Source organism: Lampris incognitus, chromosome 12 (assembly GCF_029633865.1).
Source record: "Lampris incognitus isolate fLamInc1 chromosome 12, fLamInc1.hap2, whole genome shotgun sequence".
In the NCBI taxonomy this organism is placed as follows: Eukaryota; Metazoa; Chordata; class Actinopteri; order Lampriformes; family Lampridae; genus Lampris; species Lampris incognitus.
This window is the reverse complement of record NC_079222.1, coordinates 34,615,962-34,717,840: the sequence shown is the minus strand read 5'-3', so window position 1 is coordinate 34,717,840 and position 101,879 is coordinate 34,615,962. Positions and strand designations below refer to the sequence as shown.

At 44.1% G+C, this 101,879-nt stretch overlaps 3 protein-coding genes across 3 annotated transcripts; 1 reads left to right on the top strand and 2 right to left on the bottom strand.

Moving 5' to 3' along the window:
* Positions 1-209: 209 nt before the first annotated feature.
* On the bottom strand, positions 210-23,025 carry nln (neurolysin (metallopeptidase M3 family)). Its single transcript, XM_056290470.1, has 13 exons — positions 22,942-23,025; positions 18,599-18,849; positions 18,327-18,475; positions 15,586-15,690; positions 15,364-15,466; positions 15,103-15,263; positions 3,549-3,684; positions 2,940-3,306; positions 1,932-2,133; positions 1,655-1,841; positions 1,438-1,566; positions 518-654; positions 210-353 (listed from the first exon to the last, which is right to left on the bottom strand). Exons 1-13 carry the CDS (start codon positions 23,007-23,009, stop codon positions 210-212), a joined length of 2,139 nt encoding a protein of 712 aa, XP_056146445.1. The 5' UTR covers positions 23,010-23,025.
* A 1,181-nt stretch (positions 23,026-24,206) lies between these two features.
* On the top strand, positions 24,207-41,054 carry sgtb (small glutamine rich tetratricopeptide repeat co-chaperone beta). The gene is made up of 11 exons (XM_056290979.1): positions 24,207-24,306; positions 25,288-25,391; positions 26,591-26,666; positions 36,214-36,313; positions 37,077-37,181; positions 37,319-37,457; positions 37,575-37,637; positions 38,072-38,109; positions 38,220-38,303; positions 38,426-38,546; positions 39,618-41,054. The coding sequence occupies exons 1-10, from the start codon at positions 24,207-24,209 to the stop codon at positions 38,535-38,537; spliced, it is 921 nt and encodes a 306-aa protein (XP_056146954.1). The 3' UTR covers positions 38,538-38,546; positions 39,618-41,054.
* A 55-nt stretch (positions 41,055-41,109) lies between these two features.
* On the bottom strand, positions 41,110-60,725 carry trappc13 (trafficking protein particle complex subunit 13). The gene is made up of 13 exons (XM_056290753.1): positions 60,618-60,725; positions 59,614-59,682; positions 57,258-57,357; positions 56,963-57,047; positions 56,736-56,863; positions 56,578-56,650; positions 56,155-56,199; positions 55,592-55,609; positions 46,195-46,328; positions 45,840-46,038; positions 45,651-45,751; positions 44,529-44,676; positions 41,110-44,396 (listed from the first exon to the last, which is right to left on the bottom strand). The coding sequence occupies exons 1-13, from the start codon at positions 60,661-60,663 to the stop codon at positions 44,277-44,279; spliced, it is 1,266 nt and encodes a 421-aa protein (XP_056146728.1). The 5' UTR covers positions 60,664-60,725; the 3' UTR covers positions 41,110-44,276.
* Between the last annotated feature and the right edge of the window lie 41,154 nt (positions 60,726-101,879).

Genomic DNA, 101,879 nt, shown 5'->3' with positions numbered 1-101,879 from the left:
GCTCTAAATAACTCCTGTCCCAACTGTTTTGGAATGTGTTGCAGGCCTGAATGGCAGGAATGGATGTATATTTACAAATGAAAATGAAGTTGACCAGACAAAACATGAAATATATTGTCTATAAAGGCACCAAAGACCAATAAAAAAAAACAACAACAACAATTTAAGGACTGCGATAATATCTACAAAGATTTATTAGATGGAAAACGTTATATTTCCTCTGACTTAATCAGACCCTTGCACTGAAAGAAGGCATCCTGGCACGGCTCACGTCCAAGGAAGGTTTTCAGCATGTCCATCCCATCTGCAGAGCCCCCAGCTTCAAGAATCACCCTCCTGTAGTGTTTACCAACCTACACCCAGGGACACATACATCTCGTCAAGACATTCTCCACCAACAGCATCGACCGTTTTCCACATCTGGCCAGATAAGTATCATCACCATGCAAGATGACCAGCAGATTGATTACTTTACATCGGCATGCACATGCTGATGGTAGTGTTTATGCCGTCACACCTTTGGATTCATAACGCCTTCCTTTTTGAAACGACTGAAGAACATGTCCATGGAATAGACCTCGCTCCATAGATAGCCATAGTACTGCCCGTCATATCCACCAGCTATATGGCTGAAACTCGCTGTCATGTTTGTACCTATAGAGAAAGAACAAAATGAAATATAATGCAGGCCATAAAGATTATAAGCACAAGTAAAAAACAACAACAAAGAAAACACCTATGACAACACAAGTAGTGAAACAACAACCTTATTTCCTAACTGAAGAGTTCTCAGGCATTGACGCTGACATGCCATGTGTTTGTTTGCGTGCTGTATGTCATAAACTTCGCACAAAAAGTAAGGAAATGTGTGTTTGGTAGATTATTTCTTTGTTGTAACAGTGCTTCTCGGCAATACATCTTATATCAGGCAGCTGATTGTCAGCACCTGGGGTACCAGAAGCTCAAAACAAGAGTCAATAGCAACTGTACTGATGAGTCCATTATTTTTGTCCATCCATTATCCATTATCCAAGCTGCTTATTCTAATTAGGGTTGCGGGGATGCTGGAGCCAATCCCAGCAGTCATCGGGCTGCAGGTGGGGCGAGACCCCGGACAGGTCACCAGTCCATCACAGCCGCCGCCCACCCCCAACACACCTACGGACAATTTAGTACGGCCGAGTCACCTGACCTACGTTTCTTTGGACTGTGGGAGGAAACCGGAGCACCCGGAGGAAACCCATGCAAACTCCACACAGAGGACGACCCGGGACGGCCCCCCAAGGTTGGACTACCCCGAGGCTCGAACCCAAGACCTTCTTGCTGCGGGGTGACCGCGCTAACCGCTGCGCCACCGTGCCCGCCCTCCAATATTCTTGTCTACACCTTCTTATGTAACTGCAGTCCAAAATACTCTAACCGTGCAAACGTGCTGACCTGGGGTTGCAGGGATGCCCATGATGTCTTGGAAGTGCTTTGCAAACACCTCCACTGTGTCCGCACGAGCGCTGGTGTGCAGCGACTGGTCCACTTTACTAAGCACTACCTGACTCAAATTCATCAGACCTGAACGAGACACATCTGTATTAACGCTGAACTGTATATAAGACTACACAGAGTGTTCTTCTAGAAAATGTGAAGGTTCATGTCTGACCAGTGTTGGCTACTCTGGAAGCAATGAGTTTGTTCAGCAGTTTATCTGGGATTGGGCAGCCGTCCTTGTAGTGACCGGACATCCTCTTGAGAGGCTCCTTCTCCCATACCCAGTTTTCCAGCATCTGGGAGGGCACCTCTACGAAATCTGTCTCCACCAAGGTCCCGCTGAACTCTGAAAATGCGGTCTAACAAAAACATGAAGAACACTATTTGAGGCTCGCCGGTGCACAATAAGCGCCACAAACAGTGTCGGTCGCTCGCTCACACTGGCCTACCTTTGAGCACAACTCATGCATGACATGACCGAACTCATGGAAGTAAGTCTCTACTTCATGGTGCTGCAGCAGAGAGGGCCAGCCTTTCCTGGGCTTGGTGAAGTTGGCCACCATGGCTGCCACGGGCAGCAGACGTTCGCCGTCAGGCCCCAGGCAGCCAGGTTTGAGCCCGAAGCAGGCAGCATGTCCATACTTCCCTTCTCTGGTTGAGGACAATGTAGTGGGTCACACACAGAAACCCGAACCTTCTCTGCACATCACACGTCTCCTCCGTATCATACCAACGACCGACGCTTAGAGTCAAAACATGCTCATACAAATACAAAAAAATACAGTTTAGTGGTCTTTACACTACCCTCATATCCTCAAGAAGTCCAAGACATGTTGACCTGACAATCACAGTAACTATGGACATCAAAAAGGATATAGTAGTAAAGCTTGTTCTGCAGTTAAGATTTGTTTTTTTTTGGGGGGGGGGGTTCCCTGTTTTTCTCCCCAGTTGTATCCGGCCAATTACCCCACTCTCCCGAGCCGTCCCGGTCGCTGCTCCACCCCCTCAGCCGATCCGGGGGAGGGCTGCCGACTACCACGCGCCTCCTCCGATACATGTGGAGTCGCCAGCCGCTTCTTTTCACCTGACAGCGAGGAGTTTCGCCAGGGGGGGCGTAGCACGTGGGAGCGCTAGTCCCCCCCCCAGTTCCCCCTCCCCCCCCCCCGAACAGGCGCCCTAACCGACCAGAGGAGGCGCTAGTGCAGCGACCAGGACGCATACCCGTACCCGCAGACACGACCAATTGTGTCTGTAGGGACGCCCGACCATGCCGGAGGTAACGCGGGGATTCGAACCTACGATTCCCATGTTGGTAGGCCATAGAATAGGCCGCTGCGCTTCCCGGACGCCCCCTGCCGTTACGATTTGCTGGTAAACGACTCCCTAATTACATGCGGGGATTTTGTTGTTGTTGCCGTTGTTCCCCCATAAATGGTGTACGACACGTCACACAATACCTCGGATGGAGGTCCAGGTAGAACTGGCCCATCTCCTCCCCGGTATCGGTGTCCAGCACTGAATAGAGGCCGACATCCTCATGCCACACACGGGCATGTTCCACCTGTGTAAAGGTGAGGCCCAGTAGGTCTTGGTATATACCCAGCAGCCCGTCCGTCACCACGCGGAGCGGGAAATACTCAATCAGTTTGTCCTTGTTCACGGCGAACTTGACCTGCTCCACCTGATTCATGTAGTACGGCAAGTCCCAGGCGTTGATCCGTCCGTCGTAGTGGCGGCCCGCCATCGAGCACTCTCTCTTTTTCAGTGCCAGGATGTATTTCCTCTCCTTGTCTCCCACCGGCTTCAGTTTTTCATGGAAATGATCTGCGAAGGATGTGGGAGATAACGGTCATCTTAATGGCTCTAGAAGCACTTCTGGGACCAAGATGTGCTTTTGAAAAGTGATCATGAGGTTTCTATGGGTGTGTTTCAGCCAATAAGCAGCTATCAAACGAAAGCTGCTCGCCACAGATGTAGCATATACAGCATTTAGATGTGTTTTAACTGCTGCCACGGTTGGCTGGTGTGAGAGGGGGGGATGGGGAATGCGTCCCCCGAGGTCCTACCTAGGAAGTCAGACACAGTGTTAGCATTCTTTGCCATGTTCATCTCCAACACATAGTTCGCATGGTTGCTAAATCCCAGTAAGTTGGCAACCTTTGCCCGCAGCTCTATTAACTGTTCAAGGAGGGCGGTATTCACCTGAAAGAGAAGGGAATTGTGAAGGACAGATCACGGGGATGTGCTTGTTCAGTGCATTCTGTTATCCTGTGTTGTGCTTTGTGTATACTTTTTTATCTGTTTGTTTTTCTTTTCTGCGTGTTTGTGTCATTCGTGGGTTGTTCTATTTGTTATTCTCTCCCTCCTTCAGGGGACGTGTTCATCGGCGTGGTAAATTAACGAGTTTGCTTGCAATTTACTGATGTGTTTAGATTTATGTCCAAACATCACTGAGCACAGATGGCGATGTGAGCCAGGCCACTTAAGCAGGTCTATCAGATCTCGACTTGTCCAAGATCCATCCTGAGAGAGCATGTACACTCCTGACCATGAACACGTTCCCTCATGATAGGAAGCACCAGGTCGCAGTAAAATGACTGAGAATGCCTCCACACACACACAATATACACAATATATATATATATATATATATATATATATAGAGAGAGAGAGAGAGAGAGAGAGAGAGAGAGAGAGAGAGAGAGAGAGAGAGAGAGAGAGAGAGAGAGAGAGAGAGAGAGAGAGAGAGGTATAAACATCCACATATTACAGGGATGGGCAACATGATCCAGAAGGGCCCGGTGTGGGGGTGCAGGTCTTTGTTCCAAGCAAGCAGTTACACACCTGAGTCTAAAAATGAGTGTCCTTAGCAAAGGCTATTGGTTGACTAACACAATCGGGTGTGTAACTGCTTGCTTGGAACAAAGACCTGCACCCACACCGACCCTTTCTGGATCATGTTGCCCATCCCTGAATAACTAAATAATCAACTTATACACTATTCACCTATGAAAATAATATCAGCCATATTTTCAACATTTGAACACAAATTTACCGGTACCGGTACCAGTACCTGTCGTCTTATTCTTCTATAACACCAGTATCAGTATTCACTGCACAAAATCTGGCTCAACACGCCATCCAGTGGTTGAAATGAGAGGCCTATGCGTGCAGTAACGATTGTACCAAGGTCATTTGGCAATAAAAGAGGTTACCACCCATAGTATAAAAGCTAATTTGAAAGGGCGAGGCTCTTCATTGTGTTAGTATTGATGTTAGATTGTCTTGGCTTGTATTGAGCTAAGTCAGGTTAACTTTCTCATTTTTAAGTTTAGTATTATGTTAAATACCAGCACAGTTAGTACTTTTAAATTTGTAGTTGGTCTTTTTTTTTCCAATTAGGTAATGGGTCATAACTGTGCGTTATTGGCTGCAAAAGCACCACCGGCCTCCTCATCGCCATGGAGGTAAAACCCAACAGGATTTCAGTCCTGATATTTCCTGAAAGTAAATAATAAATAAATGAATAAATAATATTTTTGCACCCCTCCGATGGCGATCGGTCGGCGGCCTGACACGGTGTCTTTGCTAGGTTATGCTAGCTCATGTCAGCTAGTTAAACAAGCTGCCAGTATGCCATTCTCCTAATGCGGAAATCATGGCAGCAACATTCATCCACAGATACTGCATATTGTACATGTTGAACATTATATTTGCCTGCAGTTACATAGTATCCTAAATCCCACTGTCAATGTATAATCATTCAGTTATTTATTCATTATATATGAAAATAATTAGCCCAAAACCTGAAGAGAGATGGGAAAATTAACATGCAACCAGCAGCATAGGGTGCCAAGCATGCTGTGTTGGCTTGCAACATGCATTTGTGGAGGTACCTGTGAGACTCCAGAGAAGAAGTAAGGTAAGTTCCTCTCTCTCTCTCTCTCTCTCTCTCTCTCTCTCTCTCTCTCTCTCTCTCTCTCTCTCTCTCTCTCTCTCTCTCTCTCTCTCTCTCTTTCTCTGGTTCTTTAGTAGGCATGATGAGAATCTGTTCAAATTTAGTAAATTGTGATAGCTCTGAAATGTCTTTATTCTTATTCCTTCATTGGTACTCAGACCAAAAGTAGAGGTGGCATGCAAAACCGGCGCTCTGACGGCTCCACTTGACCCTTTGGCAGCATCAAGCCAAGTGAAGTGGCCTTGGCGTGAGGAGCCAGATAACCACAGCTGCCACCCTGATGCGCCTGATATTACCACCCAGGATGACAGGTACATGGACTCTTCTGCAATAAGTAATGTGTTCTTATACTGTACCAGTGTTTTTCATTCCATCCCAGCTTATAATGTATAAACTTAATTTTGGTCAAATATTGCTGACTTTACAAAAAAAACTTAGTTGGTTTAGTTCCTTATCATTTTCATAGGAGCTTGAAAGAATGAAATGTCTTGTCTATGAGGACAACCCAATGCAGCTTTTCCAGTATATATATTATATATATATATATATATATATATATATATATATATATATATATATATATATACACACACACACACACACACACACACACACGATAAGACAACAATGTAATGTAATATAGATGTGTCAGCTGTTCAGCACCTTGACTGTAAACAGCCTCTCGGAGCTGAAGATGAGCTCGAAGATGGCGCCGTACTATGTCGACTTGCTACAAGCTACTCTCGCTTTGTTTGCTTTCATTTTATATCTCACCTTTGTTGCACAACACGCAGCTTGTACAATTACCTATGCTCATCAGATTTCACTGGAGATTACACTAGATTAGATTAGATTAAGATTAAGATTAGATTAAGATTAGATTAGCCGCTGTGGTGGCCGAGCGGACTAAACCGCCGTTCTTGTAGTCTGCTCGTCACGTGGCTGGGAGGTTCGTGTCCCGGACTCGCCGTAACCGGTCACGGCCAGAGTGTCCACGGGGTAAGGCGTTCATTAGGCCACCCTTACCCGAGGGATAGTGGGTGTAGATCGGTGTAGTGTTCGGGGACTCGTCGTTCTCCAGCGACCCCTCTGGCCCATCCGGGCGCCTGCAGCCAAGCAACCGAAAGCATTCTCCCTACGCCTCCTTCGCGGCCTGAAGGTGATGCAATCCATGCGAGGCTTCAGCGTGTAAAATGGCGAGAGCAGCCGGCACGAGTTTGAAGGAAGCTGGTGTTACGACTATCTCCTTCCTGTGGAAACGTGAGCCAGGGGAGTTATTCGACAAGTGTTCCGGCCATATGCCATTGGGTTAATCGGGTGGGATAAGGGGAAAAACTAGAAATAAATTTATAAAAACAAAAAAAAAGATTAGATGGGATTAGGTTAGATTAGATTAGACGTTTCCAACAGCAGTAAACCACGAGTCTTGCCAAGAGAGTTTACCTTCAACAAACAGGTAGCACCATGGAGTAATGGCTGCAGACAGCGCTGCCAGGGGCGAGGTAAAGGAGGGGGCGCCCTGGTGAGGCTACGATGGCTTCCTGGATGGCCGAGTTGGCCAGCGCCCTATCAGTTTGAACTTCTTGCTCCAACCCCTTTGGCGGAGGCACAGCCCAGTCCTCTCAGAGCCGTGGCAATGGTAGTGGAAACATGCATGGGAGAAATGTCAGAGTGGTAAATTAAGCGCAACCAAATTGCTGCTCAGAAAAAAAGAAAAAAAATCCAGTCCCTTGACAACAAGCTGGATAAACTTCACTGCCAAATAAGCTCCCAAGGGGACATGAAGGACTGTTGTGTGTTCTACTCTGCAGGCATCAACGTGGACAAGATCCCTGCTGGAAATCTTCAGTTTGCTGCAGCGAGTATACTTAATTATCAACGACTACACGTTTGAGGCACCTATGATGTGCGTGCTGTTTTCTGACAACAGTGTGTTATTATGCATAATCCTCAGTTCTTCGAGGCCTTCAGCCTGCAGGGGATTTGTCAACTGACATATCACAAGCACCAGAGGAAACTCGTTTTTCCTGTCATCGACCGGTTGTGGAGCGAGGACCAGAGTGAACCGATCAGCCCACTGGAAAGAAGTGGCTCTTGGTTGTGACATGTGAGCAGACACACTAGGGGATGCTGACTCTATGTGGATGTACAAGAGAAGGACGCTTACTGGGTGTTTATCTGAAAACTAAAGATCTGTTTTCTCTTACACTCAATAAGTTTAATTTCAATCCATGTTTCTGAAGTCAGTCCACCGTGCCACAAGTGTGGCAGCTACGCAACAATGAACCTGAAAACAAACACAATTCTGGACATCCAGGTGGTCTAGGTAGAGAGGTTACAGACTCGCTCACCATTGATGACACTAAAATTGAGCATAAATATGTAGTACTGATTTTCAATGCCAACTCTTATTTTCATGTTGATAGAGTAACAGTTCCAGTCAGCTACGTAGACGTTGGCAATAGCCAAAGGATGAAAAAGGAGGACTTTCAACGCAGCCTCAGCCTCCTGGAGCGCAAAGGAGTCCACATCGGAACAGTGGTCACAGACAGTAGTCCTGGGGTGCAGTAACTTTTAAGAGAAACAAGACCACACATATGAGACTCTCATGATGCGTGGCAAATGGGAAAGGGTAGGTATGGTAAACTCTGACATTTTACAGAACAGAATATGTTTGATATATATTATTATTATTATATTATATTTGTCAACCTGTGGACCCACCACCCACGGGGATGAGCACTGGGGTAGGGTGCAATGCAGGCCGGGTGGCAGGCAAAGGCAGGGACCGGGGCATGCCGACTTTCTGCATTGCAGACTGGTCCAGGAGGACCAACTGTGAGGAGACCCTCGGGTAGACCCAGAACTCGCTGGAGGGACTACATGCCCAGTCTGGCCTGGGAACGCCTTGGGATCCCCCAGGAGGAGCTGGACGGCGTTGCTGAGGAGAGGGACGTCTGGAGTGCCCTATCTAGCTTGCTGCCACCGCGACCCGACTCCGGAGAAGCGGCTGATGATGAGAGATGAGGGAATATGTTTGAAATCATAACTTATGTTCTTCACCTTCTCAGTGTGCTCAGGATTAGGGGGGGAAATCAATGCGTTGGCCAGAGAAACGGAAATGACGTTGCTGCGTGGTGGAGAGGCGTTGTCAACCACATGTTCTGGTGCACCACTTTCATCCTCCTTGGGAAAGTAGACTGTGGCCAAGTGGAAATCTATTGCCGGCCACATGCAAAACGTCCACAGCAGGGGCGTCTGGATAGCGTGGCGGTCTAGCCCGCTGCCTACCAACACAGGGATCACCATTTCGAATCCCCGTGTTACCTCCGGCTTGGTCGGGCGTCCCTACAGACGCAATTGGCCGTGTTTGTGGGTGGGAAGCTGGATGCGGGTATGTGTCCTGGTCCCCGCACTAGCGCCTCCTCTGGTCAGGTGAAAAGAAGCAACTGGCGACTCCACATGTATCGGAGGAGGCGTGTGGTAGTCTGCAGCATTCCCCGGCTGGGCAGAGTGGGATAATTGGCTAGGTACAATTGGGGAGAAAAATGGGGAGAAATCCAACAAAAAAACAAAAACAAACAAAAGAACAGATGTCCATGGCAATAACAATGAGCTCTTCCCCACGTGCCTCCTCGAGTCAGTAGTAGGTCATATGGCGAGGCTGGTTAAAGCCAAATAAGTTCATTTAGTTGCATTTCAGATATATCTCTTTGTTGTTACATGTATTTGATCAATTTTCCTTTATTCTTCTCGGTGCAGAGATGGATGTGTTAGCACCGCTCGTTTTATTTTTTAGCAGGACAAATTCTTTGGCTTCCTTTGTTCCTTTGTAGAGAACCCAGCTATTCTGTTGGGAACAGAATTTCCAAGTGTGCTCGAGTATAAATATTTGCGAAACTTCAAATCAAATATCCTAGAATCTTTTTTCCTAATGAAAGAGGCACAGCTGCATGTGAGAAGCTGGCAGCCACAGTGTTCAAAATTGGTCAAGGACACGGAGAGGATAAGTCCCCGCTACCAGACTTGCTCCCCGGAGGCCTTCCCTCCACAGCCTGCTTTAAAAATTTGCACCAAAAAGAACGTGGCGTTTTACCTTCTGGGAACGTCGTGCAGGTACCCTTGATGAAATGACAATACATTTCTTTAAGATGGTATGACTTAAGAAAATAATCTATGTTTGATTAAAGACTGCAGCTGACAGCCATGCACCCTGATGAGGCCAGCAAGCGTCTGCATGACTGCACCCCAAATGGGACAGCTGAGGCATGCCAGCTTCTATCCAGAACACAAGAATGTCGTGTACACTGTCCAGCCCTTCAGGACCAAACCGACTTTTGATATCTGATATTTGATAAAGATATTCACGGCACGGTGGCGCAGTGGTTAGCGCTGTCGCCTCACGGCAACAAGATCCTGGGTTCGAACCCTGGGGTTGTCCGGCCTTCAGGGTCATCCCCGGTCATCCTCCGTGTGAGGTTTGCATGTTCTCCCCGTGTCTGCGGTGGGTTTTCTCCGGGTGCTCCCGTTTCCCCCACCATCAAGAAAGACATGCATGTTAGGGTTCATACTCCTGTCTGTGCCCCTGAGCAAGGCATGGCAAGAGGAACTGGAGTTGGTCCCTGGGTGCTGCACGGTGGCTGCCCACTGCTCCTAGGTACACAGCTAGGATGGGTGAAATGCAGAGTGTAATTTCCCTACGGAATCAATAAAGTACCTCAAAATATATTTTTTTTAAATGTTCACATGTTAAGCCTATATAGATCACCTTCTTGATCTGCTGTTTGATCGTGTTGTGGAAGCTTCTCAGCCATACCAGTAGTACCTTGAGCAAACTGAAGTCCCTGAAAACTTGTGTGGGCCAATATGAATGGCCAGACAAAAGTGAAGCAGCGGGAAGACCTCGGTCTGGGTTCATGGTTTCTGAGGAAGCGTAATTGAGGCAACCCATGTATTGTTTTTCATGGCTCTTCATAATTTTCTCCCCAATTGTACCTGGCCAATTACCCCTCTCTTCCGAGCACGTCCCAGTCGCTGCTCCACCTGGTGCCTGGCGACTCCGATACATGTGGAGTCGCCAGTCGCCATTTTTCACCTGACAGTGAGGAGTTTCACCAGGGGGACGTAGCGCGTGGGAGGATCACACTATTCCCCCCAGTCCCCCCCTCCCCTCCCCCCGAACAGGAGCCCCGACCGACCAGAGGAGGCGCTAAGTGCAGCGACCAGGACACATACCCACATCCGGCTTCCCAGCTGCAGAAACGGTCAATTGTGTCTGTAGGGACGCCCGACCAAGCCGGAGGTAACACGGGGAATCGAACCAGGATTCCCGTGTTGGTAGACAACGGAATAGACCGCTACACTACCCGGACGCCTGGATCTAGCTAGCATTTCGGCTAGGGTTCTAGCTAGCATTCGGCTAGGGTTCTAGCTAGCATTTCGGCTAGGGTTCTAGCTAGCATTTCGGCTAGGGTTCTAGCTAGGTTTTGGTAGCATTTTGGTAGCGTTTTAGGTAGGATTTGAGCTAGGTTTTCAGCTGTCTCTGAAATGGTTGATAGCATAACATCTAACTTGAGGGCTTTTGTATTTCTTTCCTCGTCAATCCATCAGACACTGCAGCCTGTGAAAGCGGACGCTACAGACACCGTGATATGGCTGCAGACTACAGACACTGTGGTCTGTTACTGGAGCAGCCCCAGGGGCACAATCATGGGGAAGAAGAAGCCTAGGATTATTCTAAGGTGGGTAAATCATGTTGATCGATACTTCAAAGTAAATTACCAGCTCATCTACACAAGATATTGTGTTTTCACTAACCACTGCCAGCCTACGCGTTCACGTCAGCATCACAAAAGTATGAAACACAGCAGATGTCCACTAACACATCACAGCAGGCCACTTTCCCGGGGATCACAGTAGGCCATAGCTGCACACCAATGAGCCTGACTCCAACAATACAAGTCTACCATCTCTTACGAGCCAGTTATCTGGTGGCACAATGGACGCAAACAATTATGGCATGGAATATTAGAATCAATTTGAAATCTATGGAATTAAATCTTTTTTTTTGATTTGGTAAATACTATTGATTTATACAAAGTATGTTTGCTAATACTACAACTGTTATAAGCTGTACAATAACTATTAGGCTAATTATTTTTGGGCAGCAGGTGGAGGAGAGATGGGTGGGCTGGTGGGGAGGCATTGAGGTCATCCAGGGTGGGCCCTGCCCACAAATGCCTACCATATCTCCAGGTCTGCACTAGACACCACAGTCTATATGCATATTGTTCTATAGATTTTTTTCTATCAGTGTCACCAACCAACAGAAACTACAAACACTACAACCTGTGATGGGCAAGCAGGGTTGCACATTACACATAAGTGTCATTAGCTTGTCTTTCTTGAAAGATGTTAGTTGGCCAGTTCTTAGGATTCCTATGATAAATAATTGGAACATTGATGTAACTAGGATTTTTTCCTTTTCTTATTATCCAGCCTCATAAGCACGGGGTGGGGGTGGGGGCAGAGAGTACATCGGTCACCGTCTTACAATGCTGTGATTGCAACCACTCCCCAGTCCTCTATGAACAGTACACATGAACATTGTAACTCTAGTTAATGGTCACGGTAATTTGCATATGAAACCAATTGGTGGTTTTGGTCATTATGCAGCTATGCTGTTTATAAGGGTGGGGATACCTGCAGTCAGCTGAGACCGATGGAGTCACTTAGATGCGTGACGAAACGTTATCTGTCAATACTCCAGTTCTTCTTTGGGACTGTCCTCCACCAAAAAACGACCCCGTAGGTCGTTTGTACAAGCAGCTTATTAGGACCTACTATAGTGACGTTTTAAGCTACGTCCTCGCGCTCCTCCGTGATTATAACGGGTTACTTTCCCTGTAACAATAAGCACCTCCTTCCATAAGCTGTCGCGAGAACGAATGTTAAAAGCAAAGTTTAACGTCACATAGCGGTTATAACGTCCACGCTAGCTGACTTTCTAACTTGTTGTAACCGCTTATTTTCTTGCCCGGTGCGGGATTCGATACGGGGTGTACTGCACCACAAGGCGACATCACTAACCGCTCGACTAAAGGGTCAGACCCGTTAGTTAGGGGCTAATGTGTCTTATTAGTAGTTTACATTGTGGCTAACGTTAAGTTAGCTCTTATAACGTCATTCATAGGTAAACATACTGCCAATAGCAATCTTAGTTACTATACTAGACGGCAAAACAACAAAAAAACGCACTGACTACATATTCTATTGTTCTCAAATTGTTTTAAAAACCCACAACGCACAGCGGCGAAAAGTATCTGTGTCATACCTCCTGCCGCCGGTAGGGGCGCTAATTTAGGAAACGCTCCTGTGGGCCGTATTAGAGGACAAACGACCTATGTGGTCGCGTGGGTTGGACTTGCTGTCTTCTTTCCATTGCCTTGCTCAGGGGCACAGGCAGGAGAATTAAACCTAACATGCATGTGTTTTTGATGGTGGGAGGAAACCGGACGGAGCACCCGGAGGAAACCCACCTCAGACACGGAGAGAACGCGCAAACTCCACACAGAAAGGACCTGGGACGGCCTGGGGTTCGAACCGAGGACCTTCTTGCTGTGAGACAACAGCGCTCACCATTGGGCCACCGTGCCACCCATTTGCATTGTGTCCTGATGGATTTGAATCAGATATATATATATATATATATATATAATTTTTCTTTACTTGTTAGAGCTTCTCTTATTTTCCTCCGTAGTGTTTGTTCTAGCTAGCTAGGAGTTTGTGATATAGAAATAAATTGCAAATGAAAGGAGTTCTTGATTGTAAAATGGAAATCAAAGCGGCACGGTGGCGCAGTGGTTAGTGCGGTCGCCTCACAGCAAGAAGGTCCTGGGTTCGAACCCCGGGGTTGTCCAACCTAGGGGGTCTTCCCCGGCCGTCCTCTGTGTGGAGTTTGCATGTCGTCTGCGTGGGTTTCCTGCGGGTGCTCCGGTTTCCTCCCTTAGTCCAAAGACATGTAGGTCAGGTGAATCGGCCGTACTAAAAAAAAAAGAAAAAAAATGTGTCGGCCCTGTGATGGACTAGCGGCCTGTCCAGGGTGTCTCCTCGCCTGCTGCACAGGCGGGGAGCATCCTGTCACCCTGAGTAGGATAAGCGGCTTAATGGATGGATGGAAATCAAGACGTGGAAGAAATCCTGCATAGCTTTCATCAGCCTCAGGGAATTCCTCCCTGATGTGAGTTACTGCACGGGTGGGGGGGGGGGATAATGACTCTAACATGTTGGCCCAACTACCCCAAGCACCATTGGACAACATTGCGGTACACCAAGTATCTGTAACAACTACAAGGCAGAGCAGCTTGAGGCAATTTAAAAGGTTGTATGTATAAAAGGACCACAGACAACAGCTGACATTAGCTGTTTGTTCATTTTATGACGCTTTTCTGAGACCGACCTGCTCTGCGCTGGCTCTTGCATTCCCCCAAACAGTTGCAAGTGTGTGCCACAAAAAGCCTCCAGCACGTAAGGGTTTAGAGTAACAGGTTCAAACCCAGGGCGGAGAGTAACGCATTCCACCCCTCCTCTCTGGTCACATCTGCGCATGCCTGAGAAATATTTATCCAGGTAACACAATACTCTAATGTATTTGAGTAGCAATGTGTTGAAATATGGGGGAAGCACATTTTTGGGTGTTGTGGAATGACCATATTGACTGAACTGAAAACACTGTACACATGTAGTGTGTCAGATTGTGTGATGAAGAGAGGAATTCAAAAGTCCTAATGTCAGTTTCGTAAATGGCAACTCTTTTTACACCCCCCTTTTTCCTCCCCAATTGTACTTGGCCAATTGCCCCACTCTTCCGAGCCATCCCGGTCACTGCTCTGCCCCCTCTGCTGATCCGGGGAGGGCTGTAGACTGTCTCCTCCGATACGTGTGAAGTAGCCAGCTGCTTCTTTTCACCTGGCAGTGAGGAGTTTCGCCAGGGGGACGTAGCGCATGGGAGGATCACGCTATTCCCCCCGGTTCCCCCGTCCCCCCCGAAAAGGCACGCCAACCGACCAGAGGATTGCGCTTAATTTACCACTCTGACACTTCTCCCATGCATGTTTCCACTACCACTGCCACGGCTTTGAGAGGACTGGGCTGTGCCTCCGCCAAAGGTGCTGGAGCAAGAAGTTCAAACTGATAGGGCGCTGGCTAACTCGGCCATCCAGATCAGATGCTGGATACTGGCGGGGAGACATTTTCCACCTCAAACAACCCCTCTGTGCGTTGTGGTTCAACATCACTCTCCATCGTCCACAAAAACACATGTTAGCTAGCTAGCTAGCTAGCTACTGTAGTTACGACTGCACTTTGTGTTTGCGTGTGATTTGCTTTACAGAGGAATCAGCGTGTGCGCATGCCAAAGAACATTCAAGCCACTCCCCCTCCCCCATGTATCTAAATAGCGAAGTAGGCGGAGGGTAGGTCAAAATTGGGTGCAACATTACTCTTTAATAAACATGACATGTAATACCTGCAATCACTGCGTTAGCTATTTCACCACCCGCATGGATTACAGCTGCAAATTTATCAACCATGTTGCAGTATAAGCACGACTTTGGTCAGGAAAGGATTGGAAACGTCTAAAATTAGAGCCAGACTCCAGATACCTCCTTACACCTGCTGTGAAACGCTGTTTCCATCTTCCTCCTGGTCTCAGGAATGTGACACCTCTTCATCAAAGGGTAGTAGTGAGGGTATTCCAGGGTAACTTTATACCACCCATCTGCTGTCTTCTCTAGGCCATTGAGATAGCTGTCAGCTAGGCCACCTTTGGAGGGGAAAAACATGGAAAAAAACATGGAAATATTTCTTGACATATGAGAATAACAGACAGCCTATCAAATTGAATTTGATGATCATCAGCTTACCTAATTCACGCTCTGAAAAAACAAGACAGGTATTATCCTCATTCAGGTTCTTATTAAACTCAATGGAGAGCTCACTTATAAGTTTGGAAGTTCTCTTGATTTCCTTTGGAGAAAAGAAGAGTAGTTTTACTAGAACTGAATGATTCACTTTTACATTAAAATTGGTTTTCAGGATATCACACAGTCATTCAAGTATGAAAGAAGAACTCAATGCCATATTACCTCTTGTATGTCTTTTGGTAAATGCAAACCGTTACGCTTGCCTAGTATTACAAGACGATCTAAGAATCTATTTTCTTCTTGTGTAAGCTTGTCGTGGTGTTTTTCCTGCAATTAAACAAAAGCAATTATAGACAGTAGTGTCTGAGAATGCATTTGTTCAAAGCAGGCACATTTCACATATATAAATAAATACACTGATGAGCCAAAACATTAGGACCATTTACAGGGGAAATGAATAACAGTCATCTCCAAACAAGGGCACATGTCAAGGTCTGGGTAGATTAGATGGTAAGTGAAATGAGTTCTCGTAGTCACCGTGTTGGATGCAGGAGAAATGGGAAGGAGTAAAGACCCGAGCAACTCCGAGAAGGGCCAGATTGTTATGGCCAAACTACTTGGTCAGAGCATCTCTCAAACAGCAAGGCTTGTGGGGTGCTCCTGGTCAGCAGTGGTGAATACCTACTGACAGTGGTCTGAGGAGGGACAAACCACAAACCAGCGACAGGGTTGGTGCCCAAGGCTCATCGATGTGCAAGGGCAGCGAAGGCTATCCCGCCTTGACTGAACTGACAGAATGTCTACTGTGGCACAAGTCACAAATTTTCACAAATTTTTTTCAATGTTGGTTAAGGGAGGAATGTGTCACAACACACAGCGCGTCGTACGCTGCTGCGTAAGTGCAGACTGGTCAGAGTGCCCACGATGACCCCTGTCCACCATCGAAAGTGTGCGCGAGCATCGGAACTAGACCCTGGAGTCCGGTTTTCTATTAGATCACGTGGATGGCCGTGTGCGCCGTTTACCTGGGGAAAGTGATGGCACCAGGATGCACTGTGGGAAGACGGCAAGCCAGTGGAGGGAGTGTGATGCTCTGGCCGATGTTCTAATGGGAAACCCTGGGTCTGGCCATTGATGTGGGCGTCAATTTGACAAGTGCCACCTACCTAAACATAGTTTCAGACCAGGTACATCCCTTCGTGGCAATGATATTCCCTGGTGGCAGTGGTCTCGTTCAGAGGGATGATGCACCCTGCCACACTGCACACATTGTTAGGGAATGGTTTGAGGAACATGATGAAGTGTTCAAGGCAGCCCGGTATCAAGAGATTTCGTGTCATAGTCACGAAATGTAATCTATAAAATCGTGCTGGGGGAGTCGATGTCACTGAAATCTTCTTGTCCAGCTCCACTAAGTTGTATCCGTTGCATTCCTATGGGCCAAGTTTTTCTTGCACAAGTCACATTATCAAGATGCTGGCTGTGGCTGGTCTGGCCTCCCGGGAGAATGCCAGTCACGTATATATATTTGAAAACACAAAAACTACCCTAACCCTAGCCCTAACCGCCGTAGTTTTTGTGTTTTCAAATATATGTAAGTTGACCTGCATTCTCCCGGGAGGCCAGACCAGCCAGAGCCAGCATCTTGATAACAAGACTTGCGCAAGAAAAACTTGGTCAATTCCCCAAATGTGTATGGTTAATAAATTAAATAAATGCCTACAATATCAAGAGCCAAATTCAGTTTCCCCTCGTTTCCTTCAAACTTAGACGAAGCTGCCGTAGGAATGCATCGGATACAACCAGGGGCGCCAACGAGGGGGTGTGCAGAGGGTGCAATGCACACAGGCGCAACATCAGTGGGGGCGCCAAGAGACCGTACACAAAAAAACCCGAAAACAAAACAATTATTATAATTAAAAAATATAACATGTAACTACATATTCTAATCCAAAATTCTCATCTAAGTAATCGTATATATAAATATTAAACTTTTAAAAAACAAATAGGCCTATAACCAGAAATTGTTTACTATACACTGTACTTTTGGCGCCCCCACTGATGCGGCGCCTGTGTGCATTGCATTGCACACTCTGCACACCCCCTCGTTGCGCCCCTGGAGACAACTTCGTGGTGCCGGACAAGAACGTTTCCGTGACATCGTGTCCCCCGGCACGATTTCATAGATTAAATTTCGTGACTTGGACACGAAATCTCATGACACCCCGGTTGGTGTTGACCTGGCCTTCCAAGTTTTCCAGATCTCAATCGCATTGAGCATCTGTGGGATGTGCTGGACCGAAAAACCCGATCCTTGGCAGCTCCAACTCGCAACTTACAGGACTTGAAGGATCTGCTGCTAACGTTTTGGTGCCAGATACCACAGAGCACCTTCAGCGGTCTTGTAGAGTTGCTGTCCATGCACATGGAGGACCAATGGCATATTAGGCAAGTGGTCATAAAGTTTTGGCTCATTTAAATATAAATGTGTATGTGTATATAAATGTGTATGTGTATATAAATGTGTATGTGTATATATATATATATATATATACATACACACACACACACACACACACGTACATAGTACATGAACCAATCGTGCAATGGTGCCAGGGTGCATGTTTAAAATAAGTTTATCCCAGTAGTCTTTATTTTTAGCCTCATAACCTTTCCAAACTTCTACACATCCAATTGACAAGTTGTTGCCCTCTGGCAGACCTGAAACGTGAGAACCACCTCTATCAACAGTTTACATACAGGAGGTCATAAACTGCTAAATGGTAATTCCTCCCATATTGGATGCACTCAGCTTCAGCGTAATCTCAGTTTGATAATTAGCACAATAGACGTGTGAATAAGCAGCTTATGTTAATAACATCCTTCATGTCCCTGGGTAGCTGTTCCAAGGTTGTGGTATGAGGGGTGTGTGGAGTGAAAAGAGGAGATTGTCGTGGTGATACCTGCAGGGCAATTATTCTTTTGAATACATCACCCCTCATGCTTATCTCCACATCAAACTCTGACAGCTTCTTGTCGGCCTCTGTGCTGGCCGATCGCACCTCTTTGCAGGGAGACACATACTGAGGGAAGTCCAGGACATGGCGGGACGCTGGGGGGACAGACGTAACACAGTAAACGAATAACGAATAAATAATAATAGATGTCCTTGTGACAGAAATGAACGGAATCAAGTCAAGGCACAGTGACCGGATTAATTTTCAATTTTACTCACACGCATAATCCAATTTGGCCTTTGCCAAAGCTTTCAGCGTGTTCTCAACCGAGACCCTCTCGATATCTAAAGATCCAATGTCGTCGTAGACCTTCTTTATGGTCCCGATCAGATTTTCTGTCCAAGTCCTGATCTCATCTGGGGTAAGGTCCCAGCGCAGTGTATTTCTCTTGTTTCCAACCCCAGAGCAATCTCTGGCGGGTGTTAAAGACTCGTTCTTAAGGGTCATCCTCGGGCAACTCTCTGGCAGTCTGTTGGACACAAGAATACATATATGAGGACGCCCCCTCTGCTGACCCGGGGAGGGCTGCAGACTACCACACGCCTCCTCCCATACATGTGGAGTCACCAGCCGCTTCTTTTCACCTGACAGTGAGGAGTTTCGCCAGGGGGACGGAGTGCGTGGAAAGATCACGCTCTCCCCCCCCCTCACCCCGAACAGGCGCCCTGACCGACCAGAGGAGGCGCTGGTGCAGCGATCAGGACACATACCCACATCCGGCTTCCCACCCGAAGACACGGCCAATTGTTTCTGTAGGGATGCCCGACCAAGATGGAGGTAACACTGGGATTCGAACCGGCGATCTCCGTGTTGGTAGGCAACAGAATAGACCGCTGTGCTACCCGGACGCCCCTAAATACATGAATTTTTATCAGTCTAACAATGATACCTGTGGAAAAACCCAGATGCAGAGGATATTTCCACAGTGAAGCACCCTTTCACGTTTTTAATGTAACTTTGCCTACCCAGTCGCACGGACTTTCGATCGTGATACCATCAGGATTATGACCTGATTTACGTGATGTGGTCACGAAGGTTAGGGTTAGGGTTAGGGTTAGGGTTAGAGTTAGGGTTAGGGTTCTATCAGATCGTGACCACATCACGTAAATCAGGTCATAATGGTGATGGTATCACGATAGATTAGTTAACGTGATGCCATCACGAAAGTCCGTGCGACTGGGTTGAACTTTGCACAATAAGGGGGCATCTGGCTGATGTAGCAGTCTATTCCGTTGCTTACCAACAAGGAGATCGCCGGTTCGAATCCCCGCGTTACCTCTGCCTTGATGTGGCGTCCCTACAATTGCTCGTGTCTGCAGGTGGGGAGCCGGATGTGGGTATGGGCCCTGGTCGCTGCACTAGCACCTCCTCTGGTCGGTCGGGGCACCTGGAGGGGGAACTGGGGCGAATAGCGTGGTCCTACCACAGGCTACGTACCCCCTGGGGAAACTCCTCACTGTCAGGGGAAAAGAAGCGGCTGGCGACTCCACATGTATTGGAGGAGGCATGTGGTAGTCTGCAGCCCTCCCAGGATCGGCAGAGGGGGTGGAGCAGCGACCGGGACGGCTCGGAAGTACAGTTGGGGAGAAAAAGGGAGGGAAAAAAAACTTTGCACAATAATAGGGGTATGTTGGTTCACATTTTCCGTGTTACGCTTTGCTCTTCTTATCAGCCATCATTTGGATCAAGCTCTGCAGCCATAATGCCAGAGAGGCTGAAATTGGATATAGTGCCTCAATATAAGACATACAGCACAACTGGATCATATCATGTTGACTTCATGATCTTGATACAGACCTAGCTGTTGTCCTCATGTGTTGCTTGGTGCAGACATGATTCACTATATGTTGAGCAGTAGTGGTTATTTATTGTCACCCACAGGCAAGCTGGTCTACAATTAGTCCCCTGCACGGCTCTGCAAAGGGATGTGTTCTGCACCAGCTGCAAACAAGCTGTTCCAGTTCAAATGCAGAAATTTTCTCCTTTCCAAAACCTACTCTGAAATATGCTAAGCTATGTATGACTGTACCACTAGCTTCTCTGTCTTTCTTTTTTTTTCTAAAAAGGGGTATATCACTGTTTTTGAAGGCTTTGGTGATTGTCCCATTGGACTTCAATTATTGTCCCATTGGACTGCACTGAAGCCCAGCAAGAAGATGCAGCAAAGTGGTGATTTCCTCAATGCTTAAGCTTGGTTTGAAATCTACATGATTTCAAAGGATGCGTGACAACATTTTAATGAGGTAAAGGTTAAAAAAAGAGAAAGAATCTTTCCTTTGCCGAGGCTCGAGCGGCACACCTTGGGCCAGTTTCACTAAGCACGTGGCAAACTATCATTTTATTGTCGAAAGTTTGATCCGCTGCATGTTTCCAATTTAGCAATTTCCAGATTATAATCATGTTAATGCACTGAGGTGCTGCTGTTTAAATTCAGACCTGCGCAGGTCAGCAGCTTTGTGTGATAAAGTGAGCAGGAAGCCATAAAATGGAGGATGGAGACAGATTCGGCCTCACCAGGAATCGTGTGGATTCTGTTCGTTGTAGCCCACAGATCATCTCTGAGTTCACCCACTAGTCAAAGATTTCCATAAATGAGAAACATGGAGGGCCCCCCCCCTCCCCCTGTATTTTGGTCAGAAATGCCCAAACCCGATACTCCGTTTAGCCTACACCATCTTTTTCTCATAATAATTCTACAGTGCTGACGTCACCCCTTCCCAAGATCGTCAACAGCTGCTATTCCGCTTCTATTTCCTGATAGCAAATACATCCCTGCTCTTGCCAGACCCTTAACCTTAGACACACCGCTACCGAAATTAAAACGGGACGCTGGTCGTGACACATTACCCTCTAAAATCTCCATTTTTCTGCTCCCTAATTTTGGAAGTCTCACGCCACAGTGTTATAAAATACACGTGCAGAAATACAAGCCACGCGGCCTTCTCCTCACGTCACCATCACAGACTCGGGATGGATGCTACTGAACTAAGCAGCGCCTGCACAATCCCCCCCCCCCCCCCCGAATGATTCACAAATCTGAGAAATGGGAAGACTCTGCAAGCAGGACAGTATTTGCATCGTGGAGGCTGAGACGCATATGAAGAGCTCAGCTGCCAACTCTCATTATGCAGAGCGGGTTCGATGCCCACGCAGTCGCATCCCCGGTGAACACATTGATTTTGCAAGGTAACTTTTACTATCTCTGTTATAGGAAAGTCGACTATCCACTATGAAACACTGCCTCGCCGGGGGGTGGGGTGAGTGGGCGGGGCTTGCCATCTACAATTAAAAAAAAAAAGAAAAGTGGAACAGCTGGTTGTGCACGTGCAAAGCTCAGAAACAGATGGTCACGTAGGCGTCGAGTTTACGTGCACCGCAGGAGTTAAAAACAAGACACCAGGCCTCCGGGGGTGCAGCAAGAAAAGCAGTTTATGCAACAAAGTCAGATTAAGGACAAAAACGGAGCCTTCAGGCTTTTCTTCTTCTTCTTTTTTTTGTTGCAGTGCCACGTAGCGTCTTCATTTGGACAATGTCACCGCAGAAGGTGTTCAGTGTTACTGGCTCTCTGAGAAACTCTGGTTGCCATGGTTACGGTGACACTTTTTTTTGAAGCCAATGTGAAGTAGTGTTGTATCCGGAAGAACGTGTGCTCACTTTAGAGATGCACAAAAGATAACTTTTTTGCAGATAGCAGTGCATGTTAACCAGAAAACGTGCAGAAGGTAATGACGCGTTATGTCTATCAGCGTGTCTGTCTACGCCTCAGAAAATGCTTGATCAGCACAGTGGCCATTATCTCCTCTTTCAATGTGATATTCCCCCCCCCCCCAGTAACACAGGCCTACACTTCTGAATAAAGTAAATACATAAAACATCATAATAATCTGGACTCCACCAAACTCAAAGATTGTCGATTTTTTGCTGCCCATATTTATTTTTTTTTAGGTTTGCTGATAAATTCTCATCAAAAATTAAGTTTAGTCGATATAAAATGCAATGCAGGGCGTTTGCAAAAGCGTTGCACTGTGCAGGCAGGTAGTGTGCTTCACTGTAGGAGTATATGCAAAGCCACACACAAATGTCCCGAGCTCAGGTTTTTGTTTTAACCCGAGCAGACAGGGCCACGTATTTCATGGGATCTGAGAGGTTAGTTAACCAAAGCATTGGCTCCCCAAGCACACAGCAGAACCCGCATCTAACGTCGGCCACTTGACGCACCTGCACCTGCAGGTGTCTATTAGCAACTTTATTTTTAAAACTAATTTAACTTTGCACTGCGTTGGCAATTTAAGTTTAAGGTTACAAAAAAACGTTATCCGTTTATCAAATGTGATAATAATTAGGTCAAATTTTGCACTTAGTTCAGATTCTGCAAAACGTGTAAGTTGAGAGAAAGGAAACGTTTAACCGACGGTGTTGAGACTTTTAATAGGCGCCCCTGCATAGCTGCATACCTTTCATCGGGCTTCTGAGTACCCCCTCCGGTACCCCTCCGGCCAGAAACCACGGCAGTCACTCTCACACACAGAAGTGTTAATAAGTAAATAAGGCGCCTCCTCACCGGTGTGCTGCACTACAGCATGCCCGCAAAGCCTCGGGTCCTCTGCACTCCTGGATGAAAACCTTCATGCATGTGCAAAAACAACCCCCCCCCCCCCGAGTCCGCTGCTCAGGTTCCCACTCACCAGCTTCAGCAGCGCCTCACGTATAACGAGCGACGCACGCGCTTATTTCCGTCGCGAGTGCGCATGCGCGGAGGATGCGCTCAGTTGGACAGAAGTTCCCATGACGCGGTAGCAGAGGCAGCTGGACAAGAGCTCAGGTAAGGTGGGCGGGAGCATCGCGAGCATCTCATAGCATCCCCTTTATCCGGTGCTGTTTACGGTTTGGCGACGTTGTACGAGGCGGCGGGGGGGGGGGGGGGACAAAGAACACAATGGGGACCCCCAAAGAGGCGCTCTGTTTCCGTGCATATTAGACCAAAGGACGTATTTCGTCAGTCGTAGGCTTGGCAGCCCATCGCATAGGGACGCGCTATCGAACACACCTAGCGCGCGCGTGTGCCGCTGTGGTGCTGCGTGATGCGTGCGGGCTGTGAGGGTGGTGTAACTCAGCCGCCCTCCCGTACGGCGGTGTTACATCACGGCTCCCGCATCGGTGCATTGACGCGTGTCAACGCTGCACGGGAGGCGAGGGAGGAGTAAGGCTCGCGCTAGCCGGACTGGAACGACTGCGTTACATCAGCACGTGATGGGGGGGGGGTGTTTGCGTCCGTAGCCCAGACACGGTCACGTCATCAAATCACGTTTTGCGAAAACTTTCGCGTCGTGGTCTAAAAAACCGCACGGAACCATCGGGGCCAGGCCGGAGATCTAATTTGCACGTGGAGAAATCACTGCAGCTGCAAATCCTGCTGATCCTGCATCGGTAATGTTGGGGATAAGCAGAAATGGTGCAGCTTTCGTCCTCATGAGTTGTCTGCGGGAGGGGGGGGGTGTGTGTGATATTCTGGCTGCATCACATGCAGCTCTTGCCACTAGTGTGTGCAGATGGGAAACATGTAGATGGTGCTGGTGTTTATGACACGGTATGTCCCGGTGATCCAGACACACCAGAGAGGCATGCAGACCCACAGAACCAGGACTGGTGCTGTTGTCTGATATGATGCAGCCCATCAAGCCTCGAAATGACGTCTATCCACCACAGTGAGATTGAGACTGCTTTGCATGAACGGATTTAGTCACCGGTGTTGATTTTTTTTTTAATCTTTTCTTTCCTTTTCCTTTTGTTTGTTTTGTTTTGCAGCGTCCGGCAGGTTGCAGAAAAATGGCAGTGGAGAAGCGCCTGGCGTTCTCTATTGTGCAGTTCCTGCGAGAGCAAACACATTGTGGTGTTTTGAATTCTGATGAGCAAGAGAGCCTCGAAGGTGGGTCAAGTCACTTTGCGCTACCTCGTTTCAATGTTGTTTTTCTTCAAAACATATTTTACGTTGCATTTTCAAATCCAACTGTAACCTTGTCTCAAGATTTTTTACAATCTTTTTTTTTCAAAAAAAAAAGATTGTAAAATGTTCCTGTATAAAGTGAGAGACAAGATTGATTTGCTGTCCCTGACCTAAAAGAAAGAAGCAGGGTTAGGCTAATAATAAAAGTGGATTAAGGGGCCTACAGTTATGGCGCACGTGCATAGAAGTGCTGAAGCCCTTATATCAAATGAATTGATAATAGGATGGAAATTTCTCACAGATCACGTGGTATGCCTGTTTTATGTGTCCCTTTGAATTCATGTTAGTTTCCCTTTTATGCCCCTATTCTTTATTTATTTAGTTGTATTGTTCTTTTATGTTTATTTGTTTTTCTTTTATTATTTATTTATTTATATTACTATTAATTTTTTTTAATTTTATTATTATTATAATTATATTATTAATTTTTGTATTATTTTATTTTTTATTTATTTGTATTATTATTTTTCTTTCTTTTATTATTACTATTCATTTATTTGTATTATTATTATTTTTTATTTATTTTATTATTATTTATTTGTATTATTTTATTTTTTATTTATTTGTATTATTATTTTTCTTTCTTTTATTATTATTATTGAGTTATTTGTATTATTTGTATTTGTATTTTATTATTTATTTCTTTATTTGTATTATTTTATTTTTCTTTTTATTATTATTAATTTATTTGTATTATTCTTTTATTTTTTATTTTATTATTATTTATTTATTTATTTTGTATTATTATCTAATTTTTCTTCTTATTATTATTATTATTATTTGTTTGTTTGTTTGTTAATGCATTTATTTATTCTTATTCTTTTCATTGTCAGCGTTGAATCTAAGCTGTATCGTTAATTCAGCGACCGTGTCCTGTCATGTTTTTGCGATCTTGGCCTACAGTTGCAATACAGTGTCTGGAAACCACCTTTAAGATCACCTCCAGCGACTCCCAGCTGGCGGCGCCGCAGCCGCTGACAGAAATATTCCTCAATTCCCTCCTAAAGGTGACTGCCGCCATATTCCGGTCCATTTACATATGTTGAGCTGCTGCTGGATGAACATTTGACAGACTGTGCAGGTGTCATGGAGGTCTCAGCTGGTGAAGGGCTGTGACTGGATGAGGTGAAGGCCAGTAAAGGAAGCTGGAAATTGAGACATTTACAACATGGGACTTGTTTTAGACTGTTGGAAGTTAAATATATTCATGCAGAATTTTTTTATTTTCTTTTCTTTGGTGATATAAAATGCATACCCTCTGGTGTCAAGACAGAACGTGGGCAACTTCACCCTGGGGACTTTTAAAGCTGCAATCTGTCACATTTCTCAATTAATAAATTGTTATTTTATCCACCCGGAGCAAGGAGTCAGGTTGCGCCATGCTCCCATTTTTAGATGCTCTCATCTTTGGGTTTTTCTCGTTTTCTCCCCAGTTGTATCTGGCCAGTTTGTTCCTTATCTGATGCGAGGGTCTAATGACAGGATGTTGTGTTGCTGTAAAGCCCCCTGAGGCAAATGTGTAATTGGTGATATTGGGCTGTACAAATAAAATTGACTTGGCTTGACCCCACTCTTCCGAGCCATCCCGGTCGCTGCTCCATCCCCTCTGCCGATCCGGGGAGGGCTGCAGACTACCACATGCCTCCTCCGATACATGTGGAGCCACCAGCCGCTTCTTTTCGCCTGACAGTGAGGAGTTTCACCAGCGGGACGTAGCGCATGGGAGGATCACGCTATTTCCCCCAGTTCCCCCTCCCCCCCAAACCGACCAGCGGAGGGGCTGGTGCAGCCACCAGGACGCATACCCACATCTGGCTTCCCACCCACAGACACGGCCAGTTGTGTCTGTAGGGACTTGCAACAGGTGTATGTCCCTCTGGCTCCTACATCGAACTATATTGGAATGCTGGTCTACTGTAATATTGACTGACCGTCCAATAGAATCACCACATCATCATCATCATCATCATCACCGCCACATTTCAAATGGATAAAATAATGCAAAAATCTCAGGGATTGCAGCTTTAAATGTGCAAAATCTATGCAAGGCCTCAAGTACTTTAAAACTGAGACTTTCAAATTAGAATATTTGTTTGTCTTCAAATAACACTACGGAAGACTGCATGGTCATTTACTTTTCATAATTAATATAATCTGCAAATTCGCCACAACAGTGCCTCTCTTTACCGGTTTTGTGTTTCCTCAGAATGACAACCTAACAGCGCCAGAAACCTCCCCACCTCCAGAAGACGTCGAACGAGCAGAGCAACTCAAAAATGAAGGTATTGAATCTTTATTCTTCCAATTTTGCAATTCTGTGTATCCTTTTTTTTGGTGTGTAAACTGTTTGCTTTAACAAACAGAAACAGTAAACCTTGCAAAAAAAAAAAAATCATATGTCTTTGTTAACACTGTGTGACTGGTGTTAACTGGCTCTTACTTCCTGGGCACACATTGAAATTGTTCAAAACTTGTTGGATATCTACATTTCAAACCTTGTTCAGACTTCTATAGGGACAACAGGGGACCCACCAATTCACTGATCGATTGACCTATCAATCAATCAATCAATCAATCAATCAATCAACCAATCAACTGTAAATACAATATTCATATACGCCCTCTCGTTAGTTCTCTGTACATTATATATATATATATATATATATATATATATATATATATATATATATATATACACTACCGTTCAAAAGTTTGGGATCACCCAAACAATTTTGTGTTTTCCATGAAAAGTCACACTTATTCACCACCATATGTTGTGAAATGAATAGAAAATAGAGTCAAGACATTGACAAGGTTAGAAATAATGATTTGTATTTGAAATAAGATTTTTTTTACATCAAACTTTGCTTTCGTCAAAGAATCCTCCATTTGCAGCAATTACAGCATTGCAGACCTTTGGCATTCTAGCTGTTAATTTGTTGAGGTAATCTGGAGAAATTGCACCCCACGCTTCCAGAAGCAGCTCCCACAAGTTGGATTGGTTGGATGGGCACTTCTTTGAGCAGATTGAGTTTCTGGAGCATCACATTTGTGGGGTCAATTAAATGCTCAAAATGGCCAGAAAAAGAGAACTTTCATCTGAAACTCGACAGTCTATTCTTGTTCTTAGAAATGAAGGCTATTCCATGCGAGAAATTGCTAAGAAATTGAAGATTTCCTACACCGGTGTGTACTACTCCCTTCAGAGGACAGCACAAACAGGCTCTAACCAGAGTAGAAAAAGAAGTGGGAGGCCGCGTTGCACAACTGAGCAAGAAGATAAGTACATTAGAGTCTCTAGTTTGAGAAACAGACGCCTCACAGGTCCCCAACTGGCATCTTCATTAAATAGTACCTGTTAGAGCCTGTTTGTGCTGTCCTCTGAAGGGAGTAGTACACACCGGTGTAGGAAATCTTCAATTTCTTAGCAATTTCTCGCATGGAATAGCCTTCATTTCTAAGAACAAGAATAGACTGTCGAGTTTCAGATGAAAGTTCTCTTTTTCTGGCCATTTTGAGCGTTTAATTGACCCCACAAATGTGATGCTCCAGAAACTCAATCTGCTCAAAGAAGTGCCCATCCAACCAATCCAACTTGTGGGAGCTGCTTCTGGAAGCGTGGGGTGCAATTTCTCCAGATCACCTCAACAAATTAACAGCTAGAATGCCAAAGGTCTGCAATGCTGTAATTGCTGCAAATGGAGGATTCTTTGACGAAAGCAAAGTTTGATGTAAAAAAAATCTTATTTCAAATACAAATCATTATTTCTAACCTTGTCAATGTCTTGACTCTATTTTCTATTCATTTCACAACATATGGTGGTGAATAAGTGTGACTTTTCATGGAAAACACGAAATTGTTTGGGTGATCCCAAACTTTTGAACGGTAGTGTATATATATATATATATATATATATATATATATACACAGTTACAGAAACAAAGTTTTAATACTGAGTCAATGAAAAAAAGTTTTTTTTCTTCCTGTATCTGTTGATATTCCACTCCTCATTAGTTGAGCACTTATAACACCTTTGACGATTTCGGAAAAAAGTGCTATATATATATGTGCATCTACTGTATACAGTACACATGCATCTACTGTATATATACATCTACTGTACAGTAGAGTCCCTGCATATAGAGGGACTCTACCCTCTATATGCAGATATAGTCTACTGGTGAAAGTTAGTTCCTAGTTTCCTTTTACTGTGTAAAGATAGGTATCACTTCTTCCATAGCCCTTAAATACTTTGAAATTACATATGTAGACATTTAAATAGTATGTAAAAATATGTTAGACGTTCTTATTTTTTGTCCCTCTTAAAAAATGCTGTGTTCATGTTCTTGCGTATTAATATAATATAGAGCATCCCTCTACGGCAAGGCCTCACTTTTGCAAACTTAAGTAATGCTCAATAAAACTGGACGTCAACTTAAACTTGAAAATGAATGCATGATACAAGATGCCAGGGGTAGACAGATGGGTAAAAACAGCCTTCACCAGCTCTAACAAGGTCTTCTTAATCTCCAAAACCTGAAAAAATGATAACACGTATTTACAGGGACTCCATCTGAAAATTAAGGACCACAGAAAACTTGGAAGTTGGGGATCTTCAGTTTTTTTCATACTGGTAATTTCAGACAAAAATGGCAGATCCATAACTGTACAGGGGGAGTGATGCTCCCAAATGGGACAAGGGGGAGTTTTTAAGAACGTTTTCTCTATTCTACCCGAGCTACACAACCACTATCTAATACTCGTGTACTCTGCCCCACGTCAGACCACTCAGGAGCCAGTACAAGGACCTTGAGTAAATCCACCCAGTATGTTAACTCTTCTTCACACATATTAGATATTGGATCCTTGGAGATTTAAGAACCTCAGCACCAAGTAATACACTTTCTTTTCATCAGTCCATCAGTCCTAATCTAGGGTAGACTTTTATCTGTTGGAAAAGAAGTCGTTCCCTCTGGTTTAACCCAATCAGCTGCAGAGACATTGTCATATCAGATCATGGTACCCTTGTCATGCCTGTTCTCCAAACAATGAATGAATGCCATGTGGTCCTACATGGAGGCTGAATCCACTTGTGCCGCCTAAAGAAGAAATGGTCTCTTTTATATCAAGCCAGATAGATTTTTTTTCTTGTAACCGACGAGACACAAGTAAGGGCAAGCTGTGGGAGGCTATCAAAGCCTACCTACGAGGGCATATCACATCTACACTACAGGCATGGACAGAAAGAGGACACAACACACAAGGAGAACTGACCTTTCTAGTCAGTGAAGTAGACAGAAATCATGCTACAACACCCTCTGTCAACTTTTTTTCTCTCCAGATTTTTCCCCCCTTTTCTTCGCAATTGTACCCTCCAATACCCCACTCTTTCGAGCTGTCTCAGTCACTGCTCCACCCCTCTGCCGACCCGGGGAGGGCTGCAGACTATCACCTGCCTCCTCCGATTCATGTGGACTTGCCAGCCATTTCTTTTCACCTGACAGTGAGGAGTTTCGCCAGGGGGCATAGCGTGTGGGAGGATCACGCTATTCCCCCAGTTCACTCTCCCATCCACACAGGCACCCAGAACGACCAGAGGAGGCGCTAGTGCAGCGGCCAGGACATGTATCCACATCTGGCTTCCCGCCCGCAGACACGGCCAATTGTGTCTGTAGGGATGTCCAACCAAGCCGGAGGTAACACGGGGATTCGAACCAGTGATCCCCGTGTTGGTAGGCAAAGGAATAGACCGCCACGCCACCCAGACGCCCCCTCTGTCAGGTTTTTATAAAGAAAGGCAGGAGTTGCAAACTGAATTTGATTTGTCTACAGGGATGGCGGAGGAGCTGGTCTTGGGATCTCGCCAAAGCCGTTATGAGTCATTGGAACGGGAAAAACTGTCTCACTAGCTAAGACAAGCTGAGGCAGCGTCCTGTATTTCAGACATAGCAATAGCTGAAAGCCAGCCAAGTATCGATCAGTGGGGAATTAATTATCAGTTCAGAATATTTTATGAAAAACTATACACATCAGGGGTTAGAGAACGATTAAAACTAGAACAGTTTTTTGAAAACCTTGAACTTCCCAACATAGACAAGGAAGACAGGAGACCCTTAGATAAAGTGTATCAGTGGAGGAAATAGAGATGGTTCCTAGAAAAATGAAAAGCTGGAAAGCTCCAGAACCCAATAAGTTCCCCATTGAGTTTTGCAAGAACTTTTCTGGTAAACTATCCTCTCTGCTGTGTGAGATACTTATATGCTTAGCACAAAAAGTAAGGAAACGTGTGTTTGGTAGATGATTTCTTTGTTGTAACAATGCTTCATGGCAATAAATCTTATACCGTTGCAAAGCCTGTTTATTTCCCTTTTAAGTGGGGCCACATTTGTAAGGAACATGCATTTGTGGGATGAGCAGCAGAGCTCAGTATGTGGGTTGTGCCCATGAAAAATTTGCCAAATCTTCCCTGCCAATGCCAAACAGCTTATTTTGCCGTTGCTATTGACTCGTTTTGAGCTTCTGGTACCCCAGGTGCTGACAATCAGGTGACTGATATAAGATTTATTGCCAAGAAGCATTGTTACAACAAAGAAATAATCTGCCAAACACAAATGTCCTTTTTGTGCTAAGTTTAGATGCTTTAGAACAGAAATCTCTCCCACCACAACAACAGAGGCAATATCTCTCCTTAAAAAAAAAAGGTAAGGAACCACTAAAATATGAAAGCTACTGCACTGTTAGCCACTTGGGAGTTAATTATAAGAGTTTCACTAATGTCCTGGCCAGCAGATCCGGATGTACAATCTTGGGACTCAATTATGCCCAAGATTATACCTCCGGATCAGTCCAGCATCATCACTGACAGAGAGCTTTATAGTAATCTGTGACACTTATTCAATATTTCATACTCCCCAAAAGCAGACCCGCCCACAGAAATGGCTGGGACCTGGAAAAGGTCCAGTGAATGCCCCCCTCCCCCAAATCTGCTTGACTCATATCAATGCATGTGCATTCTCTCTGTCTCCTACTAAACACGTTCATGTAAACTGAGAGAGACTTACTCAGTAATGATGGCTACATAAGCACACACACACACACACACACACACACACACACACACACACACACACACACACACACACACACACACACACACACACACACACACACACACACACACACACACACACACCATAATAGAACTTTGACACACTTAAACACACAATTTCAACAAAGATCTTACACCACACCTTTCTCAGCAGAAAATGCAATTTTTTCCCCTTAATGCCCCATTTTTGCCTCTTATACAGCCATCTTCCTTGTCTTACTGGATGCGAAATCCTTTATAATTTCTTTAAATTCCATCTGTTTAGCCAGTTCACACTCAGTGGCAAGCATTGTCCTTATCATTGCTTATATTTAGGATGAACATGGTAATTGCTGGTTTCCTTGGCCACCCTCTAGCAGCTTGGCCCCAGAAAGCCCCCCCCCCCCCATGGGCGGCCCTGTCCAAAAGCAGCGTCTATGTCAGAGGTCCTTATTTCCATAGATCCACACAAATCATTTGATAGGATAGAATATAACTATTTATTCACAACTCTACAAAGGTTAGGGTACGTTCCATCCTTGTGCTCATAAATAAAAGTGTTATGTACCTTGCCACATGCAGTGGTTAACACTAACTGGATGATTTATCAGTTTTTCCCTCTATACAGAAGGAGGAGACAAGGTTGTCCACTGTACCCTCTCTTTTTTGTCTTAGCCATCAAGCCCTTTGCAACATATACCACACCACCTCGGTATCTGGTATTACAGGGCAGCAGTGTCTCAGGAGGTAGAGCAGGTCGTCTGGTAACTGGAGGGTTGGCAGTTTGACCCTCGGGTCCTCCTTACAAAAATGCGGTGGTGTCCCTGAGCAAGACATCTAAGCCCTAACTGCTCCCAATGAACCAGTTGTCATCTTGCATGTTTGACATCGTCATCAGTTTATGAGTGTATATGTGCATGTGTGAACGTGAGCCATTAATTAAACACTTTAAGTGGCTGTTGCAGCTAGAAAAGCACTATATAAAATGCAGTCTATTTACCATTTACAAGAAGGGAAGAGACATATAAACTCTTTCTCTATGCGTAGGATCTTTTTGTATCTGTGTGACACAAAACCTCTACGACTATTCTTTTTATATATAACATTTGGAGAAATATCAGGGTACAAGATCAATTTGTCAGAGTCTGCTCTCTTCTGTAAATGCTTGGTTGGTCCAAGCATGGTTCATGTCACAGGAGAGATACCCATTCAAGGTAAGGTATGTCAACATTACTTACCTTCGAGTCACTGTAACAAGGACATATGGAGACTTGCTTAAACATAACTATAAACCTGCTCTTGAGAAAGCTAACTGAAATCTCTAGTGTTAGCTGGCACTCCCTATATCTTTGGCGGGGAGAATTAATTCTGTCAAAATGACAGTTGTGCCAACTCTTTTTTCCTTATTTGAAATATTCCCCCTCTTTATCTCCAAAGTTGGAAAAATGTATAAGTACTTTTATTTGGAATAAGACTACACCTAGAATAAGAAACATCTTCTTACAACTCCACAAAGAGGAAGGAGGCCTGGGACTCCTAAACCTTATTTCTTATGACTGGGCTGCCAATATTCATAAGCTAGTTTGCTGGGTATTGGTATCAGATGGCCAGGGTGGTCTAGAGTGGGTAGACATGGAGAAAAACCTCAACAGTCTGGCAAACCTGGGTTCTTTAGTATATGCTCCACTTCCACTTAACTTGAAGGCCACAGTCAACCATGTCAATAAAGACTAAGAATCTGGGTTCAATGTAGGACCCATTTTATGCCCAGTCAGACATTCCATTCAGTGCCAATCACAAATAATCCCCTGTTCACACCATCAAAGCTGGACACAGTATTTCAAATATGGTTTAGAAAAGTTCTGAGAAATTTATATGATTCATTCAGAAATAAAACGTTCCTATTGTATTAAACAGAGATATGATATATGATGAGATATTTTGACATCCGTCACTCAAGTTTTATGGTACTTCCAACTCAGAAACTTTAAGAAACAAGTTCTCTAATGTCTTTCTCAAACCCTTACTAACTGGCTTCCTATGTATGTGCACATATTGTTGTGTAATATATATATATATATATATATATATATATATATATATATATATATATATATATATATATATTTAGGATGCATAGAGTATATTTGTGGCTTTGGCTGCAAGTTTGGTTTTTGGTGATGTAGAAATCTTTAAAACCCAATAAAGAATTAGAATAAACTTGAAATTGAACTTGAAATAACTATAACTCAAATACTATCAAAGGTCAGGTCTAGTGAAAAGCCCCCCCCCCCCCCAAATATACTGTTTAATGGCGATTTGGGATAAGAATAATATGCCGGGGTCAGTTGGATTTAAATGGTTGACTATTTGGATGTAGTTACACCATGGAGATGAACAGAGTGTTGCTGTAGCATCACTTGCTAGCCACACAGACTCTATTAAGCCTGTCCTGACATGACGCAACATGAGCAAGTGATTTTCTAACTGGTTTCAGTACTTTTACTTAATCTGTCCTAATTGGCTGTGTGAATCCGTGACACTATTGGACATTGTCTGGTCATTGCTAGGCATTTCTCTCGTTCTTAATATGTTAGGAACCGGTGTTGGCTGCAGCAGCTACAACCAGGATGAAAGCTTGTAGCACTGGCCAGTCAATAAGTAGATGCACAGACTATAATTCCCATAAATTATGCCAATTTCCCATCTATTGACATCCTACAATCCTCTAACAGGGGGATGATCAACTGCAGGTTCATATTCTGGGTCCCATTCTGGCTCATTTTGGTACAACTGAATACGTGCCACATTTCCAAAAACATGAGCTAACAGATATCTTGATGCATGCTCAGTAATCCAGGTAAGAACATCACAGAAAGGTGAATCAGTTCATCTGGACACAACTTTATTGAGAAACGTTTCATCACTTATCTATTTATATGGTTTATAGATGACTGATGAAAGGTGGCACGGGGGCGCAGTGGTTAGCGCTGTCACCTCACAGCAAGAAGGTCCTGGGTTCGAACCCTGGGGTTGTCCAACCTTGGGGGCCATCCCAGGTCATTCTCTGTGTGGAGTTTGCATGTCCTCCCCGTGTCTGCGGTGGGTTTCCTCCCACCATCAAAAAGACATGCACGTTAGGGTTAATACTCCTGTCTGTGCCCTCGACCGAAGCATGGCAAGATGAACTGGAGTTGGTCCCCGGGTGCTGCACGGCGGCTGCCCACTGTTCCTAGCTACACAGCTAGGATGGGTTACATGCAGAGACTAATTTCCCTACGGGGATCAATAAAGTATCTCAAAATCAAAAAAACAAAACATATATATATATATATATATATATATATATATATATATATATATATATATATAGGGTTGAGGATACCTGCTGTCAGTTGAGACTGAAGAGGCCATCTATGCGAAGAGGGAACGACCGTCCCTGAACTGTCACCATCTTACAATGCTGTGATTTCAAGCATTCCCCAATCCTCTATGAATAGTACACATGGCCATTGTAACTCTAGTTAATGGTCACGCCCACATTTGCATATGAAAGTGGTCGTTGGTTTCGGTTGTTATGCCACTGTATAGTGTATAAGGGTGGGGACACCTGCAGTCAGACTGAAGAGGTCACTTAGATGAGTGATGAAACGTTTCGTTGATGAAATTACATACATTATAGCGCTTTTCTAGACACCCAAAGCGCTTCATATTGAAGGGGGCAACTCACCTCAACCACCACCAATGTGTAGCACCACCTGGGTGATGCACGGTAGCCATTTTGGACCAGAACGCTCACCACACATCAGCTTGAGGTGGAGAGGGAGGAATCATTGAGCCAATGACACAGGGTGGGGGGTGATTAGGTGGCCAGATGGAGACAGCCAGGTTGGGAATTTTGCCAGGACACCGGGGAACCCCCTACTCTTTCTGATAAGTGCCATGGAATCTTTAATGACCAGAGTGAGTCAGGACCCCGGTTTAACGTCTCATCCGAAGGACTATCCGTCCTTTGGATATAGTATAGTGCCAAGCTCTCCAGTAACCATGTGTGAGGCTTTGAATCGTGGGCCATCCTTTGTAATCAATCCAGTGCTCTGGTTGGTCTGCCTGGTCTTAAGAGTCTTGGGTAACTACTATATCAACACGTTGCCAAGCTTTAGCTGATGTTAATACACCAGTGCATGAACCCTTGTGGGTATGTTTTCATTTCATCCGTCAATCAAAATTTGAGTGGGGGGTCTTATCACTTGAGCCCACTGTTGAAAAGGGGTTTTGGCACTTCAGTGAAAACTGGATGGAAAAACGTGTTGATTTCAATAAATTCTTAGTGAAATTTAGCTGAAGTGGAAGAATTGCCATCAGGATGTCTCCTGTTTAGTGGGGTTTATCGTATTCTCAGCCAGTAGACCAGACCTTTAAACTAATTTTGACATGTTTCTTATTATTCCTGTTCCTAATGTTCCTCATGTTTTGAATATGACCTTTAAAATAGCAACAGCATATGATCACATGCACTTCTCCATTTTGTTGTTATTCAAGTGTTCTCATCGTGGGCCATCCTTTGTAATCTTTGTATACCATGACCTTTGACACCTCCTTTGCCCATTATTGCCAAAACAGGACAGCAGATCCTTAACCAGGCCTTCATGACCCATCTTTCAAAGATAATCTGAAAGATGAATCAAATCCTCACTTGTTCATGAAACTAACTGAAAAATGTACAATCTGTTGTTTTCAGGAAACAACCACATGAAGGAAGAGAACTACAGCTGTGCAGTGGAGTGCTACACTAAAGCCATTGACCTGGACCTAAGAAATGCTGTTTACTACTGCAACAGGTACAACAGGCTATGGCATCATTTTCCCACTGTAACGTTTAATCAACACTGTGAACCGTGAGTGAGATGCTGTATTTAATGAATGCATTTTACACTGTCAAAATCAAACTTGATAGCACAAATCCAGAGTGTCCACACATTGTCAAAAAACTCACGCTGCTATGGGCGTCTGGGTAGCATAGTGGTCGATTCCGTTGCCTACCAACACGGGGCTCAGCGGTTCGAATCCCCGTGTTACCTCCGGCTTGGTCGGGCGTCCCTACGGACACAATTGGCCGAGTCTGCGCGGGGGGGGGGGCCGGATGTGGGTATGCGTCCTGGTCACTGCACTAGCGCCTCCACTGGTCGGTCGGGGCGCCTGTTCAGGGGGGAGGGGGAACTAGCGGGAATAACGTGATCCTCCCACGCGCTACGTCCCCCTGGTGAAACTCCTCACTGTCAGGTGAAACGTAGCGGCTGGCGTCTCCACATGTATCGGAGGAGGCATGTGGTGGTCTGCAGCCCTCCCCGGATTGGCAGAGGGGGTGGACCAGCGACCGGGATGGCTCGGAAGAGTGGGGTAATTGGCCAGCTACAATTTGGGGGGTGGGTCCAAAAGAAAAAACTCACGCTGCTGATAAACTTTAACAAGACACAGCCACTAGATTGTCCCCGCGTCTACTATGGATCCAAGTTTCTTTAAACAAGCAGAATTGAACCTATCTATGGAGAAAAAGGCTGCAAGAAATTTTCGAGTCTCTGATGTGGCTTTTCCCATTTGCAGGGCTGCAGCTCACAGTAAACTGGGAAACTATACAGAGGCAACTGGTGACTGTGAGAGAGCCATAGGTATCGATCCTAGCTATAGCAAAGCTTATGGAAGGATGGGGTGAGTCTGATATGGAAAGACACTGTTCGGCTGTTAATCACATTGGAGCTAGATATCTGCAAGATAAACTGGTGTTCTCTATTTAGTCTGCATCACTGAATGTAGATCAGTGGAAAATTGTGTTTGTCCTTCTCCAGATTGGCTTTGACTGCCATGAGCAAGTATCCCGAGGCAATTTCCTACTTCAAAAAGGCGTTGGTATTAGACCCCGAGAACGATACCTACAAATCAAACCTGAAGGTCGCAGAGCAGAAGCAGCGAGAAGTGACCAGCCCAGTAAGGCAAAACGAGCTTGATTACGTTACTTTTTCATGGATTCCTGGGTTTTATACGTCATTCTTACCCAACACGTCATGGTTTCAACATGATTCTAACGTGTATATCCTGCCACAGATCGCTGCAGGACTGGGATTTGACATGGCTAGCTTAATCAACAACCCTGCCTTCATCAGCATGGTAAGATCACGAGCCAAATCGCTGGATTTGTAAAACCCGTCGATGTTGTTTGACAGTAATGAGGACAACCGTGTTTCTGCTGTCCCAGATCTGTCCCACGCGACCCTAAGACAGATTTCTCATATTACTGTTTGTTTTGTTTTCATAATAAGGGAGATGAGATCCTGATCCTTAATAAATCTCAGGAGGAAGTCGGCCTGTTTTTCAGACGTCATTTTCAAGCCACCAGGGCATCGTCTCAGGACTGGTTTATTAGGGCCATTTGGGAAACGCTTGTTGGGCAAAGGATGTTTTTACAAATATGCTAATGTGCCGTTACAGCAGCTGAAGCATTTATACACAGCGGCAGTCAAAATGCTTTCCGCTTGAATTACTCGTTATGCTTGACACGTCTGTTTGAGAAAATGTAAGCACGGACAACTTCCTGCTTCCAGGCCGCAAGTGTGATGCAGAACCAACAAGTGCAGCAGCTGTAAGTGGCAGCCATGTTTCATTAGGCCCAGCAAAGTAAAATTCTCACATTTGTTTTGCTGTTGTGAACGCACCTAAGCTGTCTCAACCTTTGCCTTTGTACCTGGCCAGTATGTCGGGGATGATGTCAAATGCGGTGGGGGGCCCAGCAGCAGGAGTGGGAGGAATGTCAGACATCTCCAGCTTGATTGAAGCGTATGTACAATACAGATTCATGAGCTTTAACTGGTGAACACACTGGCACCATCACAAGTACCATCGCTTGGCAACTGAATGCAGTTCCACAGGTAATGGTTGCTATTTGGTCTCTCTGTCAGAGGACAACAGTTTGCCCAGCAGATCCAGCAGCAGAACCCAGAGCTGATAGAGCAGTTAAGGAACCACATCAGAAGCCGCTCCTTCAGTGGAAGTGCCGAGGAGCACTCATGATCTACACAGGTCTTTACCTCAGGTTCAGCTTCAAACACAGTGGACATACGATTCATTGTCAATGTCATGTTTTAGTTTTTTCTTCTTCTAATTTGCCCCCCTTTACTCCTCAACTGTACTTGGCCAATTACCCCACTCTTCTGAGCCGTCCCGGTCTCTGCTCCACCCCCTCCGCTGATCCGGGGAGGGCTGTAGACTACCACATGTCTCCTCCCATACATGTGGAGTCGCCAGCCGCTTCTTTTCACCTGACAGTGTGGAGTTTCACCAGGGGGACGTAGCACGTGGGAAAATCACGCTATTACCCCCAGTACCTCCTCCCCCTCCGAACAGGCGCCCCAAGCAATCAGAGGGGGCGCTAGTGAAGTGACCAGGACACATACTCACATCTGGCTTTCCACCCGCAGACACGGCCAATTGTGTCTGTAGGGATGCCCGACCAAGCTGGAAGTAACACAGGGCTTCAAACTGGCGATCCCCGTGTTGGTAGGCAACTGAATAGACCGCCACGCCACCCAGACACCCGTCAATATAACGTTTGATTAATAATACAAATAACAGGGCGTCCAGGTAGCGTGGCGGTCTATTCCGTTGCCTACCAACATGGGGATCGCTAGTTCGAATCCCCGTGTTAGCTGTGGCTTGGTCTGGCGTCCCTACAGACACAATAGGCCGTGTGTGCGGGTAGGAAGCCGGCTGTGGGTATGTGTCCTGGTCGCTGCACTAGCACCTCCTCTGGTCGGCTGGGGTGCCTGTTCGAGGAGGAGGGACAACTGGGGGGAATAGCGTGATCCTCCCACGCGCTACGTCCCCCTGGTGAAACTCCTCACTGTCAGGTGAAAAGAAGCGGCTGGCGACTCCACACGTATGGGAGGAGGCATGTGGTAGTCTACTGCCCTCCCCGGATCGGCAGAGGGGGTGGAGCAGCAACAAGGACTGCTCGGAAGAGTGGGGTAATTGGCCAAGTACAGTTGAGGAGACAGAGGGGGGGGGGGTCCATAAACAAATAAATAAACAAACAAACAAACAAATAAAAAAATAAAACAAATAACACACTAACATTCATTCTTTTCCTTTCAGGAGCAGGTTTTACTGGAGGAGGGCAACCATATGTCGTGATTACAATCTCTACACCCATTTCTTAAACTCAAACCACCGGCATAGCTGGAATGAAGAGACAAAGATGGGGTCGAAGGCACTTTACTATAACTAGGGCTCTGGAGTCAAGAGGCAACGGAATAGCGGCTAAACCAGGGGAATAGGATCCGACACACATCTAGGCATCAGGGCAAATCAGCAACACACGTGTATCCAAAATTAATTCAAGAGACGTCATCGACCCACGCATCCAAACGTAGTGACAAATGCGAGTCAAATTATTTCTTCAGAGCTTTTTTTTTTCCATTTCAAAAGGATCGTGTTTTATATTCGTGCTGAAAATGCTGCCCTCGTGACGTAGCGGCGCCCCTTCTGTCTCGCGATGGCCGCCAGGGGGGCAGGTGAAGGACGCGTTTGTAAAAGCGTCGGCAGGAAACGTTTCTGCTTCTCCTCATACAAAACCAACAGGACATCAGGTTTACCTTGTTTTATATTGCATCGTGTACGATCCTCTTTGTTTTTGTTTTTGTATGAAAATGTTGTGTGGTGTGCTGACACCCGATCCTTGAATGTGCGGGACCGAAACAATTTAACCACTAGATAGTGAGCTATTTCCCAATACGGAAGTGTCATTGTGTGATACCGCTGATGTTTGCAGCCCAAATCGTCATCTTATTATTGCACTTTAGCAAACGTGTGTGCGCCATTACACCTTTATGCCTATTTAATTGTTCATTAGCTAGTATGGAAATGTTATAACTGTTCTTTTTGCATGCTCATAAATCCGAGTTTTTATGTTTAGATGCTTTATGGAAGCAAATGAATATGCTGAAATCAAACATGCTACACCATGATAATAAATGTCTTGAAATGGAAGAATTTTCTTGGCCTACTCTCACCACAAATATTCCTCTCTCTCCGTTACGGTGTCTGGATTAGCCATCTCTCACGGTTAAGTTACAAAAGAGTTTTATAAATAGTGTATAACAGAAAAGGACGAGGTCCGGTTATTAGATCTCACATTACAACACACTGAAATCTGGCTTTCAAGTCTTTACCTGTATGGATCTGAATGACTGATCAGTGAATGGTCCTTTAGGAACAAAGAGACTCTCCTCCTCTCTTCCTATCAACTGACAATAACCAGAAATAAGAGAATGAGGCGTTCGGGTACTGCAGCGGTCTATTCCGTTGCCCACCAACACGGGGATCGCCGGTTCGAATCCCCGTGTTACGTCCGGCTTGGTCGGGCGTCCCTACAGACACAGTTCGCCGTGTCTGCGGGTGGGAAGCCGGATGTGGGTATGTCTCCTGGTCACTGCCTTAGCGCCTCCTCTGGTCAGTTGGGGCGCCTGTTCGGGGTGGGGGAGGAGGAACTGGGGGGAATAGCGTGATCCTCCACACGCTACGTCCCCCTGGTGAAACTCCTCACTGTCAGGTGAAAAGAAGCGGCTGGTGACTCCACATGTATCGGAGGAGGCATGTGGTAGTCTGCAGCCCTCCCCAGATCGGCAGAGGGGGTGGGGCAGCGACTGGGACGGCTCAGAAGAGGGGTAATTGGGGAGGAAAAAGGGCAAAGAAAAAAAAAAAATCAGAGAATGAATTAATAAAAAAGATGAGGTGTAGTTGGGTGGAGGACATTACATATTAAATTAAATCTTTGTAGTGATTTCATATTTGCAGTATTACATTTGGCTAAAACCCCTACACTATAAGGCTTATTCCAAATGAGTCAAATCATGAGTTAAATTTTTAAAAAAAAAAGTCATGAGGCGATAAATACAAGTTCCCAATACGTTAGCTGATCCAGACTTAAAAAGGGTCCGTCCCAAAATGATTTGCCTTGTAAGGCCAACTTATGGACAAACGACAAAGAGGTGATTAATTCATGCTAGTATCTGAAAAATTTACATAAAATTTTACATATTTTACATTACGATAAAGTCAAACTCAATGACAACAGTCATGAACGTTCATAAAGATTCTTTCATGTTCACGACAGGTGTCATGTCATTGTTATGACAGCTGGCAATCTTATGCACACCCCTTCAAATAAAATGTGACCGAAAGTTTAACAAGGTAAGCATGGATTGGAAGTAAATCACTGGACAACAACATTTTTCAAACGTTTTGCTTCCTGAAACAAAGAATGAGAGATCATGATAGACAATGTCGAGCTGAACACGAAAATAATTTCAGATTTGCTGTATCACGTGGGAATTTGGAGAAACACTAAAATAACGTTTACTGAATTTAACATGTTTAATCACATAATGATGCTGACACATTGGTGTTAGTTCAACTGAGCTTAAAATGTTCTGCAGCTGATTTTCGTTTGTACTCAGCATCTGGTGCCTCTCGTGTCAGTGTCCCAACAATAGTTGGTCAGCATTGATAGATTCCAGTTGCCCTGATACCTCTTTTCCATGGTCACAATGTCCTGGTGAAACCTTTCACCATGGTTGTCACTGACTGCACCAAGATCAGCAGGGAAGACCATGTGTGAATGCAGAAAATGAATTTTCAATGACATGTTGCACTTCGCAGTATGGTGGCGCAGTGGTTAGAGCGGTCGCCACACAGCAAGAACGTCTTGGGTTCGAATCCTGGGGTTGTCCAGCCTTGGGGGGGGGGGGGGTCATCCAATCATCCCAGGTCTTCCTGTGTGCAGTTTGCATGTTCTCCCCATGTCTGCGTGGGTTTCCTCCGGGTGCTCCGGTTTCCTCCCTCAGTCCAAAGACATGTAGGTCAGGTGAATTGGCCATACTAAATTGTCCCTAGGTGTGAAGGTGTCAGCCCTGTGATGGACTGGCGGCCTGTCCAGGGTGTTTCCCCGCCTGCTGCCCAGTGACTGCTGGGATAGGCTCAAGCATCCCGTGACCCCATTAAGATAAGCGGCTTGGATAATGGATGGATGTTGCACTTCATGGGTTTGTATGCTTTAAGCATGTTTGTCAAGCAGCTCAGTGTAGTTTGGTGCTCTGCAGTTGCCAAGAAAATTCCCAAGAACATCCTGAAATGCCTTCCATGCTATTTTCTCTGAACCCACTAGCAGATCTTCTAACTCCCTGTCATTGATGACCTGTCTGATTTGTGGACCAACAGAAATACCTTCCTTAATCTTGGCATCGGTTATTCTTGGAAACATCCGTCTCAAATAGCAAAATCCATCACCTTCTGTTCACTGCTTTCACAAAATGTTTCATCAATTCGAGTTTTATATGAAGAGGAGGCAGAAATATCTTTGTTGGATTGACAAGTGGTTTAAGCGCCACACTTTTCTGCCCTGGAAGGAAATGCTTACAGAGCGGCCAGTTCTTTTTTAATTGACTGTGACTCTTTAGCTAGGCTATCTCATTCACAAAGGAAACAACAGTACTTTGTATATCCGAGCTGGATTCCTAGTAGCAGTGCCAATACTTCTAGACCACCTCAGATGTTCCAGTCGTACTTGTTGTACTGTGTGTGTTTCAAAAACAGTTCCATCTTATTGTAGGTTTCTTTCATGTGTACTGCATAGCCAGTGGGTACTGAAGGGTGGACATTGCCAATGTGTAACAGGACAGCTTTCAGGCTTCACTTTAACGAATCTATAAAAAGATGCCATTGTTGTGGCTCATGCACACAACCCAAAGCCACGAACAATCCGACAAGGTCAGTGCAAAAACAGAGGTTGTCAACCTGTGTAAAGAAATTTGTCAAATGTTCTTGACGGTTCCGAAAGAATTTTTTGTACCTGGTGACAGCAAACCCCATCCTTGCAATCTTGAAACAAGTTTTTCTGCTTTAGCTTCCTGGTTGTGTAATCAGATGAGGATAATCAGGCATAAAGGGTTCAACATCTGGATCAGTGTCGTTTTGCACATCTGGTTCATGTGTTGTAGTATCTTCATCTGCCTCATCTAGGCTCCATGTCTCTGGTGGCTTCAGTACTGGCAAACTGTCATCATGTGGCACTGGTCTCATGGCTGAAGGCGTATTGGTGTATTGAACAGATTTCTTATTTTTAGTAGAGAAGCCAGATACATTGGTCAGACAGCAGTAACAGTCTGTCACGTGATCCTTCTGTTCTCACCATATCATTGGGACTGCAAATGGCATTGACTTCCGAGTACTTCTGAGCCAAGCTCTCAGGTTGACTGCATGCCCAAGACAATATTTGCACAGCACCTGCACTGACTGCATGCCCAGGTAGGCGTGGACTGACCAAAACATCTTGCTTTGTGAGCCATATACTAGTGGACTTAAAACATGACAGGAAATCACCAAAAATAGGTTATATCTACAAAACGGTATGTGATAGGAAAATGTTAAGGTGATTTTCGTGATCAGCAACCCAAAATCCATACAATACACCCAAGTGTTCAGGAAGCAAAATATTCTGTTGTCCAGTGACTTATACTGACTTTGCAACACATTAAAAAAAACATTTTGCAAAGATACATGGTGCATCAAGCATTATAGTGCCTTAAATTCATATTAATATACATAAATAGGAATTAAACAATTCATTTCAAAGAAAATAATACACAATACATGTTAAAAAATGATCACCTTAAGTATGTAAAAAGTGAGTGAAGTCAGGGCAGCGGCAGAAATCCACAGTTGGTCCATTCAAAATTGAGATGTGAGGAACTATATTTAAATATTATTCAAGGTCTCGTTACTTGTGTATGGACACACCACACAAACTTGTGCAATATCATCATATTCATAGGTCCTCTTCAGAAATGTATCTGTGAGCCTTAGTCCAGAAATACTCTAAAATGAATGAAAAAAAAAAAAATCAACCAACACACACTAAGCGTTAACATTTTCTAACTGTACTCTAGTATCTGGCAAAAACGTCCCTGATGCATGTAATAGCTTTATAATGTCAAAAAAAGATTTTACCTGCAAACCTTGGACGGATGTCAGAAGCTTGAGAGGCAGAGAGAGGGAAGCACTAGGATTCAGTTTTCCCAACTGCCTCCCTGATACACCACACCAATGAACAGATCTTGTATTACACATCTCCAGCACCAGGTCCATGGTTCTCTCGCTACAACACAAAGTAAACAAAGAAGCTTAAAGTCACATTTTACTTCTATCATCTGAGTCTGGCAGTTGCGTCCATCTGGCATAGCATCCGTGGACTATGATGTTTGCGGATGACATTGTGATCTTTAGTGAGAGTAGGGTGCAGGTTGAGGAGAGCCTGGAGAGGTGGAGGTATGCACTGGAGAGAAGAGGAATGAAAGTCAGTCGGAGAAAGATTGAATACATATGTGTGAACGAGAGGGAGGACAGTGGAATGGTGAGGATGCAAGGAGTAGAGGTGACGAAGGCGTATGAGTTTAAATGCTTGGGGTCAACTGTCCAAAGTAACGGAGAGTGTGGAAGAACGGTGGAAGAAGAGAGTGCAGGCAGGGTGGAGTGGGTGGAGAAGAGTGTCAGGAGTGATTTGTGACAGAAGGGTACCAGCAAGAGTTAAAGGGAAGGTTTACAAGATGGTTGTGAGACCAGCTATGTTATATGGTTTGGAGACAGTGGCACTGACGAAAAGACAGGAGGTGGAGCTGGAGGTGGCAGAGTTGAAGATGCTAAGATTTTCATTGGGAGTGATGAAGAAGGGCAGGATTAGGAACGAGTACATTAGAGGGGCAGCTCAGGTTGGACGGTTTGGAGACAAAGCAAGAGAGGCAAGACTGAGATGGCTTGGACATGTGTGGAGGAGAGATGCTGGGTATATTGGGAGAAGGATGCTGAATATGGAGCTGCCAGGGAAGAGGAGAAGAAGAAGGCCAAAGAGGAGGTTTATGGATGTGGTGAGAGAGGACATGCAGGTGGCTGGCATGACAGAGGAAGATGCAGAGGTCAGGAAAAGATGGAAATGGATGATCCGCTGTGGCGACCCCTAACGGGAGCAGCCAAAAGTACGAGTAGTAGATCAGGGTCTGGTCTGGCAGTTGTCAATTCAAGTAAGAGTTAAAAAAAACACTGAATAGCGCAACATAATTAGATGTTAGATCTTACCTGCAGTTGGTGATTTTACAGATAATGTCAAAGGGTTCTTCAAGGTTCACAGTGTCAGGTATTATCTCCAATGACAGCCTGATATCCCCATATCCAGGAGCCTGGGGGAAACGGAGGAAAAACACAGGATGGAATTCCCTTTGATTTGGCCAACAGTACAGACATCACATTATCAGACTATCCAAATACCATTCTTTGTAGCTGACTGGTCTGTAACCTCCCTCTTTCTCCAAGATTGGTCTTCCATACAATGTCGAGTTTGCCAATCACCGTCACACCCTTGATGACGCCAGCCTTCTCCGCAAACTCTGGCTTTGGTTTAAGGCAATACAGGTATTGCCGTGTGTCCATGGGCTGCAGAAAGGACATCTTCCCAAAAGTAGACTCCCTAGAATGAAAGTTCCTAGCCTGAAGTCAAAATTTTAAACCAGCGAACAAAAATTATTCACATACTTCCTTTTTGGATTCATACAAACAGCTAAACGATTATCAAGAAATGTTTCTGAATCCAAAATGTGTCATGACATGACACGTTTCACCTTACCCTTGGTCTCCACATGCCACAGTGTTGAGCTCTGTGACATTGTACATCATAGAGGGCTCTAAAGAGACCTTCTCCATGAACATCGGTGAGGTGGTTATGTTCTGAATCTGGGCCTCCAGGAACACCTCGTCAGTCTGTGATGGGGGGTAAGGGGTCAATGTAAATGTTAGTTTCTAGTAACCAATTACGATACCATCTCTGAGGCCAACTGAGCAAAAAAACAGCTTTACTGTTAGATATCAAGAGGAGTTAGGCTACAGAAAATCACACTACATAAAAATACTTGTCATATAATGTAAGTACCACCTAACAAAAAGACATAGGTAGACATAAGTAGCGAGAACAGCAGTTCAATACAGAAAGATTAAACTGAGACTCACTAAATTTATCAAATAAACTAGAACTAGAAATTGTGCTCAGTGTACCTCTGAGGAAATGGTTAGTGCAGTGCGGACCAGCAGGGTATACAGTAGAGGTTGCACAATGACAAAAATTTAGTGGTTGACAAGTCAGTCAAATTTCGGTCTTTGTTATGACTTCACTACTACTGCTACTACTACTACCAGCTGCTCCAAAACGGATCATCTGTTTCCATCTCTTCCTGCCCTCTGCATCTTCCTCTGTCACACCAGCCACCTGCATGTCCTCTCTCACCACATCCATAAACATCCTCTTTGGCCTTCCTCTTCCCTGACAGTTCCATATTCAGCATCCTTCTCCCAATATAAAATATAATATAATTATAAATATTATATATATAATTAATATTATTCATCTATATTTAATATATAATTATTAATATTATCAATAAATAAATATATATACACATATATATATGTGTGTGTATATGATAAATATGTTAATATTAATAATATTTATATCTTTAATATATAATTATTAATAATATTCTTAACTATAAAAATTGTATATATATATATATATATATATATACAAACACACACACACACACATATATATATATATATAATACATATACATATAAAAATATAAATAAAATCTAATAAAAAATTTGGTCTTTGTTATGACTGTACCGTTTTATTTTCGAGTTCAATAATGTCATTTCTCCTGTTCATCTTTTAATGTTGCTGTGCCTAAGTTTTCTGTCCATACCCAGCAGATTCATGGAACATACGTCATGTGTGTCGTATCCAGTTAGATTATTCAGAGTAGCCATAATATCCACATCAGAGCCTTCTGACATCAGTCAGCAAGTGCACTGTTGTCAGGAAAAATCCCTCTAAATAGCCTCTGAAACAGCTATCCATAAATGTCCAAACAAATCCAACCCAAGCAAAACTACACTGGAAGCAGAGAATAAACAGAAGTCTTGAGATGACTGATTTAGATGACGACTACGAAACTAAAATATTTGCCAACCAAGATATTAAAATCACCTTGGGTATGCACAGACACTTGCAGAGCTTATAGAAGCAGTGGCTTCTTTCTTCTTATAATTGTTTTTTTTTTTTTATCCTTGTTACCATCATAGGCATCACATCCCACCAAGTCATATTCCCAGTACGTGCACACTTACTTGGCTCTCACAATGCTTGAAATAGTGGTTTTATTGGCCGACAAGTCAACTCATTTGTTATAATGCAACCTCTAGTATACAGTCAGACACAGTAAGACAGAAGCAGAGATTAGTTCATGCCTGCAAGTCACAGTATGGAAATTAAGAGGGACCACGGACCATTCCGACCGGGATTAAGGTTAAATCAGAGCTTGGAATCTCTGTTCCATGCAGTCATTCCAACCATTACCTGGAGTACCTCAAACTTCATTACATACAACCAAAATTATTTTCTTCCATTGATGCTCATTTTAAATTGCAGGACATCTTAATTGATGGTGAACGATTAAGAAACCATGGTGAATTATGTTAATAATCAGTGACAAACCCAAAACCCTATCACGTAACACTGGTGCCCATAGCTCCTTAATAATAAAAGATTTAAACATTTCCATCAATCAAACCTGAATTGCAATTATTAAAATCTGAGCAATTAAGAACCCAGTTTAAGCTACTGACACCAAGTTTCCCTGGTGACAACTGATGATTGAGCAATACTATTCCCACTCTTCACAATTTGGCACCATACCTATGGCATTATTACACTGTCAAATATCGAGAGCATGGTATTTTAATTTGAGGGCATGGCTTCTTATGCAGAAATCAAAATGTTCCCACTCAAAAACTTGTCCTTGCACTTAAATACACCAGGCTCTTCCTTGGAGTTCGCTCCTCGCACTCAGACTTTCTGGAATACAACACCGCCAAAAGTTCTCGACCAGTCATGACCAATGAAATCACTGCTGATAACAATGGAGCAAAATTATTGGACGGCAGTGTCCATTCACCACATCACTCAAACGCTCAACTTATTATTTGATACAAGACGGAGTGGTTGGTATTGTGCAATAACTTGAGATGGCAGGGATTCCTATAGCTCCAAAAAAAGTCAGGCATTACTTTTCAAAAAACAAAAAAGGAAAATATCTGAAATCTACACTGTTGGTACACTTCACATTACTTCCAACCATTTTCCAAAGTATACCATAGACATTTGGATTTATGAAAGCATTTTTCCTACCTTCCAGCCTGTTGTTGGTTTCAATTCATTTCAGTCTGGTATGAAATTCAGCTTTCTGAAAACTTGAAACTTGCGTGTAATCCATCACAGTGAACATTTAGTTGTCTTTATTTTTTGTTAGTTATGTTATTGTTGTGAGATAATGCAGTTGAAAGGGTACACTATCAATTACTCAAGTCAATCTGCGCTGTCAACTGGATTATCCTGCAATGATAATGTAACTGACAAAAAATGAGGGTGACCAAACAATGTGACGGATAAAATATCTCATGCTAGTTTGAGGTTCATCTCATCTCATCATCAGCCGCTTCTTCGGGGTCGGGTCGCGGTGGCAGCAAGCTAAGTAGGGCACTCCAGACGCCCCTCTCCCCAGCAACGCCCTCCAACTCCTCCTGGGGGATCCCAAGAACGTTCCCAGGCCAGATTGGACATGTAGTCCCTCCAGTCCCTTCTAGGCCTACCCTGGGGTCGCCTCCCAGTTGAACATGCCTGGAAATCCTCCAACGGAAGGCGCCTTATCAGATGCCCGAACTACCTCAACTGGCTCCTTTTGACGCGAAGGAGCAGCAGCTGTTCTCCGAGCTCCCTCCGGATGTCCGAGCTCCTCACCCTATCTCTAAGGCTGAGCCCAGACACCCTATGAAGTAAATTCATTTCAACCGCTTGTATCCGTGATCTCACCCTTTCGGTCACTACCCAAAGCTCATGACCATGGGTGAGGGTTGGTACGAAAACTGACTGGTAAATTGAGAGCTTTGCCTTCCAACCAGGTTTCTGCAAATTGATTTTCATACTGTACTGAAACGGATGGAAACCAATGGCTTCCTGGAAGCTAGGAGAAGCACATTCAATGTATGCTTTAGAAAATAGCAGGGAGTCATATAAAATAAACATGATTTATGGTAAATGGGAGAAAACGTGCAAAACGTTGATATGGTCCATTAATGTTGAAATGAATGCTCAAGCGACAGGCATTGGTATTGGTGTAAGTCCATGAATACTGGGGATGGCATCCAGTGGTTCACCTGTGCCCCCATCCATAGGGTTAGTGGTTGTGTCAGGAAGGGCATCCGAGATAAAATTTTGCCAAATCATTACACGGACTGACAAGACCATCCCGGACCGGTCGAGGCCCGCGTTAACAACAGTCGCCATTGCTGCTGTGCCCTCAAACGGTACCGATGGAAACTAAATTCTGCTGTGGTGACCCCTGAGAAACAGGGAATAAGCCGAAAGAAGAAGAAAAAGAATGTCGAAATGAATGCTAGGATCTTTGTGTATCTGATAAGTCACCGACCGATGCATCCTCAATTAGTGGGTGGATCAAGAGTACATTCGGGCATATGAAACGTTTGTCAAATGAATGCTAAACAATGTCAATAAATCCAACCATTTTGTATATGGATTTCCCCTTGGGGATGAATAAAGTATTCTGAATATATACTATACTTTACTGTATATTGTACGAATACCGGTATGCCTGCTAACACCTATTTCAGCATCTCTGATATATTCTCTGCACCATTGCACTTTATCACCTCTTATTTCACCTGTATATAGTCACCCCTTGTGTATATATCTGAAGAATTTTGAGTTGTAATGTTGTTATTCTATGTTAAGTACACTGAGAGAGCCACAAAACCGGAGTTAAAATCCATGTTTGTGAAAACCTACATGGCCAATAAACATGATTCTGATCCTGATATTTGATATTTATTTGTTTTTATTTATACAGTTTTTATTTTTACTCTTACTTATCTGGTCTTATTCTTATTTTTGCCTTGTCTGGTTTACTTATTTGTAAAGCACTTTGTAACATCGTTTTAGAAAAGTGCTATATAAATAAAGCTATTATTAATAAACATTCAGCCACCTGGTAACTTTTTGCCCGTAGCATATATATTTCCTCTTAATAAAAAAAAACTTTGACTGTAGCCTTAGGGATACAGCAGCAATCCAAGCAACAATCAAGGAGCTTGAGACTTGGCTCACCACAGTAGACTTACCTACCTGGCAGGTTTAAGGCTTGGATTTATCAACATGGCATCTTACCCCGAGTCCTCTGGCCTCTGCTGGTTTATGAGGTAACCCTGTTGACAGTGAAGACCTTGGAGAGGGAGATCAGTAGCTACCTCTGGAGATGGCTGGGTCTGCCATGCAGCCTGAGCAGTGCAGCACTGTATAGGAGGAGCAACAAACTCCAGCTCCCTATCAGCAGCCACGAATAGGAGGTCAGGGTTTCTCGCACAAGAGAGACACTGCTCTATTGGGACTCTAGAGTGGCATCAGCAGGCAGGAAGTGGAAAGCCCATGAGGGCCTGGAGATAGAGTCTCGGCTGAGGCACAGGGCTTTGGTGGGCACAGTGGCAACTGGATGGACAGGGCTGGGAGCCTACCCACAACCTTGCTATGATAAGGCCCATGGCAAGGACAGACACAATCTAGTACGGAAAGAGGCACAGGCAGGTGTTGAGGAGGGAAGGACCAGCAGAATGTTAGGCATGTGGCAGCAGGGAGCATGGACAAGGTGGGAGAGTGCACTGGAGAGGAAGATATCCTGGGCAGATATCTGGCAGGTAGAACTGCAGTGGATCAAGTTCATGGTACAAGCCATGTATGACGTACTGCCTAGCCCAGCAAATCTCAATTTCTTGGGCAAGGTTGATTCTAAATCATGACATGATCAGGATGATTTTAAACCAGCCAAATCCAGAGCCATGGTGTTGAAGAGGGGAAAAGTGGTGGACCAGTTTCACTTTTTTTTTTTTTTGGATGGCATTGCAATCCCATCCATTACCAAGAAATCAGTCAAGTCTAGGAAAGGTCTTTGACTGTCGCTTTAGGGATACAGTGGCATTTCAAGCAACCATCAAAGAGCTTGAGACTTGGCTCACCACAGTAGACAAGTCTGGCCTACCTTGCAGGTTCAAGGCTTGGATTTACCTACACTGCATCTTACCCCAAGTCCTCTGGCCTCTGCTGGTTTACGAGGTAACCCTGTCGACAGTTGAGACCTTGAAGAGGAAGATCAGTAGCTAACTCTGGAGATGACTGGGTCTGCCATCTGAACTGGCAGCTTACCTCCAAGACCAAGGCAGCACCTGGAAGTTCAACCCTCCCCACTCCTCACACATGGGTGGAATGTGGGAGTGGATGATAGGTGTTGCTCGTAGAATATTGGATGCACTACTATTAAAGACAAATGCCTCTTGTCTGTCTCACGAGGTTCTAGTCACACTTATGTCAGAAGTTATGGTTATTATAAATGGCAGACCTCTGGTTCCTGTGTCATCTGACCCACACATGCTGGCTGTCCTCACGCCCACTATGCTTCTGATGCAGAAAGTTGAGACAGTGTCATCACCCCCAGGGAAGTATGACCTCAAGGACTTCTACGTCAAGTAATGTAAGCAGGTTCAGACTCTGGCCGACTCTTTCTGGAAATGCTGGCATCAGGAATATCTGACATCCCTCCAACCAAGGCGAAAGTGGCATGCAGACAAACCCATCCTGAATAAAGAAGATGATGTGCTTCTGAAGGATGCACAAGTCAAGAGGAATAAATGGCCTATAGGAGAGGTAGTGAACGCCATTCCCAGTCAAGACAAATAATGTTCGCAAGGTGGATGTGAAAGTCGTCAAGCAGGGCACTCAGAAGGTGTACTTTAGACCCATCTCTGAAGCTGTTTTACTCATGAAATGGACATACTAGTGTTATAATGTATTATAACAGGCGGGGAGTGTGTTGTCTGGCTGCAGGGGTGTTTGGGCAGTGGTTGAGGTTGATTGCAATTGTGCATTTGCCTTTAGAAGTGTGACTGTACAGTTGCCGTAGCCCGTGTGGAAGTCACAATATGTACAACAGACACGGTATTGTCCTCTCTTTTGACTCTCATTGTCTAGCCATAAAAAATTTGCCTGTAAGTATTTTTATGTTCAGTTCTCTGTTCAGTTCTGCCTTAGCAGTGCTGTACTGTATGGGATGTGCAACAAACTCCAACTCCCTATCAGCAGCCACGAAGAGGCGTTCCGGGTTTCTCACACAAGAAAGGCACTGCTCTGTCGGGACTCCAAACACTCTAGAGTGGCATCAGCAGGAATTATGGTGCGGACAGGCAGGAAGCAGAAATCCCAGGAAGGCCTGGAGATAGCAGAGTCTTGGCTGAGACACAGGGCTTTGGAGGGCATGGTGGAAAATGGACGGGCAGGGCTGGGAGCCATCCCACAACCTTGCTATGATAAGACCCATGGCAAGGACAGACACCATCTAGTCCAGAAGGAGGCTCAGGCAGGTGTCGAGGAGGAAAGGACCAGCAGAATGGTAGGCATGTGGCAGCAGGGAGCATGGACAAGGTGGGAGGGTGCACTAGAGAGGAAGATATCCTGGGCAGATATCTGGCAGACAGATCCGCAGTGGATCAAGTTCATGGTACAAGCTGTGTATGATGTTCTGCCTAGCCCAGCAAATCTTCATCTCTGGGACAGGATTCTCCATCATGTCCCCTGTGCCCTGGAAAAGGTTCACTCGAGCACATCCTCAGCAGCTGCCCATCAGCCCTGGGGGAGGGCTGATACCACTGGTGACATAACCAAGTGCTGAAGACAGTCGCAGAGGCCATCTCCGAAGCTGTGGCCAACAACAAGCAGGCCTGCGGACAGAGGAACATTGCCTTTGTCAGGGCTGGTGAGTAGCCTCAGTCACAGCCCAGATCAGCAGTTGGTTTCTTCACCTGTGTCAGACTGGGAGCTAAGCGTTGACTTGGGGGAGCAGCTCAGGTTTCGGGACCACATTATGACAACTTCGCTGAGACCAGACGTAGTGCTATCATCAGCGTCTTCAAAGCAGGTGCTCCTTATAGAGCTGACAGTTCCCTGGGAGGACCGGGTGGAAGAGGCAAATGAGCGGAAGCAGTCCAAGTACCAGGAGCTGGTGGATCAGTGCTGGAGGAGAAGCTGAAAGGCGCGTTATGAGCCCATTGAAGTGGGGTGTATAGGCTTTGCTGGCTGCTCACTGTGCAAGGTCTACACTCTACTTGGCATCACTGGGGCTGCAAAACAGAAAGCCATCAAGTCTACCACAGAGGCTGCAGAGAAGACCTCCAGATGGCTTTGGATCAGAAGGCGTAATCTGTGGGCCAATGCAGCTGGGATACAAGCCAGGGCCTGATCACCCCTGGCTGGGTCGCCTGAGTGAGGGTGTATGATGCTGAAAGACTGAAACACCCAAGGACCTCAGGAAACATATCTGATGATGTGTCCCAGTGCATCCTAGCATGTATCTTCAAATCAATGCTAATATATATATACATAAAAAAAAGTTCTGTTGACCTGACAAATTTCCAATCAGACAAGGTTCATGTGACACAGTTATCTTGTGACTGGTGTACTTGTAACTTTAATGTTACTGTACTGTACGAAACTAACATTTTTGTGTGCAAGCTTTTTCCAATAAAATTTGTAGTTGAGTGAGTGAACTGACATTTACAGCGAGTAAAGAAATAGTTAAATATTTGAACCATGTTAATAAACTGAGTCTATGAAACAAATTTCTTACCTGTGTTTGCCGTGTCAATCTGCCAAAGTGACAAGAACTTATCCCCCTTCCAAAAAAAGCAGCTTGTCTCTAGCACAGATGTCATGGGTGGGTGTTTCATTGACCTAGTCTGCACTCTGCAGACTAATTACATTGATCTACTGTGATTCAGCAGTGATTTCATTGGTCAAGCCCATAATATATTTTCATTGGTTTGGGACTTTTGACAGTGCTGCTGCACAGAAAATCTGACAGCGAGAAGTGAGATCCCAAGATTCGAATGATTTGCGTGAGCGTGTAGTTTTGAGCAGAAGCAGGGTACTTTTGTGTGCGAAGACTGGGCAACAGCAGTGTGCATACAAGCATAAGGAATTCTGTTCTCGAATGAAAGGACCATTTTCTCAATATTTTGCAGTACAATAATGCAAATCCTACCCACAAAGTTAACGCTTACGCAAGCACTGTGTGAGATGAGTTAGCACATGGGCATAAGCATCCAAAGAAGGAGCAAACGCAACATAATGGAAAACCCATGTTGCACTTAGTTATGCAACAATATGAAAATTGCTGGCTGACACCAATTTCCAATTATTCTGGAAAACCGGCTGATGCCGACTTTTTGGCAGTTCTGCTTCCATAAGTTTTATGCTTAAATGTTTAAAATATGGTCATTTTAAAAAACACAACTTCAATTACACAACTTTAAAAACACAAGTTAAACATTTATTTCTTTTTTATAAACTTTCATCATTTATCTAACTCAAAGTACACTCCTTCAAGTTAGTTCCTGAAATACAACAATAAAAAATAAAATATTAAAAAATAAGATTAAATAAATAAATAAAATATGAAATATTTAAAAATAAAATAGAAAAGAAATTGTCATTATTTTGTATCTGACAGGATGCTGAAAACCACCTCTTGGGTTACAAATACACTCAAGGAAGAATCATCAGCTACACGTTGCCACTAGTTGTTTTGAAAGAATCGTCTTGATCCCTGAATGTGCTGATTTTTAATTCTGCATTGCTGCAACCCTATCTTTACCAATACAATGAAATATATAGCTAGAGATTCTGTTTAACAGTTCCTTGTCTACAATACTTTACTAGTTGCATTGGCCAACCCCGTAATTTTCCATTTATTTACTTTTTGCTCCTTCTTACCAGCCCCAGAAAAAGACAAACTGCTGCACCGAAAGGATTAATAAAAGCTAATGCTCAGTGATGAGAACAGAGAAAACAATTACCACAGAACTGAGGTCACTCTAATGGAGAAAATAAAACACGAGACATAATAAATAAATGAAGTTACATGCCAGAGATAATGACAATGAATATGTGCATTCCAATTGAAAATGCTACAGATATGAACATGAGGAAGGAAATCTAACTGTCGCTGCCCTGGAAAAGCCTTTCCTCTCCAAATGTAAGGTTCAACAGTGTGACCTCTCCTTGTATAGAACAAGTGTTATACTATAAATTGAAGTCTCAGTGTTAATTTGACAGTTAATACCTTTTGAAAATGTTTCAAAATTACACTTATTGGAGATAAAAGGATTTTCCAGGACATCAGTGTCATCCATTTGTCTATATTAGCATCTTGAAAAGTTCCTCTCTATGTAATGTAGTATGAGCCATGTTACGTTTGAGACAATGAGAACTTGTATGTCATTCAGTACAGTTCTTTAATTGGTAGAAAGCCATGGTGAGAGGTGAGGGTAGATTTTTATTTTATGTTTATAGCTGTACTTTGTATTATGTTGGTGCAAGCAGGTTAAGAAATGAAGCAAATAAATCACAGCAAGCTTACCTCCGCATTGTAGAACTTGGTTTTTACATCGAGCGGCTTCAAAACCTGATTGAAGATAGATTGCAAGCTAAATGTTGGTCTCTCACATTGCTCCTCCATTCCAGAGGAAAAATATAGAGCTGAACAATATGGTACTGACAGTGCCGAGCCTATCCTGACACCGTTCCTTCAAAATCCCAAATAAATCCAAAAACTACGGAGTAAAACTGTAGCCGGGCCTCTTTCAAATGTGGTTAAAAGATCGAGTTATGATCCTTTCACATACTGAGGGCCACAGACTGTAAAACAAGCGCACAACACCTGTCGCTTGTGTGCCAATTACTTCTAGCCCTACTGTAGACCTGTGATATTTCTCAAGCTCGTGTTAGGTCTGCACGTCATTTTACTCCAGTCGTCTAAAAAGAGGAATCAAGTATAGATCACCTGAAACTTGAAGAACTTCCGGAAATAAAGTTTCTCCCCGTACCGGGTGGTGTAACTGACCGCACAAACTAGGCTGGAGTTGGGAAGAAAGTAAGGGTCAGCTTGCAAATACAGCCTGTGACTCATGATATTGAGTCTAATGCTTTAAAACAACTCACATATGAGTTCCAATTTCTTTGACTTCATGGTGGATGACGTCATCAATGCAGCACTTCGGTTTGAGTTCTGCAACTGCAGAGTTGGACGCCGAGAGATTGAGCCTCTGCGAGCTGGTCTGCAAATCGGCCTACACGGGATCACATAAAGAGGTCTTATTGCAGGTCATGTGTAAGAACTGAAAAGTACGTAAGATAACATGCTTTTGTTGTAGTTTTTTGTACAATACCTTTACAAGTATGTCCTTCACAACCTGCTTGCTGTCATTATGAACACTTATATAACTGGAGAAGGTCTCACCAAGGAAAATATTACTGTTTAATCCAGACAAATGGAAAATGCAATTAAAAAGCACCAGGGGAAAGTGAATACAGCACAGCATAGCGTATTTCAATGGTTTTGTTCTCAGATACAATTAGCTATGCTGAAATGATACAATGATAAAACAACAAAAGGCAACTTTTCGAGCTAAAACTACACGTGATCCTGCTCTTAATTGTTTACGACAAAATTACTTTCATTACCCAAAGTTTTGTGGCAATGTGAGCATCTCTCCAAGCATTAACGCCTCCGCTCCTTTAATGGTGGATGGGTCTACCTTCATGAGTTGACCAAACAAATCACCTGTGAAGAGACATACGACCTCATGTTACCGACACTGTCATCACTCCCCCTTGGAGAGGTGAAAATAAGAAGCTTGACATAATGTCAGGAATGCACAGCAGAGTTGTAACATTGTATCCTAATTGGCAACGTGCCTAAATAGTGACTCCACATGCCTCCTCCGATACATGTGGAGTCACCAGCCGTTTCTTTTCACCTGACAGTGAGGAGTTTCACCAGGGGGACGTAGCGCATGGGAGGATCACGCTATTCCCCCGTTCCCCCTCCCCCCAAAACAGGCGTCCTGACCGACCAGAGGAGGCGCAAGTGCAGCGATCAGGACACGTGCCCACACCCGGCTTCCCACCCGCAGACATGGTCAATTGCGTCTGCAGGGATGCCCGACCAAGCCGGAGGTAACACGGGGATTCAAACTGGCGATTCCCTCGTTGGTAGGCAACGGAATAGACCGCTACGCTACCCGGACATCCAATCATGTGTTTTTTTTTTTTTTATGAAAATGACATCAACAATGTAAACGACATCAATACTAACAATAATAACAACATAGTGCAAGAAGAAGAAGGGGAAAATAAATTATCAGTTTTTTTAGCAAAGTTAGAGACGCTATACAAAAAGAAACACAATACTGGTTTTGTTTATTGATCACAGCATGAGAAAAATGTATGTCTTGGTGCATTGTAATAACTTCAGTCTGGGATGTTGCTGATGATCTTCATGCTAAATAACCAAAATAGTCAGTATGCCTCTGTTACGAAAATACACGTGCAACAAGTTGTTGTCATAAAAACTACTCCAATTTGTAAATTAAACTGAAAATACATCAGAAAGGTTTTTATTAGTCATATAAAAAAATCGTTTGAGGTGACGAGTCATTATCAACCAGTCTATACCTCTTTCCCAATTCTCTGTGGCTAGTGTAGATATGTGTTTTGATTGTGCTGACATAACTAACATTATCATATAGTGTCGTTTTGGACACACCATTGTTGTCTACAACACTTCCAGCAGTGCCCACTGAAAGAAAACCCCAAGACAGGATGTTGTGTGATATTGGGCTATTCAAATACAATTGACTTGACTTGACAACCATAGGGAAAAACAAAATGACCCTGCAGGATGGGAGGACAGGGTTCTCTTTGGGGCTACCATATTGTTAACCTGCTAAGTCATGTGTCTCATGCTTTGCTACACTTTAGTGCCCAACCTTTAAATATAAAGAATAATAATCAGAATATCAGAGAGACCATGTACCTACTGCATGCAGCAAAAGCTGGTATATAGAACATGGTGGCATGGAATTAACTTAGTGTTCCTTATATAATTCAACTTATCATTTTTTTATTTACATTGCTGCATGCCTTCTAATCATATTTATCCCTTTGCATAAATAGAAGCTCTACCAAGAAGAGTCAGAGTGATTCATGGGCCATGCGGGGTTAGGTTGCCATCAACGGTGATCACATTGCTCTATGCTGGGATCCAACGGCAGGAAAAACAAACACTATAAATTTCTAAATTTGTAAGCCGTATCTCAATCTGTAAACCAGATGTGAAGTGGAATCGTCACCAATGTTTTATCCAAGTAATCATATCATATACAATTTCAAATATAGAGGCAAATGCAAGCAATGAAATAAAATAATATGGGTTAATTTAAGTTACTGTAACTTGTCTTTACATGACAAAGTAAGCCTGAGTCCAGTAAAAATCGAAATTTGATTCTTTCAGCTTATCTATTTCCATCCAATTGCTCATACCCAGGCAGTTTTGTAGTGAGTGTTGGATCAATGGTTTATAAAATTTTACTTTTGGTACTCTGGTTGCATGTGTTTTGTGTAAATGTTATTTTAACAACACATTAATGCCAGTATAAATAAATTAGGAAGTCTGGAGCTCTTCAGTCAAACAAATAAGCCTTAGTAATTAATCAAGTCATAATTTCAGCTTTAAATTTAACAGCATTAATAATCAACAAATATACATCCAAGTAGTAAAGAACAAAAAATGTGCAATTCTGCAATTAGCATCAACACTAAACCTGCTTATTTCACTAATTAGTTGTCCAGTTGCTTGTTGAAGGTGTGTTAAATAGTGAAATCAGCTGTTGTGTGTTTGGTGGATATTGTTTTTTTTATGTAAATGAGGTGAAATGTGGAAGAATAGAGACCTATTTGCCACAAACTAATCAAGATAGCAAACCCTCCACCATCTTTGATTTGATAACCTTATCTTATGGAGGGAAAACATTTTTACCTGGGAGATCTCTTTCCTCACATGTCACAGGCATGTTTGTGAAGAGAGTTGGTTTTGTTAACCGCATCACTGAAAAGAAAAGACATTTTTGTCACCAGTAAGCACAGCCAGTAGACTTATTTTACAAGGTGAGGCACATGTTCACACAGGTTTTAATGTTTTCATTCTCATTCATTTACTAATTCTGTACTGGCCTAGTATGACAGATCTGCATGAACATTACGGTGATTGGAGCCTCATTGACTGCACATGACTGGCTTCATGGTTCTGTGTCCTTCCAAACCTTTCTTCTTATGAATAAATCAATCAATAAGCAAAAGAGTTAACAGCAAGTGCAGACTTGGACTAACCATTACCTTACTGAATCTCATTTTTACCATTACTTTTGTGAAATTCAGTTATCGATAAGTCGAGATGGCGCAGCAGGCCTGAAAGACAAGCAGTTGAGCTGGGTAACATGAAACAGTCATTGCAAACGTCAGACAGAAGGACGTGGTTTTGTGCCTTCTTATAGACCTGTGGAGCTCTACTACGTATGCGTTAGCAAAATCTGATCTCTCAGCATGGAAAGCTGTGCACCTTGCCAAGAGGTTTTTCTCTTTAGTCATTTCAGTTGTGTGTCTGCAACCTCGGGTCCAGCCATAGTACACACATCTATTGCCAAACTGGTCATAAAACAGTATGTGCCTTTACCATTCTGAAAACAACAGAACACCTGAAGCTAGTGGATTTATTAGGTCACAGTATCAATCAAAACAACGATGCCACTAGCTAGGGTTAGCTACCTGGTTTCAGATACTTATCTAAAACTGTTCTTACGAAGTTAACGCGTTGGAGGCTGACACATGGTTGTTTTATCCTTGTTGTTGTTTTGCTGGCTGCCATTTGTTAGCAGCTAACAGCAGGCTAGTTCAGTGGGATTCAAACAACCGGTGCAGTAAAGCTTCTAAAACAACATCTCGCCACAACTAACACAAACCATCTCGTGATAAACCATTATTCACCTTTTAATGCGAGTAGATGCTCCTGTTTCGCCTGATTTACGTCCATTTAGCTGCGTGGTACACGTCACCGGTAGAGCTGGCTGTAGCTAAGCTGTGTTAGCTGGCTATCTGAGCTAGCCTGCTGACCTTTCACCTCCTTAAATCAGCTGATTACTGGATGTGCGGAGGGACAAGAATAACGCGAGCGCGCGCGCACGCGCACACACGACAGTGCTGAAAAACAGGCAACGTTGTTGTACAGCCATATAACCTTTAATGATAATAATAATAATAATAATAGTCTTTGTATAGCACTTTTCAAACTACGTTACAACGTGCTTTACACAGAGCAGCAAATAAGAGAAACAGGTCATTCAAGATGAATAAGCTAACATTAGCTTCCGACGACTAGCTAACAATAAACTAGAAAAGCATTGCTGAATATGGATAAATAGGAAAAGTCAGAAAGTCACTAGCCTACCTTCTTGTCTTGTGTTGTATTTCTTTGTTGTTGTCTTTAACATGGACCTAGCTTTGTGTCTGAATAAAGTAAGATTTGTTGTTGTTGTATAAGACACTGTACCCTGCCATTTCGTGTTGTAAATTTGCTAATAAAAAAAATCATGATCTTGTTAACTACTATGTCAATTTGATTCATGAAATTTAAAGGTGAGAAAACATTTGCAAATATTTAGACGTTAAAAATAAATTACTATAAAATAGTGTGTGCTGTGTTCTTTACTAAATACTGAAGTCGTTTATTTCAAATACAACTGGCACATAGTCTGTTAATACAGTGCAGTACTGTTGCAGTACACTACCATAAGGTTTACTTTAAAGAGGTACTAAATATTTTAATGTGTTTTTGAGCTATAAACTGAATGTCATGACTGTACAGTGATGAAATACATCAATGCATGTGTTAATATTGACATTTCTTACCATATATATATATATATATATATATATATATATATATACTATATGTATATAAATAAAGCATTTCATGGGTTGAAAATGGCTCAACACGCCATCTACTGTTTTAAATCAGCGCTGAATCTTGAACCCTGAACTTCAGTGATGCAAAATCAATACCAAAAAATTATTACATGAGTCACACACCTCTCAGTATTGTCACATAAATGAAATATGAATTTAAACAAATATGTTCTTGAATAAACAGTGGGATTTTTCTTGAATAGCTTCCACACTAAAAAAAAAAAAAAAGCTTAAAAATTTTACTTAAAAGTATTTCAATTACGTGAAAATTTTCCATGGAATTTCATTACCTAAGTTCAATGTAAAGGATCACATTGCATGCAATGTTTTTTCCACCATGTTGTGTCATGTGAATAAATCAAATAATTTTTAGTCAGATTTGACTAAATGCATTAAACTACAGCAGGGGTGCTCAAACGTTTTTGGCTAGTGAGCTACTTTTAAAATGACCAGCTCAACATCTACTGCTACTACTACTACTACTACTACTACTAACTACTACTAGTTACTTTCGGCTGCTCCCGTTAGGGGGCGCCACAGCGGATCATCCGTTTCCATCTCTTCCTGTCCTCTGCATCTTCCTCTGTCACACCAGCCACCTGCATGTCCTCTCTCACCACATCCATAAACCTCCTCTTTGGCCTTCCTCTTCTCCTCTTCCCTGGCAGCTCCATATTCAGCATCCTTCTCCCAATATACCCATCATCTCTCCTCCACACATGTCCAAACCATCTCAATCTTTCCTCTCTTGCTTTGTCTCCAAACCGTCCAACCTGAGCTGTCCCTCTGATATACTCGTTAATAATCCCGTCCTTCTTCGTCACTCCCAATGAACATCTTCAACTCTGCCACCTCCAGCTCCACCTCCTGTCTTTTCATCAGTGCCACCGTCTCCAAACCATCCATCCATCCATTATCCAAACTGCTCATCCTGCTCTCTGGGTCGTGGGGATGCTGGAGCCTAGCCCAGCAGTCATTGGGTGGCAGGTGGGGAGACACCCTGGACAGGCTGCCAGGCCATCACAGGGCTGACACACACACACCTAGGGACAATTTAGTATGGCTGATTCACCTGACCTACATGTCTTTGGACTGTGGGAGGAAACCGGAGCCCCCGGAGGAAACCCACGCAGACACGGGGAGAACATGCAAACTCTACACAGAGGACGACCCGGGACAACCCCCAAAGTTGGACTACCCCAGGGCTCGAACCCAGGACCTTTTTGCTGTGAGGCGACTGTGCTAACTACTGCGCCACCATGCTGCCCATATCCAAACCACATAATACTATATTCAATGAATACATGTAAATTTCAAGTATACATGTAAGGTTTATTTTGCTTGTAGTGAACGATTTAATTGCTGGAAGATATGGTCAAGTTTTAATACTGATGTGCTAAAATTTGCTCGAGTTGTCGAATTATATGAACTAATCACATCGTGGAGTCTGTCCAGCTTCTGCTTGTTCACTCTCTGCATATGTTTAAGAGCATATTAATTGTCCTCTTGTTCCTGTGTTGCAGCATTTTCAGTGTCTTGATGGCAGTTTTCTTGCTCGATATCAGGCTGTCTGTGTTTGAGTCCTGTAAACGTATGGCCACATTAGAAATTAAAAGTGACTTTTTTGTATTATTACAGCAAATATTATAAATCATTGCCCTTCAACTCACAACACACTCATTCACAGAAGATACCATGTTGGCACAGTACTGTCCAATACTGTGCCAACAGTATTGGACAAAACACTATTCTGAATGGAAACGTGAGAAGGAGCATTATTTGCTTGGCCTGATCGATGCTCGCACAGTGATCTTTGGTTACGTGTCGGTCGACCTTGGCAAGTGCAAACAGCTGGTCAGTAAAGTCTTGATTCGTCTGAATGAAACAGGATAGACCAGTTTGGACAAAAGGCCAAGAGGCTTTATAAACACTATCAACACACTCACCATCCATCCAAGCTGCTTATCCCAACTGGGGTCGTGGGATGCTGGAGCCTATCCCAGCAGTCATTTGACGGCAGGCAGGGAAACACCCTGGACAGACCGCCAGTCCATCACAGGGCCGACACATTCACACCTAGGGACAATTTAGTATGACCGATTCACCTGACCTACATGTCATTGGACTGTGGGAGGGAACTGGAGCACCCGGAGGAAACCCACGCAGACACGGGGAGAACATGCAAACTCCACATAGAGGACGACCCGGGATGACCCCCAAGGTTGGACTACCCCGGGATTCGAACCCAGGACCGTCTTGCAGTGAGTTGACCATGCTAACCACTGCGCCAGCGTTCCGCCAACATAATAACCAGTATCTTGTAAACACCTGACTAAAACTATGTGTTCAATAGCAGCTGATTAGTTTTATTGGGGTGGTCACAATGGGATGGCACATTTCTGGAATGTGTAAATGTTTGAACCAACTTGGGCTCAGAGATTAAGTTTGAGATGGCCAATCAGATTTTGGACGTATGACGAAGAGTGGGGTAATTGGCCAGGTACAATTGGGGGGAAAAATATGTTGTGCATCTGTTAAATATGACCGACAGTGCTGCAAAATCAGTGCACACATATAACGTCGATAAATAAAAAGGAACAGATGGAGGGTCATCCTACCTCTATCTGGACAGCATTTTGGTTGATCTGTTGATGTGGTTGTGGTATCACAGACTCTTTATCTTGGATTACATGAGTGTGATATTTACAAAGGACTTCTTCAGCTTGTGCCAGCTGTCTAACAGCAATGTTCAAAAGGCAAACACTTTGGTCCAACTCCTCCATCAGAGACTCCAGGACCTGCATCAGACAAGAAGAAGTTCTCCTCAATCGTATGAAGCTTCTGTTGCTTTCATTGTTTCAGTCGTCAAATATACGAGCAAAACAGCACGTGTCTTGGTTAGAGATTAAGCAACTAATATTTTACTCCGTCACCAAACAGACTGCATCACTTGGAATTTGTTACTGAATTGTCTTGTATACAATTAGTTTAGTTTGGGAGTATTTTTAGAAGAAGTTTCAAAATCAGGATCTAATTTTGATCAGTCGAAGAAGCAGAATTTCTTCACCATTTAAAAAAAATAATACACCACTGAACAAATGTTCAACTGCTCTTGCATTTGTGATTATGGTGGGAGATCCCGTTTATGCCTATGCAAGAGAATAGCAGTTTCATTTTTCATTTTAAATCAGGAATCAGGAACATTTATTTGTCGTTTCATTTCATGCACCTGTGCACATGAAATGAAACGAAATATTGTTTCCCCCAGCCCACAGCAGTGCAACACAAAGACAAAAACACATATCCAAACTACAAAACACATATATCCAACATATATATATATATATATATATATATATATATATATATATATATATATATATATATATATATATATATATATATATATATAAAAACAAAGAAAAAAATAATTCACTGTCCAAGACAGCGAATGCCAGGATGACTATCGGAATTGCCGGTCTGCATGGGCTAGCAGTTAGCTTAGTCTACCCCGCTTCTGCATCCTGTCAGACAGTCCTCGGTGTTTCCTCTTCGGGCGCAGCTCCAGGAAGGGCCATGGTCCCTGGGCCCACAGGACGCAGCAGACCAAGCTCTCCCAGCCGATCCAATGCCACCTCTCCAAGCCAGATACCACTGACACACCTCCTCATACTCCACACAACAACACCAAAAACACAGTCAATGCTAGGCGAGGCCGCCACCAGACCACCCTCGGTGTTATGAGAACTGCCAGTCTACATGAGCTAGCAGTTAACTTAGCCTGCCCCGCTTCCGCATCCTGTCAGACTGTCCTCGGTGTTTCCTCTTTGGGCGCAGCTCCAGGAAGGGCCGTGGTCCCTGGGCCCACAGGACGCAGCAGACCAAGCTCTCCCAGCTGATCCAATGCCACCTCTCCCAGCCGGACACCATTGACATACCTCCCCGCCCCCCGCACGATGACGCCAGAAAGACCGTCAGACCACCCTTGGCGTTATCGGAACTGTCGGTCTGCATGGGCTTACAGTTAGCTTAGCCTGCCCCGCTTCTGCGTCCTGTCAGACTGCCCTCAGCGTTTCTTTTTCAGGTGCAGCTCCAGGCAGACCCGTGGTCCCCGGGCACACAGGATGCAGCAGACCAAGCTCTCCCAGCCGATCCAGCACCAGCTCTCCCAGCCATCAAATTAATACACAAACTCAGACACAGACATGGACAAAAACATTAACATATTGTATGCTGAATAAAATGCTGGTCGCCGGGCGCTGCACAGCACGTAGGGGGGTTTCTCTTAGTTTACCAACTCTTGAGATTTTTCACTGACTGAACAGTATTTGAGGTAAAGTAACTGTTTAATAGACTAAATCATTCAAATACTTACACATTCTGTTTTTTACTTACAGCAAAACCAGTAATCAACCTCCAGCACTACTTGCTCAAAACACTGAATTACAAAATTGTGAATATGTTAAACATTCAACTAGATCAAAGGATATAACCCTTTATCATTATCTTGTTACTATTAATGTTTTCATTATTACCTGTTCAACTTACTTTAGCGGCCACTTGGATATTTGACAGGAGGCTGTCATACGGAAAAGAGAGGAGTTCTGTCTGAGCCCCTGGGTCTCTACCGGTTCTCTGTAACACACACACACACACACACACACACACACACACACACACACACACACACACACACACACACACACACACACACACACACACACAAACACGCACACACACGTGTTCAATATAATCACCCTAAATAGATGGGTGCTTGTAAACTTGTTGGAAGTGGTTCTTTGGCAGGAGCATTAAAGTGAATCTAGTATAGAGAAGTCTGAAATTGATTAATCTCTTTATTCTTGCAGCCAAAAACAGTAATTATTTGTCTTGCTCTATTGAGCCAATACAGCCCATATTATTTGTAGTATAATGTTTACAAATTATCACTATTGCAGCTGAATGGCTATAGTAAACCCACATCATCTGCACATATCATTTTGTATCATACGTCTCCAGATTTGAGTACTGCAATGGGAGACAATCTCCTAAAACCTCCGAAGTCCTTCATTTGGGGTTGCAATACTGCCATCTGCTGGCAAGTATTGCTGCTCTCGTACGTCCGTCCTTCTGGGTGATTTAAACATATGTGTATATAACATTTCTATACTTTATTTGAGGCAAACAACTGATATCTTAAGTCAAAGTTATGATAAATGCCTACCTGTAGTTGTTCAGCTAGAGCATTTTCTTGCAGCTTGCATTTAAGCATATTAATTACATCTTGTTGTTCTTCCAGCTTGACGTCATTCTCTAACAAAAGAAATTCTTTCTCTGATACATCCTCCATGATTTTCTCCAGATTATACTGAAGCTCTCTCATTTGTGAGTCAAATTTGACCGTCTCATCCATGAAGTCCTCCAGTGTCTTGAAAAGATTGCAACATTACAGTCTATTTACTTGATGAGTCAAATGCCGTACTTAGTGAATTTTGGTAGTATGAAGTGTTGAGAGCTTACTTGCATTGTGTCTTTGTAACGAGATAACTCCTCATTAAGTATTTGACGCTCTGCCCTTTCCTCCTTCACAGAGGTCTGAGGTTGCTCTATGACGTCTTGACTCGACTGCAATGAAAAGTGGAATGAATTACAATATTTTCTATATATAAATTATTTTTCTGCACATATATGATGGGTGACCCACCAATAAATGTATCGGCGCTTACTTGAGACCTTTTCTTTTCTATGTCATCACAAATGATCTTATCATGTATTTTATTCCATGGGGGTTGGTGTTGTGCAGCAGAGATGGGAAATAGTGTGATGTCACTGACAAACCCAAGTTGTTAGCATAACTTAAGCTGCAGAAATGCTTGGGTCTGTTCATTAATATCGACCCTTGAAAAGCCTATGGAAGCCTTAATGCAAGTTAGCAATGTCCTTTAAGTTTTTTTTCTAGTGCCTTATTCTTTACTTAAATCCCCATACTGCTCAAACCGAGCCACAAGATTTCCATCACTTTCAAAAACACCCTGCATGTTTGAACATGAAGTGTGAACAAAAACAGACACAAAATTAGTATCATAACCCTTTTCTCTCTAGAAACTTGACTTGATAGAATAGTTTTTGATAGTGTGTGTAAAAAACATAATGGAATAGTCGCGTCAAGGGGGCCAGTGGTGTGTCATTCAAGCATGGCATCAAGCAGCAGAAGAGTAGAGTCATCAAGGATGTGAGTGTATCCCTCGAGGCTGGAGCTGAGGGCGGGGACCATAGTGGGCAGGAAGCAGCAATGCTCCAAGAGGGCAACACAGGCGTTGCCAAAAAAGTAAATTCACTTCCCAGAAACCATCAGCGTAAGTCTGTGTTCGGCTACAGGAGGAAACCATCCAAGAACTTTCCAAAATTGGGTCACGTTCGCGTCAGACATGTATTTTACTCCTATGTACCAGAGATTATTCCAGCTGCACCAAAACAGGAGGAACAGGAGCAGCAATTGCAGGGCCAGTGCATCATCATAATGGAGGGTGACCCAGGATTGTCCTCTGGAGAGGTCCAGTCAGGCTCATACCACTATGCCTGTAGTGAGTGCCAGGTTTTCTCAAGCCATAAAGGCCTCCAAGAGATTCCTGGACAAGGAAATCATAGCCTTCCCAAAAGGCTCCCTGTTAAAATGGCTCAAAAGTCAAGCCAAAGGTTACTGCAGATGACCTCCAGTGCACTGCAGCTCCACCTTCCCCTAGAGGCCAGGAAGACCAGTGCCGGAGAGCAGCTTCCCGCCACCACCGATTGCCCACTGGAGGCCCGGAGGACCAGCGCCAGGGAAATTCTTGCCATTATATAATGCATCTTCTGGGTTTCCTGCACCAGCAAAAGCTTATCTTCTTGCAGTTTAGCATCAAGATTGTGAATGGTGCAGTCAAGGCTTTGTATTGTAAAGTCTTTACTAGCCAAGAGGGTGTCCTTCGCTGCTGTCTCCTCAGTCGACCTTTCAAGCAGCTCCTGGGGCTCCTAAAGCAAAGGTCATTAATGTGGCTGAAACATTTAAGCCCTTTAGTTTGTCTGCAACATTTGCTTTGGAGAAAAGGCTGTTAGATGCTCAACTACACACTCCGAGGTATTTGTCATTTTCCCATTCCTCTCCGGTGTAGTCTGGTTTTAGGCCCTTAAAATAACATTTATTGGAATAACAACACCAGGCACATACAGGGACACACATACTTAGCTGCTGTACCATACATCAAAACCAATCTAACTGCATACCGACCTGTGCTAAGGGCTGACAGAGTGTGTCGTTTGTTGGCTGATCAGCTTTGCCTTGTCCATTATGATTGTTCCTCAACTGGTTGATGATATCAGCCTGAGATTTAATTGACTCTTGGAGCTCCTCCACTAATCTGATTAAACTGATCATCAAATTACATTAGAGAGAGAGAGAGAGACAGAGAGAGACACACACAGAGAGAGAGAGAGAGAGAGAGAGAGAGAGAGAGAGAGATCAAAACAATGATGGTGTGAAAGATGACCTCGGAGGAAATCCATAATATGTTGACTGTGTGGCGTTCCATACCTTTCTCTCTCTTCAAGCACGTGTAGAAAATCAAAAGTCTGCTCTTCACTCACACTCTGGGAGTTTGGGTCTTCCTCACCAAGTGAAGATTGCATGACATTCTCGAGTTCTTCAATGCGCACCCGTGCTTGCTCCAGAAGGGCAGTTAGACGCCCCACTTCAGCGGTCGACACTTCCAGAGCCTCATGAATTGAAGTAAGGAGCAAGAATTTGGATTTGGAAATAACAGATAAATTGCAGTATCCCGCATTGACCGTCAATCATTAGTGTCATGTGAGAGATGTATTTTCAGATAAAAATCATTTACCGTTTGCAGCTGTGCAATTAGACTACTTTGTTCTCTCAGTTCTGCCATTTCACAAGGTTGTCCTCCCCTACATGACGTAACATAGATACCATCCATGTCATTATGTGACCTGCGCATTTAAACCTCCTCAAATTTCACTAACCTTTAAATGGAACTACCCAGACTTCAAAATATCTAACATGAGTCTCCGCTCACAGTGTTTTCACGGAGTCTCTCTGCAACTCCTCCACTTGTTTTCTTAACGTCTCAGCTTCTGCCTTGAGTCCAATGTTCTGCAATTAAGAAAGGCTTCCCGGTAGTTATTCTGTAAGAAATGTACTGTAACCCCGTTTTTTATCATTTAATAGGACTCAGGAACACTTTCCTCCAGCCCACAGCTGTGCAACACAAAGACAAAAACACATATCTAAAAACTGCAAGAACTTCAAGAACACACATGCTAATTAACACATATAGTATCTAAACTAACACATATATTCAAACTCAAAAAAAAAATCACTGTCCAAGGGAACGAACGCCACCAGCCAGGATGACTGTCGGAACTGCTGGTCTGCGTGGGCTAGCAGTTGGTAGCTCAGCCTGCCCCGCTTCCCCGTCCTGTCAGACCGCCCTCGGTGCTCCCTCCTCGGCGCAGCCCCAGGCAGGGGCCGTGGTCCTTGGGCCCACCGGGCTCCCCCAGCCAGACACACCCTCGACACACCTCCCCGCCCCACAGTCAACGCCAGGCGAGGCCGCCGCCAGACCGCCCAACTGCCGGGTCTGCGTAGGCTAGCGGTTAGCTTAGCCTGCCCTACCGCCACAGAACCAACGGGCTAGCATTTAGCTTAGCCTGCCCCGCTTCCATAGAAACAACAATAGGACCCCAAGTTGGCTCTCAGCTAATGAAAATATACACGGTGCTCTTCGAACGCGTTGAATCTATTTACCGTTTCGTGCTGCTGTTGTGAGCGCTGCTCACAGAAGAACACACGCAGCTTGAGGTCCAGTTTGTCCCTCTCTAGACCGGAGATGGCCTGCGAGGAAGAAAAACAAACACCCACCACGCATGCGTCGGAAAACCTTGAGAATATGGGATTGCAGTGACGAAATGGAAAGAATAAGCGCTCAAAAAAAATAAATAAATAAATAAGGAAGTAAAAAAAAAAAACCGAACCTCCCGGAATTTCTTCATATTTAACGGCGCAACACGGTCCACCGGCAACGTCCGGACGGTTGGTCGTCTCCTTGACGACCGGTAGGCGGCGATGTTTGACTGACAAAAAAAAAAAAAGAGAAATTACAATTGACGTTGCTGAAAGTAAGTATTGAAAAACCTTTGTTAATTCAGAAGGCGCACCCTATATATGTTACCGCGGAAGCTTCTCAGCGAGGCCTAAGTCATATTACCTGGCAACGTTTACGTCTAGCCTACTCCCACAGGTCACAGGTCGCGACAGGTCAACCGGAAGTGGATCTCGTCAGACGGCGCGACCAGAGTGCCTGGGGCTTTTATTTTGGAGGGGAAAATATCGTCGCGTTCACGGTGACGTTTTCGTTGTCCATAGGCTGACACCGATGGACAGTCAAGAGTAATCAAATTGAAATAAATAAATAAACGAATTGATACTTGAATTAATCAGTCAGGCAATAATTACTTTAACACATAATTCTATTTTGAGATAACTGAATGAAATTTAACTCATGCCAGTAAAATATCGACTCGTTTTTTTCAATAATGCGACGCGACGGCTATAATACATTTTAAATTGCGTGTCATGTTTTAATTTTCGGAACATTCTTCATATTTCCACTAACATTGATTTATCCTTTTATTCCGCTTTTCAGGTTAACGACTTGTTTTTTTCCTCCCAGCCATGTTTTTATTTGAAAATGCCTCTTTCCCCCATAACGAGGCGTTCTGTCAATCAATTTCAGAGGGGGCCGGACCGAACTTGTGATTGGCTAATTCTTCTTTTTTTTTTTTAATATATGAACTTACAAACATTGTAAGGACAATCAAGAACAGAAATGCCAGGGGGTGAAAAATAGATAAAATAAAATAAGTAAAGAAAAGAAAAATAACTAAGACTATACCCACCTAGGCTATCAAATCTGTTCCCATAACCCACAACAAAAAGTCATTAAATAAAGCCATTGTTTTCACAGCCTTCTTATTGTAACTTGAAGATATTGTGTCCATGTAGCGTTCCAAGTGCTTTGCAAAAACATTGTAAAGAAGAGTACTTTTAGAGAACTTGCACCAATAACTGTGAAATCTTGCCAGAAAGAGAATGAAGTTAATCACAAAAGCACTCCCCCCCCCCAAATTCTTATCCTGAGTATGAAAACCAAATAAAATATATTTATAAAACAACGCAAAGTTGTCCAATAGCTTCTCTCGAATGAACATTGATATGTCTTGCCACAGTTTTTGTCAGTATATTAGATACACTCCATACTCCATACACTCCTTTACACAAATGGTACATTCCATCACATTCTATGTCACATGGCTGCAGTGTGTGGTGTAAATCAGGCAGAGCTGTATTTCTAGCATCAGGTCATGTTCAACTGAGCACTGGGATGGGCAATATGAGAGACTTTAGTGACTTTGAATGTGGCATATGATTGTTAGTGCTGTGCTCGCTGCTTCTGGTACCTCCCAAATGGCTGTCATCCTGGACTTTTCACACATAACTATTTCAGGGGTTTCCGAGAATCATGCAGGAAGCAAAAAACTAGATTTGATCAGCAATGCTGTGGACAAAAAAGAGAATGGTAAGAATTGTGCAAGCTAACAGACGAGCCACAACCAGACAAATCACATCTGACTTAAATATTGGTATGCAGAATGTCATCTCAGGATACACCACTTACCGGACTATGTCTCATATGGGCTGCAACAGCTGAAGATCATGTCAGGTGCTGATGTTGTCAGAACAAGCTCATCTCCAGTGGGCGCAGGGCCACCAACACTGGACCATTGACCATTGCCTGGTCAGACAAATCCAGGTTCTTTTTGTATCATGTTGGTGGAAGGACCAGAATTTGGTGTGGGAAATGTTCTCCTGGCACACTGATATCCACCGAAGAACATCTGAACAGCTCGGCGTATCTGTATGTTGTTGCTGACCAAATTCATCACTTCTTGGGGGCAGTTTATCCAAACTCAGGTGGACACTTCCAGCATGACAATGCACCATGTCACAAGGCACGTATGTCACTGAATGGTACCAGGACCATGACAGCGAGTTTTCTTTGCTTCACTAGCCTGCACAGTCCCCGAGCATCTTTGGGATGAAGTGGTAAAAGGCTGTTCACAGCAACACTGTGCAGCTGCCCAGTTTGCAGCAACTGCACAAGGCAGTCAATTCTGCATGGTACAATATTCCCACACAACACATCCTGCATCTCGTAGAATCCATGCCCAGATGAATTCATGTTGTTCTGGAGGCCAACGGAGGCACAACACCACTAGATTGGTGCACCTAATAAAGTGGCAACTCAGTGTACAACAAAATGGCCTGGGTAGGTGTAAGATTCTGGGTCTGAACTATTGTCCCAGCCTGGCCCTTTTGGGTGGTGGGTGAACTGGTAACCACCAGGCAGGAATCTTAGGTGTATTAAGGTGGATTTTGTTCTCTTCATAATTCTCCTTTGTTTGTGGTAAGTCACTGTAGCCAAGCACTGTCTTGAAACGACAAACTTCTGAAAATTACAACCAAGTGGAGGATTTTTGCTGAAATGAAACAAATATATGTATGAAACTAAGAGTGACTTTTCTCGCCCACTACATCAGGACTGGTGCACCTCTGGGCGAAGGTTTCGGTCCCCTATTGTCTGTTTAAACGTGACGGTGTTGCCAAATATGCCAACAACTGCATCATTAAATTGACAGGTGACACCATAGTAATTTGACTAATTACACTGGTCTACAAAAATATTGTTTTTTTTTTCTTGCATGGACTTTGGAAACTGTTTTTGGCTAACTGTGGGCTGCTGAATCCAAATCTGAGCTCAGATTTGCTCTATCGCATCAAGTTTTTGTGCTATCTGTGTGCTCCTTATTCAGGACTTTACAAAAGTTGACCATCTAGTCTGGCAATCTCGGTGGGGATAAAAATGACCCCTATTCATTTCCTAAGTAATTTCATGCTAGGCTGAGTGTTTATTTATTCATTGTAATCATTTTTGCATCTATCGATCTTCTAATGCAACAGCGTTATTTTAACTTGGAGTGTAAAATTGCTGTTTTCTCAAAAATAATGATTTTTCATAGTTCAAAAACCTGATGTGATAGACAAAAACTAATGCCAGATTTGGATTCAGCACCCAAAAGGTAGCTAGAATCCTTTGAAAACCCCCATGCAAGAAAAATTGTGTTGACCATGCAGTGCTGAGAGGGGCCTATAGGAGGGAAGTGGAAGGTTTAGACATATGGGGCCATATCAACAACCTGTCTCTAAATGTCAATAAGACAAAAGAAATCATTGCTGACTTTAGAAAGACCAGAGGAAACCCCATTCCTGTTCCCATCAATGGGTCTTCTGTTGAAATTGCGGACAGTTTTAAATTTCTCGGTTTACACATCACAGACACCCTCACAAGGTCTCTCGTCACCAACTGCATCCTCGAGAAGGCCCAGCAGAGACTGCATTTTCTGAGGCGTCTGAATAAATTTGGTATGAGGTATCAATCATTTTCAGGTCGGGGAACGACTGGGTGAAGCACTGCTTTACTGGGTGGGCCTTAAAACGCGTCATAAACCATAACTGTCCAATCAACAGCGTGTAAGGTGCTACGTCAATTCAAATTCACTTACGTTGGGTTAGTGAAGCAGAGCACTGCCGTGTCACCTGAAGAGGACGCTGTGTTGCACAATAACGATGACATTTTTTTTAAACAATGACACTTTTTTTGTTTGATACACAAAGGAAATAGTCATTCTAATGTGTGTTATGTTTTTTGTTTGTTTTTTGGTGAGGCACTGCTTCTCCTGTTGTCTTATAGAAACCTCCTCTGGAGTATATATGTATAATGTATGAATCCATGTGTATGTAGTCTTTGTAGGTCTGTTGTGTTTTTGTTTTGTTTTTTTAGGAGGGAGGGGGGTTCTTTGTCCTTGTGTCTCTTGTGCTAAGGCAGAGAGAGCCAGAGCACCCGAATGTCATTGTGTTCTAAATACACATGACAATAAAGTTGAATTTGAATTTGAGATTGTTTGCAAATACATCTGGCCTCCCTCACACTGAGAGCTATTTCAAAAAAGCAGGCCAGGCCCACTGGCGTAACATATTTATTATGGGCCCTGGTGCAAGCAACCCTCGTAGACCCCCCCCCCCGTCTCTCTCTCACTCGCTCACACACACACACCACCACCACCACCATAGGTGGGTCTAGTAAGTAATTGTAGTAATTTATTTGTATAGCACCTTTCAGAGATATGCAATCACAAAGTGCTTCACAGCATAACATATAACAAATAAAATAGAAATATCAAAGTAACAGACAAAGTTTACACAGGTTAGTTATTGTAAAGGTCAGTACGTCAAAGATTGGCTACACTTCAGGACCACAGAGAGCGGACGCACCACGGACAGAGTTGGGAAACCTAAACAGACGGTCTCTAAATCACATCAGTCGACAAGGCGATGAAACAAGTCAACAAAGCAGCTAGGCTGTAATCTAGCTAATAGCCTGGTCATTCGACAGTAACAGGGGAGCACACATCAGACCCAAAACCTGGTAGATTGCATGGTTTGGCACGCACGCAGCACACATTGCAGCTTTCCTTGCTCTCCTTCCTCTTTTTACATCCACTTTTGTGTGTGTAACTCATGCTTGCTTGCTTGCTTGATTTTATTCTTCTAATGTTACTTAGGTAGGCTAGATAGGTAAATGATACTGCGCGCGCTAAACAAGCTATCATCACATGCTCAAAACAGACACGTAACATTGGACTAGGACAATGCATGCAGAAATATTGACACCCCCCCCCTAGCGGCGGGCCCTGGTGCCACTGCACCGGCTGCACCACCTATATTTACGCCAGTGGCCAGGCCACAGAGTGAATGATCCAATCCCATCTTGGGAGACTGACCCAAGAGGACTTTGTGGGTGACCAAAACACATTAGAGCAGTAAGCAACAATGGTGATGCTGGAGAATAGCAACACTATCAGTGCTGACAAGGCTATATCCTCTATCATATCTTACACTTTTAAAGGTAACGTCATGCATATTTTGATCATATATTTGTCCATATACATACTTTTAAGAAATTTTGTTTTTTTGTTGTTTTTGGGGGGGGGTATTGAGGTGGGAGAGGGTGGTTGTGTTGGTTGGGGAAAATACAAGCCAGGTCCTTATGAAAGCTGCTATGCAAGAGTGGTTCTCCATATGTTACTGTGTCCCTGTTCCCTTCTATACTAGAAATAACAATAGCTTTGTTTATCAGCTAGCACCACTGGTGGTGCAGAGTGGTATTGAAGGAGAATCCAGTAGCTGCAAACCTGCCAAGCACTGTCGACACAGCTTGGAGTTAGCTACTCAGACGGCATACAAAAACCAACACCAAAGCAGCAAGTCAAACACTTTCTTTTGCTGCCAGCATATTTTCTATAATTTCTCTACTTTAATGTCAGTTTAGTTTAAAAGTTGACTTGCGTTATATTGAAACCAAATTTAGAGGGATGTCAGACTTACCAGCAGAGTTTGAGCAAAGGGATCAACTAGTCCGATTCATCTGGTTTGTGAGGTGAAAGGGATCATTCACCCTCAAAATGAATATTTGTCATTATCTACTAGAGGTGGGAATCATCAGAGGCCCCACAATATTATCACAATACTTAGAAGACCAGTGTGTAGGATTAGTGGCATCTAGTCGTGCAGACTGCAACCAACTTAATACCCCTACACTCACCCCACCCTTTCCAAGTGTGTAGGGGAACCTACGGTGGCCTTCAGGTGCCAGTAGCTTCTACCAAAATGATGTCATAATCTTCCAACTGGTGAATTCGAGCCAGCGCCACCAAATTCAACCTGCCATATGAAAGGTCATCTCCAGAGGCAGTATTTAGTTTGTCTGTTCTGGGCTAGTGTAGAGACATGGTGGTGCAACATGGCGGGCTCCGTGGAAGAGGACTCGCTCCCTTTACAGATATGAAGGGCTAATGAAAACGCAGCAATCCTTAGTTTCAGGTGATTATACATGAATGAAAATATGGTTGCAAATATTATGTTCAATTTCTGCAAAAATATCCCCCTAAATCCTACACCCTGGTCCTAATCATATAACGATCACATGACAATATGAAGGTTTTCAAACAACAACAACGTGGTTGCCATGGGAATGAGAAGTACCAGAGGAACATGACCAGTCATGGCAGAAGCATGACTTGTTCATGTCCACAAATGTAATGTGAAGATTTATACGCCCTGATCTGAGAGTATGTTTATTAGGCGTCATTACCAAGCAAGTTACTAATTGAGTATTTTAATTCAGAAATAAGACATTTCACTTTATCCACGTATATTCATTGTATATTGTATGCTAGCTAACAAGTTGGGTTAGCAAGTCTAAGACTTAGCCAACTTTTTCTCCAAAAAGTGAAAACTGTCATTACCATCAAAAAGCATCATGACCTTCTTCTTCTTCTTTCAGCTTGTTCGCTTTTTCTCAGGGGTCGCCACAGTGGATTTTACAGTTTCCATTGGTACCCTGTGAGGGCACAGCACCAATGGCGGCCGATCCGGTATGGAGCCTCGACCGATCTGGTATGGTCTGGTCAATCCGCATAATGATTTGGCAAACATCTCCTGACACAACCACTACAAAAAAGCATCATAAAATCCAACTTATTTTGTACGACGATCAAATCAATGCTAAGCTATTTGTTCCACACCACTTAATAGAGCTGCTGGGGGGGAAAAAAAGGGGAAAAAAAACAGATTTTAAAGAAATTTATTTATTTATTTTCCCAAAAGTTCCCCAAGTTGAAAAATTACTCTTACGCGCACGCGCACGCTTACAGAGGCTGGAAAAAATAGGTGCGCTGTCTCTTTAATTGCGGCGACGTCACGTATAGAACGTGGAACGCCGAGCGCTGGAATCGTATAAATTGGAAGGAGCGCCGGTCCTCGGCTTCATTCACTGAAGCGACACGCCCAGAGACAGCCGCCTTATGGTGAGTGCACTGCTTTATCATGAGCGTTCATACATCTTCCTCTGTTCTTCGTACCGATACACAGTGCTAGAAGTTGGGTACCGGTAGAATCGGCGGGCGTCCCCGAACATTTCGAGTGTAGCCCCGAATATAATTTTCCATGTAAGCCTATGTGAAGCCCATATAATTAGTCTGGAGAGCAAACAACAGTTTTTGAGGAACACATTTCAATTGTTCAATGATTAAGACGTGTACTTTGAATGTAAATAAGGTGCCAGCGTGCATAAAAGAAGCATCAAAATAGAGCTTGTTTATAAAAAAAAAATAAAGATAAAAAATCCGGGGGAGGATCCCCCCCGGACCGGGGAAGTCCGGGCTAAGCTCGGATGTCCTCCAATCCTGCAAACGCCCCTGAGGACCTATAAGCTTTTCGCTGTATACCCACTTTTTATAAGAGCTCGGTAAATCTAGTTGTTTCTAGATGCTTCTCTCGCTGACTTTAAGTCCATTTGTCCTGCTGTAGTTTATACAAATCCACTTTAGTGAGCCCTTGTTTGAATGTCAAACTAAAGGACCCAGACCACACAGATCCTCGTCTCGCACGATGCTGTCCTACTGTTAGTTTTTCCATAATCCCCTTGAGATGTAATTTTTTTTGTATTTAACTTTGTATTTTATTAATATTCATTCATCATACGGTTATTGGTGTTTCAAGGACAATTAGATCAGGGTTCGTGCCAGGCACGGCGTTATGGGTGGGCCTGACAGTCCTAGGCCCGCCCACTTTTCACCAGGCCCACCCTACAATTTTCCTACCCAAAAATATATATTATATATATATTATTCTTTACAAATTTTCCTTTAGTCATAAATGATTCGAGCTGGATATTTTTCACAGGAATCAGAAGAGCACCCTGACGCGACCCTGTACGGTATTCCACCTCTTCCATACGATGAGGGTGAGACTCCACACATAGTTCATACTGTCTTCAGTTCACAACATTTGGTTATTATTGCTTTACTATTGTGAAAACCAAGAATACAGTCCAGGTCAGCCTGCTGATACAGCTATTGTCTCCCTGAAGTCAATTCAGATATTGAACCTTTGATGAAGCCCCAAAAGCATGACTATTGCAAGACTCTCGTGGGAGAATCTGAGTCTGTACACGCTGCCCAGAGGGAGTCTGTTATGGAGCAGAACAAGGAGATGCTGAGCGAGAGAGAGGCCAAGTTGAGCAAGCCAGGCGATGAGAATTCTCCGGCGAAAGTCAGCCTCAACTCGGTAACTGGTGACAACGAGGCCACGTCAGTACATCATCATCTTAAGACTGCAAATGAGGATGTTGTTTACAGACCAATGCCAAAGCTTAAGAAAGCTTTATATGTTCTTCCATGGGAACAGGACCAACTTTCCGCCATCAAGCGTAAGATAAAGGCAATTCAGTTAATGGTCTCCCAAAAACAGGAAAACAAAAAGCTCCGTGCTTACCATTACTATGGCTGGTGGGTAAGGCAGAATCCCCAAGATAATTCAGACTTTTAACGTAGCCTGGCTGCTCCAATCTTGATCCATCTACACTACATTTCTAAAAATATGAATAACGCAAGTTTCATTATTTTTTTAAATCAAACATAAGAACACCACAGAATACTTCCATCACCAGGTGACCATGCATGGCACAGTTAGTCCTCTGGTCAAAGAGAACAGCGATACTCACCCACACCTCCATCTTCCCCACGACGTCCGTATGGTTCCCCTGGTCGTTATGACCATGGCAAATGATCTAGTCCTCATTATCTGTCATGGTGTGTGATCTGGGCTCCCCATCCCCTGATTGGTGGTTTACTTTACCTGCGTCTGTGTCCTTGAATGACCCTGATGGGTCCCCTTTCTGTCTGGGTTCTGCCCTGTCCTGCACACCTACGATCAATCTATTGCGCACCGCATTAAAAGAGTTGTCTGAAACAGTTGCCTCCACCATCTGCACTTGGGTCCTCTCCCTGCTGCTTGTGTGGCAAAATGAAATGAAAGGGAAGGGCCCAGCAGATGGTTCGATGTACCGGAGACAACGTAGGCTGAGGCCGGTGTCGGTGTCTGGTGTGAATGGCCTCCAACGGGGGGTTATCCAGCTGGATAACCAGCAGCTTATCTCCCAGTCTGCTGGTTCTGAACCCGCTAACCGCCAGCCTGCCTACCGGCCAGTAAACCACCGATCAATGGGAGGTGACAAGCTGGCTCCAGCTCCGGACTCAATCTGGAGAGCCCACCTGGCCAGGGCAGGTCTCCGAAGTCTCCGCCAGTCCCACATCCACCGGCAGCCGGCAAATGTCCTGTCCAACTACCAGCCATCGGCTACACCGGCCGACCCATTCTACAGGTTGTTGTTCGCTGGCCATCTCAGCCGACCTGGTGGGCTCAGCTGTCCAGCGTACCTGAGCTTCAGCTGCCCGGCGTCCCCGAGCCTCGGCTGCCCGGCATCCCCGAGCCTCGGCTGAGCCTCGGAATTCCAGAGTAATCGATCTGTTCCTGTCCCATCGACTGTCTCTACCAATGTGCGGTCTGTTCCTGAGCCGTCGTCCGGGCTGCTTCCGAAGCCAGCTCGACGAGCGACTGCCTCACCACCTCCGAAGTTTGTCCCCCAAGCAGCTTTCTTGCCACCTCTAAAACCTTTCCTCTGAGTGGCTGCCTCGCTGCCTCTGAAGATTGTCCCCTGAGCGGCTGCCTCGCCACTTCCTAAGCCTGTCCCTCGAGCGACTGCCACACCGCCTCTGAAGCCTGTCCTCCGAGTGGCTGCCACACCGCCTCCGAAGCCTGTCCAGCAAGTGGCTGCCACCCCACCTCCGGAGTCTGTCCCCAGAGCGGATGCCTTGCCGCCTCCGAAGTCTGTCCCCCGAGCGGCTGCCTAGCCGCCTCCGAAGCCGCGGCTGTCTTTCCACCTCTGAAGCCAGTCCCCCAGAGGCTGTCTCGCTGTCTCTGAAGCCTGTCCCCCGAGTGGCTGTCTGGCCCCTCCAAAGTCTGGCCCCCAGCGGCTGTTTCCTGAGTGGCCGTGCCACCGCCTCCGAAGTGTGTTTCCCCTGCAGTCATCCCGCTGCGTCCGAAGTCTGTTTCCCCAGCAGCCATCCAGCCGCCTCAGAAGTCTGTTTCTTGAGCAGCCGTCCAGTCCGGCCGGCTCTGACATCTGTTTCCCCAGTGGCCATCCAGCCGCCTCCGAAATCTGTTTCCTGAACGGCCGTCCAGCCGCCTTAGATATCTGTTTTCCGATCGGCCGTCCAGCTGCCTTCGAGTCTGTTTCCCGGGTGGCCATCCAGCTGTCTCTGAAGTCTGTTTCTTGAGCGGCCATCCAGCCGCCTCTGAAGTCTGCTTCCTGAGTGGCCATCCAGCCGGCTCCGAATTCTGTTTCCCCAGTGGCCGTCCAGTCGCCTCCGAAATCTGTTTCCTGAGCGGCCGTCCAGCAGCTGTTCCGCCGCCTTCAAAGTCTGTTTCCCCAGTGGCCAGCATTTTGCCTCCGAAGTCCGTTTCTCCAGTGGCCGTCCAGTTGCCTCCAAAGTTTGTTTCCTGAGCAGCCGTCCAGCTGCCTCCTAAGTTTGAATCTGAATATTTAAAATAAAACATTACATCTGGGACTAAGGCAATTATTGGCCTAAAAAACGGCTAATAATAATTTGTTATGGCTATCTCATTAAATTTCTTTTTGTTTTAACAGAAATAAGTGTGTTTCATATCTCTGAGTCTTGCTTGGTTCAGGTTGTAAGACGTTATCGGACGAAATCGGAGTTATCTTTTTACAGACTACCGAAAGATAAGGTAAAGAGAAACAAACGGATTGCTGCAATTCACAGAAACAACTGGAATCTAGGACCAAATCGTGGATTTGCGGTTCCCATTTTGTGTCGGGTAGGCTAACGTTAGGCTATGTTGGATTTTTGGGTAACGTTAAATGGTAAGATCATAAAGTCACACGCTGTATTGACTACTCATCAATTAAATATTTAGCATCTTTCATAAGTTTTTGTGAGCATATTTTTTTTTAAAAACGTCCTTGTGTTGTGTTCTACAAACAAAGGGGAGAATAGTTGGCTTAATGTTACAGTTTTCACAGTTGTAACTTAATAAAATAAAATAAATATTTGTACAAACCTGCCCACATACAACCAACCAAATAGTCAATCGGTGTCCTCGTTACTTTAATTTCGCCAACAAATCCCGCCCTGAAGTACGGCCAAGCGTCATATACCTTCAGGCTTTGCTTTGTGTATTTCACTGGCATAGAAATCAAGTACCTATAAATATCAGGTAACTCGATTTGTGGCCAAATGTTAAAGTCCATGGACCACTGGTTATTTGGTAAGCTATACGGGTCACTGTCAAATCCAACTTCCTTTCATTTAAGCAAACAATCTTGGATTATAATCCCAGTTTCACTGTTCCCCCTGCTAGAAGCAGCCATGTTGTGGGATGTTTTGCCACTCACTGTGACTGAGGGGGCCTGTTCCAGTGGGAAAGTGCAGAGGACATATTTCATTTCAACGTATGCGAGTTCTGAGAAATGACAACAAAGAAACATAAATCTTATAAATTTAAAGCTCAAATCTGAATTTCTTGGTGCTGTTTCTGTGCTTCTGTTTCACAGCACTTTTTCAGGCGTTCTCTCGGATTCAGGCCTATTGTAATCCGCATTTATGCAGATCCATAATTTATCCATGATAAGCAAACATTGTCACAAGCTGTTATGTCACCAAAAGTGTATAGATAGGACCTCATTCAACCAATACCTCGGGTTGACAACCATGCATAAGACACACCTTTTGGAAGAAAGTGGTTTTTAGTAACAAATAATAATACAAACAACAATACTGTAGAAAAACAGAATCCTTAACAATTAATATGTTTAATTAAACTGAAAGACACGTGTTACACAGTTATGCCATCCTTCTCAGCCAACAACGGAGAAATGTCCCCCAGATAGCACCCAGATGTGGGCCACTTCAGGCAATGATGCAGCACTGATGGCCTTCTTCTGACCCTGACAAAATGGATGTGAGCCTAAAGTGGCCCACATGTATGACAAATATGACCCAAACATGCCAAATCAACACGTAATCTTGATGTGACCCTGAAGTGGCTCGTGTGGTAAATGGTGAATATGGCCCAAATATCACAAAACAAATATGGGCAACCTTTGGCAATTTTATATGACAAATGCGGCATTGCTAGGCTTGGTTCTGGCCCAGATTTGGCAAACAGGAGCGGACCGCCCAAGTGTCATCATTCCACACGGTATGTGGACCAGGTGAAAGTGTCGGTGTGGGACGGGTCCGGACCATAGCAAATAAATATATGTTAAACATATGCCATTTTGCACATACAGCAAAGGTATCTGGAGTTCTTTAAGCCAAGATGACAAATCAACATTCCACAATTTTCTGAAGTTGTGTAGGCGTATGCAAACTGAAATCTGAATTTCACTGTTTTTTGATATTGTGTATTTTCACATTCAGAGAGTATACAGTATTATGTTTAAAACATTTTCAATTAAAAGAAGAAGTCAGCTGGTGGCAGGGCCTTTTTCCTATGGGGTCCCGTTCTTGTGGAATCACCCGCCTGCTGCCGTCAGACAATCAGAGTCTTTTGAGTCCTTTAAATCCAAACTTAAAACTCATCTTTTTGCCTTAGCTTACAATTAGTTGCCTTTAAGTTGAGTGCTTCACAACCGGTCCTGCATGGCGGGTGGGTTTCTACCTCAATTGATTTACCAACCACTGTTCTGCCGACGAGATTATAGAGTATAGACGATGACTTCAAACTGTTCTCTCCTCTCACATGTCTTTTCTCTCTCTCTGAATGATGTCTTCTCCTTTCTCTTCGTCTGTGTGTGTGAATTGTGTGATGTGAGTCTCCCCTGTGTGTATCCTAGGTCTCCATGATGATGGTGGTCACCACCTGGACACTGTTTGGCATGCCCCTCATCACGTTTTCTTTTCATATATCTTATAAATCCATATAATTTTGTTATCCTGTTTTAATGTTATATCTTTCTCTCACTAAGACATGTGAGTAGTGTGGGTTTTTCTTTGGTGGGGGGGGGGTTGTCTACATGGTGATGCTGGTCATGTGGCTCGGGTCCTGGGCTGTTCCAGTGGCCTCTGGGCACTGCTTGGCAGCCTCCTCATTATATTCTTCATATATTTCATAACTCCATTATAATTCTGTTATCCTCTTTCAATGTTGTATTGTGTAAACTGTGTAAACACAACATCCATTGCACGTTGGGAGAGAGATCCCTCCTCTGTTGCTCCCCCTGACCTTTCTTCCTATTTTTTCTCCCTGTTAAAGGTTTCGTTTTAGGGAGTTGTTACAATGTTACATTTTATTTAGCAGACACTTTTATCCGAAGCGACGTACATCTGAGAGTTAATACAACACAAGCAAGGATCCAGTCAGGAGACGCAAGTAAGTGCCAAAAAACTAGCTTCAAGTCCGATAGGACATAGGTGTCACGACAACAGCCATCGAAGTGTAAACCAGCTGTGATTCCGTATGTGGTGGGAGTGTGGGAACAGTTGAGACGAACATTTTCCAAATACCGCATCTCGGTTGCTTTCAAACCCCAAAACACGCTGCGCCAGAAACTGGTTCACCCCAAAGGATAGAGTCCCCCTGACACAGAGCGATATACAACCCGGTACTAGCAAGGTGTACCTAATACAGTGGCCAGTGAGTGTAGTGTACCCTTTTAAGTGCCAGGAGGATTGCCATGACTTGTACATCGGGGAAACCAAACAGACGCTGGTTAAAATGATGGCACAACACCGATGAGCTACATCGTCAGGCCAGGCCTCCACAGTCTACACCCATCTACAGGCCGGTGGCCACTCTTTCAAGGATGAGGACGTGCACCTCCTTGATAGGGAGGAACGCTGGTTTGAACAGGGAGTCAAAGAGGCCATCTATGTGAAGAGGGAACGACCATCCTTTAACTGTGGGGGGCGGGGGGGGGGCAAGAGTACATCTGTCACCATTTTACAATGTTATGATTGCAACTATTCCCCAATCCTCTGTGAACAGTACACATGGCCATTGTAACTCTAGTTAATGGTCATGGCAATTTGCATATGAAACTGATCGCTGGTTTGGGTCATTATGCCACTGTATTGTTTATAAGGGTGGGGACCCCTGCAGTCAGTTTAGACTGAAGAGGTCACTTAGATGAGTGATGAAACATTTCGTTGTGTCCGGATGAACTGATTCAACTTTCTGAGATGTCTATTTCATTTATAATAATAATAATAAGATCATACAAGAGCAAGATGACTGAGAAGCGGTACGAACATCAGCCAAAAACGGTCACTGAGAACAATGACGTCACCATCCTCTGGGACATGCCCATCCACGCCGACAGAGAGATAAAAGCCAAGAAGCCCGACATCGTTATCAGGGACAGGAAGCATAAGAGGTGCATGCTCATCGACATGGCAACACCATCCGAAAAAAACCCCTCAGTGAAAGTCACAGAGAAGCTGACCAAGTACAAAGACCTGGAGATGGAAACCAACAGGATGTGGGGAATGAAGACCGAAACAACACCAGTGGTCATCGGAGCTCTAGGACTCATGAAGAAGGGGATGGAAAAGTTCACCAACTGTATCCCAGGCAACGCCAACATCAGTGCAGTGCAGAAGATCACCCTACTCGGAACAGCCCACATATTGCGACGAGTACTGTCAATCAAGTGACATCTGCCCTATAGTGCATAGTTTGGACCCGGCTCTACAGGATGTAAAACAGGAAACACGAAAGAGATAATAATAATAATAACAGTCAGACCTTAGTACAGGGCAGTAAGATGGTGAAGTAACAAATTCTGTTGAGTTTGCTCATACAAATTCTCAGAAAGGAATTTCAAAGTGGCAGCAGCGGATGGCTTTCTTGAACTAGCTGCTGGTAATCAATAATTCCTCATTCCTGGGTATCAAATAAAATGACTATATTGTGTTTTCAGTGGTTCATATACCTCCCTCAAAGGTAAGTGTGCTATCGTTTTATATTGCTCCGTTGGTCATTATGTTAAAGTTTGCATGCTATCAGGCCATGTAGAGATAAACTGTACAGCGCCCTGACTAGGCCACCACTTTGGGTGTGTTCACTGCCCTTGCACCCTCTCGCTCTTAAGCAGGTAAGGAGAATGGAACTACTAAATACATCTTACTGATTTGTGCTAAAGAAGAAAAAGGCTGCAATTTATCCTCCATTCAGAACAGATAAGAGTTTTTAGAATTTCTGCTAAATGACTACAAGAGTACTTTGTTCTTAAAAATGTCAGTATAGATTTTAAAGATTACCCCCCCCCCAAAATATAAGAAAAGCTGTGCACTGAACATTTGGGGGATGTGTCCCACTACTTAATCTGTCCATAACGTGTCTTAGCACAATTACTTCTGCATAATTATAGCAGAGAAGCTATAGCTGCTTGCCGTTTGAATCTGCATTTGTCTATCCCCACTCTTGTTTTACATTACAGCCTCCTGCAACGGTCTTCCTTGCAGAGCCTCGGTTTGTCATAGAATAACATGGGAAATGCTAACAACACTAGCCAGATTAGCAACCACAGCAGAAGGAACATCCGAGTGTTCGTAACCCAAGAGGAAATGGACATCGACGCATTCATCACCACCCACCCCGTCGATGCTAACAGTCTGTCCGTTGTGCAAAAGCCTCACCCTTGGAGTAAGAATTTCATCTTTAGGGAAGATGCAAACTGCATCCGTGTGCTGGCCTCTCAGAGACTGGAGATACCCTCCAAAGTGCATCATTTCCTGTCCATCTTCGTTGAGGGTGACGAAGATGAGAGTATTTGCTGGAAGCAAGTTGTGCAGAACATGGCGTTAGACGCTCCCATTACCATGCTCCTCTATGATGTGTAGAATAACACCACCATCAGAGCAAGTCTCTCTCAAGTCAGCAACTCTTTGCTAGGAGTTGTTACCAACTGGCTGGTACATACGCCTCAGAGGAAAGCTCTTTTACTTTATTTTTTTAAACAATTGTTTTGGCAGTTAAGACCCACAATATTATGACAAAGTTGAACTCTTTTAACTTGTTCAACCCAGCCACGGCAATTTTATCTTACAAAGCAACATCTGTAGAGAAGTTGTGCTTATCTATCAGATGCGCCACCAGCGCTTCGACGGCTAACTGGTGTACTGGCTGTCTCTCACACAATGATTTTCACATATTTTTTTTTAATCATTCTTATTCATCTGAGAAGGCCGTTAGCATTTACCAAAGAAGTTTCCATGTTCTTGTGTCAAAACCAGTGGGTGACGCGGGCCTCCTTATTGACGCTTGAGTGGCACGCTCTGTGATCATCTGTGCTGCTCCAGACGGCCACACTGTGTGTGGAGGCTTTATTCAGTCTGGATGCCGGGTAAATCTGATTACACGCTATAGGCTGTCTCTGGGCCGCGTGGTTGCTCTGACTTCTTCCCACTGAAAATCTGTCAAAAAACAAAACAGACGTTTTCAAAACATTATTTTGTGGCTCAGTTTGCCACTGCAGAATTGAAAACATATAGCATGACTGCTTCATTTGTGGGGTGACATTAAGATGTTTGTTGTTTTGGGTTTTTTTCCATCCTTGCAAACGGTAGCCTATAGAATCATACTGTAACGTGCATGGATAAGTAGACACGCTGGCCGCTGGCTGGCGGGTTTGACCCTTTAGTCGAGCGGTTAGCGATGCCTCCTGCGGTGCGGGCGATACGGGTTCGCGTCCCGGCCGCGGCACTTCCTGTGGTTGCGTTGTCCCCCGAATTCGCCACATTGGTGTCAGAAGTGGGATGGAGCGACCGTAAGGCCACACGTGGAGACACCAGCCGCTTCTTTTCACCTGACAGTGAGGAGTTTCACCAGGGGGACGTAGCGCGTGCGAGGATTACACTACCCCCCCCCGAGCAGGCACCCCGACCGACCACAGGAGGCGCTAGTGCAGCGACCAGGACACATACCCATATTCGGTTTCCCACCCGCAGACACGGACAGTTATGTCTGTAGGGACGGAAGTAACACATGGGATTCGAACCGGTGATCCCCATGTTGGTAGACAATGGGATAGACCCGGACGCCCCAGATTACATGTAATGATGGAAGATTAATGTTAACTATGTCTTATGGATGTAAATGATGTAATGTTTTTAACAATAAAAAATGAAAATGATATCTCTATGATCCATTTACATTGTAAGAATATAGGTTACTAAAGACAAGAGGTTGTGAAGTTAAAGCCAATAGGCTATTCAGCAAAACTTGTCTGTAGCGATGGCTTCAGTAGACATGGCTTCTCAAAGAGCTGAGAGTTTTGGAGAATTTAATTTTGGAAAATGTTGAGCATTGACTATTACTGGGAGAACAAGCACTGAAGGTGTATCTGTTTATCTGTTGTATTATTATTATTATTATTAAGAAGAAGAAGAAGAAGAAGAAGAAGAAGGGGTTGAGCACAAAAAGCACATTGGCATACTATTGTTTTTGTTCCTTTTATTATCATTATCTTTATTGTTATAAGTGTGCTTGGACCCCTAATAGAAGGACCCCATAATAGGTTTTGAGAACCAGTCCTAGACCGTCAATCCAATAATCACATTTGGCTTTTAGCATCTTTAGAGACCCCTGACCAAAAGTTGTCCACATAATTATGGTATTCTTAATTGTTTGGCCACTATTGGTCAATAAACTTGAGAGTGTGACACATATTCGACATATTGAATTGTAAGTCATGAATGTAATGTCTGATGCTCATGAAACATATGTGATCACATTGGAACTTGAAATTAGTCTGCAAAATGCAGGCTAATTTGGCTGATAGGGGTTGTTACAACAGAAAAATTCGACAGACCATCGCCAATTTGGTATGTTTTGTCTTGGACAAGTGTCCCCCCCCCCTGAATCTACAAGTGCAGCTCAATTGATGGAAAAACATGGCCACCTTTCGCCAACGAGTTTTCAGCAGATGTTTAATGCTCTTGAGTACACTCAGTACTCTTGAAACTTGGCCTCTATTTTCTAGTTATATTAAAACTTGCTCTTTCCTAAAAGTATCAGGATGTCAGGGATCAGAAATGCCACATAAGCCCATATCACACATATGCCTCACTGGTCATCAGGTCCTTAGACTCCACCAATCGAAGCTGGCAGCTATATTTAGGAGGCTACGCACTAAAGGTGCATAGGCATCTTATTGTTTCTCTTTGATTCATTATTGTTATGATAACAATAATGTTAATTTCCTCAGGTTCCCATAAACAAAAACTCTCAAAATTTGGCAGCATCACTGTGGCCACATAGGGAAAGACCTAGGCCCAGGCCAAGGACAGTCTAGGTTGTGCCATAGTCACAGAGTTTCAAAATATTTTCAATCAACGCAGGTGACCTAAGTGCACGTAATTTCTTATATTTATGCTGCAGGTCATAAGGAACAAATTTGCTCACAGAACCCATAAAATCTACCATATTGGATTTTCCACAATTTTTAAAAAAAATTTTTGGTCTGATTTCAAACCCCCTTCGCTTATGTCATCTAAGATCGTCATCTTTCTGGACTGCAAAGGAAATGTCCATACCTTGAGAGATGGCTGTGATATTAGTGAATAAAAAGCAGGGGGGAAAATTGTGTGGCCGAAGACCAAAAATGGCTCTAACTCAGTGACGGTTCACTTAATTGAAGGGTGTTTAATGAGCATCTGTGCAATTCTATTGTACTATAATATCTCCTAGCTACACAGATCACAGCTAGGGCGGGTTAATTTGCAGTAACTGAATTTCCCAAGGGGATTAATAAAGTAAACTTAATTTGATTAATCTAATAATAATGGAGCCTTACTAATCCCGGACGTCCATCCATGTCTAACAGTACTGGCCAAATATGTACATGTACACTCATGTTTTCAGATGCCATTGACAAGGCTAACAATGTAGGTCATACCTGCTATTTAATTTTATAACATAATTAATCTGTCTTTGTCACAGTTTGTTTCCTCAATATTGTCACTTGTTGTTTTGTTAAATGCTGATTACTGATTGCTGATTTTTCCCCCACAGACTTCCTCAACCTTGGTGGAGTGCAGTTATCATAGGCTCAGCAATGCATCCATCCATTCAGCCATCTTCCAGCTGAGTGGCATCCATACAATGATTTTATCTGGGGTCTCCAATGTGGCTGGCCAATATGTGAAAAAATAAATCTCACAATGACTACATACCTTCTTGTAAAATTGTATACGTCTATAATCCATCCATCCATCATCCAAGCCACTTATCCCAACTGGGGTCATGGGATGCTGGAGCTCATCCCAGCAGTCATTGGGTGGCAGGTGGGGAGACACCCTGTACAGGCCGGCAGCTCATCACAGGGCCATCTATAATACTATTCTAATCTATTCTATCATATTACATTCATCTATAATGTGGATAATCATCCAAAACAAGTGCAATAATTAACATACTTTACTGATTTTACTTGTCAGTACTCTAAACTAGTCGTGATGTCATAAATCATGCTCATAGCTACACATGTTCAACTCAAACGCAAGATACTTTATCCCTTCAGCAGAGGAAATTAAAAACAGCCTTCTAGTGTCAAACTGCACATCATTGTACACAGTGAAGCTCAAACAGCCAATGGAGACAAGAAATAAAGAAAAGAAAAGAAAACTATGCTGCCATCTTCTGCAAGTCAGTAGGAAGAACTGAGCCTGCTGTGCAGTCTGATTCACTAAACTATCTGCCCTGACCTCATCCTCGACCTTCCTCAAACCCTACCTCACCTTCCTAGTGCTTTGGAGTCGATTATGTTTGAATTCATGAGTGGAATCGTTTTAATCATTATAAACTTTCTTCTCACTTATGGCTCCTATGACATGCCAGCCATCATAGCGACGAATAGTCACCATCTCTTTGAATGCCCATTTCTTGTTTTTTAAATGTTTTTTTTTTAAAATGTACATTTTTACATTTGAAATTTTTTCAATTCTTCCCTGAAATGCTGTTTTTTTAATGCAATTTTATTTTATTTTCAGTTTTTGCTTATCTTCTTAGAGAGCTTTGACTTGTTGAGTTTGAGAAATTTTATCAGACTTAATGATTTTGATCAGCATTGCCGTCTGCACTGTTGGGCTTTCCTAGCAGTCTCCTGTCCTGCGCAGAGTTCAGCTAACAAAATATCCGCCAATAAACAGAAGCTGAAGTAAAAACAGTAAAAAACAAAAGAAAAATAAAAACCTGAAAATTTTACCTGTGCTATGAACACCGGAAATGTTGTGATTGGTTGATTTGTGATTGGTTTTGTGTTATAAAAAATACACTCGATTTATATATGGAATTTCACAGTAAATGGGAGTGTAATTTTTTACTTAGTCATTTATTTATTTCATTTATTATTGATTTCCATCCATCCATCCATCCATCCATCCATCTGGGCTGAGCCCAGACACCCTACGGAGGAAACTCATTTCAGTCGCTGGTATCCGCCATCTCACCCTTTCGGTCACTACCCAAAGCTCGTGACCATAGGTGAGGGTCGGAACAAAGACTGACTGGTAAACTGAGAGCTTCAGCTTCCGGCTCAGCTCCCTCTTCACCACAACGGTCCGGTACAACGTCCGCATTCCTGCTGATGCTGCACCAATCCGGCTGTCAATCTCCCGCTCCATCCTACCCTCACTCGTGAACAAGACCCCGAGATACGTGAACTCCTTCACTTGAGGCCACAACTCATCCCCAACCCGGAGGGAGCAATCCACCATTTTCCGGTAGAGAACCCTGGCCTCAGACTTGGAGGTGCTGACTCTCATCCCGGCCATCTCACACTCAGCAGCAAGCCACCCCAGCGCGCGCTGGAGGTCACGTGCTGCTGAGGCCAACAAAACCACATCATCTGCGAAGAGCAGAGTTGCAACTCCGAGGTTCCCAAAACGGACACACTCCTCACCATGGCTGCGCCTTGAGATCCTGTCCACAACTATCACAAGCAGAACCGGAGATGAGGGACAAGCCTGGCAGAGTCCAACACCCAACGAAAACCTGTTCGACTTTGTCCCGAGAATGTGACACAGTTGCGCTTTGAGCCTAGAACAAAATGTCCTGATGTCCACCTTTTGTCTTTCTTCTGCCATGTTTTGGTAAACTTTGTCCTGGCTGGCACACACAGATGCACGCGCACGCACAAACACAAACACACACACACACACACACACACACACACACACACACACACACACACACATACAAGGCAGAGGCAGCGACATCTGAAATTCCAGTTGTACATCCAACAGAAACTATACCCAATAATCAATAATACTGAAATGGGCTACTACAGCCCGAGGTTGTAAATTAGCTTATTTTTGATGATTAGACCAAGAGGCTTGGTGTTGAAGACCGGAATTATTTCATCATAGTCCAACAATTCAGTTAGTTCTCTTTCAGAGGAGAGCAGGGCCAAAGAGTCAAGTCTGTCTGTCCTCACTGACACCAGTTTTTACCTGACTGACAGCTGAAAAGAGTCTTCCAACAGTCCAGCTGCTGATGGGGAAAGGGCTGACTTCACAGCCGGGCGGGTGGTGTACTACTTCAGGTTGTCATATGTATTTAGACTACAATGAAATTCTTTCGCTCTAGCTCTCTCTCTGCCTTAACACAAGGGACACAAGGATAAAGAACACAAGGACACACCAGTCCCCCCCCCCCCAAAAAAAACCCAAAACAAAACAAAACATAGACTATGTACACAGTGAATTCTTACTTTATATACACAATATACAGTACATGATAACACAACAATGTATAGGTGCATATGGGTGCATCAGCTGTTCAGCAACCTGACTGGCTGTGGAAAGAAACTGTTACTGAGATGGGTGGCGTGTGATGTGATGCTCTGGTTGCATGTTTTTTTTAGACGGTAGGAGTGAGAACAGAACACGAGCAGGGTGGCTGGTGACCTTAACGGTGTTTTGGGCTTTTGGGGCCTTTGCAGCAGTCTGCAATCCTGAGCAGTCAGGTTGCCAAACCCCAATGTGATACACCCTGTCAAGACACTCTCAACTGGTATTGTCATAGAAGTTCACAAGAGTTTTTGGGACTCGTACCAAAGCTCTTGAGACGTCTCGGAAAAGACAGTCTGCGCTGTGCCTTCTTGAGAATGCAATTGGTGTTGAGAGACCATGTGAGAGCGTCTGTGATGTGTAAACCGAGAAATCTAAAATTGTCCACAATTTCAACAGATGACCCATTGATAGGAGCAGGAATGGGATTTTCGCTGATCCTTCTAAAATCAACAATGATTTCTTTTGTCTTATTGACATTTAGAGAGAGGTTGTCATCGCACCATACGGTTAAATCTTCCACATCCCTCCTACAGGCCCTCTCATCACTATCACGTATTAGTCAAGCCACTGTGGTGTCATCTGTGGATTTAATGATGTTGTTGTTGTCATATTTGGCAACACAGTCATGTGTAAACAGACTGTACGATAGGGAACTGAGATAGATAGCAGCCCCGAGGCATGCCTTTCAGGAAATCAAATAGCCAATTACAGAGAGAGTTGCCCAGAATGAGACCTCTGAGTTTCAACACCATTTTGTATGGTACAATTGTATTAAAAGGAGAGCTGTAATCAATAAACATCATTCTGACATAGGTATTTTTCTTTTCAAGGTGTACTAAAGCAGTATGCAGAACAAGTGAAATAGCATCATCTACAGATCTATTGGAACAATAAGCAAACTAATGGGTCGAGGGTAGCAGGAATGCTGACTGTTGCTGTTAATCCAGGGCTTCTAGCTGGGGCAGTAGCAAATGGTCTGTACTAGGACATAGTTATCCATACAGAATCTAGCATAGCCAGTAACCAGTTCAGCATACTCATCCAAACTCGAGGCTGAATCCTTAAAAGGTTGACCAGTCTGTTGATTCAAAACATCCCTGCAGTTTGGATTCGGGTTCTGTGGTCCAGCACTGCACTGTCCTCAAAGTGGGCTGCATGCACTTCACTATCTGCTTGTAGGCAGGAAGCAAGAGCACTGACGGGTGGTCAGGTTGGTAAAATTTTGGTAGCACAGATTTCAATTTGCAGTGGTTAAAGTCCCCCACTACAATTGAAATGGCCTCAGGGGTCAAGTTCTCCTACCTGCTAATGGCTCCATACAGTTTGTCCAAGTGCTGTTGCGGCAGTAGCTTGTGGCGGTATGTAGACAGCAGTCAACAACACACAGGGGAATTCCCTTGGGAGACAGAATGGTCTGCACCTTAGTTGTCCCAACACTGCCGAACAGGACTGAGAGACTATTTCCACATCAGTGCGTCATGAATTGTTAACAAAGAAGCATAAACCACCTCCCTTTACCTTGCCAGTAGTTGTCATGGAACGGTCCATGTGCCACACAGAGTGTACTGCCCTATCAGGTGTATTGGTGCCCAGCCAAGTCTCTATAAAGCAGAACACACAACAATCCTTCCTGTCCTTTTAGGAGCTTATTCAGCAATGGAGTTCGTCCAGCTTCTTGTCAAGGGACTGGACGTTAGACAACAGTATGCTGGGAATCGGGGACCGGGTGAACGCTGTTGTAGCCTCACTGGGACACCACCTCTTTCACATCACTTCCAGCAGCACTGTTTGCGGCCAGTACGCCGTGGTGGTACCGGTTTGTTTTAGGTAATCTCTTTCGCTTCTCCTGGACCGCCACCTTGCCGTGGTGGAGAAGCTTCTATGTACCAGTGATCCCAAGAGCTATGCTGTCCAGAGCGTGGCTGCTGGTAGGGTCACCCAAGGTGGATAGGTCAAGGAGGAGGTTCCAGACAAACCGTGATCCAACAAAGACCTCAGTGGCGGAACTGGCAGAAGATGTCTCCAGGTCGCAATAGCAGTGAAGGCGGATGAAGGCTGCAACAGAGGGTGGTACCCAATCATCTTGGTTTTCCGTGCAATTGGACTCGGGCCACCCCCTGCCAAAGGACTGTGGTGGCTGCAGGCGCATCAGCCACTCCACGTAAAAAGCTGTCATGCGCAGGTGTCCTCCCATTATATGGCTCCAGGATCAGCCTTTATGCCCACCTGAGTACTCAGAGGGAGGATGGTCATACTCAGCCCCAAGTGACTGCTAATGCATCTCTCTCAGCAAGTCCCGAGGCTTCCAGCTGTTGGGAACATCTCACCATATGTCCAGTGAAGTGTGGTGATCATAGGTAATTGTGCAAGATGCGTTTTGTGCAACAAAAGTGACATATAGCACAAAAGCAAACAGCAAAGCAAGGGTAACTTGTAGCAAGTTGCCATGGTACGGCACCATCTTTGAGCTCCTCATGCACTTGTAAAGGGGAAACTGGCAGAGGTGTAGTTGTCTGGGTTGAGAATAACGGCAACGACAACCGTAACGCAAAATGTTTTGTTTCACCACGATTCTTATCTTAACCTACATCAAAAGGAGCTAGCTAGCAGAAAGTAGGCTTCTGTTCCTCTGTGCAATGCACGGGCTGTGCTATGTACTAAATGCTACGTGCTATTTAACTACACATGGTCCACATTCACAACTTAACACTATGCCTTGTGTGTAATAATAGATGCATTTTTTTAAAGATGCTGTATTTATTTATTTATTCATTCATTTATTTTTTGATGGGCCTTCCCTGTGGGTTCTCAACATTTTCAGTGAGTGCTTGAGCACTGGAGCACCCACTTGACCGGTGCCTATGGTAACAAACAGCCCTAATGATGATAAGCAGATGGCTACCAACAACCACCGGACAGTGCAATAGTGGACAGTGCTAAAGAGGGCGCTGCTTTTAAATGTAATCGACTCAAGACAACCTCGTCGTCGGTTAAAGACACACCTTCAAGCGGGTAGCTGTGTTGTAACGGAAACCCAAATCCAAGCCATGCTGGGCTGACGCCCTTAGTCAAACCGAGTCAAGCCAAGCCAAGCCAGCACATGTATGGAAAAGTGGCTAAAGTGGGCCGCCGACGCATCTCTCTCTCTCTCTCTCTCTCTCTCTCTCTCTCTCTCTCTCTCTCTCTCTCTCTCTCTCGCTCTCTCTCTCGCTCTCTCTCTCTCTCTCGTTTTTCTACAATAGGCTGCTGAAGGAAATGGGAGGGACAAAGAGGGGCAGGATTAGGGACGAGTACAGCTTACCTTCCACGGTTTGGAGACAAAGCAAGAGAGGCAAGATTAAGATGGTTTGGACATGTGTGGAGGAGAGATGCTGGGTATATTGGGAGGAGGATGCTGAATATGGAGCTGCCAGGGAAGAGGAGAAGAGGAAGGCCAAAGAGGAGGTTTATGGATGGGGTGAGGGAGTACATGCAGGTGGCTGGTGTGACAGAGGAAGATGCAGAGGACAGGAAAAGATTGAAATGGATGATCTGCTGTGGCGCCCCCTAACGGGAGCACAGTAGTAGTGGTAGCAGTAGTAGTAGTAGTGGTAGTAGTAGTAGTAATAGTGGTAGTAGTAGTAGTGGTAATAGTAGTAGTAGTAATAGTGGTAGTAGTAGTAGTGGTAGTAGTAGTGGTGGTGGTAGTAGTAGTAGTGGTAGTAGTAGTAATAGTGGTAGTAATAGCAGTAGTAGTAGTAATACTGGTAGTAGTAGTAGTGGTAGTAGTAGTAGTAGTGGTAGTAATAGCAGTAGTAGTAATGGTAGTAGTAGTAGTAGTAATAGTAGTAGTAGTGGTATTGGTGGTGGTGGTGGTAGTAGTAGTAGTAGTAGTAGTAGTAGTGGTAGTAGTAGTAGTAATAGTAGTAGTTGTAGTGGTGGTGGTAGTGGTAGTGGTAGTAGTAGTAGTTGTTGTAGTAGTAGTAGTAATAGTAGTAGTAGTAGTAGTAGTAGTGGTAGTAGAAGTAGTAGTGGTAGTAGTATTAGTAATAGTAGTAGTAGTAGTGGTAGTGGTAGTGGTGGTAGTAGTAGTAGTAGTAGTGGTAGTAGTGGTAGTGGTAGTAGTAGTAGTAGTGGTAGTGGTGCTGGGGATAGTAGTAGTAGTAGTAGTAGTAGTAGTAGTAGTAGTGGTAGTGGTAGTGGTGGTGGTGGTGGTAGAAGTAGTAGTAGTAGTAGTGGTAGTGGTGGTGGTGGTAGTAGTAGTAGTAGTAGTAGTAGTAGTGGTAGTGGTGGTGGTGGTAGTAGTAGTAGTAGTAGTAGTAGTAGTAGCAGTAGTAGTAGTAGTAGTAGCAGAGGCTGCTCAAGCGGCCCACAGAGTGACCAGCCCACCGGGATTTCTTCCGGTGCTCCCGATGGCCAGTCAGACTATGATCACATGTGGCAGTGTACATCCGTAAATAGGCGTAAAGATCAGCTTTACGCCGCTTCAGCCTGTAATGTGAACCGGGCTGTAGTCCTCCATGCTTGTTACGAGGGAATTCTCGGATGGGCGTGAGAGCGTTAGCTGGAGATATGTGCGACTCATGAGTTCATTGCAGACATCTGCCAGAAGGTCAAAGTCAAACTCAAGGTCAAGGTCAAAAGATCGATCAAAGTGGACGTGATTTGGGCTACTACAGAGAGTTAAATGAGATAAGGCCTACCATAGCGACGTTATTATGGGGACGGTTAAAGGCTCGCTTTAGTCCAATGCTGCTCCAATATAGTATGTTTTCTTAAGCGTCGTTACGTTGTGTAATGGTTTTAGTCCAAAACTGCATATTTGCTGTACTTTTGACATATTTGTCATGGTACACCGACACACATCTGCTCCTTATCATGTGACAGTGGACCGCGGGTGTGCACTTTAACTTGAAAGGTGTTTGTGTGCCTGTGTAGGTGTGAGTACGGAGGGGGACTCGAGTTGGGAGTTGTTATCCATGCATTGTCATTTCTATTTCTTAAAGCTGAAGGAAATCAAAATGTTACCAACAACCACCTCTCTTAGAACTGACATAATTACAGAAGAAACAAGGGATCTAATTTCCGCGACACTGAGCTTGAATACAATGCCGTGAATTCACACGTATACTCTATTCACTACTGATTGTCCATCCGTGATGGGGGAAATCACTGACGGAAATCTGTGTGCTGATGAACGCCTGTCATTCACTCCTTACTTGAGTGAAACAAACACTACTTTAAACAATTCTTTGCTTTTACTGAGCAGAGTATGTGCAAAAGGTTCATTTATATGGACATGTATAGTTTTGTATACAAAATCCACCCATTTTGTTATGTGGAGCATACATACGGCACCTTTAAGGGCCTTCTGTATCCCCTGTCCCTTTTGTGGTACCCCTATATGTTCTCTTTCACAGTTTGTACCTGTAAGATGGTTGCTCACAGACCGAAGAACAGCAGTCACACCAGGAATCAGGATCTGCATATTCATTCTGAAGAAAGTAGCACGGGGCACAGCCGGTTAACACACGGTGGCAGGCTGTCTCGCGCTCTCCATTACAAGAGCTGCTCAACTTTTTGATGAAAATATCCATCTATTATCCGAACCGCTAATGCTGCTCTCAGGGTGGCGGGGATGCTGCAGCCCATCCCAGCAGTCACTGGGCCACCAGGTCACCACACCCACACCCACACCATACACATTCATACCTAGGGGCAATTTAGTCCACCTGACCTACATGTCTTTGGACTGTGGGGGGAAACCGGAGCCCCCGGAGGAAACCCACGCAGACACGGGGAGAACATGCCAACTCCACACAGAGGACATGTCTGTGAATGTTCTCATTCAGCCAGGTCATGGTTATCCAAAGGAGTTGAATCAAGTGCAACTGGACTTGGTATATATCCACGAAGACGTTTTGCCTCTCATCCAAGAGGCTTTCTGTCTAGACAGAAAGGCACAAACTGAGGAAGCCTCTTGGCTGTCTAGACAGAAAGGCACGAACTGAGGAAGCCTCTTGGCTGTCTAGACAGAAAGGCACAAACTGGGGAAGCCTCTTGGCTGTCTAGACAGAAAGGCACAAACTGAGGAAGCCTCTTGGCTGTCTAGACAGAAAGGCACAAACTGAGGAAGCCTCTTGACTGTCTAGACAGAAAGGCACAAACTGGGGAAGCCTCTTGGCTGACTAGACAGAAAGGCACGAACTGAGGAAGCCTCTTGACTGTCTAGACAAAAAGGCACAAACTGGGGAAGCCTCTTGGCTGACTAGACAGAAAGGCACGAACTGAGGAAGCCTCTTGGCTGTCTAGACAGAAAGGTACAAACTGAGGAAGCCTCTTGGCTGTCTAGACAGAAAGGCACGAACTGAGGAAGCCTCTTGGCTGTCTAGACAGAAAGGCACAAACTGGGGAAGCCTCTTGGCTGTCTAGACAGAAAGGCACAAACTGAGGAAGCCTCTTGGCTGACTAGAAAGAAAGGCACGAACTGAGGAAGCCTCTTGACTGTCTAGACAGAAAGGCACAAACTGGGGAAGCCTCTTGGCTGACTAGACAGAAAGGCACGAACTGAGGAAGCCTCTTGACTGTCTAGACAGAAAGGCACAAACTGGGGAAGCCTCTTGGCTGACTAGACAGAAAGGCACAAACTGGGGAAGCCTCTTGGCTGACTAGACAGAAAGGCACGAACTGAGGAAGCCTCTTGGCTGAGAGGCGAAACATCTTCACGGATATATATACCAAGTCCAGTTGCACTTGATTCAACTCCTTTGGACACACAGAGGACGGCACCCAAGGTTTGAGTCCCCCGTGGCGCACACTGGTTCGCGTCCCAGCTGCGGCGGTTCCCGGCTGCCCACTGAATTCGCCACAATTCGCAGTCATTTATTTTCCGTATTGCGTAGCTGTAATGTTCAAGTATGTGTCTGCCTTGTTCTCGCTAAGCCCATCGTTATTTCTAAGCTAGCCTAGTGTGACGTTTTAATGGTTCCTCCCCATTTTGTTTGTACGGGTACTAAAGAAGATGTACGTTTTGAGGCACCGCATGACAGCTGTTTGTCTGTTCTTATTTTTCTGCTTCAGAAACTGCAGTAAATAGTTGTGGATGACCAGATAGAGAACTGGGGGACCGTCTCAATACTATGAACACAACTTTAAAGTCACCATTTATATATGCATTATCGGTTTTGAATAAAAACTGCTGGAGATTTAGATATCCAGTGGGACTCTCCAAAGGTATCCAGAGAAATTTTCCAAATTTATTCTAAATCTGTCTTGGGGCGGGGGGGGGGGGCTTCACTAAAACCAACCATTGGGTAGGTGCTTTAACTGCAATTAATTTAATGTGCCAAATATTGGATGGCTATAAATTACACATAGCCTATGTAACCCTTTGAGGCAGAAACCACCGATAACATGCCCTCAGTGTTCTGAGTGGTTGCTATGGCGATGCTAACGTCAGAAGCTTTCCCCAACAGATATCTACTGCAAATACTGTTCTACCTACCCAGTGCCACATATTTTGGCACTGCCCTAAGATTTTTTTTTTTTTTACTCTCTGGAGCCTTTAACCCTCTATTCTCACAACCCTGTCACAAGTTTTCAATCGGACTGTGGAGCCAGACCCAATTACGGCTATATTAGCAGCCAAATATACAGTACCTTCAGTGGAGCTCGCTGTTTTGTGACTAGATATACGAGACAGTCAGTATGAACATAGATTTTGTTAAATTGAAAGCAGCCCCAGCTTTTCACTCACACCATGAGGATAAATGTTGTTATACAAAACCTTAAACACGAAAAAAAATCTATTAAGACAAGAAACTGAGGAATTTTGGTGAATATACAATATAATACGATGCAATACAATACAATGCAATACAATACAATACAACACAACACAATACAATACAATACAATACAATGCAATATAATACAATGCAATACAATGCAATACGAAGCAATACAATACGATACAATACTATGCAATACAATACTATGCAATACAATACAATGCAATACAAAACAATATAATACAATGCAATACAATACAATATAATACAATGCAATACAATGCAATGCAATACGATGCAATACAATACAATACAATACAATACAATGCAATACAATGCAATACAACACAATACAATACGATGCAATACAATACAATGCAATACAATGCAATACAATACAATACAATATAATACAATGCAATACGATGCAATACAATACAATACAATACAATGCAATACAATGCAATACGATGCAATACAATACGATACAATACAATACAATATAATACAATGCAATACAATACAATATAATACAATGCAATACAATGCAATACGATGCAATACAATACAATGCAATACAATGCAATACAATACAAAATAATACAATATAATACAATGCAATACGATGCAATTCAGTACAATACAATACAATACAATACAATACAGAGAAAGCCGTTTACATAAAACAAGTTCTTTTATTCCTTAAACGTATACTTTCCCCCATGCAAACAGTACAGAACAACCCAGTGACACCAGACCGCTTCCTCACGTTCTTTCATTTCTTTTTCTTTCAGTGGTTCTCGTGTTTCCAGTGGGGACATTAATCATGGGTACACGATCCAGGCATTGTTGATAGAAGTCCTTCCTTTGTCTAGATAACTATAGACAATGCTTTGTCATACACTCACATAAAAAAAATATCTAGGATACCTTTTGTGTCTCCTTGATATCATGTTGTCCTTTATTACTTTCCTCCCCTCACTCCTGGACAGTCCTAGACGTAGTCCTGCAGTCCTCTATAGACTGTCTAACCCACTGGTATTCTGTACTTCGTCAGTAGTGACTAAACACCAGGCCATTTTAGTGAGCTTGCTCACATCTACGGGTTAAACACTGTGGTGTTGTGTATTTGTGTCACTTCCCTGTGCACTTGAAGGGGTATTTTGCACACAAAGATTTTTTTTCTTGCGTATAAAACTCAATTTTCTGGAGAATCGTAGTGTCACTAGAAGAATCATTAGTGCTGAGCAAATGAAAATCAACCCTGAGATCAATAAAAATGTATATAAACGTAATTATTGTTATTATCATTATTATCATTATTACTGTTTTGTCTGCTAAACTCCACATATGTGCAGGATTCTCCTTTCCACTGGACTCAAGTCATGAAATGATGAGACTACGCAGAGAATTTAACAAAGAAAGAAGCTTTTAGCAGGGACCTCGAGAGAGAGGGCACAAGTAAAACACTGCACGCGGGAGAATCCTGCACACGTGTGGCTGTGCTTACGTCACAGAGTCGCAAGACCAGCCTGCCATGTTTTTACCTCTCGGGCGTCCGGGTAGCATAGCGGTCTATTCCGCTGTCTACCAACACGAGGGTCACCGGTTCGAATCCCCG

Bases quoted from the DNA above. Each gene is read 5' to 3' on its own strand.
- nln (XM_056290470.1), bottom strand. From the start codon at position 23,009: ATGAAGGTTTTCATCCAGGAGTGCAGAGGACCCGAGGCTTTGCGGGCA. The intron at 15,467-15,585 runs GTAATATGGCAT...TTTTCTCCAAAG, and splicing joins TACCAAAAGACATACAAGAG to GAAATCAAGAGAACTTCCAA. The intron at 2,134-2,939 runs GTATTGTGTGAC...GTCCTCAACCAG, and splicing joins TACCTGGACCTCCATCCGAG to AGAAGGGAAGTATGGACATG.
- sgtb (XM_056290979.1), top strand. From the start codon at position 24,207: ATGGCAGTGGAGAAGCGCCTGGCGTTCTCTATTGTGCAGTTCCTGCGA. The intron at 24,307-25,287 runs GTGGGTCAAGTC...CTTGGCCTACAG, and splicing joins TGAGCAAGAGAGCCTCGAAG to TTGCAATACAGTGTCTGGAA. The intron at 26,667-36,213 runs GTATTGAATCTT...TGTTGTTTTCAG, and splicing joins AGAGCAACTCAAAAATGAAG to GAAACAACCACATGAAGGAA.
- trappc13 (XM_056290753.1), bottom strand. From the start codon at position 60,663: ATGGACGTAAATCAGGCGAAACAGGAGCATCTACTCGCATTAAAAG. The intron at 59,683-60,617 runs GTGAATAATGGT...TTTTCTTTTCAG, and splicing joins GCATCTACTCGCATTAAAAG to TGATGCGGTTAACAAAACCA. The intron at 44,397-44,528 runs GTAAAATCTTTT...CATTCATTTTAG, and splicing joins CATCCGTCCAAGGTTTGCAG to AGTATTTCTGGACTAAGGCT.